This window comes from Tetrao urogallus (genome assembly GCF_951394365.1).
Source record: "Tetrao urogallus genome assembly, chromosome: 17".
NCBI classification, from domain to species: Eukaryota; Metazoa; Chordata; class Aves; order Galliformes; family Phasianidae; genus Tetrao; species Tetrao urogallus.
In genome coordinates, this window is record NC_136830.1 from 10041003 (window position 1) to 10182020 (window position 141018).

The following is a 141018-nucleotide window of genomic DNA, read 5'->3' on the forward strand; positions in this document are numbered from 1 at the left end:
GATCGTTTACCTGTTATTGCTCTGCTCCTTCTTTCCTCACTGCCCCGGCCCAGCAGCTCTGTGTGCCCCCCAGCAGAGCCTGGCTGACCTTTTCCAAAGCACCACCTTTCTGCTCACCCAGAGGCACCATCCTCTGAAGTGCTCCCACACACATGTGCAGTGTGTTTTGCTCTTCAGGAAGAGCATGTCCTGTCCACATATGGCCAAACAGACCAGCAGGACCTCATGGGCTTTTCTACTGGTTTATCAGCCTTCCTTAGCACACTGTCCTAACCTAGTGACAGACCAACACTCAGAGCATGCTCTGTTTATTCCATACCTTGTAACATTGCCTGGGATATCCACGTAGCATAGGCTTTTTCCCCAAAAGAGAGTCCTTGGTGGGACTTCCTAGCACTCCTCCTTCTTCCCAGCAGCCTGTGTGATGTACTCCACAGCTCAGCTTTGGCTTTAGCAAGTAGAAAAATCCTTTTTATTTGGTTTCTCATGTCCCTTACCAGGGTCTGGCCCTTAAGAACTGCTTTAAAATGGCCTCAAATAGCAGCAGCAGCCAGACCAGGCACTGGCAGCAGCTGCTTCCCGAGGCACCTGCTGGGATGGGGTGAAGGCTGAAGAGCACAAGGAGAGCCGTTGGGGGCCCACACCTGTGTGAGGACCCACATATCCACGATGGGGACCACCTGCTCCAGTGGGAGCAAAAAGCTCCATGGGCCTGGGGACTTGAGGACTCGTTTTTTGGCAACGTCACCTCGATGCCAGCGTGGAGATGGTGGAGCACTTCTGCTGCTGTGTCCCTTCTGCGACGGGAAGGGTTTCAGGGGATGGGGCACATCCAGCACATCCACATCCGTCAGGGAATTTTAAGCAATAATGATGCTGATACAATGCAGCGGGGAGAGGGTGCAATGGGGCAGAGTGCTGCGTGGAGGGGATGGTGGTGACAGATGGATGGCCACCACCTGCTGCTGCCCCACTGCTGGAAACGCTCTGTACCCTTGGGCTCAGTGTCTGGGAGCTCTCACTGTGGCAATAAAGGCCCTTCCCCAGCAGCTGTGTAACATGAGAGCCAATGGCTGCCTGGCCCCACGCATTACCCTGAGCAGTAGCTGCCTTAATTCCCCTCCTGCTAATCCCAGCTTTGCTGGCAGCCATGGCTGCACACACACCGCTGCCCCCCAACCTGCGCCGGGGGCTGACGGCCTTCAGCGGCGCCCTGTTCACCACCAACAAGACTTGGGACAGCAGCACTGCTCACCTCTGCCATCCAGGTACCCCGGGCAGTTTGACTCCTGCAGCCGTGGGTCCCCTGACCCTCAGCAATGGCTGACAGCAGACATCAATGCTGTTGCACTGGGCTGGGATGCAGGGGAGGGATGATGGGGGTGCCGGGGGTCCTCCCCAGCCCTGCTTTTCTCTGCCCAGTGCACGAGGTGCTGGCCAGCCTGCCCCTCCAGGTGATGCTCTACTTCAACGTCTGCTACTTCCCCTGCTGGTGCCTGGCTGAGGGCATGATGCTACAGCTGAAGGTACCCTTAGCTTTCCAGCAGGGAAGGAAGGCTACACTGGGAGGGCAGAGGGAGTAGGGCTGGGGACCAGCATGGGGCTGGCAGGGACCAGGCTGTGCCCTGTTGCAGTACAACCTGCTGCCCCGCTACTACCAGCTCCTCCTGCTGGCTGCCTTCCTCATCCTCACAATGGCTGAAGGAGCCCGGCTCTACCTGGGCTACATTGGGAACCTGCAGGAGAAGGTAAGGGCTGGCTCCCTGCTCCATGCTGGTTGTCCCCTTTGCCCAGGTCTGAGAGCCCATCACCTCCCTTCCTCCTTGAGTGCCAATTCACCGAATCCCACAGAATCACAGAATGACCAGGGTTGGAATGGACCTAAAGGATATGAATCTCCAACCCCCCTGCCACAGGCAGGGCTATGAAATTCCCCATTTCATACCAGACCGGGCTGCCCAGGGCCCCATCCAACCTGGCCTTGAACACCTCCAGGGATGGGACATCCATGACCTCTCTGGGCAGCTGTTCCAACACCTCTCCACTCTCTCTGTAAAGAACTTCCCCCTGACATCCAATTCAGGATGCTCCAGGAGGTTCAGCCCCTGCAGAGGTGCCCCCCACATACCAAGGATGTATTTCCCATACATCCTCACCAGCCTCTGCCCATCCAGGTGCCTGAGCTTGCTGGCTTCCTCCTTCTCTCCATCCTGATCCAGCTGCCCCTCCTGCTGTTCCTGCTCACGGACCACCTCACCATCCGCCTGCCGCTGGAGCTGGCCGTGCACAGCCTTCTCCTGGCCTTCCTCATCTGTGAGGTGGTGGCTGCCTTCCTGGCACTGCGGTCAATGAGCAGGCAGCTGGCAGCTCAGTTCTACCTGCGGCAGTTCAAGGTGGGCAGGCAGGGTGATGCTGTGAGACACGATCCACCCCACTGAGCCCAACAACATTAAACAGCACCAGCTCCCAACGCGCTTCTGAGCACTCTTTTCTGAGCCAGGCAGCTCTGGGGCTCGTGGGGTTTTCCCTGAGCTCTGCACCAATAAAGGGGTACACGTCCATCTTGATTCCCGGGAGGGCAGAGTTGGGCTGTGCAGCTCAGTGCTTGCAGGATGCAGGTGCACTTTGTGCGACGGTGCAAAGGATGCAGAGCTCCAAGGGAAAGAGCATGGCCAGAGCACCTCCCACTTTCTGAACAGCTTTATTTCAGTGCATCCCTGCTTTTCACAGAGCCAAGTGGGAAGGGAAGAAGCGCAAAGTGCTTTAAGCCTCTTGTGCTGAGCATGGACCGACCCCATCCCAGTGAGCCCCAGCCCCAGCAGCTGCTCTGCAGCACAGCCCTGGAGCTGCATGTTGTGTCAGGAGGACTCTCCATATACTCTCTATGTACCAAGGACTTCTGCTGATGCTGGCACTCCTTCAGAAGTACAGCACCCAGCCCCAGTGCCCGGCCAGAATTGGGCCACCTCCTGCAGGGTCAAAGCTGTGCCCCATCACATCTACCTGCAGGTCACTCCAGTGTGCATTGCTGAGCATCTCCCAGGTCCTGGCCAGCCCTCTCTGCCTCAGCTGCTGCTTCTTTCTTACCTTTGGGAGGTTTTGCCTGCAAAATGAACAGACATTTGCTACAGTCCAGGGGATGCCCAGATCCTGCCCTGCTCTGCCCGTTCCCATGCTGACAGTTCCATTCCTTAAGGTTGACTTGCAATTCAGGTTGGAATAAGGCCAAACGCATTTCCCCCAGTAGGATGGTGGAGCCCTGGGACACTTCCCCAGGAAACCAGAAAGCCTTGGAGGCTGCCAACATTCTGTCTGAGAAAGCTGAAGATGCCCTGAGTGAGGGCTGGCAGCAGACCTGCTCTGATGGGGAATGAGAGGGTTCTGGAAGGGCTCCCCGTCCACCTAGGCAGTGCCAAGCAGGCATCACGCACAGCAAGAAAATCTACAGCATCAACATTGACACAGCTTCCAGATCTGCTGAACTGAGTTACAATCAAAGGGCAAAAAGCAAGGAAATCAGCTCACAAAACCTCAGCTCTCCCAGGTGGTCCCACAGCCCATCCTCACCTCCTCAAATTTCTCTTTCCAATAGAGGTCAGCCTTCGCATCCAGGTAGAGCAGAACCAGGTCACAGACCATGGTAGCCTAGAGGGGGGACAAATGGAGCAGAGGTGGGGAATGCTGTGGGTCAGGGCTGGCAGAGGGGAGAGCCACAGTCATAGCCATGCAAGGGATAGGGACGTGTGGGGGAAATGGGGGCTGGTGGGGGACCCCATTACCAGGTCAATGGCAGCAAGTGCCAGGCATGCTACACTGGGCTGCACATCACGCTTCCTGAAGCTAGGAAGCTGCAGATGGGCAGCGGATCATAGCCCATGGATCAGAGGAAAAGAGCATCTTCAGTACTCACGGTTCCGAAGAACGCGATGCCGGTGCCGAAGCTGACAGCAGCAGGAATTATACCGAACTTCCCAGCCTGAGGAAAACAAGGGGTGGAGGAGAGAAGGCAGAGAGAGGGCTGTGAGGAGCCCACAGGGGAGCTGTGGGGCTGCAGGAGGAGCACTGCAGGCAGCGCCAAGGAAGGAGGGTTCGGGGACACGCTACCTGGCCGTGCACAGAGATGTCAAAGCGGATGCCATAGAGCTTCAGCAGGCTCCGGTAGTGCTGCCGCTGCAAGTCCCAGTAGTAGGAGGCCGTTCTGCAGGGGCACACAGGGCTCAGCCACACATCCCTGCACTCAGTCGGGCTCAGCACAGGCATGGCTGGCTTTGCGGGTCCCATCTGCCCTGCTGCTCCTTTCAGGGAAAGGGAGATTCCAAGTGCCAGCAGTGCGCCCACCCCAGCGCCCTCACCTGAAGTTGTACCTCCTGTCCAGCAGGATGAAGGAATAGCGTGGCTGGCAGTGGGCAGCAGGCTGGTCCAGGTCGCAGTCCCACTCAATGCGCACGCTGATGCTTCCTCCCTGCGACGCACCAACACACGTTACATTCCAGGGACCGGAGATGTCAGAGCATCACAGCACGGTTGGGTTGAAAGGGACCTTTACGCCCCCCCGGCCCCAACCTCTGCCCTGGGTCGGTTGCCTCCCAGCAGATCAGGCTGCTCAGGGCCCATCCAGCCTGGCCTCCTTTGGGGAATTAGAAGTCATCTTTCATGCTTGAAAAGAAAAAGAAGCAAATACCAGCAGTGCGAGGGACCCAAAGGTCTCCCCAGCCGCTTCCACCATGTCACGGACACGGAACACAGGGCAGGAAGGGCTGAAAAAGGGATCGTAGATGCAGGTCTTGAAGTAGGTGGGGTCGTTGGTCTGCAGCGCGTTGCCCCTGAAACAGGAGAAGGAGAGACAGAGGGGTGGTACACAGCCCTTGGGATGAGCTGAGCGTAGAGGCTGGGCCGGGCAGCACACGCTATGGGCTGGAGGGCGTCATACTCACTTGGAGAAGTTAAATTTGGTGAAGTTGACAGTATTTTTTATAAAAAGAGTGAAATTCTCTGCCTCAGCCAGAAGAGGTTTCCTGCAAAACAACACAGCCCCGCGATTTGGGCTACATTGGCAGTGACAAAGGACCAAGAATCACGGAACCATTAAGGTTGGGAAAGACCTCTAAGGTCATCTTACGCCTGCCTACCACCACCGCTGCCCACTAACCACGTCCCTCAGTGCCAGAACACCTGGAGGGAGCGTCCCCATCCCTGTGCTGTACCTGGGCAGGGTGTCATTCTCCACGGGGCACCAGCCAAAGATCTCACAGGTGGAATGGGTGCTGTTGAACATCACACATTTCCCAGTCTTAATCCCTAGAAAGGAGACAACGTGAATGGCGCCCTGCCATTTTAAGGCAGTCTCCAGGATTTATTGCCAAAGGGCACTGAAAGTGGGCAATGAGGCATCGCTACGGAGCCGGAATTGAAGGATTTTAGTCTATTTTTTAAGCAAAAAACGCAGTACCGTTGCCATGAACCACTGGGTTTCCGATAGGACAGTCTACATCTTCCATGCAGATCCCATCCAGCACAGAGGGGCTCTGAAAGAGACAGGAGAGGAGGGGTCACTGCTGCGGCGCCCTTAAGGCTCACAGCCATTCACCCACATCTCCATGCACGTCCCAAATGCTTCCAAACCAGCAGCACAGTCCCCCCAGAGCTGGGATAAGGGGTTCCCCAAGACAGCTTCATGGTTGGGTTGGAAGGGACCTTAAAGCTCACCCACTGAGCTGAATTGGGAACGCTGAATTGGGAACACTTGGGAATTCAGCTACTGAAGTCCACAACAATGCTTTAGAAAACCTAAATCTGGGTTCCTTCAATACACCCTTCCTATCACCTTCTAGTAAGTCAGCCTTGAAAAATCTATTGGTGACGGTGTTCTCCAGGGGCACAAACAGAACCACGTTGCACGTGCTACAGGTGCATGGTGAGAGATGAGATCTGCTTGCTGTGCAGAAACCCTTGAAACGTCAGGGCTGAAGGGTTTATTGGGGAGCACAGTAAATAATATAAACAGTAAATAAAATAAACGTACCTGGGCAGAGAATGACTTCACTCTTTATCAGAAACCACTGCTGATTCTTCAGCAGCTGCATAGCCATGCACTGCAGCCAGGAAGCAAAGCCAGCCTTCTTGGAGAGCAAAGCACCAGTGGCATAGATAGGAGCAAACATCTTCTTTAAGATCTAATACCCATCTCACCCCCCTCCTCATGAGCTCCCAATGCTCTCTGAGCTCAGGCAGCTCAAGGTTGCGCCCACAGCCCTGGGAAGCTGTGCCATGCCACACACTACTGCAGACTGGGGAACCGCTGTGCCCAGCTCCTCCCATACAGCCCCTCAACAAGGCTGCTCACCTCGGGACAAGTGCCCTGAACCTGCTTGTCTGTCACAATGAAGTTTGTCACCAGAAAAAGCACGTTTTCTCCCTGCGAGGCAAGAAGATACCTTCAGCACGGCGCTGCTGCAGAACACACTTCAGAGCTTCCAACCTCTTCTTCGGGCAGCAGAGCCGGGAAGCTTTACGGGGCGGTTGCAGCCGGGGCTCGCAGAGATGCCGCGGTTGTGGCACGGGTTCGAATCCCGGCGAGGGACGGACCCGAGTTCGAATCCCGGCGAGGGACGGACCCGAGTTCGAATCCCGGCGAGGGACGGACCCGAGTTCGAATCCCGGCGAGGGACGGACCCGAGTTCGAATCCCGGCGAGGGACGGACCCGAGTTCGAATCCCGCTTCCCTACCTGCGGGGGCCTCGAGAAATCCGCCGCATCCCAGAGCCGTCTCCTCGCGTCCTCCGCCCGGCTGACGGACACTCCCTTTAGCTTAGTGACGACCGAGACGTGGGGAGCGGCATCGGTGTCCTGGTAACCCCTCCGCACTACGAACACCCACCTGCAGACGGGCGGAGCGATGAGCCCGGCTCGGAGCCGCAGGATAAAGCAGCGCTGCGGCTCGGTCCTACCCCAGCACGTAGCCCAGCACGGCGAGCTGCAGCAGGCGGTGCAGCAGCCCCACGCGCCGGTTCCTCGTCAACGCGAACTTCTCGGTCTTGTAATCCAGCAGCTCCCCGCAAAGCGCTGCGCCTCCGCCGCCCGACGTCGCCATGGCAACGGCGCGGGGTCCGGAGATGGCGGAGGACCGGAGCTCCGCGTTCAGCTCTTCTCCCTCCCATCGGGAGCACAGCTCGTACCTGGCGGCGTGCCGGGCCTGCGGCGTCTGCCCGGCCTCCTGTCTGCTGCCCGATCCGCCCGGCCCTGCGCTCCTCCTGCGGCACCGCGGGGTGGGCTCTCGGGTGAGGGCAGCCCTCCTGTCCTCATCATTCCCCATCCCTGCTATTACCCCCTCCCATTATCCTCCCTCTCTTTACCCTCTCGCATCCCCAGTATTCCCCTCATCGTCTCCCCCCCCCATCCCATCCTTCACTTATCATCCCCATTATTCATCCTCCCACCATCTCCCCCCTCCCCATTATCCCTCCCCCTTGCTAACCCTCTATTAGTTATCTCCTCCCCCATCCCTGTTATTTCCCACCACCCTTTATATCCCCCCCATTCCCCTTATTCCTCCCCTCATTATTCCCTGTTCTTTAGCCCTTACCATACTCCATTACCTCCCCATCCCTGTTATGCTCCCACCATCCCTTCTATCCCCTCCACTTCCCTACCCCACCCCCATGGTTCTTTCCTCCCCCTCCATTACCCTCTCTTCCTTATTCCCTTTCCATTACCCTTCCTATTATCCTCTATCCTTCCCCATTACCCCCCCCAGCCCCCTTATTCCTCTCTGTTGCTCTCCCATCCCTGTTATACTCCCTGTTATCCTCCCCCACCCCTGACTGCACACCAGAACCCCAACATTATCAGCCCTCCCTTTCCGGGGCTGCTGGTTCTCCTCTCCAGGAGTCAGAAAGCCCATTTTCGTGACAGGGAGGTGTTGTAGACCCACCTCCTCCTGCTTGGCCTTCAGAGACATCCAGGTTGGGCACCAGCAACTGGTGCCTGCCTTTGGGGAGCAGAGTTACGCAGAATGGCTTAGGCTAGAAGGGACCTTAAAGTCCATCCAGCCCCTGCCACGTGCAGGGACACCTCCCACCACATCAGGCTGCCCAAACCCCACCCAGCCTTTCCCTGAGCACCCCTAGGGATAGGGCAGGTTACACCAGGGCCTTTTTTGTTGCAGGGTGCCAAGGCATTGGCTCTTTCCTTGATGACCAACACCTCTGTCGTCTCGTTAGACCTGGGTGACAATTGGCTGCTGGGAGAAGGAGCAGCTGCCATTGCAGAAATGCTGAAAGAAAACCACTCCATTTCAGGTTTGTGTCATCCTTCCTGCTGTTCTGTGGTGGCAGCTTTGCTGTAGAGGAAGAAATTGTGCTGTTTTCTTTGTGGTTTTAACCAATCCTCCTCTTACAGCAGCTCTGAGGCCTCTCCAGAGGCCAGAACTTTGTGTAAGCCAAACTGGTTGCAGCCCTGGAGGATGTATGTTATTCACCAAGAACGAGGTCAGCGTAGACAGCTGAGAATAGAACACAGCTTTCAGCTGAGGCTGCCCTAATCTGCTTTGTCAGGGCACCACAGATGGAAGAGTCAAGTTTGGTGCTGTGAAACACCAAAAAAAAATGGGATCTTATTTTCCTTCTCTAGTGGTTGAATTCTGTAGTAGGTGTTTAGGGTTCTATCAATTCTGTGCTGGAGAAATTCATTCTACACAGGTGGGCAGAGGAATTCAGGCTTCTGTTTTCTATGTTAAAATACAGTGTTAGAGCAGTTTAGACTTCTTACATTCTGAGTCTGGCAGTGCTTCTCTCATTACAGCGTGGAGGCACGTCCTTGGCATCTGTCATGATATCATCTGATGATCTGATAATGCTTTTTCCTTCCCCAGCTGTCGATTTATCTGACAACAAAATGGGCATTGAAGGAGCTAAGGCTATTTCTGCTATGCTTCTAGAAAACACTACAGTTGTGGTCCTCCAGCTCTCTGGAAATGAGTTTGATGACCACGCAGCCAAGTATTTAGCAGATGCCATCACAGCAAACAGCAAAGTGGGAGTTCTGGATCTGAGTTATAACAAGTTTGGTGAGAAAGCAGGTAAAGTGCTGTCTGCATGCCTTGCATAGAGAGCAGTGCTGCAGGAGTTCTCAGTGCAGCTTGATGAGCTGCTTGCTTGCCTCAGGCCATTGGGAAGCACTTCTGCAGAACATTCCTTGTGATGTCAGTGCCAATCCTTAACTCTTCATCTTTTACGCTCATTTACTTCAGTTTGCTTCACAAGAGATGGATAAGCAACCTCCTCTCCTTCTCCTCTCCTTCTCCTCTCCTTCTCCTCTCCTTCTCCTCTCCTTCTCCTCTCCTTCTCCTCTCCTTCTCCTCTCCTTCTCCTCTCCTTCTCCTCTCCTTCTCCTCTCCTTCTCCTCTCCTTCTCCTCTCCTTCTCCTCTCCTTCCCCATTATTACTTATGCAGGCTTCAATGCCTTTTCTCTCCACCCCTGTGCTTCTGACCTCCTGCTGCCTTCACAGTCAAGTATCTCTCCTGTCTTCTGGTCTTGGCCTTTTTGTTTTGTTTTGTTTTGTTTTTTCCCCCATGCTCATCATGGATCTCATTTCTTTCCTGCCCCATCAGACATTCACAGAGCATTTGCTGGGAAAGTCTCTGGATTTCAGAGCTGTAGGGGTGGCTCGAGAGCAGGGCCGGCTTCTCTGCTGCCAGCAAGCTGCAGTTGGCTGGAGGCCAGAGCTGTGGAAGAATGAGAGAGCCTGTGGGATGCTACCTGCTGCTTGGTGTCAGCTTTCCGAGTCGCATGGGACTGGAGAAGGAGGCTGTGCCATCAGCTCTTCAGGCTTGAGCCACAAACCGTGGCTCTGTTATGTGCTGATTGGATTTTCTCTTCCACAGGCTGAATTTGCAGCCTGCAGTCAGGGAACAAACGCACTTCTATTGTCTGGCAGCTTCTGCTTTGTGTCTGTGCTAAATAAGGTATAAAAGAATAATATTTTCTGGTTCTAATTGCTTGCCCAGATGGAACACAGACAATTGCAGAGAAATGCCTACACTAACCCGAGCTCCCTGCTCTGCAAAGCAACTGTTTTAACTCCTAAGCTGTTTGGCACCATGTCTTTTTCTTAAGGTGAAGTTCTTGGAGCGGCAATAGCAGAAAACATCGGATTAAAGGAACTGAAAATCAGCTGGAACCATTTCCACAGTGAGGGAGCAGTTGCTTTGGCCAAAGGCGTGGGGGTAGGAAATGTTTTTCACTCCTGTTTTAAATGCTGAAATCTCACATGAAGCTTTGTCTGTTTGTATGAGCATCAACGTCATCATGTGATGTTTGTCCACCAGCCGTCGATGATCTGGGATCACACAGACCTTGGAACCAAGACAGTCAAATCATTCACTGTGTACTGACATAGTACATATGTTTTCATTTCTCCACTTCTAGCTCTTTCCCTTTTTAGAGTCAAACTTGGCCTAATGAATGCTTTGAATTGTTTCGTTGCACTTCTGATTCACAGATCAATACAGAAGTTGCTTTGTATTCTATATACAGTTTTAACTCTGCTCAAAGAAAGAAGCTTCTTTCAGCTTTTCCATACCTAAAGGGAGCCTACAGAGGGGAGGGGAATCAACTCTTTGAAAGGGTTGATATGTGTAGAACGAGGGGAAATGGTTTTAAGTTGTGGGAGGGGAGATTGAGGTCGGACATCAGGGGGAAATTCTTTACTCAGAGAGTGGTGAGGTACTGGAACAGCTGCCCAGAGAGGTTATGGATGCCCCGTCCTTGCAGGTGTTCAAGGCCAGGTTGGATGGGGCCCTGGGCAGCCTGGTTTAACATTGGAGTGGAGATTGGTGGCCCTGCATGTGGCAGGGGGTTGGAGATTCATGATCCTTGAGGTCCCTTCCAACCCTGGCCATTCTGTGATTTAGCAACAAGGTTTTAAATTCAATGTCTGTGTCACGCCACAGGCAAATGTGTTCCTCAAGGTGCTGGATGTTTCCTACAATGGCTTTGGCAACAGTGGAGCAGCTGCCTTGGGAGATGCTCTGCGAGCCAACAACGTGCTGGAAGAGCTCAATGTAAGGTGAGTCAGGCTTCCAGCCTGCTGCATGTTTTCTCCTGTTCTCCAGAACCTACAGAAGTGAGGTATGAGAGGAAGATGTTACGTTTGGAGCAAGAATTGGACCGTGGGCTTTGTTCAGTTCATGGCCTATAGGGAGGCATGCTTAGGGTGGTGAAACAGCAAGGGAAGCAAGGCGGCCAAGAAGGTGAGAGCTCAAGTTTGTGGTCATTAATATATGATTAATATATGATGGAAGTGGTTCCAGAAAAACAACCAGAAAAAAAAAAGAAGAGCAGACAAAGATGGTAGCAGGGAGCTGCCATGAATTCCCTCTGGACTGGTTTTCAGCACTGGGCACAACAGGAGGTTGTGTATCCTTTGCCAGAGCAATGCAGTAATGTCTTGTATCAGCCTGGCTGTGTGGGCATGGGGAACCTGCAGCTCGGGCTGTGACTCATGCCATCCATCTGCTTGCAGCAATAATCGCATCTCGGTGGAAGGAGCTCTGCGACTTGCAGTTGGCCTGAGAGAAAACAAGACCCTGAAGATCCTTAAGGTGAGTAGCATTGCCACGAGGAGCCTGCAGTGTGTGGCTGATGGTTTGCTGTTACTGTAGACGGTTTTGTGCCAAGTGGTGTCCAGCTCGAAGAGGCAAACTGGAGCTCTCACAGAGCCAAAGAAAAATAAGTTGGGGATGGGAAGAGCTGTTGTGTATCCTCCTGGTGTTTTCTTCTTGCCTCCAGATGATCAGAAATCCCATGCAGAACGAAGGATGCTGTGCGATCCTCAAAGCTCTACAGGCAAATTCTGGCACTGGCATGGAGATCCTGGACCTGCCAGTAAGTGTGACAGCAGACAGAAGAGGGAAGGGAGGGAAGAAGCTGAGTGTGTGAGCAACAAAGTGCTGGCAGAGGGATTCAGGCACAAGACATCCCATGTAGACATCCCAAAGAGCATCGTTTCAGAAATAGAGGCTTTCTTTCAGACTGGTGCCCTTAGGCACCTTCAGAGTGGCTTAGTGCCCTTAGGACCAAATAATTACCAAGTGCTTTGATTTCTAAAAAGAGAAATCCCATATCTCCCATTGTGCTGCTTCATCACCTCAGCTCTTCTCCTTGCCCAGGGAGCAGCGTGCTGCTGCTCCGATGAACCTCACACTACCCATAATGTGGGCAGCCCCAAGGAGGGGACATCCTGCCATGCACTTGTTTACCTGCAGTGATTCCTCCTTCCAGGACATTCCTGTGAGCAAGGAGTTGGCGGAGCTGTGTGAAGCTGTGCAAATGCTTCTCCCAAATCTTCTTCTCCGACGTGGTGGAAGCACAAAACTGCAGGGGAAAAGTCTGTTGGCGGTCGAGGTTTGGCCTCAGCCCAAAGTGTTGGGTAATTCCCATAACTCTGTGCCTTAATGTCAGTCTCCTTGGGGCTGCTGCTTCTGCCTGATGTCCCAGTACTGCTGAGCAAGCCAGTGACACAGGGACACGCAGGGCAGCGCTGAAGTCAGGAGCTGTGGGAATGTTGGCTGTCACTCTGCTGCTGCCACTCAGTTTTCCTGTCTGCTCACTTTAAGCTTTCTGCTGTGTCTGCTTCTGAGTCTCTTCCAGCACATGCAAGAGCTTCCCCATGGATGATGGCTCCTTTTTAATCATCATCTTTGGGCGCAGGGCTGGTGGAACACCGTGTGCCATGGTCTGCTGCAGCGGAGTCTGCACAGCTCAGGAGCGCAGTGTGTTTACACGGCATCCAAAGTCTGTCCAGAGCTGTGCTGTGCACAGATGCTTGCTTTCTTCAGCTGTCCTGCCAACAGCCAGGCTTGCCTTTGCTGGACTGGCTGTCAGATGCAGCGGTGACTCATTTTCAGCTGCTTCCTTCCCCAGCTCCTTGGCCTTGTGAGGAGCTCATTCTCCCCAGGGTGAAGAACCCATTTTAGGTGTTATAACTGGTGTTATTTCCTGGATGCACAACTCTTTCTTTTCTGAGTTTCACATTGGATGGATGCTACAAGATGCCAGGAAACAGGACGAGAACTCAGCAGTGATTCAGCACTGACAGCAGCACGTGGCTTTAACCCTTTCCTCCTCCCTGCAATGTGTCTGCCATCGCCCAGCAGCATCCAGGGCCTCCTCTCTGTGCTGCTGGGGAGCAAATAGCTCTATGCAATTACATTTTGCAGAAAAGAAACTGTTGTATAGTTGTACGAATTATTTTACATGTTTTGTATCTAACAAATAACATCTGTGCCTACACTGTCCAAACCATTCATGTTTTAAGCTCTGGAAATACTGGTTGTTGGCATTAGTGATAATTTCTCCTTCATTATTGGGTAGCTTTTGTTTTGCTTTTGCTTGCAGCCTTACTCCTCTACCCCTCCTTGCAGACCAGCAGCCTGGCTGCTCTCCTGATCTGCTCTGGTTGTTTCTGGCAGGTGAGCCTTCATGCTCCAGGCAGATCCAGATCCACGTGAAACAGCTCTGGTGCAAGTCATGCTGGTGATCACAAAATGTTTAGCTACTGCTAAGCATCATTTGGGGCGGGGATGGAGCAGCCTGCAGCACGACTCCGAGCTGCTCCACCAGCACACAGGAGTGTTTTTGTGAGTGCTTTCACCTCTATTTGATATTCAGCCTGATTTTCCTTGTGCTGGGGATGAGGGAATGCATACACCTGGGGCTGTGCCAGTTTTCAACATCCTGCCTTTCTCAGGCCCAGGGAAGGAGGGTGTTCACTGCACAGCGCTTCCCTCATCCATCCTCAGGCTGTGTGTGCAGGAGGATGGGAGGCTCACGTGGGATGAGGAGCGGATTACTTGCAGCCAGCCCTGCAGCTCCTCTGTGCAGGGGGGTGGCAGATGGCTGAGAACCACAGAGTTGGAAAAGGCCCCAAAACTCAGTGCTCTACCGCTCCCCAGTGCAGTGGGGACGCTCACCCCTGCAGCAGCCCCAAGCAGAGCCTGGACCACGGCACGTGGGAGCTGCCCCATGACCTCCAAAGCCGTGTCAGTTTTCCAGAACTCTTATACCACTCTGACCTACATACCTCACCCTGGAGCACTGCAATTAGACTGATCTCCACGCAATCCAGCCGGGCTGATTAGACCAATACCACGAGCCCCAGAAAAACGCTGTTTCTTTTAAGGAACAAATCATTGTAGGATTGCTCCCTGGCTAGCGGTGGCTACTGAGGAAAAAAAATGGCTTTGAGCATTATTAGGTGGACAATTTAAAACCAATTAATACGTGTTCTGTGTAGGGCACATTACCTCAGCAGGACGTGGGATGGAACAGAAGAACCAACCAATCCTGTAGCCCTGGGTAAGGAGTGTAACCAACCCAGTGGTGCTGCAGAGGGCACGCTCCTCCCAGGCTGCCTCTAATCACATCTCCATCCTTAATTCCCTGCAGCCACGTCACTCCCCACCCACACACAGCCCACGTGGTCCCCACGGCCACCATCACTCTTACAGGTGAGCATTGTTTCTCTGCATTTTTACAACTCCATTTGGGCTGGTTAAGCTCATGGAACAGTGCAGAACAACAGCCGTGCTGGGGCCACGCATGTATTCCGTGGCTTGTCTTTAATTCACATCATTGACACTGGGTTTGCACGTTCTCTCAGCTCAGGTCACAGCTCTGGGACAACACCACAGACCCTACCCCAGTGCCAGGACACCACTCTGCTCAGCCCTGTCCTTGCAGCTGACACTGGGGCTGAAAGCTTCTATGCATCCATAGGGCTCCAGCTCCCTGCCCTACGCCCACAGCTCTGGCCAAAAGCCATTCACTGCTGGGAAGAAGTGGGCTATAAGGGGAACACAGCACATGCACCCAGAGCCATTGCAGAACCAGCGTTTATGGGGGTGAACAGGTCAGCCCGTTGCTCACAACCACTACACAGAGGTGCCAAACAGGGCCGCAGCGGGGCAGGGGCTGGGCAGCAGTGACAGTGCGGGGGGAAGCAGGACATGGGCACTGTCCAGGGGTGCAGAGCCCCCATTGGGACTGGGCAGGGGATAAGAGCAGCTCCCAGCAGGGCACGGCCCCATAGGAGGATGCTGGGATGCTGTGGGGCAGGAGGTCTGCATTGCAAAGCCTGAGGGGTTCGGCAGCCTCTTCCAGCACCCTCCAAAACCTGCACCTGGGGGGATGACACCAAAAAGCACCCACTGAGCCAATCCTGAGCCCCTGGGAAAGGCAGCACCCAAGCCCAGAGGTGTGGCAGCTGCTGGGGCACAGGGGAAGGGCACAAGCTGTGCCACCCTTTCCATAGTCCTGCCTACAAACCAGGTCCCTGCCTTCACGCTGCCATGTCCCTTCCCCAGCTTGCGTGGCCCTGGCTGCTCCTTGTGCCTCTCAGTACTGGCATCGAAGGGAAGAAGCACCAGAGAGGTTCGGGCAGAGGGAACAGCAGCACAGGGCTCAGCAGGGCTGCAGCAGAAGCCAGGATGAGGCTGGGATGGGCACACTGCCTGTCTCCATCCTCCATCCATGCAAGGCAGTGGAGATGAGCTGGAAAAAGGGGATTTGCTGCACGGCATCTGGGTGGGCGCAGGGGAACAGGGTGGGGATGAGGCTCCCTCTGGCACTGGGCTGGGGGCAGAGTGCTGCTCTCCAGTGCGGGGAGGGAGGGGGCCAGCCCCACCATGCTCTGCAAGGAAGAGTGAGCGGCACCCCTGGACAGAGCCCTGCACCCGGGCAGCCCTCGTCGCACAGGGGTCAGGCAGAGCAGAGGCGTCCAGAGGGTGGGTGGGCACTGCCAGAGCCACAGAGCCCCCTCCCACGGGCGTCATCTCTTGACCTCAGTGGTGTCGGTGTCCGGTAGCCCGGCGGCAGGCTGAGGGCTGGGCTGCACTGCCTGCACCGTTTCCTCCAGGCTGCCACTGGGGAACACCACGTAGCGGGCGCTGACACGTTGTGGTCGTGGCTCCCGGAGGTTCTCCTTGCTGTGCCAGATGCCGTAGCCAAAGTAGACGAGCAGGCCTGGAGTGAGGGAGAGGGAGGTCAGCACGTCCACCCAGCAGCACAGCCCTGGCACAGAGGTCCTGGCTCAGCCTTGCCATCAGGTCCCAGGACCTGCAGCAGGTGCTTTCCTCTTGCCAGAATAAATGGTTTCTGGGTACCGGGAGCACTCACCGAGGATGAGCCAAATGGCAAAGCGGAGCCACGTCATGTAGCTGAGCTTCAGCATGAGATAGATGTTGAGGACAATGCTCAGTGCTGGGGACAGGGGAACCAGGGGGATCTGCAAGAGATGGAGTTAGCGGTGAGGGGCTGCCAGTTGTGCCCCAGGATTGCCTCCTATCAACCACACCTGCACCCCAGGTGATGCTGCTGACACCAATACCCCATGCCAGTCATAGAATCATAGCATAATTGGGTTGGGAGAGACCCTGCAGCCCCCCCAGCCCCAAACCTTGCCCTGGGCTGGTTGCCCCCATCCGCTCAGGCTGCCCAGGGCCCCATCCATGCCCTGGAGCACTGCTGGGGATGGAGTACCCACAGCTCTCTGGGCTGGGCCAGAGCCTCGATACCCTCAGAATAAGGAATTCGCCCCTAACAACTTCCCCTTAATATCAGCATGGGACCCACCTGGAAGGTCTGGGTGCTGCGCTGCTGCTCATGTGCCCAGATGAGGAGGAGGCTGAGCACGAAGCCCAGGCTGAAGAGGACGAGCAGCAGGGAGTAGCTCCAGGTGGGCAGGTGAAGGTGGGTGTTGCCAAACACCAAGATTGAGCAAAGGCAGACAGCAGACACCATCAGGGTCACCACAGCCACCGTGACCACCTCGCCCGGGTAGAAGTCACTGAGAAACTCCAGGTAGGGCTCGAAGGCTGCCTTCAGCTGCCCTGGCTCACGGTGCTCCTTGCTCTTGTCACTCCCCACCAGCTGCAGCTTGTCGGAGAAAGACTCGTACTCCTTCAGCTCAGGGGCAGCGATGCCCTCACGCTGCTCAGGGTTGGGCTGGCTGCCCGCCGGCTGCGCGGGGCCGTCCGCCTTCTGCTGCTGGAAGCGCAGCACGATGATGCTGGCGGCCACGAAGGTGTAGGCCAGCAGCGTGCCGATGGACAGGAACTGCACCAGAGCCTCCAGGTCAAAGACGAGGGCCAACAGGGCCATGAGCAGCCCAAAGACCACGATGCCGATGACGGGCACCTGCGTGCGCGGGTGCACCCGGGAGAACACCTGGAAGAAGAGCCCGTCCTCGGCCATGGCGTAGACGATGCGTGGCAGGGAGAAGAGGTTGCTCAGCAGGACTGTGTTCATCGCTGAGGGGTGGGCAGAGAAAAGGGCCCCACGTGAGAGTGGGCCCCAACCAAACCGGCACCCGACCCCGCGCTCTCCCACCTCCTCCCACAAATCCACACTCACCGCAGATGGAGCCGGCAGCCACCAGGAATCCTGCCCAGGAATAGCCCCTCCTGTAGAAAGCGTCAGCCAGGGCAGAGTCGGGATCCAGCGTGTGCCAGGGCACCATCAGCGTCAGCACCACGGACACGAGGATGTAGGCACCGGTGGCCAACCCCAATGAGAATGCAATGGCCCTGGGGACGGCCTTCTGCGGGTTCCTGGCTTCTTCGCTGGAGGCTGCGATGACATCGAAGCCCACAAAGGCGTAGAAGCAGGTGGCTGTGCCAGCCATGATGCCTGACAGCCCATAGGGGGCAAAGCCCCCCTCCTGGGCACTCCAGTTCTTGGGCTGCGCAAGAACGAAACCCATGATGAGAATGAAGAGGATGACGCCCATGCTGATGGCCGAGAAGACGTGGTTGAGCCAGGAGGACACTTTGGCCCCAAAGGAGATGAAGGCGGTGGCCACCAGCAAGATGGCAGCCGCCAGGAAGTCAGGGTAGTGGGCCAGGAAGGGAACCTGCCAGGTGCCAACGTGGGTCTCGGTGAAGTTCTTAATTTTGTGGTTGAAGATGGAGTCCAGGTAACCGCTCCAGGCCCTGGCCACCGCTGCGCCCCCGATCATGTACTCCAACAGCACGTTCCAGCCGATGAGAAAAGCCCAAATCTCACCCACAGACACATAGGTGAACATGTAGGCAGAGCCCGTCTTGGGCACCCGGGCCCCAAACTCAGCATAGCAGAGAGCAGCCAGGAGAGAGGCGAAGCCAGCAATGATGAAGGAGACGATGACGGCGGGGCCGGCGATCTCCTTGGCCACAGTGCCCGTGAGGACATAAAGCCCAGAGCCCACCATGCCCCCGATGCCCAGCAGCGTCAAGTCGATGGTGGAAAGGCACCTGTTGAAGGACGTCTCCATCATGTCGGCCTCCAAGGTCTTCACTCTGTTGAGTTTCTGGCAGAAGCGGGTCAGGTCTGTGGAGCGAGGCAGCCATCTCGCCATCCTGTAGGTGCCCTGCTGGGAGACCTGGTGGGAAGCAGGAAGTCACGAGGAGCCCAGCAGCAGATTGGGAATGCTCTGGTTCCACTCTGCTGCGTGACCCACTGGGACCAGAGAAATGGTGGTGGAGTCACCGTCTCTGGATGTGTTCAAGAACTGTGGGGACGTGGCACAGAGGGACGTGGGCAGTAAGCGTGATGGGAATGGGTTGGGGATCTGAGAGGTCTTTTCCAACCTTAACAGTTCCACGACTGAGCAGCCCTGCGCTTCTCCTCCACTGCCTAAATCCCGTCTCTTTGCAGAGCCTAGGAAAGTGGGGCACAGGGAGGGGAAGTCACACGTTTCCTTGGGTTCAGACCTGCTGAGCACAAACATCCCTGCTCTGTAGCGTGCACTGGGGTCAGCGCTGCAGTGTGCTGCTTTAGGCACTGTGCAGGAAGCCGTGCCTGGAAACCAGGTGGAAGGGAACCGCAGCACCCCCAGTACAGCATTTCCTCACCCTTCCCTTTTGAAAGATCGCTGTTAGAACACAAACCAACCCACTCCGGGCACAGCAGACCGCGCTGCTGCCCGGCACCTTAACCATCACCTCCCTGCCCAGAAGAAGCCCCGGTGTACTGAGAGCCCACCAAGGGGCCACGCAGGGTCTGCGCCGGCCGCTTCCCTGGGGTCAAACCAACGCACGGAACCACCAGGACGCAACGCGCTCCATCTGCGGCTGGCTCGGGGGCTGCTCCCAATCCCCCAAACCCTGCTCAGACGGCTCACGAGCCGCTCCCCCAAACCTCCGATCCACAGCCGGGTTCCTCCCGGCCTCGTCCACGGGAACGGAGCCGCGCTGACACGCACGCAGCTCCGCATCCGTCACCGGGATCAGAAGAAGCGGAGCCACCGCCCTTTGTCCGTGCGGGTGTTGATCCAGGACGCGGGGGGGGGGGGGGGGGTTGGTGGGAGGGGGAGAACCTCCTGGCTCCGGAAGAAAGGCGAAATCTCACGCAGACATCGAACCCCAAAGCTCCCCCCGCCTCCGGCCTCGCTCACCTCTGCGCCCCGGCGGCTCCGAGGGCGCGGCCGGGGGGGGGTCCGCGTGGCTCCGGCCCCGCACCTGCACCGCACCGCCGCCGCCTCCTCGCCCCGCCCCGGCCCCGCCTCCAACACGGCGGTGGGCGGCTGCCACCTGGTGGGTCCGCTCGGGTAGATCTGTGCGAAGCCTGCAGACGGACTGCGAGATGCTCGTAGGTCCCTTCCAGTTCTGGGTGCCGCGATGCTCGCAGCTCAGACTGAGGAGCGAGGTCCCCATCGGGCCTCGCACGGAACCGCTCCCGGCATGAAGGAGCCGTGGATGGACGTGGGTGCACCGGTGGTTTCATAGCAGCAAAACGTTTCTTGTTTTCCTTCTCTGCTCCTATCTAAAGCCTTCCTAATGCATCATTTGATTCCACGATAGCTACTGAGCACTAATGCTGACATTTCTGTGGACATTTCTTGGGACCAGCCATCACCCCAAATACTTTCAGTGGTGATGAACAACTCGGCACCTGTCCTTCACCATTCGGTGCTTCCATGTACATAAACTCACCATCATCCACCCCAAATCCACATCCTCCTTTGGACGGGCCCACACTGCCCTGATCAGCCCAGCAAAGCACAGGAGAAGGCAGCAGGAAATTCACCTTGTTTCTTCCTACTATTGCTCTCTGCTCCTCCTCCAGCTTGCGTGCCTTTGCTCACCTTCTACCAGCCCGTGGTAACCGGATCCTATCGTGCTTTGCTTCTCCATGCTGCTGATGGCAGCACTGAGGCTTTGGCAGCGGCTGAAGCCACCTGAGATGCCATCAGGCGCACAGCAGGTCCCCAGCCAAGTGTTCCTATGGCACCCAAGAGCTGCAGGGCTGCACGGGAGCAGAGCTGCTGCATTTCCAGCTGGGGCAGCTTCTGGGTCACTCTCCTAAGATCCAACACCAGTGCAGGAGAAGGGCTGCAGCCAGTCCCTTGGGAATGGTCACTGATCACAAGCTACACCAGGAGCTTTATTCTCTTAAACTAACCTTTCCAACCACTGAACCGTATCTGAGAACTCCATGCCCCTCTCAGAAAGCCTCTCTCTCTCTCTCTCAAAAAGAAAAAAAAGAAAAAAAGAAAAAAAAGAAAAAAAGAAAAAAAAGAAGAGAAACCTCCTGACCTGTGGCAGGCTGCAGGCATGGAAAATTTCAGCGGGGATTGTTTGCCTGGCAGAGCCGTGTGCAACTGAAACCAGATGGTGGGAGCAGGAAGCTCTGTTGTCATGGTGCTGCCGGAGCAGCCTGCTGCGGATGCCACAGCCTTGGAGGAAGCTGGGGTGGGTGGCAGAGCCCTGCACGCGCCGTGTGCTGGGGGCTCTGGGCTGTGGTGGGCTCTGCTCTGCTCAACACTGGGCTGTGAAGCTGTGCAGCGATGCTGAGGGGCTGCATTTGCTGCCTGCAGGTGCTCCAAGCTCCTCCAGCTGCACTGCAGGCTCTGCTGCTGCCTGGGAGCAACAGCTCCGGCCTCTTTGCTTTTCACAGTGCTGCAGGAATTCAGCTCCAGTGTGTTCATCCGTAGCAGAGCCAGCTCTCCCTACCAAAAGGCCGCCCACAAACTCTGCCAGCACCTTTGCAGTTTCCCTGTTTGAGTTGGTGACGGCCCCAGTTTGCTGAAAACCTCTCTGGCTTCAGCCATCAGCTTTTGTAAGGACATAAAGGCTTACAGCACCTTGATTAAGGGGCAGTACCCCACATCCTAGCTTCAGTAATTAACTGTGTGCTGAATCTTCTAATATTGTCTTGTGCTGTGAACAGAGGCTGTTGTAGTAATAACAGAGGATGCAGGCAAGAGCAAACGGCAGCACTAAAGGAGAAACCTCCCAAACACAATCCTTGGCTGTAGAACTGCTGGAGAACCTTTAAGCAGTGATCTGTGTGTCATCAAAGCCCTTCAGCACAGGATGGCAGAACTCCTTGATCCACTTCCAGCAGCTGCTCTGACTTGAAGAGCCACTCATCCCTGAAGAGAGCTGCTTCCTGACGCTGCCTCGCACCACCCTATCTCCTGTGAGCAGCCAACACTGCACATCACCTGGCACATTTCTTGCACACACAAAGCTCTGATTGCACACAAGTGCTCCCATTCCTCCTGTGCACCAAGTCCTGAGGCCCGCAGGGTTCATCAGCTCATCTCTGAGAGCTCTCAGCACCACTCCAGCTCCCCAGCTTCAATGCAGAGCAGACCCAGAGCAGGGATAGAAAACCCATACGTGTGACCATTGACCTTCAGAAAACTGCAGCCCCAGAGGGCTGTGCAGAGTATTTCTATCCATTTGGAGCTGTTTTAGAGTAACAAAACCAAAAGCTCCCATGTCTTTTTGGCTGCTTGAGTCAGGTGAAAGCACGACTGACATCATGCCATGGTTCAGTACAGAATTTTAATAGAACTCAGAGGAGAATTCCATGTTATTCACCTCAGTGTCTCTCTGTGAAGTGCCTGCCTGTTCTTTCTGCCTCAGCACACACAAACACACCTTGCTGTAGATACAACTTCAACTTTTGTTTCCCCACCTGCCAACTACCTGCACACTGAGCCTGCAAAGGAAAGCAACCACACCTTGCTTCCTGTCTGACAGGACAGTTACTCACCTCTCCCATCCCTTATCAAACACTCCTCCTCGATTCGGAAGAGCAGATCATAATTTAGAGGTGACACTGCTCTCTGCAGGCTGGATATAGCAGATTAACACTCTGTCAGCCCTTGTCTTAGCAACTCAGTGCAACACAGCAGGAAGGGCTACCATGCTTCTTGCTTTGCTGAGTGGAAGGGCAGCCTGGAGCTCTTCAGGCTCTGTGCTCTGGAGGCCTATCTCTAAAGGTAACCTAAGGGTTTCAGCTATTCTGCAGTTGAAGGCCAGTAGCCTCTTCCTAATATAACATAAAGCAAATGCATTAAGTCTATTCTTTAGAGGGAAGTCAGAAGAAAACTCCTTCTTGTTCAGGGAAAAGCCTTCTCCGACTCAGATTCCTTCTGCTGCAACTTCCGAATCAATTCCAGTAAGTTCATCTGTAAAGTCAGCTCCTGGAAAACAGAAAGACATTAATGCAAGGGTAAGAAGAGCCCATCCCTTCTGCAGGAAGCAGGAAGGACTCATTGGTACCACGGTACCATTCAGTGCCTGATCCTTTCCAGGAGAAGACAAGGACTCTCCAAAGATACATGCAACACACTGCTGTGATGGTGCATACAGTTCCCTCCTGCATCCTCCAAAGCACCCAATTTTCCACGGCTGTCACTGAGCTGACATCACCACCTCCTATAACACCACCAGCAGCTTATGGCTCCCTTGTATCCCTCTTGCCACCTGCTTGTTCTTCACTCACGTTCAGCTCACAAGCCATGCAGCACAGCCTGCACGTCCCCTGCACACGGTGCAACATCCATTCTCTAAGCTCTGCCCTGTGACTCAGGCTTGTAGACATTACATCATGGGAATGAAAATCTACTTTTGTATTAAAAAAATAAATAAATAAGCATATCAACTGCATGAACAGGCAGTTTACATAACAGACTGAGGAAAACACATCTACTGACAGGAAATGTGTGAAGAACGACAGACACCAGCAGTGATTTCTTGCACTGGAAGTCAAGGGTTACCAGCTATCATAAAGGCAAACAAGTGAGAAATAGCAAATGAGAACCCTGTTAAGAATTATTACTGTCAGAAATAACATAACAGGCAGGAGCAAGGGAGGGGGAGGACAAAGAAATGATTTCAGTATATAGATGAGTAATAACAGGAAAAAAAAGGATTTTCTTAAAGATACACAAGCAGAAATTGTGTGGCTTTAGAAAACGGCTGTTTCACTGAGCTTAAGCCAGATTTTCTCCTTAATGCATCCTTGTCAAAATTAAATTTAATCAACTGGAAACGCAGTGAAAAAATCACCTGTTTCTGTATTCACTGCAAGCTTCCGTGGCATCCCAAGGAAGTTTTGGAAGCTGCAGTTTTCCATTCCTGTGGTGGACAGCAGAAAGGAAACCTCGGTGGCTGCTCTCAGGTTTTAAGAGCCCTGTCTGATGCACTTCTGCTGCTCTGCTACAACCCTGACCTGCTGAGAGCACAGTGCCCTCCAGCTGATGGGGCAAAGGAGCAATCACTCTTTCCGAGCCAGAATTCAGAGTTCATTAATAGACTGAAACCAAAACAAGTCGTTGGCACAGGAGCACGGCCAGCTCTCACCCTCACTGCTCACACACTGACCTGGGGGTTGGTGGTGATGTAGAAGCCAGACACCCCAGCCTTTTCCAGGGTGCTCTGCTGGTCGATCACTTTTTGGTCCAGTTCCAAGACGATTTTCTCATCCATCATTCGCTGCTCCTCTCGAATTCGCTGCTCCACAGCCTGAGAAGGTAATATTCAGCAGATGGGTGGGGGGATGTTTACCTTCATCCCGTGTTTTTTTCCTCCTCTCAACATCTTTTACTGAAACCAAAGAGCTCCTACACCCTTAAAGCACAGCAATTCGGATGACTTTGCCTCCTCCAAGGACAGCAGAGGGCAGCAAGCACAGCCTCAGATCTTACCTTGGGTGCTTGCCATGCCTTACAGTGAGCTACCTCTCACTACAGAGCACAGGGAAACAGCTGGGACTAGCCTGCTTAAGTGCATTTTGAAGCCAGGAAAGAGACTGTGAGCAGCAGACTGCGATCTGAATGCCTTTTCCTGAGCAGCAGCAGGCTGCAGCCAAGTACTTCAGCAGTACATGCACTGCGAAGTCAGTAGCCCAGAAGTCACACATCCCTCACAGCACTGCTGAAACTGCAGGAGGACTTGGAGGAGTGACACAGATGAGCAAAAAGCACCAGAGCCAGCTCAGATGCTTGCATGTTCTCCGAGCACAGCTCTGCAGCAGTACACCAGGCCCAGATCCTGTTGATTCACTAAAGAGCCAAACTCCTCCACTCCCAACTTTGCAACAGGAAGCACAGCTTATTTTTTTTGTTGACAACGGCAAGCAGAAGCGTTGCTTGGAACTGCAGCCTGCTGGGGCTCTGCTTCTGGCAAACTGAGAATGTTATCAAGTGAGGACTTGCCAAAACTGCCCTATCAGAAGCACACAGGCCCTCCTGCTCTGCCTTAACAGAACAAAGGGAACAACAAAAGCAAGGACCCACTGCCTAAGCACAGGATGGCAGAGCTGGAACTCACTTTGCCACAGACACAAGGTGTAGCAGCAGTGTGTAAATCACCCTCTCCACTTGGAACATGGAGATCAGTTGCTAATTCAAAGGCACACAAGAAATCAGGTGCTGTGGGCAGCTCTAGGAACACTACCATGTTCTGCTAGCTGCAGAAAGGGGCATGGGTAGGCAGCAGGATCTTGCTGGGTGATAGTGAACAGCAGTCTTCCTTCTCAAGCCACAGGGAAAGCCAGGAGACACCAAACCTGACCTAAACACAAAGCTCCTTCTCTGCTAACAGCTAACTGACACGAGTTTAAACACTTTACCCACGCTGTGCTGCCTCTCTGTAACATTATAAACCAAGGCAAGCATTCAGCCAGAAATATTCAAAGTAATAATAACCCTTACTGCACAGAAAGAGAGAAGTCACCGGGTCTGGTGATACTTCTTGTATTGATGGCTGTGGTTTAAAAGACAGGGACAAATCCATGTGAAAAGGGAATGGAAAGCATGTGCTCAGCTGGAAGCTCTGTGGACAAGCCAGACTGTGAACGATGGAGGATTTGGGCCTGAGCAGCCTGCACAAAAACTGAGCTCTGTCTGCAAAATGAATGCATCAACAACTGTCTGCAAAAGGCCTGACCTAAATGAGGAGCAATTCTTACTCCCAAGAAGAAGGAGCTGCCTCACGTAACCATTTTTGGATATACTGCAGACACTGTGCTGAAGGAGTGACTTTCCCATCCTTGGGTTTGAAAAGAGAGGCTTAGTTATCTGTGTGCCATTTAGAGCCAGGCACCCAATTCTGAGACACAGAAAGGCACCAAAGACTCTGAGAAAACTAAGGCTTAAACACAAGCCTTGCTTCAGCTCAGGTGTCTGGGGAGTTGCCATGCTAGGCCAATTGTTTCTTTATTTTTAAGGCTATAGATACCACTAGGAAGCTGGACATCCCCAAACCATATCTGGTATTATCTCTCCTGTGGGACTGATCCCATAGGAACCCATAGGAGCTGGTCCTTGAACCAGAGAGCAGCTCTGATTAGACAATCCCATCACTAAGATGATGGATCCATTCTCAAAGTGCTCTACAACAGAAACAGCAGAACACAGAAAAGGGAAGAAGTAACTTCAGTAACTTCCTCCTGAGGAATAAAGAACACAGGAAGGAATTGGGAAGGTAAAAGGAAGTGGGGAGAAATTGTACAGGATGCAACACAAGGAGAAAAACCACACGTGTGGGTATGTTTGTCATCTAGTGTGAACAAAGCCTAGTGGATGAATGCAATACTGGAAATGCTTTGGAACAGACAGCATGGATTATTACTTACTATTACGATGCATTTACACATCACACACAGCAGTGAAAGGGATGCAGGCCCAGCCTGACTTCAGCCATCTTAATAGAAAATGAGGGAAGAGGAAACAAAAGGGCTCTCAGGCTGTGGTTATTATGGGTAAAGGTCAGGAGAAAGCCAACATTTAAACAGTTACATGTTTGCCTGACGTGAAGTAAAGTAGCTTCACACATACATTTAAATTACACAGATTAAGATAACCAGCTACTTGTAATTTCCCCTACTTTAAAAACTGTCTTTATCTTATCACTAACAGGTAGATAAGAGGATCTTCAGACCTTTGGGACTCAATGTCCCACTCACGCTGAAGCTCTTTTCCAGAAATGCTTTGGGAAACACCAAGAATCAATCTGTGCCTTTAGGTACCTCAGGTTATTCCTCCTTTACCACTGTAACCGAGTAAATCACAACTTTCAGGCATTCCCTGCTTTCACCCTTTGGAGTTCACAGGGGTCGTGACATCCCTCAAACCGTGCCAGCTCCGGTGCTGGGACAACCAGCATTTCCTGGTAGCAAAATGCCTGCGAACCCCTGCGACAACTTCTGTGCTCACGTGAAGGGCAGTGAGGGGTGGCTGCGCCCTCCTGCTCCCCCCTTACCTCCATCTCCCGCTGCTGGGCGGTGCGGAGCAGCGGCAGGTTGTGCGGCCTGCAGCACTGCTGGGCTTCCTTGTGCCGGTGGAAGAGCTCCTGCTTCAGCCCTGCGCCCAGGGATGGGGACAGCATCAGGACAACACCCCCACCCCTGTCCCCACACCTCCCCATTGCCTCCTTGCGGCGACCCAGGCTCCTGGTTGCAACTCCCCACACCCGCGACCCCAACGCCCCGCCACCACCACCTCACCCCAACGCCCCCCGGGTCCCCCACCCCAAATCCCTTTCCCTGCTGACCGCGGTGCTCGCTATGCAGCTTGAGGCGCTGGCTGTAGAGGTTCTTCTCAGTGAGGTGCTGGATCTCCAGCAGCCCCTGCACGATCTCAAACACCGTCCCATCCAGCAGCGCCAGCGCCAGGTCGCTCAGCGTCGTGTAGGACAAGCGCTGCTGGCAGGAGCTGCAGGGACACAGCGGGGTCGGGGTTAGGGCTGGGATCAGGGTTACAGCTTGGAATTGGGGGTTGGAGTTGAGGTTAAGGCTGAGGTTTGGAACCGGGGTTCAGAATTGAAGTCAGAGTTGGGCTTTTTGAAGTCAGAGCTGGCGTTCAGAGTTGGGATTGGAGGCTGGGGTTGGAGGGATAAGAGTTGGGAGTTGGAGGGGTAAGGCTGAGGCTTGGAATTGGGCTCAGTGTTTGGAGTTGGGGTTGGATCAGTACTGGAGTTTGGAATTGGGGTCAGCATTCTCGGAGTTGGGGTTCAGAGTTGAGATCAGGGTGCGGAGTTAGGGTTGGAGCTCAGAATTGGGGTCTGGGCCAAGGTTCAGAGTTGGGGTTGGGATTAGGATTGGGAATTGGGGTTCAGAGTTGGGGTTGGTGTTCAGAATCGAGGTTTGGAACTGAGGTGAGGACTGAGGTTCAGGGTCAGGGTTTGGAGTTAGGGTTGGGGTTCAGAATTGGGATTTGAGTCAAGGTTTGGAGTTGGGTTCAGTGTTCAGAGTTGGGGCTGAGATTAAGATTGGGATTCAGAGTTGGGGTTTGGATCAAGGTTTCGAGTTGGGGTTCAGAGTTGTGGTTGGGATTAAGACTGGGGTTCAGAGTTGGGGTTTGGAGCTGAGGTCAGGAACTGGGGGTGCAGGGTCAGGGTTTGGAGTCAGGGTTGGAGTTCAGAATTGGGGTTTGGGTCAAAGTTTGGAGTTGAGGTTGGGATTAGGATTGGGAACTGGGGTTCAGAATCAGGGCCTGGAACTGAGGTCAGGAACTGAGGTTCAGGGTCAGGGTTTGGAGTTAGGGTTGCGAGTTCAGAATTGGGATTTGAGCCACGGTTTGGAGTTGGGGTTCACAGTTGGGGTTTGGAACTGAGGTCAGGATTGAGGTTCAGGGTCAGGGTATGGAGTTAGGGCTGGAGCTCAGAATTGGGGTTTGGGTCAAGGCTTGGAGTGGGGTCGGGGTTCAGAGTTGTGGTTGGGATTAAGACTGAGGTTTGGAGTTGGGGTTTGGAGCTGAGGTCAGGAACTGGGGTACAGGACCAGGGTTTGGAGTTAGGGTCGGAGTTCAGAATTGGGGTTTGGGTCAAAGTTTGGAGTTGGGATTTCGAGTTGGGGCTGAGATTAGGATTGGGAATTGGGGTTCAGAGTTGGGGTTTGGAACTGAGGTCAGGATTGAGGTTCAGGGTCAGGGTACAGAGTTAGGGATGGAGCTCAGAATTGGGGTTTGGATCAAGGTTTGGAGTTGGGGTCGGGGTTCAGAGTTGTGGCTGGGATTAAGATTGGGATTCGGAGTCGTGGTTTGAAACCGAGATCAGGCTTAGGGTTCAGAATCAGGGTTCGGAGTTGGGATTGGAGTTCAGAGCTGGAGTCAAGGTTAGCATTTGAGGCTGGGGTCAGGGTTTGGAGTCAGGGCTTGTAAACGGAGCCGGGTTCAGGGTTGGGGCCCAGGCTTTGAGCTGCAGTCCGGACTCCAAGCCAACGGACCCCGAGCCAACGGACACCTCCCCGCTCCCCTCCACCCCTCGTACCTGGGCAGCGCCTTCACCAGCTCCTGCAGCTCTGACAGCAGCCGGTAATGCCGCTCCTGCTGCCGGGACAGCTCCGCCGTCGCCGCTTCGTAGCCAGAACCACCGAACCGTTCCATCCCACCGGGCCCAACACAACGCCAGGGCCCGGCGCAGGCGCAGGCGGCGGTGCGGGCGGAGCCTCCCCGGGCCGCGGGGCCGGACGGGGGGGCGGTGCGGGCTGTAAGGGGCGGTGCGGGCCCAGGCAGTTCCTGAGCCTTGGCGCAGGGTGAGCCGAGTCTGTTGGGTCACCGCATCCCTGTGCGGGAGATCAGTCCGAAGTGTAGGGAAACGCTGCTGTCAGATCCCTCTGTTATAATTCTTTCAAACGCGTGGAGTTTATTAAGTTCATTTCGACGTCACGTGCTGGGATGGAATGAAAATATTCCCTCCCTCCCTCCCTCCCTCCCTCCCTCCCTCCTTCCTTCCTTCCTTCCTTCCTTCCTTCCTTCCTTCCTTCCTTCCTTCCTTCCTTCCTTCCTTCCTTCCTTCCTTCCTTCCTTCCTTCCTTCCTTCCTTCCTTCCTTCCTTCCTTCCTTCCTTCCTTCCTTCCTTCCTTCCTTCCTTCCTTCCTTCCTTCCTTCCTTCCTTCCTTCCTTCCTTCCTTCCTTCCTTTCCTTCCTTTCCTTCCTTTCCTTCCTTTCCTTCCTTTCCTTCCTTTCCTTCCTTTCCTTCCTTTCCTTCCTTTCCTTCCTTTCCTTCCTTTCCTTCCTTTCCTTCCTTTCCTTCCTTTCCTTCCTTTCCTTCCTTCCTTCCATTTCTGTGAGCAGGTAATGAGATCAATATTTAAGACGTTCCTCACAAGGCTGAGTTTCAAATGAATTCCAGCCATCCACGTGGAGAGGTTCCTGCCCCGAGTGAGCAAAATGAACGATGCACCAAAATGCATTTGAAAGCTTAAGGAGTGATTCTTAATGTGATTTCAGAGCTCGCAAGAACTGCACTGTGTGCCCAATGGGAGCTGAGGTGTCCACATTAGAGGACCACAGAACGGCCTGGGTTGCAAAGGACCACAATGATCATCTCATTTCCAACCCCCTGCTGTGTGCAGGTCGCCAACCAGCAGCCCAGGCTGCCCAGAGCCACATCCAGCCTGGCCTTGAATGCCTGCAGAGATGGGGCATCCACAGCCTCCTTGGGCAAAGAAGAACACAGAACACACCCAGGGAAAACGGGGCATCCCTGCAGTGTCCCTGAATATCAATCATCCCTTCGGGTTTTGCTTGGCTGCCTCCTTTTTCCACTCAAAGAGGGTGATCCCCAAATCCCAGGCTTTGGGTGGGATGATGATGAATCCCTCTCACTCTCACCATGTATTTTTAACAGGCAAATCCACCTACATTTTCCTAACCCTGTTCTCAGGAGCTGCCAAAGAGTTTTTGCTGAGCTGCAGCTGCCAAAGGCAGAGCCGTGGAGCAGAGCCTGGCTGCTTACAGCTGAGGTTGTAGGGGATGGAAAACACAGGCTTTTAATTTAAAGGGATTAGTTGTGGTGCTCAGCTCGGCTGGGGCAGTGCAGAGTACCAGAGTGCTGCTGATACACTGGCTTCACCATCCCAGGACCTCTGTCCCCATCCTCTGCCACAAAGATGTGCTGAGAGCTGTGGCTAGATGTGTGAGTTTGGGTGCTGTTTGCAGTCCTTACCTGTGGGCTGGCTCCTGTGCTCCCTGCTGGGTGACTGCTGCTACATGCTGGGGACGTCGCTGATGTGCCTTGCACAGCTCCAGCTCAGCTCTCTTGGAAAGGGCCACAGCCACAATGGCAAGCCCTGGTGTCCCCGTGCCATCAGGGGTGTCACAAACAGCCAGGCAGAGCAGGGCTCCCGCTGTGCAGTGGCTGACAGGACTTGCACCACCTTGCAGTTTTTAAATCATCGTGGGATGAGACACTCAGCTTTGGATGTTTTGTTTTTCGCCCTGCCTCACCTGCATCCCAACCAGGCAGCATTTTGCTGCCCCAGGGCCCTGTTTTTGTGTCGCTGTGGCCACATAACCTGCAAATCCTCCAGCAGCTTTGGATGAGCAGGGATGGGAGCCAGGACCCCACCCAGTACCAGCACAGGACCAAGTGCCCTGACGTGGTGCTGTGGTACCGTATGGCCTCCGTTCTGCTGAGCACAACCCTGCCTTGTCCCTGTCCCAGTCACGTTCCTGTTGTTGCGGCACAGAGCAGCCCTTGCCTTGATCTCTCCAGCCCGTAACCCTTCTCAGGCAGTTTGCTGGCTCTGTGTTTTCTGCTCCCAATCTGTTTCTAATGGGAGCATAACCCCATTGCTGGCACGAGGGTCCGCAGATCTGATGCTGCTCGTGCCTTTGTGCCCCTACCCCAAGTGAAGGAGCAGCCTGCAGGAAGGACCTGCGCCCCAGGGCCCCAACTCTGTTCTGCTCTGCTGTGAACATTCCTCTCCCTTCCTTTGTGCTGCAGGAAATATGTGCTTCCTTCGTTCCCAACGCTGCTCCCCCCTCAATCGCTACCAGATGTGGGTCCCATGCGCTTCTCATTAGTTTGGCAGGCTCAGGGTGCTGCCTCCTCCCGGCTCGAGGGCTGAGCTTTGGAAAGGCTGAGCTGCTTGTGGGAACCAGCAGGGATATTTGAGCCGGTGTGCACGCCATGAGGCAGCGGGCTTGGAGTGTGTAGGGCCAGCACTGCCTTTGTGCAAGAGCTGGGAGGTGACAGGGCATTGGGGCAGCACTGGAGAAAGGCAGCTGGGGGCATTGATTCAGAGCTGGGGCTTGGAGCTGCCTGAGTGCCATAAGGGATGGGGACAGGGGCACGCTGATGACCTGAGGCAGTGTGGGCTCTTGATGGGGAGGCAGCAGGGAGATGGCATCAGCAGTAGTGCCACAAGCAGCACGTGGATTGTCATTTCCAGGGCAGGATTTGGGGGCTCAGGTGTTCACATCTCATGCCGCATCATCATCTCTTCACAGAGCCTGGAGGGCATCGTGGTGGCTGGACTCAGAGGCTTCAGATCCCAGGGTGATGCGGTCACAGGTGCCCACTGCTCCCTGCACACCTGAGGAAGGGAGCCTGGTTTTTACCTTCCCTTGGAGGTCCTGTTTGGCCAGTCAGAAATGCTGAGCTCCTGATCCAAACAGAGTGTGCACATGCGTGCATTGCGATAGCTCCTTTTTGCAACCAGAGCACATTGCAATTAGGAACAAATCCTCCAGAGAAACCCGAGCACAAATCCATCCGCAGGAGATGGCTGCCAGAACCCGGTGTCCCTCATGGGGCAGTGGCTGTGTCACCACAGCTCTGAGTCACCATATTGGAGCCAGGAGCTGCTGTGGGTTTCCACTGGGCAGCCAGTTGTGCCAAAAGAGATCAATGCACCATGGCATAAACAAGCCCAAAACCTTCTTGGTAGAGGATGATGGGAAGTGATGGGGAGCCTGGGGGCATAGCAGTGCCAGAGCTCTCAGATCAAGAGCCAAATTGCATCCTGCCCACAGCCCAGATCTCAGCTTTGGGTTGGGCTGGGGATTTGGGAGATATGGGGGATTTGTCCATCTATTCCTCTATCCCCGTCCTGCACTCTGCCAGCCGGTGTGCTGGGTGTGTGGTCACCACCCTTGGTACCTCTGTAGCCTTGCATCCAACCTCAGTCCCCTGCACACTCATCCTCTGGGTGAGGGGGGACCACGGGAGCCTCACAGCCACCTCCTTGGGTACACTGGGTTTATCCAAACTTAACGAGCGCTGTGCAGTAAATGTGTTCCCCTGCTATGGCCTCAGGAGCTGAGCATCTGAACGGGAATTTCAGCCTGAGCTGTAGCTAAACTAAGGTCTGGATTTAGGGGCTCCCATGGAGAACACAGGGTCTCTATGGAGGAGCTGGTTGTGACTTGGTGGCTGGAGGGGGTGTTCTGGGCCCCTCATGTCTGCACTGCTCACAGAGCAGATTTGTCAGCAGGGCTGGGTGATGCTGGGGGATATGTTCATACCACCCTATGGTACAGCCTGCGTGTGAGCAAGGAGTGAGAGAGAGAAGCACATGCACAGGGGCACCAGCTGCAAGGCATGCAAAGGATACAAGGGCTACAGCAGGATTCAAGAGATGTGAAGGATTCAAGGGCTGCGATGGGCACAAAGGATGCAAATGATGCAGTGGGGTGCAAAGAATGCAAGAGAGTGGTGCAAGGGATGCAAAAGATGCAATGGGTTGGAAATGTTGCAAGGGCTCTAAGAGGCAGAAAGGATGCAAAGTGGGCTGCAGAGCTCCAAAAGGATGCAGTGAGCTGCAAGGGTTGTAAAAGCTGCAAGGAGCAAAAAGGATACAGAGGATACAAGGGGTGCAAAGGATGCAAGGGCTGCAATGAGCACAGGGGATGCAATGAATGAAAAGGCTCTGTTGGGGTCACCTGTGGGCAGGATGCTGAGCACTGCACCTCAGCCATCACCCCCATGTCTTGTGCAGCACAGAGGGAGCGCAGCCAGCCGCGGCAGCCCGCACTGATCATGTGGCTCCTAATGAAATCCAGACCCTGGCAGAGTCATGACACAGCGCCATGATTTGTGCTCCCATACAGACTAAACAAGCACGAGCACTCCCCCATATCCAGGCCAGCGCAGGCGCGGGGATAAATCAGGTAGTGGTGGTGGGATGCCTCTGTCCATCTTCTGTCAAAGCGGTCTTGTTGGAGTGCTTGGATGCAAACGCACTCATGCCTTCCTAAATTATACTGAACAGAGCTACAACAAAAGCTCAGGCTCTCAGATCTGCTCGCAGAAGGCTCCTGCTCCCCATCATTTATGCCCACGAACACTTGAGGCGCTGCGCATGGTCCATGCGTTGTTTGCAGTGCCTGAGCCCCCTGCAATCCCCCCCAGCATCAAACACTGCCAGCACTGCGGCTCCCCAAACGACGAGTGCTTCCTTATACAACCCTAGCAGCTCGCTGTCTCATGCATATTTCATTCTCATTTGAATTTCCCTTTTTTTGAGTTTATTTTTGGTAGGGCCTGAAATAGGAAATGAATAGCTGGCAATCGGGTTCGCTTTTATCGCCGCTCTCTGGGCCAAGCCAAAACAAATGTGCTGTTTTCCAACCCGACGGCTCCTCTTTTGCTATTTGGAAATGGGGACAAAATGGGAAAAACACCAATGGCACAGGGTTGGTGGGGGATTGGGGCCACCATGTGCTCAGTGCCCATTGCAGGGTTGGTGATCACTGTGTCACGATGCCACCTGGGCATCATCCCTGGGGAGGAGCGGGGGGGAAAGACCTGCTTGCTTTTGTATTCCCTCATTCTATGTTATTATTCCGTGTTACAACTTCCTCTCGTGATGGGATTCAGCTGGTTTTGCCTTGAGGTCAAAGGCCTCAAGAGGAGAAGGAAAGCGAGTTTATTTATGCTAAGTGTGAACTTTCCAGTGGGGCTCACAGCTGCAGGGGAAATTGTTTAGGGATCCGCAAATCAACAGAGGCTGGAAACCATAAAACAAAGTATTCACAGTGCTGTGCATCACATGATGCTCTCTGTTAGAGGTAACCAATGTGCAGTGGTGGGGGGAAAGCCTGCAGGCCACAGCGGGGTGCTTGGAAAAGGGATTCAGAGTCCTATCGTGCAGAAAAAATCAGCATAAAACAATATGTGGTGGTCTAACTTGAATCACTGAAGAAGAATCACTGAGGTTGGAAAAGATCTCTAAGATCTCCAAGTCCAACCTCACCCCACCATGCCCACTGACCACGTACCTCAGCGCCACATCTCCATGGCTCTGAGCACCTCCAGGGTCAGTGACTCCACCACTGCCTGGGCATCCTGTGCCACTGCATCACCGCTGAATAGCGTTATCTTTAGGGGTCACCCCCTGGCCTCACACTGGGACACATCCTCCATTCCTGTATCACTGCATCCCACTCAGGACCCCGCATCCCAAGCGCTCGAGTGAGGCCAGGCGATGCTCCATGGGCAGCCTGGGGCACGGAGAGACAGCACCCGGGTATGGAAGAAATACACTTTTATTAGAAAAGCGCTCTGCAGAGATGCCAGGCTCTGTCGTACCAAACCCATCTACCTGACTCCACTGGCCAGATCCCTCCTGAAGCCACAACAGCTTCCCCAAGTGCTGTGCAGCCCGGGCCTTAAATAGTGCTTTCCTGCTGCCGCTCCTAGCACAAGCAGCCCTGGGGCCAGGGGCATCGGTCGAAACCAGCTCGACCCCACGCTGGGAGCGGTGCGGCGGCACCGGGGGCTGCACCTCCGAGAGGGGAGAAGCTGACGTGGCAGTGCAGGGAGGTCTGGGTGAGGACACGGGGATGTCCCCGGCGATGGCCCCGTGTGTCATCCATCCCCTTTGCCCCCGCGCTGCGGTGGGGACCTGGCAGAGTGGAGTGGGGCGTGGGAAGCGAGCGGCTCCGTTACTGCAGAATATAACATGGGTACGTCTAGTACAACAAGCACTGCTTATGCGATCGATAATACTGCTACAAAAAAAGGGGGGGGCCCCCGGCTCCTGCATCCCTGCGTGGAGAGCACAGCGCCAGGGGGGTACCAGGTCCAGGGACAGTGGAGGAGATGGGCTGACAGGAGAAAAGGGGATGAGGGGAGAGATGTGGAATGAGGAGGTTGGGGGCTCTTCCAGTCCAGGCACCACAAGTCCTTCCCAGGTGCCCAGCTCCCCATTACGGCACCGTCTGCGTGGGCACCACGGCTGCTTTGGGCGGCTCCAGGGTGGCTTCTCGGCTCTTCTTCCTGGGGGGCTTTTTAATGGGTGTCTTCTTGGCCGTCTGCTCGCCCAGAGGAGCCGGGTCCTGGCCGCTGACCGCGGTTTGTTTCTCCACCCGCCTGGGTTCGCCCCCAGCCGCCGGCTCGGCCGTGGCGGGGATCAGTTTCTGCAGGTTGGGAGAGGTGGGCAGCAGGGGCTTGCTGGCCTTCTGGCTGCTGGCGGCTGCCGAGCGCTTGGCTTTTTGGGGTGGGGTGGGCTTCTCCCGCTGGGCCCCCACCCCGTTGGGCCGGGCGCTGCCCTCCGCCTTGTTGAGGCTCTGAGTCTTTTCCTTCAGCTGGGCTGCCAGCAGCGTGGCCGCCTCGGAGGCCAGGTGGGGATGGAGAGCCTCGGAGCGCGGCTTGCCGGCACTGGGGCTGCGTGGCGCCTCCCCGGCCCGCCGCTCTGCATGGAAGCCGCCCATCTTTTTGAAGGCGTTCTGCACCGCCCCGTTGATATTCTCCATCTGCTCTGAGCTGGCCTTGCTCCTCTGCTTGGGTTTTGAAGGCGACTGGGGCTCTGTGGCAAGGTTGGCTTTGCCCTCGGGGACACCGGGCTCCTTGGCGTGCTTCTGCGGTCTCTCCTTGCCACGTGTGCCACCACCACCCTTCTCCTCTGCTTTGCCATGCACACCAGCCGACGTCTCACTGGGGCTCCTCTTCCTTTTGGCCAAACCTTGGCTGTGCTCAGGGCTGCTGGGCCGGGCGGCCGCTGGCTCTGGGGAGCGGCTGGGCAGCGAGTTGGACTGGCTGGAGTTGTAACGGCTGTGGATCCAGGATACCTTGGGCTTGGTGGACGGGTCGGGAGGACGGGGCTTGGTTCTTTCTGGGGACAGCGCTGTCTCCTCCTCCTCCTTGGAATGCTTGGAGAGGCGGGCGACCTTGGCATAGAGCGCGGCGCTGGCCGAGCCTGACCCGCAGGATGAGCGCTCGCTGTCCGAGGACTTGAGCAGGGGTGTTTCGCTGCTGTCGGCATGGAAGGCCTTGACAGAGCCCGTCTCCTTCAGGAAGCTGTACTCGGCTGCCTCCTCCCCGCTGGCTGGGGCCACGAGCTTCTCACCGGGGCTGGAGGACGGTGCTCTGTCCCTGCCGTCACCCACGCTCTCTGTGGGAAGAAAGCATGGATGTGTCATGAAGGTACGGAATGGTTTGGGTTGGAAGGGAGTCTTAAAATGCCACCCAGCCCAACTTGATCCCGTTGTTAGACAACTGCCTCCAGCTGCCCAAAGCCCCATTCAGCCTGGCCTTGAGCACCTCCACTTATAGGGTTTCTCTGGACCCTACGCCACTGCCTTGTTGCCCTCATGGCAAAAAAAAACCCATGCACAGTGGTGGGATAGAGGCAAAACTGGGCTCCCCATTGCCCTGTCTCACCTGGTCCCTCCCTACCTCTTCTGCATGCCTCCAGGTCCCCCTATGCCACAGGACCCCCACCTTCCCCATCGCAGGGCCACCTCCAGCCCTCGTCCTTACATGCAGCACCCAGGGAAGCACCCGTGTGTCTCACCTTCATGGGGCACGCAGTACACTGGCCCCTCATCCGTGGTGTCAAAGGAGGAGAAGGAACCACGGGATGACCAGGACGGGGAAGGCTGCTCCACCACTGAAGGTGGCTCGATGAAGCTGCAGTTCAGTGTGTTCTCCAGGTCGTGGTGAGCTACTGCCAGGGCAGGAAAGTGGCCATCAGCCAGTGCCTGCCCTGCTGGGGCCCAGCCCTGCTTCACCCACCCTGGGATGAGCCATGGTTGCAAGCAGCCACGCTCCCCACACACAGCACTGTGCAGGGGATAAAAGATCATGGAGATGTCTATGTGAGAGGGAATAAACCTGAGACAGGAACGGACCAGCAAGACGAGGGGACCCTGTTGTATAAGGGATGGGGGAGGATGCAGAGGCTGAGAGAAACTCCAGAGCCAGAGCAAAAGCAGTGGAGATATTTAAAGAGCAAATGGCCCAGAGTGGGGGAGGCAGCCACTCCGGCATGACTTTCCTTGTTGTAAAACCCAAAAAGAGAAAATCAGAAGCAGACCGTTGGAAGCAGATGAAGCGCACTGCTTCCTGCGAGAAGGCGTGACGGGGTGCTGGGACTTGTGGCCACGCGGCATCTCCAGGACTTGAATGGGACCAAGGGGATGGCTGGAGGAAGAGGAGCACCAACAGCAGCTCCGAGATGTGCTGGGGCTCCTGCCTGCCCCTAGCAAAGCAGGGCTGCAGGTCCCTGTGCTGCCAGATGATGATGGATGGATGTTATTTCTCCAAGGCCAGCCCCAAGCGGTCGGAGCCGTTGCGTGCCTGGGTCCCTTGTTGCCTGCTGGCACGGATCCCTTTGTTCCGGGGTCCTGGGTGGCCTCGCTGCATAGCCCCAACCCCACAGCAGGTTGTAATGCACAGAGCCCTGGAGCTGGGGCCATCCCCTCCCTCTCCTCTGTGTTTACACAGCGCTGCTGGGTGGGAGCCAGCTGCTGCGGGGCGGCTGCAGGAAACGCGCACACAGCCCCATTGAGCCCCGCGCACACAGCCCCCTCTGTCCTCCTCCCCGAGCCCTGCTCAGCCCCTTCCACAAATACGGCCCCTGTTTGGGTTGCAGTGGGGATGCTTCCCTGGCCCTGGGGCGCTTTGCATGGGTTTGGGGCCAGGAGAAGCACAGCAGGTCGCACACGTTGGCCCTGCTCTGCCCCTCGGTGCCTCACCTACGACCTTGGGCATCTTCTGGCGGCGCAGGGGAATGCGTGGCAGCTTCATGCTGATGCGGCTGAAGCGCCCACACAAGCGTCTCGGAGGCTTCTTGGCTGCCACCGGGTCCTGATTTGCTCTGCAGGGAAACACAACGACCCCGTCAGGGCAATGGTCACACCGGGGCCATCGATCGTGGAACCATGCATCGAGCTGGAGGCTCAGGGATGCTGAACATGAAGAAGGGTTTGGGGAAGAGGCAGGACAGAGAGATGCCACAGCAGTGTATTCCCCATTGGTTTTGCCCCAGCGGAAGCCCAGGATGGCTCAGGGCAGGGGTCAGGGCTGTTGCCAGCCGTGTGCTTCAGCTCGCCTTGTGGCAGAGCCAGACCGTGCCCCAAACACCCACAGCTCCCATCCAGGCCCTTGAATCATATGATTAACTTCAGAAAACATAAAAAAAATAAATAAAAAAATCCCAACCCCAAACAAACACGTGGCTTCTCTTTATTTGCTCTCTGGTTTTAAAGTCTCTCGGGGATGAGCTTTCATGCAATTATCCGCAGCCACAGCAGCAAGAGGCTCTGTGCAGCAATGCCACTCAACCTGTGTGCACCCACGGCCACTGCAGTACCCCTGCCACAGCCCTTCCTGGCACTGGGAACGCTTTGGGACAGGACATTGAGATGGCAGTTGGGAATCTGGGCACCCTGCAGCGCCCGAGGAGAGGAAACTCTTTGGAGCTATTTCCCATGCAAGACTTCTCCGAGCAGCACTGAGTTTGGGAAGTGGCTCCTTTTATCTGCGGCATAATGACATGCAGCCCACAGGCTCTCCAAACCAGATGTGCTGGGCTGGAGTGGAGCTGGCACGGCTGCAAGCAGAGGCTTCCGGAAAATTCCTGCACAGCGGCCGGCGGCACGAGGGACGGCTTTTGTGCAGCTGGTGGAGCTCCCCCAGCCCCTTTCTTCCCAATAAGCAGCCATCCCCATCCCCATCCCCACCCCCACCCCCATCCCTGTCCCCATCCTCATCCCTATCCCTACTCCTGTCCCCATCCCTATCCCTTGTCCTCATCCCTGCAGCAGGGACTGGAGGGGCTCACTTTGTCCTGCAGACCCTGCAGCCCAGCCCCGCTGTGGGAGCTGCTGTGCACACTCCTGCCTTCATCCCCGCGCCATTTTGGGGATCGCAGCCATAACTCAGCATGCTCTAGGTTTCCCTTTGCAGGCTCCAGCCCTGGGGACCCACTGGGTCCCAGTGAGGTGATAGCCAACAACAGGGACACAAAGCCAGGAGGCATCCCCTGAAGTGCAGGGTCCTCCTGCTCCCACCCTGTGCTCTCTTTTCCCCATCTTCATGAGGATGGGAAACTGCCCCACATCTCCCTTCTGTCCTCCCCTTTCCCTGCCAGCATCCACTCACCCGTGCCCTTCATCCTTCTTGCGGCAGACGCAGCAGCAGCAGAGCAGCGACAGCAGGAGGATGAGCAGCAGCGCCAGCAGAGCTCCGGCCCCAATCACCCCCATCCGTTGGTTGGCCTCTGCAAGACACAGCGTGCTCAGACACCAGCCACAGGCATCCCAGCACCCCAACCCTACAACTCACCCATGTGGCAGGCGCCCGTCAGCGGGTCGCAGGCACCGTCGTGGCAGCTGCAGGCTTGAGCACAGTTGGCTCCATAGTGGCCGGGCGGGCAGGTGAGGTTACAGCTGGAGAAAGGGTGAGGGGTGAGGGTGGGGTGATGCATCCCGGGGATGTTCCCTGCTCTCCTTTCCCAAACTCCTTCTACTCTGGGAAAAACAGGTGACACAGCGCTGGATTGCACTGACAGCATCCCCATGGGGGACTGTGCCATCTTCCTGCTTGTCCCCACGTTTGCTGTCTCTGAGAGCCCTCCTCCACCCCCACGTGCTGCACAAGGCTTTGCAACGAGGCTTGTAGCACTGCGGTGACAACGGGTCACTAACCCATCAGCAGTGCCAACCCAGCAGAGCATCTGCACCGGGTCTCAGCTCAGCACTGCTAATGTGATGTGGCCATGTGCCCCATGCGTAGCCAGCACACACATGGAGCCCTTCCACTGCAGCCCATGAGCTTGGAAACCTCTCAGCTCACTGTATGTAAGAAGGGAGAACAACTATGGCCGAAGTGCCCTCCTTGCCAGGGCACAGCCTCTCAGCTCAGCACTATGGAGAGGAGCACAAACCAGGGCTGGAAGGTGGGCAATGCGTTGGGCACCACCCAAAACAGCCCAGGCTCTGGGTGCCCTCCCACTGAGCATCCTGTCCTCAGAGTTCTGGGGGCAGCAACAGTTTGGGATGATGCTATGCGGGACCCCACTGCCAACAGCATGGGCACTGGGATGGATGCAGCGGGGCTGATGGCCCCGAGCCCAACACCAGCTGCTCCCAGCTGGCAATGCCGTGGCCCCGATCCCAGCCTCTCTCTCCTGGGGCTGCAGCTGCTCCCTTGGCTCAGCCACATTTCACGCTCTCTGGTTTTCAAAGCACCGCCGTGGCTGAGCCACGTGCCCTGAACTCCCACAAGTAGCTGCAGGGGGATGCAGGGATGGGAGCAGGGATATCTCCCAGACAGTCCAAGCTACACCCATCAGCTGGACCCATATTTCTACCCCAGACGGACTGATTTCAGGAGATACCATGGGAATGATGTGGAGCAATAGAGGGCTTTATGCCCACTGCACACATTTCAGCAGCCTTCCCTCCAGTGCTTCCAGCCACTTTCCTTTCAGACAGCGCTTCTGTTTCACGTTGGGAGAAAGCAAAGGGGACGAGCATGCATTAGGACAGGGCCTGCTGCTGGTTGGAGATGGGCACAGCCAAAGGGCTGGGGGGCTTTGGGCTCCTCCTGGGTGAGCAGCCCCCAGTGAGAGCTGCTGCTGGGAGAGGGAGCACCACACAGATGCCATACCCGTGAGGCTATGTGCTATTCTGGGATGTGGTTTTCTCTCTGTTTTCAGCTAGAAATTCCACCCTGAACTTGGGGGAAAAAAAAAAAAACACACACAAAAAAACTGAGTTTTGTCAAAGGCATTTGTTTTTGCCAAATGGCCATTTCCTAAAGCAAAATCCTTTCGTCAAGAAACCCCATCCGGCAGCTCAGCGAGAGGCACACGGTGGCCCTGCAGAGCGCCCTGCTGAGCTCAGGGGGATCGGGTGCTGCCGCCTCAGGTTTGTTCGGAACCCCCACCCCAACCAGGGGCAGGAGCAGACAGGGGATGGAGGTGATGCCAAGCAGTGCTGAGTGCCCGGGGTCCCGCAGCAGTTTGCTTACTATGTGCCGTGGGAGCCGGCGCGGCACAGGCAGCGTCCCGTCTCGAAGTGGCATTCCCCGCTGACGCAGTCGCTGCAGACGAAGGCACAGTTCTCCCCATACGTCCCGTTGCGGCACTTGGTTTCACACCTGGGGAGAGGTGAAGGCAGCTGAAGCACCAGAGAGGGGATTTCTCATGGTGCCCCCCACTGTGCCCATCCTGGTCATCCTATTCTGTTTCCCATTTGTTCTGTGCGAGGGGATGGGGCTGGGTGTTGTCGGCCCCATAAAGGTGCTGCAGAGCCTCAGACCCAACCCCAGGTGGCTCCAAGAAAGTTTCAGAGTTGAGCCCCGCTGTTTGTTAAGGTCACTGAGCGGATAGAAGCACCGTGGCATTGTGCATCGCATGGCCCCATGTGCTTGGCTTTGGGGTCCCTGAGGCTCCCTATGACCCCATGCCAGCAGGCTCAGCCCATTCCCGCTGCCCCAGCTGTGCACCCACTCCCAGACCCCATGCAGGGACGCAGCACTGCACCAGCATGCACCAGCATGCACCAGCATGCACCAGCTGGGCCGTGCAGCACTCACCTGTCTCCAATCCAGCCGGGGTTGCAGTGTGAACACTTGCCATTGATATGGTTGCAGGTGTGGCCATCCTTGCAGGGGGGGCAGAGCTTCTCGCAGCCCTCCCCATAGAAACCAGGCGAGCAGGGCTGGTCACACTTGGTGCCATTCCAACCCGCCTCGCACGTCAGGCAGCGCCCATCCGCCACGGTGCAGGGCTGCAGGCTCTTGCACTGCCCGCACCTGCAACAACCAAGGGACACGTGGCACATGGCACCCCACAGCTCCCACCTCCCTCCTCGTGCCCCAGCACTCACCTCCTCCTGCAGCCTTGCCCATAGAAGCCAGCTGGGCACGGCTCACGGCAGTACTTGCCGCGGTAGCCCGGCTCACAGGTGCAGGTGCCATCCACCTGGTTGCACTTCCCCTTGTAGCACTGGCAGTAGCGGTCACAGCGGGGCCCAAAGGTGCGCTCACGGCACTGGCAGCGCCCGGTGAACTGTTCACAGGGTGAGTTGTTGCAAGAGCATTGGTTGTTACAGCCACGGCCCCACCAGCCCGGCTGGCACAGGCAGTTTCCTGTCTGCTGGTCGCACTGGGAATTGTGGCTGCAATAGCAGGAGCTGGAGCACTGGGGACCCCACCAGTTGGGCTCACAGGTGCACTTGCCCGTCTTCTGGTCGCATTTGCCGTGCTTGCAGAGGCAGATGTTCTCACATTTGGGGCCCCAGCGGTTGGGGTTGCAGGTGCACTGACCCGTCACATCTTCACACTGCCCATTGGGGTGGCAGCTGCACATCTCCTTGCAGTCGGGGCCCCAGAACTGACGGGGACACTCTGCAGGTGGAACAGCGCTGCAGTCAGCCATGGGTGACCCCACGCAAGCGGCACCTCTTGCTCCTCTCCATCCCCACTGCTCCTAGCACGCTTAGGTGACAGGCTCCCTGTATGAGGTGGCCCACCCTGGGGTGCCCCAGTGGTGCCACTGGTACTCACTGGTGTCGCAGTTGGCACCGAAGTAGCCGTGGCGGCAGCGGCACTCGCCGGGTCTCACGCACACCTCGTTCTCCTTGCAGGTGAAATTCCCTTCGCAGACGGCTGGGCGGATGGAGCGACAACAGAGCGTGAGGACACGGCTGAATGGTCCCCACTGTGTGCCACCAGGCTCATCCCATCCCTGTCCCCAACCCCCAGAGCAGGGGACGGGGTGCATGGTGGCACCACGGGGGTCACCGAACTGTGACACTGCATGGCGATCACAACGGTGATGCCACCATCCTCCTGCCACCATCCCCGGCTCCATCCCTGCCCCAGCCCCCTACCACCCTGCTCTCCCATCCCTGTGCTGCAGGCGAGATGTGGGACGTGGGACAGGGGAACACAAGCAGCCACCAGCACAGCTCCCTTCCTTCTAACCTCCCTATGGAGGTGCTGCCCCAGCACCCCCAGCCCACGAGTTCCCCTGTGCCAAAGGGGAGCGAGCTCTGGGGCATGGCACAGTGCTGGCCCCATGGCCCCACAAAGTGCCCTTGGCCAGCAGGAGAGGGGGAACAGAGCACCCGCACCGAGCGCCTTACCTGGCCGTTGTTAGACCTACGGTGATGGGGACTATAGAAAACCCTAAAATAGACAGATGGAACAGGTTAGAGGCAGTGAGTCTAACGGTTAGAGCAGCCTGGGGGAAAGTGGGGAGAGGAGATGGGGACAGTTTGCTGCGGGACCATCCTCCCCCGCTGAGCATCCTTCTCCCTTCCTGCACCAGCTGCATGCAGCGAGTGGTTATGAGGGCGCATGCAGGGTGAGTTAGTTGGTTATGGGGTCTGCAGCCCACCGGCTGCCTGGGCACCACTGCCACCCCAAACTGAGGGGACACACAGGGTCCCCAAATCCTGCATGGTGGCACAGCAGGGGCTTCCCTGGCTTCCTGTGGGCTCGGTGGCACCGGTGCCTTTCTGCAATGGCACGTGGCTGTGCCTTCATCCTCTGCCACAGCCCTCCAGCACTGTGGCAGCACGCAGGGGTCACCACACTGCATCTCGTGTCCAAGGGCTGCACCCCAAGGCGAGCTGGGGTGCACTACACAGCTCCAGGGCTGTCTCACAACCTCAGCATTGCTGCTTACCTATCAGACACTCGCTTCCTTGTTGCCTCCATCCTGGGCAGCACACGAGCACCGAGGAGCTGCAGGAAAAATAAGTCCACAAATGGTTGGGATATCTGGAAAGCTGCTGTCCTTCCTGGAAACCTGCCAGCGATGCTGTGATGATATCAAGAACCAATTCTGCCATGCAGATGCTTGGCGCGGGGTACCCAGCTCAGCGCAGGGCTCAGCAGAGAACAAGGAGGAAAACAGCAGCAGTGCTGGGCATGGGACGACCGTACCCAACATCTGTGTGCCCCACGTGCAGAAAATGGCTTGGATTATTTTACCACCAGATGTGATTTAAAGGATAGACTAAAATGAGCGTATTCTTAACCAAGGCATTGGAAAATAATAGATAGGAGGGAGGAAAGCCTGGGCAAAGCCAAGGAGTGCTTATGGGAACCTACAGATGGGTTTGGTGCCTGGCATCGTGGCAGCACGGGGATGGCATCCCAAGGTAGGATGGTGGCATCTCACCCCATCCCCTCTCAACCACTACAGCCCTCAGAAGAGGGGCACAGGGACACCCCATGAGGAGGGGACGTCCTCTTCTCAGCACAAACCCATCACATCCTTCAATTTGTGCAGCTTTGCCCGCACAACTGGAGCTATACCCCATGGATGGGAGCAATCCCGGAGGCTCTGGAGCAATCCAAAGGCATGCTGCAGTCGAGGAAAACTTGACATGGGCTGGACCAGTGGCAGAGCCTGGAATGCAAAGCTTTTCTTTTTTTTTTTTTTTTTTTTTTTCCTTTATATGTAACAAATGCAGAAGAGGAGGAGGAGACAGCGAGGAAGTATTCGTGAAACGCAGCGCAGTCACAGGACCACGTCTGGCTGCCAGAAGGAGCTGCTGTGGGCTGGGGGGTAGCAGGGAGCAGCCCCCGGTGGGACACGGGCTGGGCCGAATGGGGCAGCACCAACATGGGAGCACCGTGGCCGCCTCTCGTGGAAGATGTTGAAAAATTGGACGGGAGGCAGAAAGGAACCACAAAAATGATTCAGGGCCTGGAAAAAATGCCTTGCAGCTGGAGACCAAAATAGCTCCATCCATTCCGTCCGTCAGTGAGATTACACAGCGCTGTGATTGCGCCCAGGGCTGGAGCAGGGGCTGTGCCCTGGAAGGGAGATGAAACACACAAGGAAAGGCAATGGGGCACCAATCAAAGCTTCTCCGTGCGGGGACAGGAGGACCCAAAGTGAAATCCACCGGGCTCCATGGGTTGAAATGTGCCATGACGGAGCGTGGGTTGTGCCCGTGCGGTCTCATTCCCCAAAAGCCCCATGAGCTCTGCTGGGGATGGGTGGGAAGGGGGTCATCCTGCCCAAGGAAGGACCACGGCGCCCATAGCGCTGCACTGTGACTGAAGCACCATGAGTGGGTCCTTAGGGCAGCCCACACGCAGCACTGGGATTAAAGCTATCTCCTGGCAGATAGCTAATCGCCTCCGCCGGGCCGTGTCCGACACCTCCCCGCTCAGCCTCCCCTCCCTTATCAGCTGCTCTGACAGCAAACCAACGCGCTCAGATTTCAAAGCTTGACCCACCTCCCTGCACCCCACAGCACAGCTGGGACCGGGGCTCAGCCTCAGAGCATCCTTCAGGTTGCCCACGGACCCGTTGCTACCCTCGGCACATCCCTTCTCTTTCTGTTTTACTGCCTTTTCCCCTCGAGAAAGGGGAAAAAGAATCACTTTGCCAAACTGATGGGGATTTCACTGGTGCAGATGAAAAGGAGCGCATAATGGGGCAAAGCCCGAGCTGCCCCTGCTCCTGGGAATTGTCTGCATCCCACTGAGCATCCCACGTCCTGCATCCTGCTGAGAGTTTGGGAGCTGCACAAACGGATGGAGGTGAAAACCCCACAGCCCAGAGCACCGCTGCCACCTGCTCCAGCTGCACGCCCATCCCAGTGCTCACACACCACTGCCCAAACTGGGGAGCAGCATCACCCTGGCGCCGAGCCCCTTCTTTCTCCACACCACCCGTCACTCGGTGCCTTGTGTGGCAAAAAGGAAATTCTTCATACAGGAAAAGAATGGCCAAAGGAGAGTTAGGGAGACAGCAATTCCCACACACACAGCGCCTGCGCTCATCACCCTGCACCCCTGCTTCTCCAACAGAAGGGGGACATGGTAACTTAACAAGAGCTTTGAGCTCAAGAGGAGCAGTCACATTTAGCACACAGCAAAACCAAACAGTTCCAAAGCACATCCCTTTCTCCTACCCTATGCAATCCACAGAACTGCATGGACGCAGCTTCTTGGGCTGGCCCCAAGGGTCACCACTTGCAGCCCCACTGCCACCCCAAGCGACAGCTTTGCTGGGCACCGGTTTTACAGGGGGATGTGGAGACCCGGTGCAACCTCCCTCCCCCCCTGCCGAGTACTGAGGCTGTGCTGCTCTGGCAAAACCTCCTTCGGAAACTGTAATTTGAGGAGGGGGCACCAGCGCCCCGCGGCCGGGCTGAATGGAGCCATTATGCGGCCTCTCCAGCGCGCAGCACATGTTTTCCTTGTGGACTTTCCTGACCTCACGGGCGAGATGTAAAAAGGTGCATTTATGGCTTGCCCTTCCCCCCATCGCCCCCCCATATAGGGGTCTCTTCGGCGGGATGAGGCAGCTTTGGGACCACTGAGGCCGAGAGGGGAAAGGGAGGGGGGGAACAGACAGAGGGCGACCCTGGGGATGGCACCTTTGCTCTGAAGCCAACGCCAAGTATTGTCCCTGTGCTGCCAACGCGGCCGCCCCGAGCGCTCCGGGAGCCGCTCCAGCGGGGGACACCCGCAGCATCCCGCATCCCACTGCGGGACCACACCCGGGGCGCTCAGAACCGGCTTCTCCCTGCAGGACCGGCGCAGGGACACCGAGATCTGGACCCGGGATACCAAAATCCGGACCCGGGACACCGAGATTCAGAACCGGGACACACAGCTTCAAACTCGGGACATCAAAAATCCAGACCCGAGACAGCAAAATCCGGACCCGGGACACTAAAATCCGAACCCGGGACACCCGGTTCCATCTCCCCCCGCCACGATGGGACCCATCGCCCCCTCCCCACCGCCCCGCACCGCTCTTTCCCAGGCCCGCGCCCTCCCCCCCCTTCCCTTCCCGGCCGCCCGCCCGGCCCCACCTGCCCTCTCCTCCCCTCTCTCCTACCCTGCAGCCCTGCACACGTTCCTGCCCCGTGGGCTCAGCTCCTGCGCGGCTCCGCAGCTCAGCACCGCCAACAGCAGCAGCGGCACCGCGGCTCCTTTTGGGCGCGGCGGCCGCAGCCCCAGGGCCGCCATGGCCGTCGGCGCGGCGGGGCCCGGCCCGACCCGGCCCATCCCATACGGGGCTCGGCTCGGCTGCGCGGTGCCCGGTGCCGCCCTGCCCTGCCCTGCCTTGCCCTGCCCCGACGGCCGCTCTCGGCGGACGGAAACTGCAGTGCGAGCTCCGCGCCGCCGCCACCGCCGCCGCCGCCTCCCCCGCGCCCCTCTCGGCGGCGGCGGGAGGGGCCCCGCCGGCAGCCAGGAAATTCCGCATTGGTTCCCCTGACGGCGGGCCAGGCTCCGGGGGCCGCCGCCGCCGCCTCCTCCCCGCGCCCGACCCCGGCCCCGAGCCCCGACGGCAGCGGTGTGCGGGCTGCGGAGCGGCGGTGCGGGTGTAGAACGGCAGGATCCGGAGTCCCGATAGCCCCGATGGAGGCTGTGCCCGGCTCCGGCAGCCCCGAGCGGTGCCCGCAGCGGCAGCCACTCGTAACTCCCTCAGAGGGACACAGTTAGGAAGTGGGGGGGCTCATCGAGCGCTTCTAGCAATCCCAAATCCCTCGCGTGGACGGGGGACACGCCGAGCATCTGCCACGTGGTTGCATAAACAGTGTCCCTTGAATACTACAGAGCATCGCCGCTCCGTGCAGGACCGGCTATCCCGGGCGCTCGGATCGATGGTTTTAATAGGAATGGCTGTGTTCTCTCCTGCCGAGGGGCTGCGGGCATCTCTTGCATTGCTGCCTCTGAGCACCGCACGCCTCCAGGAGAGGATGCTCCGACCGCATCTGACGGGAGAGAGCCGGGGCGTGTCCCGAACACCGCGAGTGAAGAGAGCGGATGAGCAGCTGCTCACCGCCGACTCCTGGATTTATCACATTCTGGTCCATGGAGCAGCGATGCCACAGCACGGAGCAACCAGGACCTCCTAGGGCTACTTTCCCACGGAGCTGTGTTGTCACCAGGTCACTGATGGGGACCCGCGAAGCAGAGCCATGCCTGGAAGCTGCTTTCACCCTGTCCCTGTGCACGGGCAGATCGTGATGCGAGCAGCCACGGGTGCAGAGGGAGGGGCTGAGTGGTGGCAGCCATTGGGGACCGATGTCACTGCCCTGAAATAACATGGATGGGGACACCGTTCCCGAGCTGCACTCAGCTTCCTCCTACCCTGTCTGTGCAGAAACCATCTCCCAACTCCCTGGGTGTTACAACTGTCACCCACCTACTTGCCTTCCCTGACCTCAGATTTCAAATCATTGAGCACCTCTCTCCACTCCTGCCATGTCCCCTGTCCCTGTATCCACAGTGCTGGCAGCAGATCCCTGGCCCTGTCCTACAGGCAGGATGGATCCATCCATCCATCTGTTGTGAACCCTGCATTCCCCAAGAGGCACAAGGACCCTCAGGCTGCCTGCAAAGCAGGGCTGCTCTGGTGCCCACCCTCAGAGCTGGAGGTGATGCACACCCCACGGACATCAGCCACAACTGCTCCTATTCTCCCTCTGGTCCCAGTGAGGTTTTTGCCTTTAAGAGGAGCAGCACTGGTGCTCCACGAGCCCACCTCAGAGCTCTCTATTCCAACTCTGCAGTTCCTTCTTCAGGCTCTGGGCTGGAGCTGCACTGCCAGGTGCTTTCCTCCCACTGAACCATGCTTTGGAAAACACCAGCAAAAGAGAAAGAGAGGAACCCCAGCATTATAGCATTTCCAAAGACAAAGCAAAGGAAAAATACGCTGTTTTGTCAATGGTTCAAGAATTCCCTGCAGCTGTTTCCCGGGGAAGGACCGTGCCGTGGCCCCTGGGGCACTCAGCACCATCCGGTGGGGACACAGCCAGGCTCTGCCCCTTGGAAGGAGCCCTGCTCACGTGTGCTCGGACCTCTCCCAGCATTGGAGTACAGCTGCTGCGATGGCTGCTGCACAGTATGGGCTCTCTGCCTCGCAACTCCCCCTGCTGCTGCATCCAGCACCCTTGCGAGAAAGCACACTGCAGCTTTGGCTGGAGCACCCCCCAGCCTTTGCTATCAGGAAAACAATGCAGAACCCAACGCTACCCACAGACTCGAGGAACAAGAGCAGCAGTGCTTTAATTGTTGTAATTTGCTGCAAATGCAGTGATTGGCAGAGCTGAGCTGCAGCCCAACTCCTGGACTCCTGGCTCCCTGACCCCCAGAACTGCCCTGGCCTCATAGGGCAGCACAGGGACATGGCTGAGCAGATCCCATCCCCATGATAGGTGTCCCAGGGCTGGCATGGTCACAAGGCACTGAGAGCTTTGGCTCTGCCAAAGAACAGCAGAGGGACATCACTTGGGGCAGCTAGGCAGCCCTACAGTAGTGGCCTCCAGAAGGAGGATGTAGTTCTACAGCAATGAGAGAACGTCTCCCCCTCAGGCAAAGGCCTCAGGAGGAAAAACAGCAACACAACAAGGCAGAGGAGCTGGGTTAGTGGTTAACACGAAGGCACAAGAGCCCCACTGCTGGGCACAGGTCCTGCAGGGGTCAGGGGTTGGTGCTGAAGATGGTGCCTGCAAGAAGTCGCCGCTTGAACTCCCTCCAGAGCAGGTCCCGCTCCTTGTTGGCTCTCTGCATGAAGCCCCTGTTCTCCTGGGCACGGCGGGACAGGTAGGGCAGCACCTCATCCACTGGGCCATAGGGGACGTACTTGTAGACAGGGAAGCCAGCCTGACCTGGAAGGAGAGAGGGAGAGCATGGAAGTGCCCCAAAGACCCTCCAAGGCACCATTGGCACTGCTGTGACCAAGGGCAAGGATCCAGGCATAGCAACCCAGAGCACACCAGGTAGCAGTGATGGTTTCTAGACAACCAGGGCTGGGGACACAGGGATGTCCCATTTGCCAGCCCAGCTCCCTGCCTCTGTGTGTGGGGGAAAGTAAGGCGAGCCCAGCATGTGAGGGCTGGAGGATGGGATTGAGCAACCCACAGGAAGCCTGGGAGCATCTCTGGCCAGATGGAGGGAGCCTGTCTGGGACAGCTGGGGGGGGGAAAAACACAGCAGCCTGTCCCCTCCCTGCTTTGCACAGGGATTTGGGAAAGTGCCAGAGAGAGAGTGCCGAGGTCACCGGCAGCCCTGGGAATGCCAGCAGGGAGGGCCGGGCCAATTTAAGAAGCATTCAAATAGAAACATCAAGTTAACACATTTTTCCAGCATGACCAGAGGAGGCTGCAAACCCAGAGCCAAGCCCTGCTTACTGGGGGAACTCCAGGACAGAGCAGCATCCATGCTGGACAGCTGCCCAGTCTGCCTTGCACTACTCCCCTGGCCTTGGGTTCTGGAGACCAGAAGTCCTCAGCCAGTCTGCCAGCAACCCACAGCCTGGCTCCATCTTGCCTTCAAACCCCCCAGCAGCTGCTCAGGGAAACCTTGGTGTGACAGTGGGACAGGAGCCCTCTGCCACATCCTGCTTGCTCCCAGGTGCTGATGCTGAAGCACTCACCTAGGGGGAAAGTGATCTGGTCACACATGCCCAGCAGCTGCCCAAAGCAGACCTTCTTCTCTGAAGGATGGATCCCAAGCTCCATCATCCTGCAAGCCAAGCCTCGATGTTAAGAAAAGAGCAGAGACCCTTTATGTCCTGTGTGTAGAGCAGGGACTGGGCACCCCACCAGCACCCACCTGCGCAGGGTAAACTTGACAGTGTCCTCATTGTGAGTTGCCACCATGACGTTGGCTTTCCGGCTGTGCTTGATCTCCTCCAGCACATAGTCCAGGCACCTGCAGCAGGGGGCTGCGTGGTGAGGCTGCCCCATCACGCCGGGGAGGAAGGCAGGAGCATGGTGGGGGCAACCCCTACCTGTGATACATCTCATTGGTCTTCTCATAGGTGGGGTTGATGGGATCCTCGTAGCCAATCTTCGCTGCTCTCTCCCTCTCCTGATCCATGTAGGCTCCACGGACCAGCTTGGTGCCAAAGTGCCAGCCTTCCCGGCGCGACAGCTCCACGTCCACACTCACATTATCGTAAGCTTCCTAGGCAGAGATGGCCCAGGGTCACCAAACCGGTGCCACCAGCCATCCCAAAGCCACACTGAACTGCTTACAGCATCACCAATCCGTGCACTCCGTCCCCTGCCTCACCTTCAGGTAGCACTGGTGGGTGTTGAAGATGACGGCCCGCTCCCTGTTGAAGCGGCGCTGCATCTCCAGGGTGAGACGGCTGATGGCTGGCTGGAAGTAGCTCTGCTCTGCATCCACCATCAGCCTCACGCCCGTCTCCGTGGCTCTCTGTGGGGTGAAGGAGGCACAGAGGGCTGCTGAGGCTGCCTGCCATGTGTCCCCATCGGCAGCAGTGCCTGTCCCCACCTTCCCTGCACCTTGGCAAGGACGTCCATCCGCTGCAGCATCCGTTTCATCTGCAGTTCCTCCTCCTCGGTGAAGTGTGAGAGCAGAGGCTCCAGCTGCCTGGTCTGAAACGAGAAGAGCCCATTCAACACTGCCTGGCACAGCAGCACTATAGGGGGGCAAACATCCAGGGGAGCCCAACCCCAAGACCCCCCCAACCTGTGCTGCACATGGGGCGCTCATCCCACCAGCTGCATGCAGCAGGTCAGTGTGGGACTCCAGAAGCCATGCAGAGCCTGAGGATGGCAGCCTCACACCCCAGGACAAGGATGAGATGTCTCACACTGGCAGTGCCCACACTGCTGAGCTGCTTGGTGGGCAGAGCCTGGCTGAAGCACACACACACACCTTGATGTTGGGGATGAGCAGCAGCTTGGAGAGCTTGGTGCGGCTGTCAATCAGGCTGTTCCAGTCCAGAAGATCCACAGTGCTGTGGGTGGGAAGTCAGCTGTGTGCTGATGGCAGGGTCTCTACCAGCTCCCACCCCATCAGCAAACCAGCTGCAAGTGGCACCCTGACCCAGCTTGTCACTCCTCTCTGCTTTGAGAGCCCTTGGTTGCCACAACAAGTCAGCGGTGACTTTTGGAGACCTCCCCTTGCTGCTGCCTGTCTGCCCAAGGTTGTGGCGGGGCCCAGATCCCCCAGCACCAACCACCCCACAGCACCCTACAGGCTGTGGACAACTTACCCACTCTCACCCACGTTCTCGCCTGTGAACCAGTGCTGGCTCTCCGCCTTGGTTGCGATGCCGAGCTTGGCCAGGGCTTCCTGCCACCAAAAGGAGCATCAAGGCACAGCCAGACCCCACCAGAGGTGTCACAGTGCTCCAGAACCCTTCCTGCAGCACATCCCTGACAGTCAGACTCTCCCTTCTTCCCCTCCCAGCAGCACAACCTCACCCCTCGGATATCACCCTGCTCACCTGCAACTTCTCCACCTCCAGCCTCATCTCCAGCGCTGCCCGTCCGCCCTGGCCCTGCTCTGCAGCCATTTGGTGGAAGAACCGTCGCCACTTCACCAGCACCTCTGAGAACTGCAGCTGTGGGGACAGAGCTTGGGGTGAGCTGTCTGGGTTCAGAGCCCCAAGGGATCCCTCCAGAGCCCCACAGACAGACCCTGACCCCATAGTGTGAGAACATAGCCTGGTACAAAGCATCCATATTCTCACATTGGGACCCTTTTGTGTGCTCCCAAAGCTTGTGGCCATCTCCTAGGTGGCTTCAGGCACCCCAGAGCACCCATTGTCCTCCATCCAACTCAGCCCATCCCACTCACCCCCATGGACACTCACCAGGAACTGAGGTCTACCCAGTGCTGTCAGCTTGATGGCCGAGAAGCCGTCCTCTGAACTGCCACCTGGAAAGAGTCACAGGGGCAGGGCTGGCTGGGGCAGGGTCCCTGGTGTCTCCAGGCACACAGGGACACACTGAAGACTTACTTGATGCATCGATGCAGCGCAGGAAGGTCTCCATGTGCTGATCACACTTGGCCTCATCGGCATAGAAATAGGTGCGTGCACTGATGACTCCATCACGGCGATCCCCAAAGCCACGATGGGCACGGAACTGCTTCTCCCTCTGCTCTGCTCCTGGGTTGGAAGAGGGCAGAGATGTGCCCCACAGCCCCTGCTGAGCCCTACCAGCTCCTGCTTCCTTCCTCACACCTCACAAGAACCCCCTGAGACCCCATTTGAGGAGGAGTGGGGTCAGCTGAGAACCTCAACGTTCCTCCTCCAACTCATGAAGGAGGAAGGAGTCTTTCCCCCAGGTGCCTGGAGCAGCTGGGCCTTCAGCCAGGCGCTATCTGCTGAGAGCAGGAGAGGCCATCACTCACCTCCTGGCTCCTTCTCGGCTGCAGAGGTGCAGGAGCTAAGAAGAGAAACAGGGAAGGTGAGGACAAGGCCAGCAGCACCCTGCAGCCACGCATTGGTGGCCAGGGCAGCCCCAAGGCCTGGCACTACACCCTGTTCTTCCCTCACCATCCCATTGCTAACAGGGCCAACACCACCCTGTTGGCAGCTCAGGTGCCCCAAATCCTCTCACGGAAAGCAAAGAGACTTCGATACCCAAGACAACATTTCCTAAGGAGCAGACAGGGAGGATGCTCTGGACCTTGGCGCATCCCAGCCCACCATGGTTGGGGATGCACACCACATGGCAAGGACAGGGCCATCTATGGTGGAGCTGTGTGTTCCATCAGGTTAGATATCAGGAAACATTTCATCTCCAAAAGAGCAGTGATGCACTGGCACAGCTGCCCATGGAGTGGTGTGGTCACCATCCCTGGAGGTGCTCCAGAACCGTGTAGATGTGGCACTGAGGGACATGGGCAGTGGGCATGACAGGGGGGAGTTGGTGTTGGACTTGGGGATCTTAGTGATCTTTCCCAACCTTAACCATTCCATGATCTCTATGGCCCTCAAACTGTGGGAGCACCAAACCTCATCCCAACACCACACTATAAAGCAAAGAGCTTGAGTAGAGCGGGTTGCACCAAGCCATGGGTCCCACAGCCCCACTGCCACTCAGCTGCCCCGCTCCACTGCATGTCAGCACCAGCCAACTGCTTTCAAACAAAGCTCAGCCCCAGCCCCAGCCAACTTGGATGTAATTTCAAGCCTGAGCCTTTTGTCACAGGGAGCAGGGAACTGACAGCTTGGGCTGGTGCCCAAGTCATGAGTTCCTGCTGAAGCTCGAGGAGCTAAGCCTCCTCGCTGCCCCACAGCCAGCCCACATACAGGGGCCTGATTCAGGAGAGCCATCTCCTCCCAGGAGATCTCTGCTTGGCACTACCCCAGCATCACTGCCCCAAATTAGCCATGCCACCAGCGCAGGAGCCTCACCAGAGTAGGTAGCACCCACGTGAGAACCCCACGACAGGGATTAGGAGTTGCTGGAAGCACAAACAAAGCCCTTTCCTCCTGCTGGAGGCTCCCTGGGGCAGCTCAGAGCGCAGCAAAGCCTCATGTGAACCGCAGCTCAGCGGGAGCCATGCCACAACCTGCTGTGTCCTTGGCTTCTGCTCTGTGACTGCGGTGCTCCCAGGACAGGTCAGGAACCTTGCTGCTCCAGAACAGGAAAGAAAGATGCAATAGCAAAGCCCTGATGGCTGCAAGATGCTCTTGGTGCAGGCAGGACAGTTCTGCAGCCCTGAGCACACCTCGATCCAGCACCTGTATGCTGGGGACAAGCAGCACTGGCACAGCCCTTCTGGCTTACGCAGCTCAGTTATCAGCAAACACCCCTTGAATTTGAAGTGTTTTGTGTTCCTGAAGACAAACACACCCTTTCCAGCAGCATTCCTGCTGCATGACTGCACTGAACCCCTCCATCCCGGGGGGGGGGGGGGGGGGGTGTTTAAAGCAGTGCCATGGTGCTCACTTTATTGTTCTACATCAAAACAAAATAGAGGAAGCTCTTTCCAGCTGAAGAAATAGCCCCTTCCTGGATATCAGCCGCTCTCTTTGCAGTGCTAGTTTTGGCAAGCAGAGCCATTCCCACAGCACCCAAATGCCACTTAGCCCAGCTGAAGTAGCTTATTCCAGACCATAGGGGGCAGGAAGCATCTCTGAGCACTGCCCAAGTGCTCCTGAAGGCAAGGCAAGCATTTGCAAGGCATGCTCAGCCCTGTGTAAGCTCTGAACACACAGGTATCACCAGCCCTGCACAAACCAGGCCCTACAGAATGCTCCAGTTGGGTGCAATGAATCCAAAGATGCTTCACCTGCAGGATGCCCTGGGATCAAAGTGTGAAAATGAGCAGGCACCATTCTGCTTTGTCAAGGAAGAGCCAATGCAGCGATGCAGGGAGCACCAGCTTGCTGGATGGCTGTGCATGGTGATGTGGCCAACACTAGAATTGGGCTTTCAGGGAGTTTTGGATCAGGTTCAGATGCATTATCTCAGGAGAAGCATAAGGGTGCCCTTGTCAGAAATAAGCTGCAGGTGGCAATGCATTTTAGGCTAGAGGCTGCCATGAGCCTGCTTGCTTTGCCCCATCAGCAGGAGGTGGGTCTGGCAGAGAGGACAAGTGAAACACAAAGGAGAAGCTGTTTCTCAGTGACCACATTCAAGGCAAGCCTTGTGGTCACAGGAAGCCCACACTCAAGCTGTGGGCAATATCTGAAACTGCTTAGGAAGGAATGAAACGAAGCACTTGGCAGAGAATCCTGCAAGCCTGTACTCCAGCACACAGCTCCAGGACTGCAGCAGCACTTCCCTGCAAAGGCCAAACAGAAAGCACCCTAATGTGCAGCATGCCCTGGCACCTGGCTCCACTGGGAATGAGGAACCCTGCTGCAGGGGAAGGAGCCTCCCTGCCCACATCAGTGCAACCCCACCTGGTTCCTGACGCACTCTTCCACTTTCCCCTCCCAGGGAGCAAAGCCCCACCTGCCTGCATCCCACACCCACCAGCACTGCCTGCAGGGAACCTTTCCCTGGCTGTGCCAACATGACCCGGCTGCAGTGCTCAATAGTGGCACCTGGAGGACACCTGTGACAAGCTGGCAGGGTGCAGAACAGCAGCCCGGGCAGGGCAGGACTGAGCTGGCTGGAGGCATGCCAGGACATGGGTTCAACCTGTACCACGCTGCTGCAATCACGAGGAGCATTTTTGGGGGGAAGCACAAGGGCATTTCCACGCAAGCGTGCTGCTAGAGGCTTTGCACAGCACTCCAACAGCAGATGGCATCAGGAGGCTGCAGACACGCTGCCTGCAGCTGCTTTGTGCCTCTATGGCTGGCTCAGGCAGGGTGACAGTGGGGGGGGGGGGGGGGGCACAGAGCTTTCTGGGTGGGAGCCCCATGGCGGCAGCAGCCCTATAACCTGCACCGAAGGGGGGGCGGGGGGAGAGAAGTGGGCAGCAGTTCTGGGAAAGGAGGGAAAGAATGCGTGCAGGCAGCTTTCAGTGCTAAAGGCAGGAGCACTGAGTACGGGCACAGCCGGCACAAGGACAGCAGAAACGGCAGCGCGTCACCTCTCTCTCCCCCCCGTCACCCCCCCGCCCGCGTCACGAGCTGCTTACACTCCATTAGGATGCCGAGCACGGCTCGGATAGCAACTCGAGCCACGGCTGCGTGCCCGGGGAAGCACATAGGGATCAGCTGCTGCCGCATCACCGCCAGGGCCAGCAGCGTGGTTATAGCTGTCCGATAGGCAGCGCTGGGTGCGGGGCAGAGATAAGGCTGCTGGAGGGGGGAGGGAGGGAAGAGGGGGGGAAAGGAACACCTGCTCGGAAAGGAACACGGAGTTTCGGGAGGTGTTTTTAGCACAGCAGGACATCGCAGCTGCGTGCCATTGGGAGAGATAAGGGGGGGGGGGGGGGGAGGAGGGGGCACAGTGACAGCACCGCGTGTCGTTAGCAGGAAAAAGGTGAAATACGGGAGGAGGTGAAATACGGGAGGAGGCTGGGAATGGAAACAGAGGGAAGCGGGGTGGGAATTTGGGGAGCGGACGGGAAAAGTCGGGGGCGGCATCGGGGGGCGATGCCGGGGGTCGGGGCGATGCCGCGGGAGGCGGGGCGGTGACGCACGGCGTCCTTCAGCCAATAGGAGCGGGGGGATGGGCGCTCGGAGCCAATCGCGTCGCGGCCAACTCCGCGCCGCCACCCCCCGCAGCCCTCCCGCCGCCCCGCGCTCACGCCAGCTCCTGGCGCTCGGCCCGAGCGGGGCTCAGGTCCTCCTCCACGCTGTAGTCCAACACGGCGCCCACTCCGAAGGCCCGGTTCCGCCGGATGAGCGGTTTGATGGCCTCCTGGTCCTCCCCGGCCACGAACTGCCCGTAGAAAGTCATCTTCATCAGCCGTTCGAACAGCGCCTGGCCCAACATCCGCTTCCCGAACTGCAATCAGCTGCGGATGTCGAAACCTCAGCGCCGGCACCCGCAGCCCCGCATCGCTTCTTTCACAACCCCCCCCCCACCCCTCCCCCGGTTCCGGGCACTCACCTCTCGGTTGTGCTCCACCAACGGTCCCACAGCGCAAAGCCCGAGCACCAGCAACCCCCGCAACAGTTCGGCGCTGCTTTTGCTGCGGAACGCCTCTTGCGGTCCCCAAAATCCACGACCGGAGCCGCACCCCGTGGCGGTACCGGCGGCGGTACCGGTCTGGTTCCCCCCTTCCCGTTAGCCGGTAACGGCGGGGCGGCACCGCGGGGAACGGAACGCGGGGCGCCCATGCGGGAAGCGGTAGCGTGGAGCGCCCGCACCGCACTCGGTAGAGCCATGGGCACTGCGGAGCCGCCCGCCCGCAACGCCGCCGCCTTAAGTACGTCCCGCCCGGCACCGCCCCGCCGGGTTCCCGCAGACACGGGCCCGGGCTAGGGGGCCGGCTTTCCGCCTCGTGTCCTGCCCGCTGCTTCCCTTCGGAACTGGGAAAGGTTGGGGTGGGGGGGGGATTGGAAGGGAGCCCAGTGGTCCTAGGGGGGTCGGTGCGGTCCCAGCCCCTCGGATCGGGCTAAAGGGCTCTCTTTAAGGGATCTCCGAGCCCACGCGGCCGTCCACAGGAGGATTGTCGCCTCCGGTGCGGGATGTCCCGACATCGGGATGGGTGTCAGTGCGAGCCCCGCCGGTTGTTCCTTTGGGGGTATCGCCGAACCTGGGTCGGGCTGCTCTCTGGCTCCGTGCAGCCCCATTCTTGCGGGTTGAGCCTCCCCCTCCACTCCCCTCCGCCCCCCGCCGTCCCCCGCCGTTCCCTCCCCGCACTCCCCACGCCGGGTTCCTGGCAGCGCAGCAGGGCATGGGCACCGCTCCCCTCCCGTGTAGGATCGCGCAGGAAGCCAGCCAACCTCCTGCCGGCCCCAAAGTGCCATCTGGCGCCCGGCGATGCTCAGCGCAACCTGCGGGCTCGGCCGATGCTCCAGAAAAAGGGCCCGGAGGCAGAGGAGGCAAAATGTTGGCGATGAAAAAACACCCGTTTCCTTCCCTATAATCGTTGCGTTGTGTTACTGCCCCAAAGTGGAATAATCCGCTCAAAGCTGCGATGTGAAGCCTCAGCTCTGAGTTTTTTCTGTGTTGTTTTACTCTCAGATTTGGCCACAAAGACCAAGGTCTAAAAATGAAAGCCAAAGCATTCCGATGGAAATGCAGATCCGGGTGCGTGTGGCGGGATGCTGAGGTGTGATGCTCACAAGCACCCGTCCCATCGCTCAGCAGTCAGCTCGGGGCTGGGAAGTGTCTCTTATTGATGGTCTGGGAAGCCATAAGATGCGAAGGAACCAATCTGAAGACAAGACAAATAGGCGAGAAGGGGATTTAGTGCAGGAGGAGAAAGGCGGTTTGGAAACGGGAGGACACAGCATGCATATTTCATGGGCTGGTGCTCAGCAGAGAAGCTTTCTGACACAGTGAAAATAACAGATGGCAACAAGTTACAGCAGCCGCTGGTGGCACCAGGAGGGGAGACTGGGGAGCTGGAATTCACTGCTCCTTGGTTCCAGTGGTGGTTGGCATCCAAAAAGTTGAGGTTATCCAGCAAGCTGAGGTTATCTTGTCCTGATCTGCATTGGAGCCACAGCTGGGATGCTGGGCACGGTGCTGGGCTCCCCAGTGCAAGGAAGCCCTGGAAACGTGAGAGAGTTCAGCAAAAGGCTGTGATGATGATGAAGGACCTGGAGCACCTTTCTTACAGGAGACCGAGAGAGCTGGCCATGTTCAACCTGCAGATGAGGGGGCTCTGAGCATCCCCTCCGTGTCCCTCAGTACCAGCAGGGAGGTACAGATGGTGCCTGGCGCTGGACAAGAGGCCATGGGCACCAGCTGGGACTCAGGAGGTTCCCTTTCAACGTCAGCAGCACCTCAGTGTGGTGCGGGTGGCTGAGCAGGTTGCACAGAGAGCTGGTGGGGTCTCCTTGGAGATCTTCCTAAGGCACCTGGATGTGATCCTGGGCACTGTGCTCTGTGGCTGTGTGGACAAGACGATGTCTAGAGGTGGCCAAAGGTTTTGTCCCCGTGCTGGTGGCTGTAGTGTCGATGCTCCATGATATAGGGCCGTGTCCAGGCAGTGGGAGCTTCCAGGTGCTCATCCAGCAGCCCTGGGGGCTCCTGCACCTCCATGGGGTTGCAGATACTGATGGGATTGGGGAATGAGGTTATACAGGGCTGATTGCTAAAATAAAGCAACATGTAGAAAAGCTGGAGCACCCATTGTGTCACTGACTGTGGCCTTGTCGTCCTCCCCCATCTCCATCCTTCTTCACCTTCATCCCACTCTCTTTTCCCCCCAAACCTCCCATCATCCCTGCCCACGGCCCCGAGGCCCCACATGGTGCCACATAAGGGGCTGCTGGGCTGAGTCAGAGAGTCCCTCACATTTTCCACCCTCCTGGATTGAGGGATGAAGCTGAGATGGCCGTCTGGTGAAGGTGAGGGGTGGAGGGTGGGGTTAGAAAAGGGAGCGAATGCCTGAAGCCATTTCTCTGCACTTACAGCCTAGAAATGAATGCGCTGGAAGATTTCTGTAGAATCGGGGTCTGGGGAATAAACTTAAAAGGCCTTTTTCTGGGCTGCCTCCTGTGGCAAGGGGTTGTTTACTGAGCTGGGATGCCAGAAAGCCTGGAAGGGAGCCAGCTGTGTTTTAACCCGTCCATCCTAAATGATTCAAACACCTCATGCTGGGGAAGATTCCTGCGAAAACAGCGAGGGAAGGGAGAGCGCCGGGGGTTTGGGGCAGCTGGATGGGAGCTGGGCATCTTCCCGTAGGTTTGCATTGCACCGTGCAGCCCCTCGCAGGGTGCGGAGCCCCAGTGTGGGGTGTGTGCAGCATCCAGGAGCAGCCAGGTGTTGCTGGGCTGGGGGACAACAGCCATTTCCAGGCTGAGGCAGGTTAACTGGAGCCACCTTTGCCCTTGAGAATGGGGCTGTTCCATATCGATGAACACGGCGTCTCGTTTTACTAAAAATACACCCTTAATTACGGTGCCTCGGAAGCAGAGACGTGGCTCAGCAGAGCCTTATTGATCTGAGGGCTGCTGCAGACACAGCAAAACCTTTGGGCTCGCAGAGCCTCGGTGCCCACCACGCTCATCTGCTGCAGGGCATGAATCGATGCCTGGCATGCAGCTGGAACTGATGAACCCCCCTAACCGAGTGCTACTTGGTTTGGCTTCTTAACTTGCCATATATTTAATTGAGAGCAGGTAGTGCTGAGTGGCCCTTGGGCTGCTCTTCCAGTGGGAAAAAAGAAGAAAGAAAATGTTCCCTTTCCTCCTTTCACTATGGGGATGCCTGCAGTGACAGGGGACAAGCCATTCTGTTCTCTTTTTGCTGTTTTCCTGCTCTCCTTCTCACAGGCAAATGCTTTGCAGGAAACTTTGCACTTTTCTCATGTTCCCACTGTCACAGGGGAGTGACATTCCTACAGGAGCACGGGGCAAAGAGGAGCCTGGGATGGAGCCCGGGATGGAGCCCACGTGCAGCAGCACGGCTGGCAGTTGCCCCCGATCTCACATTGGAGTGGCTGAGAACTCAAATCACCTCTCCATGTCACCAGCCTGTATTCTTCAGGTTTTCCTGGGGACGGGGGAAGGCAGCACTCCAAGCCCCTGCTCCACAAGCTGGCAATGTGACGGCTTTCCGCCAGAGTGACTGATTTTGTATTTTCTAACACAGGCCAAACAAAGCCATTTTCTCTCATTAGAGGTGCTGATACAGCTGGAAAACAGCGAGCTCTTTCACTGTGAGCTCCCATCCATTTGCATCTCCCACAGCTCCCACAAAACACCATCCTCCGGCAGACCTCAGGGTGTTTGCTTGTCCTGGGCTTCAGCGCTTCTTGTGCCCTGGCTGCTTACACTGAGACTTGGAAAGAAAAAGACTCGAGGATGGAAAATATCAACCCTAAAGGGTGAAGCGGGACAAGATCCAGGCAGGACTTGGCAGGCAGAGCTGACAGCGGTGCCGCCGCTGGCCGACACTTTGGCTTCTGCTCTTTCGGGAACCGCTCTGCGGCTTTGCTCCATCCGGGCTACGTTCCACGCGAGGAGCGGGGACGGAAGCACGGAAGGGGTCGCGTTTCCCTTCCCGGCCCGGGGGACGAGAGGGGTTGGCGGGCGGTAGGAGCGCGGTGTGGCCGCTCGGTGGCGCTGCGGCTCCGCCCGCCGGGACCGGCTTTGAGAGTGGGCGCCGGGCGGAGCCGTGGCGGAACCGGCACACGGGAGCCCACGGTACCCTCCGTTGGGCACGGGGATGTTTTACCGACAGGACCCTAAAAACAGCAAAGCTGTGGGGTTCCCGTATTGCTGAAATGGCGAATGTTGCAACCTCAGAGCGGCTTCTCTGCTCGGAGCCGCCCGTCTCCCACCGCAGCCCCCCAAGCGGAGCGCTGTGGTTCCTTCAGTTTTCTTTAAAAACCCAAACTGTCCGCTCACAGGTGCAGAGCCAAGGTTCTGCCAGCAAGCCATCCTCTGAATCGCGCCGTCTGCTTGCTCCAATGGCGTCTTTGTGTGCATGGGATGGGAGCGCGAGGCAGTGGATGTGAGTGCATACAGGGGCGTGTGTGCATCCGTGTGTGCTGGGACTGAGAGGTGAGGGTGTTCACCTATCAGAGGATGTGCAGCTGTGCCCAGCAGACCTCACTCAGCTCTGGCCCAGGGATGTGCTGTGCTGGTTGATGCGGGGCCGCCCCCTTGCCTGGCCCTGCTCTGTGTGTCCCGTCCCCAACCAAATAGTGGTGGTGCTTCATTGCTGCTCCCTGGGACAGCTGCAGAAGCTGCAGCAGTGAGCATCCCAGCCCAGTCCATCCATCACACACCAGCTTGGCATTTATGAGAGACCCAAAGCAGTAAATTCTCTCTGGATGTGCTTGGGAGCTGGTGTCAAGGACGGGCTCAGCAAATCCTCTGCTGCCTGCGCTTACTGCCTGCTCCTCCCAGTGCCCTGGAGTGAATGAGAGTGTCTTTTTGGAGAACCACAATTTTAAAGATGAACAAAATGGCATTTGGGGTGTTGCACCCAGTAGTGGGCTCCCCAGTACGAGAGTGATGTGGACACACTGGAGTGAATCTGTTAAGGCACTGGAGTGAGAGGAGCAAAGTAGTGCGGCCTCCATCCCTGGAGGCACTCACAGCCCGCACTGGGTGCCCTGGGCAGGGATTGGCGATGGGTCACCTCCACCCTCAGCAGTCTGTAATGTGAGATATGGGAAGAAGAACCAAATGTCCAAGACCAAAAAAATCCCTCCAAACCCAAAAGGAAGGAAAGCAATCTAGGCTGTTTCTTGACAGCTGTGAAGGGCAAAGTTGGACGGCAGTGGGTGGTGGAAAAGATCCACTCTCCCAGACCTCCTTCTGTCTGCCCAGCCTCACCAGAGGGCACCAGGGGGGAACTTGGAGCGTTCCCAAAGGCAGCAACAGTTTGGGCCCAGAGCCACGTTTCCCTGCATCTTACTGGAACACAGGAACAACAGAGATGCTAAACAATACATACCTTGTCCCAAACTTGGCATTTTTTTCCATGAAGGGTGCTGAGATTGTGATTAAACCTGGTTACATCGTGACATTTTGCTCTATGAGAAAGCTCTTCTTGGCTGTGCCCAACACTACTGCGGTGCTGCTCAGCAGAGCACAGACGGCCTGACAAGATTTGGCTGCTAAAATCCCTAAAAATAAAAGCCGCCTTTCTTTCTTTCTTTCTTTCTTTCTTTCTTTCTTTCTTTCTTTCTTTCTTTCTTTCTTTCTTTCTTTCTTTCTTTCTTTCTTTCTTTCTTTCTTTCTTTCTTTCTTTCTTTCTTTCTTTCTTTCTTTCTTTCTTTCTTTCTTTCTTTCTTTCTTTCTTTCTTTCTTTCTTTCTTTCTTTCTTTCTTCCTTTCTTCCTTCCTTCCTTCCTTCCTTCCTTCCTTCCTTCCTTCCTTCCTTCCTTCCTTCCTTCCTTCCTTCCTTCCTTCCTTCCTTCCTTCCTTCCTTCCTTCCTTCCTTCCTTCCTTCCTTCCTTCCTTCCTTCCTTCCTTCCTTCCTTCCTTCCTTCCTTCCTTCCTTCCTTCCTTCCTTCCTTCCTTCCTTCCTTCCTTCCTTCCTTCCTTCCTTCCTTCCTTCCTTCCTTCCTTCCTTCCTTCCTTCCTTCCTTCCTTCCTTCCTTCCTTCCTTCCTTCCTTCCTTTCCTTCCTTTCCTTCCTTTCCTTCCTTTCCTTCCTTTCCTTCCTTTCCTTCCTTTCCTTCCTTTCCTTCCTTTCCTTCCTTTCCTTCCTTTCCTTCCTTCCTTCCTTCCTTCCTTCCTTCCTTCCTTCCTTCCTTCCTTCCTTCCTTCCTTCCTTCCTTCCTTCCTTCCTTCCTTCCTTCCTTCCTTCCTTCCTTCCTTCCTTCCTTCCTTCCTTCCTTCCTTCCTTCCTTCCTTCCTTCCTTCCTTCCTTCCTTCCTTCCTTCCTTCCTTCCTTCCTTCCTTCCTTCCTTCCTTTCCTTCCTTCCTTTCCTTCCTTCCTTTCCTTCCTTCCTTTCCTTCCTTCCTTTCCTTCCTTCCTTTCCTTCCTTCCTTTCCTTCCTTCCTTTCCTTCCTTTCCTGCCTCCCTGCCTCCCTGCCTCCCTTCCTTCTTTTTCTTTTGTCCTCCTCCCTCCAAAGATCCCCTGCAGCATCACATCTTCCTCCTGATCCAAAGCATTGGGCAGAGGGGCTGCAGCCATGCTGCTGGGCTCCAAGATGGTGGCATTTTGGTTTTCTGTAGCAATTACTTTGGAAAATGGGGGTTTTTTCCTTTTTAATTTTTTTAATCTTTTATTTTCATTTTTTTTTCAGGTGTTAGCAGTGGCTGGAGAAAGGAGGAAGCAAATGGGGTGCATCCAAACACTTGCCATTGGCTGGGCTGCCTGCAGAGGAGCTGTTTGAAGTGCCCTATGGAGAAGGTCTTCCTGGATAAGGAGGCTGGGGCTCTGCCCAGAGCATTCCAAAATGTTTCAAAGAACTGAAGGCAGTCGTTCTGATCCGTAACTCCCCTTCCTTTCCCTCCCCTTGTTTTCTCTTCGCTACACAGAGATGCTGTGCTTTACTCTCACACTTCTGAAGGATCCCTCAACATTTGTCACAAACCAGTGCCAGCAGCTCAGAGGTTGCTTGTATTTTCCAGGGTAATTTTGCTCGATCCCTCAGACAGATTGAGCTTACCTCAGCATCCTGTAAGCGCTTCCTTCCTGGCCCAGGTTCCCATCCCTCACTGATGCCCTAGAAACTGCTCACATGGTGAGGAAGGCGCTGCAGCCCTCTCTGTGAATTCTCTTTGCATTCCCTCTCCACTGCAAGACACGAGTGTCAAATCTCTTTTCTCTCCATTATCCTTCCTGGAGCTTCTGCTGTTGCCTCCTTGCTGCCTGCCGCTCACTCAGCCTTTCTCATGCTACCCCCTCTCAGTCCCTTTACGCTCACCCTTCTGCTCTCATTCCCATTTTTATAGGATTCCTTTTTGATTTTCAGGACACTAAAGTGCTCCTGATGCAGCAATGCTGCTCTTTTATTGTTGCCCCGTGGTTCCCCTGCGTCAGGATGTCTAGCTGCCATGCACCTCTAATAGACTCTTTTAGTAACTTCACACACTCCTATATCCTTTCCTGAGGACGGCTCCCCAAGGGTCTCTTGCCGGTGGTGAAGCATCCCCATGAGTTTGTTCAGTTTACGTTTCTGCATCCATCTGTCCTTTTCCTGGGGAATGCTTTCTTAGTTTAAACACCCAAACCAACGAACCACGCAGCCTGTGATTGCTGTCCTCCACGTGACACCACCTCCAAAGGCGCCCAACTGCTCCTTCCACGTTGGTCAGGATTAAGGCTGCAATAGCTGCCTCCACCCTACATTCCCAATCTCACCGTTTTCTGGCAGAAAAGAAAAAGGGCCTGGGTTGTTGTCTGGGTAGGTTACGTCCTCCTCTATTTATTTCTTTTTCCCAACAGGATGTCAAAATGGGGTGGTTTAGGTATAAAAAGTTGCTGTTTATTCAGCCAACTGCTCGCCGGATGAGGCTTTAACTTGAGAATAATTGCAGATAAAACAAAGCCGTATTTTTGATGAATAAATTGTTCTTCTTTCAAATGTGCTCAATCCGAGGTTTAGTGCTGTGATAAATCTTTGCTAACTTCTGCTCCTGAGAGAAGCAGCGGGCAGGGAGGGAATGTGCCATGTCCTGCAGGAACGGCTCCCAGGTGATGGGAATGGGTAGAGACCAGCCAGCACCTGCAGGCAGAGCAGCCCAGATGCCACTTTGCTCTCTAATACTGGTGAAGAGCTGATGGAATTGGGTTGTCCACCCATCCTTCCATCATTCCATCCACCAATCCATCGACTCTTTGCTTCCTTCTCCCATCCAACACTCACCTGCTGCCTGTAATGCTGCGGGATGGGATGAGATGGGTGTATCTCCTGCAAAAGCTCTGTGGAGGGGAGGCAGAGGGGCACTGACTTAGCCAGGAGCGAGGGTGCCTGTCCCAGGTGCAGCTCTGTGTGAGCAAGCCAGGACAAGGTTGGTGCTGGCGAATGGAAGCTGGGATGAGGGCTCACCCAAAGGCTGGGAGATGGAAGGGAGCCAAAGATGGTGAGAGGCACCAGAAGGTGATTTCCTCCACCAAACGTGATGCTTCCTCCCCTAAATGTGAAATCTCCCCCAGATGAAGACAAAGCTGTGCTCAACACTCAAAGAAGAAACATGATGAGGGTAGCCTGCTCAACGAACAGACACATCCAGAACCACAGCCCTGGGGACAAAAAGGATACAAGGACTGCCCTTCCAGAAGCTTCCTCCCAGCTTTGCCCCATTCATTGCAGAGGACTTGGACCATATAGCCTTTAAGAGTCCCTTCCAACTCAATTCTATGATTCTATTGACTCCACATTCTTGCTGCTGCTGCCCAACCTTTGGGAGCACCAAGCTTGGGAGCAAGGAGCAGCACCTGGTCTGCATGGTGGTCACGCTGTCCCGGACTGATGCCATCGAGGGTCTTTATGCTGGGAGAGGCAGCAGTGCCCGCCATCACTCACCATCCTCACCCACGTCTCTCCTGCATCCAAGGGGACAGAAAGGGGCAGGGTTGGTCCCTAACCCCAAACCCACCCAAACTGCCATTGCAACGGCTGCAGCTCCGAGGGCCACACGTCACAGATGCGACCTCAAAACCAAGACGCTAAGCCGTTCCGCTTTCGGAGAAGCTTAGCACTCAAAGCTGATTTCAACAGCTTTTGCCTAAAGTTTTAAGACCCGTCACTAATCAGCAGCTGCTTTATGGCCGTTGTAAAAGATCAGGAAAAATAAAGAAATCTCCCGAAGTTGAGGGGAGCGCGTCCCGGCGCCCGCATCCATCACCGCTGAGCCGACATTTACGAGCACAAGGAGCCATAAATCCGTATGGGGCTGACACTGGCCCAGGACTCGATGCTGGAGGGGAAGTGTTGTGTCTGAATCCGTGTCCTGCCCCAGGAGGAACTTTATTAATGCTCCACCAGACGCATCCCAGCTCCAACTACATCCATCCCCGGGTTTTATAGGCTCCGCTGTGCCGCAGCCTGGGCTCCCGACGGGCGGTTTTGAGCCCCCAGTGTGCAGAAGAGATGGGTGTTCTGGGTTGGAGCATCGTCTGCTGGGATTTTGTTCACCCTCTACAAGCACTTGTGCAGCATCCAGGCGCTGCTGCCATAGAAACCCACCAGAGAAGGCTCCTGGCTCAGTGTGTGCTGAAATCCAAGGGTGGGATGCTGGGGGCAGCGGGGCGAGCTGGGCGATAACCACAGAATCACCAAATATTCTCATTTTGAAGAGCCCCACATTGCATCCAGTTCCCAAACCCAAACCCTTGGCTCTCAGCAGCCCTGAGTCGAGTGCAAGACCTTGCTCTGCTGCCTTGTAAAATGTTGTCTTTGCAAACCCAAGTGTGTGCATGGGGTTCCTGAGATGTCCCCAACCGAAGCGCTCGCTCTGCTCGCACATAAATTGACATCTTGTAAGCAAGTAGCCCAGAATACTGAGTAATTATAGCTGCCACTGAGTCACAGGGGAGTGTGGGCACCACATCTCTCTTACAAATCACAGCAAAAGACCCTGCGGATTAAATCTTTCCTTCCCCCCCTTCTCGCTCCCATAAAAGGCTGCATTTGTGCTGCAAACAGTAAAAATAGCAAGGGCTGTTATTAACAGAGATGTACAACTGCTGACTCCGATGCAAAACGTGTCTCCATATGGTCATTACAGTTGAAGGACAAAAACAATATTTTATGTTTCTCTCAGTTATTGTTCATCAAATGTTTATGAAAATGCATAATGAGTGTGTATGATGAGCTCGTTGTTCAATAAAAGGAACGAGACGAGAACCGGTGCGTGTTTTCCAGCCCAAATAATGAAGACCATTAAATTAATAGCTTAATTATGTCATAAATTTCAAAACATTATCTAGAATTCATTTTATTTTTATTTAACCCAATAACACGTTTATCTGCAATTCTTCCTGGGATCTGTACATAAACCTGCAGCCATGGTTATGTTTCCCTGGCCTCGGTTTCTCTTTCACAGCCCTTCTGGAAATGTGTTGTCACTGACAGCCTCGCACAGAGGTGCTGGAAGTCATTGGGTTGTAATGCTCAGGGTTGAGTGTGGGGTGTGTGGGGCTGTGGCTGCCCCTTTGTGTCCCCTGCGCTGTGTCCTTGTGCCCTCGGTGCCACGCACCCATGTCCACCTCTGCCTGCTGTGCATTGTGCTGGTCCCCAAAATGCCATCACATGGGACATGGGGTGGGACAGTTTATGGGTTGGGACATGTGGAGGCTCTGGGGGGGCAGTATCTGGACTGGGACGTGCAGTGGGGTGGGACAGGCTCTGCATTGGACATGAAGTGTCTCTGAGATGGGACAGGCTTTGGTAGGACATGTGGTGGCTCTGGGGTTGGACAATAGTGGCTCCAGGATGGGACAAGCAGTAGCTCTGGGATGCAACAGACTGAGGTGGGATATGTGGTGGCTCTGAGGTGGGACATACTCCAGTATGGGACACAAGGTGGCTCTGGGGTGGGACGCATGGAGGCTCTAGGTTTCCCCTGCTGTGCTGCCCCGCTCCAGGCTCAGCCTCCATGCATCATGTTGGACACTCACAGCAGCTGAGCTGCAAATCCACAACACAATGCAACACCTGGGGCCTTTTGCACACCAAACCCACAACACAAAGCAACATCTGGGGCCTTTTGCACGCCAAACCCACAACACAATGCAACATCTGGGGCCTTTTGCACGCCAAACCCACAACACAATGCAACACTTGGGGCCTTTTGCATGCCAAACCCACAACACAATGCAACACTTGGGGCCTTTTGCACACCAAACCCACAACACAATGCAACACTTGGGGCCTTTTGCACACCAAACCCACAACACAATGCAACTTTTGGGGCCTTTTGCACGCCAAACCCACAACACAATGCAACACTTGCGGCCTTCTGCATGCCACTTCCTGGCTCATCCCTACATTGCCCCTGCATGCAGCTAACATGGTGGGCAAGGAAATGGGATCTGCTCAATGTTCTCTGAAGCAGAGCTATGGGTACTTCAGTAATAACCAACGGCCCATTAACAGCAGCAAGGCCTTGCAGCAGGCACTGTGTAATTAGCTGAAACTTCTGTAAACGATAAATTTATAATTAGAGTCTCTCTAACAGCTTATAGCAGTGGAAAGGGGTTGTGTGTCTGCTTCCTGGGTGCCAGCGCCTCTGTGTGTGAGCACGGCTTGTCCCTGCTGCTTGTTCTGCTTGTGGAGAGGTGTTTCATTAAAGGCCAATTGGAAATTTAATTATATTCATTCTCTTTGATTGCACATTTTGCTCTAGGTGGACTCACCTGCATCTCCCTTCCCCACCTGTGTGCTGAGTCAATCTCAGCAGTCGGGTTGCTTGCGAATATGGATGTTTAAGACTCACACGTCTTGCTGCTCACACTCACACCCTTGTTCCCACTCCCGGAGGAGTCATAGACTCATGGAATCATGAAGGTTGGAAAAGACCTCTCAGATCCCCGAGTCCAACCCCAACCCGGCCCACTCTGCCCCACTGACCACATCCCTCAGTGCCAGACCTCCACACTGAGCACTCCAGGAGCAGTCACCCCGCACTCCCTGTGCCAATGCATCGCTGCTCTTTCAGAGAAGAAACGTTTCCTAATACCCAGCCCGACAGCTTGAAGCCTGGAGCACCTTTGTTTCCAGCAGTGGGGTTGGGTTGGTGGGATTCTCTTCAATGGGGCACGATGGTCGGCCTGTTGCTGCAGCAGTGCTGGGTCTGTGTGCTGTCCTTGCCCCCAGCACCACCATCCCTGTCCCCACTGCTGAACAGAGACCTCACTTTTATGGGCACTACAGCAGCCACCGCTTTATTCGAATGGAGGCTTCTTATGGTTTAATATCATTAAATACAGATGCAACTTGTGTTCTCTAAAGCTGTAATGCCCCTTCCTGTTACTGCCTTACAATTAACTAGGCTATAAAGCTTTCAAACATATTGCAGACACTAATTCAACTGGATGGGGAAGAAACATGGTTTTATTGGGCAATTACAGGGCTTGGAACACGCTCTGATCCACGTGATGGCTTCCCAACAGACCAAGGGTCTCCCAGGCCATGCTGCTAAGCAAGGTTCAAAGGTGGCATCCAAATAATCCTGTCTCCAGGCTGTGGGGGTGATTTAATTCACAGCTTAATAAAAAGCTGTCCAGGAGCGTTGTCAGACCTGGGGAAAGCAGGGAGCTGCTGTTGCCAGGCTGTCCACACTGCAGCACCCACTTCTGCTCTATTGGATGCCTGGAGAGCTGTGGGTGCCCCATTCCCAGCACTGCTCCAGGCCATGGATGGGCTCTGGGCAGCCTGGTCTGGTGGGGGCAACCAGCCCAGGGCAGGGGTTGGGGCTGGGGGAATGCAAGGGCTCTTCCAACCCAACCATGCTGTGATTCCCTGCGATGGATGTGGGGCAGATTAAACCCCCCACAACACCCAGTGACCTTGTTCAAGGCACTGCGGCCTTGGCATCTTTTCCAGAGGTGGATGCTGGGGGTGTCCAGCTCCTATGGCTGAGTTACAACACCCAGATGGGGAGTGAGAGCAGATGATCTCCATATTTCTTTTCATATTTTTCTCTTTTTTTTTTTTTTTTTTTTTTGGAAATGGAGAGAATTTGTTAAGTGCGGAAGGGAAATGGTTTTATTTCAGCTATAACAGCAGAGATCTGTATCCCTGTTTATCCCCAGTATGACTGCTGCTTTCATGGTATTACCTTCAAGGAGCAGTTTCTCATTTGTATGTTTCTCTCCGGAGAGGAAGGTCGTATCCTCCACAAACGAGAAAACTAATTAGAGAAGTAATTCAGCAGTTGTCTGATAGGTCAGATATCAGGAATAAATACACAGCTTAGCACATGACTACGATGATGCTTGCAGGCAGGAGCAGCATCCTATGGGTGAGAAGCGATCACGTCTCTCATCTGCAGCCTCAGAGCTGGAGAGATGTGGTCGGCCAGTGGAGCAGCAGTCATCCTCGTAGGTATTTGCTGCTTGCAAACGAGATACAGCCTAAGAATTGTTCACAGGAACGGCTCCAAGTAGCAAATTCATTTGAGAAAGCTGCAATCTGCTCGTGGCTAATTCGAGAACAGAAAGAGAGGAGGACTGGTGCATGTGATGAATTATTCACGTGGTGCACCCTGAGGCTGGTGGTGCAGAGGTGTGGGGTAGGCATGGCTTGGACCTCATCGTCTCAGACAGAGAGAAAACTGAACTGGCCCCAGGTCTGGGAGTAAATTCCTTTCCTTGATGTTGAAATTGGGACAAGCAAGCAAAATGCAAAAGCTAGATCCTGGGCAATGAGGTTTGTATGTATGTGCCACCAGCACGGAAATTAGTTTGCAGCAGACAATGAGGTTACACCTGGGAGGAAAACTAGGCAAGAATTAGATGCTGCTGAACTGGGGGACGATACCAACCAGAAGTCCAAGAGCATCTGAACAGCCTCATCAGGCAGCAGGCTGCAAAGCCTATGGGTGTGCCTTGGTCCCAATGGCTTTTGGTGTTGCCATGTTGAGCTGGTGGTGCACCTGTCAGGACAGGGTGATTAGCACTGAAGTGCAGCTCCAGAACTACGTGAGAGACAAGGAGCAGAAGGGAATGAGAAAGGAGGAAAGTGTGAGAGGATGAGAGTGGGGCTGACATTGAAGGGAAGGTGAAGATCCTGGTAGAAGTGAGCCAGAGGTGAGGGAGGCATGGAAGGAATGCAGATGGGAAGTGGAGGGGCCAGAAATCCCACAGTGCTTGATAGATCTGACCCTGGGAGACCTGCTGCCAATGGCAGCAGCCTGGAGAAAGGGGCATTTTGTTCGATAGGATGATCTGGACTCAGTGATGGTCCTGCTAAAGGGTCACACCAGGGCTCCATCGTCACGCTCTGTCCTGGCTAGGAATCCTGCCTCGGGGCCAGGGCTGTGAAGACACAGCTCAGCTTCTTCCCAGGAGCCCTGCTGGGCTCAGGAACTCCTCCAACTGGATGGCAGCAGGCATAGATATAAACCTTGGGCACAGATCAACTCAGACATCACCAGCAGCCATCTGGCCACTGCTGCTGGGGGGCTTAATACGAGCAGGGAAAATGAGATCAGTCACAACAAAGAACAAACATTCCTGGCCACGAGTGACCAGAAAAACAAATCCTTAAGCCAAAGACAGTCCAGGTGGAGCAATAAAATGACGTTTTCTCATAAAGGAAGTTTTTCACCCACCAGTCTCTGTGGGTGAGGTGGGAGTGGAGCAGGCTGCCATAAGAGGGAGGTGGCAACAGAGTTATTTTGCCGAATGCTTCGTTGTTTGCTGTGGGAGATAAGATAGAAAGTGCTCTGATGGCAATACTTTCTGCAAATATTTGGTGACTGCATTTGATTCTATCCAAGCAGAGACCACCAGCATACCCTGTCTGTGAGGAAGAGATTGTTTCCAGGTTGTCAGAGAAATTCTGTTTGTCGTCTCCATCTGGAGCTGTTTTCAACAGCAAGCTTGCATTCTCAGCCCGTGTGCATTTTAGTCCTGCTCCAGCCTGGGTGTCACTGTTTGGGACTGGGACTGACCCAGCAGATAGGAATGATGCTCACATAGAGGTGCAGAGCTTGTGGGATCCTTTGGGCTGCACTGGCAGGAGTGGCTGAGGGAGCTGGGATGGTTCAGTCTGGAGAAGAGGAGGTCAGAGGAGATCTCCTCACTCTCTCCAATACCCTGAAATGAGGTTGTGGCCAAGCTGGGGTCGGTCTGCTCCCAGGTAACAGTGATAGGATGAGAGCTGATGGCCTCACGTTGTGCCAGAAGAGGTTCGGGTTGGATATTAGGAAACATTTATTCTCAGGAAGAGTGGTGATGCAATGGCACAGGATGCCCAGGGAGTGGTGGGGTCACTGTCCCTGGAGGTGTTCAGGGAACTTGTAGATTTAGTCCTTAGGGATGTGGTTAGTGGGCAACATTGATGGTAGGTGGTTGGTTGGACTTGATGATCTTAGACCTCAACAGTTCTACGACTCTTTGATCCAGGGAAGAAAAAACATGAGACTGAGAATTTCAAGCAAAGCTCCTTGGGGCAGTCTGATTTCCAGGCTCCTGCATGTGTTACCCACCCACTCCTTGTGTAGGGACGTGTTGCTCCCCTTCAGTTAAAGCAATCTCCGGCAGAGTATCCTGTCCCAGGAGGTGGGCACCCCCCTCACTGGGGTACTTCTCTGCTAGAAAAAGCTCCTTCCAACACTAAAGCAATTCCTCCACAGCAAAGTGCTCATGTGGGACGATTAAGCCAGCCTGCAGACTCCTTGTTAGTCAAGATAAACAGGTTGAGCTCCTTCGAGTTGCTCGTTTCTCCATCCATCTAGTGGCTGGCAGGCTCTGCACAGGCAGCTGTTGGCAGCACACGCATTACTCTCAGCTGTGCTGTGCTGCTGTGCTCTGCTCTCCCCTCTTTATCCCTTGACTCGCTCCTCACGTGCTCTCAGTGACCCCTGGCAGACCTGCAGAGCCCTGTTGGACCCCTCGATGAAGCCCTTGGCTGTATCTCAGTGTGAGGGAGGAAGGACCCCCGGGTGATCCCATCTCTCCAGTCCTGCTGTGGATCTATCCATCCTTCCGTTCTTCGCCTCGGCCACAAAGTTCTTATGAATGAGTTTTTAACATGCATGTTCGAATCATTGATGAAAATACTGACTGCCTTAAACCTCCTGCTGGAAAACGTCACGAAAACCACAGGTTTAATGACAGCTCCCCATCGACGATGGCTGTCTGAGCTTCTGACCAAGTCTCAGTCTCTCACGTGCTTCTCCCTGACACTGCTGAGTGCCCATTTTTAATCAGCCATGCAGCACAGTCCCTGTGCTGAGGTGTATCACATCTATTCAGCTACTTTTATTAACCAAACCTGTGATCTCTTCTCTGAATGGAATGAGGGCTGACAAGATCCATTTCCCATAAAGCCATGCTGATTGGCACTAATTCTCCTTCCTTCCATTCCTGTATCACTTTCCCTTGGCTTTGTCCACGTCTGATGCTCAGGGCATCCCCCAGCCTGCTTTCTCTGGTGGGGGTGTGTTGTACCTTCCAGTAGTACTGCACTTACTGGGGATGCTCCTGTGTGATGTAACGCCTTCCCACTATATAAAATAACCCCATTCAGTGCCATTTAATCTTTGATCTTAACATTGCTGGTGAGTTCTTCAAATTCGTCTTGTGAGACAGACATGAAGACAGCCCACAGACATTTATTGCATTTCTGCCTTATTAAGAGCTTGGTCATCTCTAGAAGAAAAACCCCTGCACCATTTTATTTTGCTCACTGAACATTTCAATTGCCTTCTCGCTGTCATACGTTCACTAACTTATGCATTTTTAACTGATGAGTGCAGTTCCTTGTATCAATTTTCCATACTTCATAACATCTAGTTGAAAATCAATGGTTGTCTATTTCCCCACTCCATGTTGTTACGTATTGCTTTTTCTGTTTCTAATAGCAGCCTCCACTGCTGAAAGGATGGGCACCTGGCCAAAGGCGTCCTCTTAGTTGATTACGAAGTTATGGCTCTCAGAGAATAACTCCCATTTTTCACTCCCATTACCGTGCAGTTTGTTGTCCCTCCTCTGACTGCAGTTTACTTCCCTCACGGGACATTTCCCTTCTGCAACACCACAGAAGCCCTGACCCGATGCTGGGAACGACTGCTGCCCTTCCCTGGTGGGATGGCGTGCTTCTGGGCTGTGCCTCCATGGAGACCCCCTGCTCCTCCAGAGTTTGCAACCCTGAGAAGAAAACGGGGCAAATCCAAATCAATAATTTATGAGTGACGGAGACAATTTTCACCGTTCGGGGAAGAGAAGAAAATTGTTCCATAAACATTTTTCTTTTCCATTTCCTACCGGTTACTTGAAATTTGATTTCCATCTAGTTGGTTTTGTTGAACCTCCCCAACGTGATTTGAAAAGTGTCACCAATGATTACCCAGCTGTGGAAAGAAGGAAATGGCAACAGAGAAACTGCCTCACCAGCCCCAAAGGGCCCAGCAGAAGGATGGGGTCAATGGCAGATCAACAGTTGTGTGGGACCAGAAATGGCAAGTCAGAAGCTGATCTAGCACTGCTCCAGCTGCATGGCATTGCCTTTGGGGTGGCTGGGACAGGGAAAAAGGGTATGACCTCATGCCATGCCAGTGGAGCTTCAGGTTGGATGCTAGGAAAAGATTCTTTTCCAAAACAGTGATAATTCATTGGAACAGGCTGTCCAGGGAGATGGAGGAGCCACTGTCCCTGGAGACGTTCTAGAAATGTAAGAGGTGGCACTGATGTGGTCAGTGGGCAGTGATGGTGGTAGATGGATGGCTGGACCAGATGACCTTAGTGGTCTTTTCTAACCCTAATAATTCCATGATTCTCTGATCCACATCATGGGGCAAGTGAAAAAGGGGCTGTGGGTAGCAACAGCTGGGCATCTGATCGCATGCATGCACATCATCTTTTGGTGGGGAATCTGGAGGGTCTGATGCAGGGAGCCTGGGGAACCCCAAACACCACGCTGAAAATCTGTGATCTTCCTGATACTTGCAGAAGACAAATGCTGAATAGGCAGCAGCCCTTGGTGGATGTCATCCAAACCTGGAGGTGTTTACAGTGTCAGCTCTTTGAGCATAATAGGGAATTACATGAATAGGCTGGCTGAGCTTGAAAAGTAATAGCTGCGTTAAAAGCAGTTAGGATCAAGTGATGCTTGCCAGTGCCATGGCTGCCTCATGGTCATGGCAGACATGGCTGTGCTGTCCTGTGAGCCTCTAGGCAAGGAGAGCACTTATGTCCCTTCTAAGAGAAACTGCAATAAGTAAATACAGAAATTCAAAACAACTCACAGCACCTGTTCCGTAGGAATGATTGCCCAATGCCTTTACTTAGAGCAGAGGAGCATTAAGCTTTCCATGCTGGAAATGAGCTGTTCTCTTGACCTTCTGCTTTTAAATAAACACCCAGGATGGCAATAACAGCTCCAAGTTGAACGCATCAGCTAGAGGACTGCTGGGTCTGGGAGGGGGGAGGAAACCTGGGACAGCACTGTGTGCTCTCCTCCAGCCCCGAGGGAAAGCTCAGCACGCGTCAGAGGTGGGTGCCACCATGCATGAAGGCTGGATATTAAGAAATTTGGAAAAAAAAAATCTCAGAAAGAGTGGTTACACATCGACACAGGCTGCCCAGGAATGTCACAGAGCTCCTGTCCCTGGAGGTATCGAAGAACCGCGGGGATGTGGCACTGAGGAACATGGACTGAGTGCATGGTGGGGGGGGGTCAATGACTGGATGTGATGACCTGAGATGCATTTTCCAACCTTAATGACCCTAGGATTCTATTCCACGATTCTAAGGGCAGATGTTCCCTTCTGCAGGCACGGTGGGACACGGAGGGTACACACAAGTGGGACCTGGCTGTGCATGGATAGGAGACCTCTGGTTGAGCAAAGCCAGACCCAGTTCTGGGCTCAGGTAACATCCTGCTCCCCACATCCCATGTTTAGGTTAATATCTGACATCACCTTTGCTGTGATTTCCACCATTCTGCCCCACAGATCCTATGCAGCAGAACACACTGCTACACTGGTGCCACATCCCATCCCCAGGAGCGCTGGAAGAGGTTTCTGCATAGGACCTGTTTTTGGCTTTTCGCTCAGCTGCACTGCTCTGAAGACTGATGAGTGCACTCTGGAAGCTAATTAGAAGCTTCTTGCATAGTTTGACTAAAATTGGTCAAACTGTTATGGAGATCCAGGTCAGAGACATTACTCAGATTTGGATTTGCTCCTTAAATTGTAGTTTTTGGAGTATGCTCATCCATCTGAACTAGAAAAATCTTTCCACCGGGCAGTCTGGGCCAAGGCAGGTGAGTGGCAGTAATTAAGCACTGCTGCTAACGAGGCTTTTAGTTTAGAGTTAGACACCCTCCTCCTGGTGGCAATTTTCAGCCTAGAGATTGGTGTGAAAAGCTCCTGATTTGCTTTTAGTATGTTTTTATTAAGTAAAGTGAAGGTGAAGATACAGAACTCGGTTTTTCTCCTTCACTGGGCAGGGCCATATAGCAGCCCCAAGATGCTTCACAGCACAGTGCTGACCACTTACCCCTATCCCTCTTCTCGACTCCCTTCTCTTGCTGTGGGGCCACTGGGCTGGATGGGGTAGGAGAGGAAGTTGTCCAGAAGGTTTCAATGGGATCCCACCTGTTCTGAGAAGGCAAAGCTTTGCTGCAAAGGAATCACGAGGGATGAGCCAAAGTACGGACGTCTCTTGGCTATTTGGGTAAGTGAAGATTGTGCTCTTCAAAATAAGAGGGTGAAGGACGTGGTTGTCCCCCTCTACTCAGCCCTCGTGATACAGGACCCATCTGGAGTACCGCATCCATGTCTGGAGCCCATAATGCAGGAGAGAAGTGGAACTGTTGGAGAGGGTCCAGAGGAGGGACACACAGATGATGAGGGGGCTGAAGCACCTCCCTGTGAAGGTAAACTGAGGGAGCTGGGCTTGTTTGGTCTGGAGAAGAGAAGGCTGTGGGGGGACCTCATTGCAGCCTTCCAGTATTTAAAGAGAGATTATAAACAGGAGGGGAATCAACCATGAGGCCCCCTCCAATCCAAGCCATTCAATGATTCTATGATTCCAGGACTGCAGCGACACCTGGGGCTGCAGAGGCATTGGCTCAAACCGTGAAGAGGTGCTGACAATTTGCTTTGCGTTTCCAGCGTTTGATGTTAGATAACAGCTGTTCCAAGCAGATGATTAATACAGATTCACTACCCACGAATGGGATTTTCCTTTGTTCACCAGAGCAACGTGGAGTTCCAAGCTTTCACTGCTGTGCCACGGCTGTGCCATTTCAGAGAAGACAGAGCCCTGAAAAATTCATGTGTAGTTCTTGCAGGAAAAAAAAAAACACCCTACAAACTTAATATGGGTTCTCCTGACACGCGAGCCCTCTATTAGGCCCTGTAAACTTTTCCTGACATTACCAGTTCATGAAAACTTTGATTTTGGCTGTTGACTAAATCTTTAATCTTCCTCTACCTGCTAGCCCTGTCTCCTTTTCTTACTTAAAAAAACATTTTGGATTTGTCTTTGATGGCATCTTTCAAATGTCAGCAGTTACCAGACTAACATGGAATGCAAAGGCCTTGGCAAACAGTCTTTTAAAGAGCTGGGGCATATAAATTTAAAAGCATGATATAATCTAGGAGGAATCCATCAGGCAGGGGAGCCTCTTGCATGAAGTGTATTGAGAACTGAACACAATATGAGCAGAAGGAAAATTGCTTTTTCCCTTTTGAATTTTTATTCACTTACCAGCAATATTTACTAGTAGCAGGCAGAATCTATTTTTCATTTTCTGGGGAGATGGGAGAATTCTGGTGCCACTCATCTTGTCACCAAATTAAATCTGTCGACTCGCTGCCAGGTTGCCGCGATATTAATGATACACTTGTAATCCCTTTCATTTGGGAGGGCTGCGGATGGAGAAGTGAGACACTTGACCATTGTTCACACGTTGTAATAGAAGGAAAAAATAGCACTTCTGAACGGCTGGGAAACCGTGGCTCCCTCTGCCATTTATTCCCCTTGCGTTAACAGAGCCTGGCTGCAATCAGCTCTCACGGCTCGGTGCGTGGACACCCGGCCATTGCTGGCTTTTATGTAGTAATCAGTTGGAGGAAGGTGAGTCAGGTGCACGCAGCAGGCACTCGTGTACCTTGGAAAAGACCTCTGAGATCACCAGGTCCAACTCCAACCCATCCCACCATGCCCACCCACCGTGTCCCTCGGTGCCGTACCTCCACATTGCTGGAACACCTCCGGGGATGGTGATTCTACCACCGCCTCCCTGGGCAGCCTTTTTGGCATGCCAGGATTTGGACTTGCAGGCTGTGGCACTGCAGGGGCTGGTGCTCATGGCAGGATGGAGAGCTTTGCCCTTGGGAGTCACACTGTGGCTGTACCACTCTGTGCCCTTCCGGCTCACCAGACTCCTAATTAGCATTCCTTTTGCGTGCTTAATTAGCACATTCCTGCCTTTAAGTTATGGGCTGCTTTCCTCTATTTACACCCTCCTAAAACATCAAGGGAGAGGTCCATAAATTACATCTCATGAAAAACATTAATTGTTTGAACTCCTTCTAGGATTCATAATGTTCTTCTTGCTACCCACTTCGCAGGAGCAGGAAGGAACACAACAGTCCTGAGAGGAGGCATCAGATCTATTTGAGCCCCTCCAGCCCCAGGCGTTATGCTATGATGCTAGGAGAAGGTCTGAAAACTGAAGAAGTATCTGCTTTCAGGCACATGGTCGGATTTTTGGGTGCAGAGCCAGAAGTTGGATTTGATGATCCCTGTGGGTCCCTTTCAACTCAGGACGTTCCGTGGCCCCCACTTTTCCTGCATTCCTGGAAGAGACCAATGCACAGCAGAAATCCAGGCTGGTACTGGTGGAGGAGTGAAGCTGAAGGATAAGGAATGGACTCTGCTGTGTTTGTTGTCCTCGTGTGGCTTCTTCTGCAGCTCTAGGACATGGCCTAAGTGGGACTGGTCTGACTGGCTGATGGAACTTGATGCACTGTGCTGAACCTGGCTGCTGCAATTCATATCCTACGGTTCCAATCTTCACAAAGGTGGGAATCTGATGTCTAGGACTGAAGAAGTCTTTTGGCATAGAGCTCACAGGTCTGAAGGTTGCTCTGCACTTTCCCCCACAGCAGTTATCATCACTGACCATTTCGTACCAGCCTACCCAGGCTCAGATCACCCCAGATCTGGACCACACCAGCTGGAGCAGATTTATGCCACTTTTCCTCTCTTCCCAGAGAGATGCTGAGGCCACTTTTCTGGTGTTCCCAGTGCTACTGTTCCCCAGAACAAGGAATCTCGTGCAGCCTCCTGGGGACAGGCACTGTGCTTATAGGCTCAACTCTGCATGGCATAACTTTTCCTCCAAGCACCAGCTCCTAGTCTTTTACTGCCTTGCAGTGAAGGAGTCTGAAGAGTTACTGTGCCCTATGCTTCCTATAGGGTTGGTTAGACATGAGCTGGAGGCTGTGAGGCGTTTGGCAGGCATCCCCTCCATTTACATGTAACAAGCTTTAGCTATTGAACTCTCATTAACAATTAAAGTGCAGCCAAGACCTTGGCTAATGAGAAAAAAATGTCACCCTGAAATGCGAGCTGGCCTGGTGCCTCCTGCTAAGTGCTGAGCAGCTGAGATCAAGAGTTCTTCCTGCCAGTGCTGCTGCTTGGGCCTGTGTGCTGACAGAGATCACAGAATCATAGGATATCCCAAGTCAGAAGGGACCCATAAGGATCATCAAGTCCAACACCTGTCTCCACATGGATCCTTGGATGGATTCATCCACCATGCAAGGACACTGAACCTGGAGGAGACACACAGGGAGCTCTGCCATTCTGAGATACCTCTGGGGTATAATTTCATGCCTGTTATCACACGTAGGAACCTCGTGATCTTCAGGTGCAATTGGGTGCTGTCACAGTCCAGGTACGTTTCAGTGGATGAACACGGGGCAGACCATCCATGATTGCGTAGGGGACTCGTGTAACGGTGTGAATGTTGGGCTGATGTATCAGTCCAGGCTGCGTGAGGAAATGTTGAGGGAATTAAGAGCCCTCTCTCCATACTGAGTGACGTTCTGCACACACTGTGCACTTGCCCAGTGCCCCAGGCAGCCTGCAGCACTCAGCAGAAGGGAGCGCTGCGTGGGACGTGCGTGTCATCTTCAGATGCTTTCTATACCATCCTAGGAAAGAATGCAACAAGGCAGGCAGTAATTCTACATGCATGCTTTGCATCTATCTGGAATTTACACATTACTGCTCTTGACACTCATGAGTGTGTGTTTTTAGTCATACAAAAATATTACTTGTGTTCAAGGATGCTCCATGGATACCAGCAAACCTTCCCAGTGAGAAAAGCTTTGCAGGAAGTTTGCTGCTGAATTCAGCCTCCCTGATCTCCAGTACTGGCATTTCTGCAGTGTGCATTCACTCTGTATGTACCTTCTATAAATTGAATGGTTATTTTCTCCTTTTCTTTTAAGATACATTTGAAAATGTAAGTCCAAATCACATCCACAGGGGTTCTTTTGGTCTGTTACAGATCATGGAAGAAAATTGGAATCCTGTCAGCCATCTTTAAGAAGTAAACCTTGTGTTTCCATAGGATTTCAGCTTTCTGAATGGCCAAGAGTGTGGCACCACCACCTTGAGTGCTTGGAGGTGGTATCTCATGGTCCTCAGCCTGCACAGTAAAAGCCTATCACCAACCAGCTTCTGAGCATAAAGACATATTGGGTTCATCACCATTAGACACTGGCTGGCCTTCGGTTACTGTCAGCTCCATTTCATTTGGCGTGGGCTGGGAAGAGATGGCTGAGGCAGAAGGACTCAAAACACAGGGCTTTGAACCAGAAAAATGCCATGGAGAAGATGAAACAAAACTGAGGAGAAGGGAAAAAGCAGATGTAGAAATGAGAATGGGAATTGTGACTTCCGTAAGAGCAGTTTCGGTGGCTAGGGGGTTATCCCCAGAGAAAGGAAATGTAGGAAAAACGATTGTATTTTAGGAAGAAGAGCATTTAGAAGTTAGAAAATCAATACATAGAAAAAGGAAAAGTGTTTGGGGACTGATATAAAATCAGAAGTCAAGAAACCTCGAAAATATGTGTAGAAAGTGACGTATATGAGTATAACCCATGTTTGGCAGGGCTAAATTAATCAGAAGAATTTAGAAGATATTAGACAACAACGAAAAAAAGAAACAAAAAGACTCAAATCCCAGCGGCGTGTCAGAGCCAGAGCAAGACAAAGTCCTTAGGGAGACATGAAGTTTGGTGGTCAAACAGAGGCAGCAGGTGGAATTTTCAGCCCAGTGACACCCAGCAGTCTGATGATGTTGCTAATGCAAAAGCTGAACAAGCTGAGACTTTGCCTGTGAGGAGGGCTGGGAATGGTGCAATCCACAGAGCTTCATCAGTGATTAGTGCAGTTAAACATTTTTATCAATTGTCTGTGAGTAAATGGAAAAAATGACTGCTAATTACAGTTGTAGCTTGCAGTGCCAGCTTTACGTTCAGGAATAAGGAACAGAAATCATTCTTATGCTGCGGAGCAATATCTTCTGCCAGAAAAGAAGAAGAAAAGAAAAAATGAAGATTTCCTCTGGGCAAAGCAGCTCCTGGGGCATGCAATGGCAGAGCAGGCACAGGAATGTGAAAGTGGGGCGCAGTGGGTCAGGGTTATGTGCATGTACTTGTGGGCATCTGCCTGTGCAGGGCGTGAAAACTGGCTGCAGAACTGAAGGGAGGAGGCTCCTTGTTTGGCGGTGATGTTCTGGAGCTGAATGCTTGCTGCCAAAGACAAGAGTGAACCTGTCTCCCCAGCAGGAGTAGCAGTCGATCCCATCCAAAGGAAAAGGTGTGAATTTGGAGCTAACTTCTGACAAGCCCAGTGCTGGGCATTTATCCAAACACCATCAGATTTCCCCTTTTTCTATCCAACACCAAGCTGACTCAGGAGTAGGGCATGGTTTGAGGCTGGGTACAGCTGGATCTGCTGAGGAGGCACAGGAGAGCTGTGTGTGTAGAACCACAAACTGCCAACAAGATGTGCAGCTGGACCCCTGCATTCCACAAGATGGGCTCTGATTCCTAGAGCAGTGACTTGCTCTCACCAATGGTCTCACCAATGCTCTTACCAATGGTCTTCCCTGTGTCTTACCAAAGAAATCTCACTGTTGGGCTGTTGTGTTTTGTCTTCAGCTGTGCCACTCCTGTACCCCACACGGACAGAAATATTTGAGCATCCGTTTCTTTCTCTCCTCTGCAAAGCCTCATCCAGCAGAAGATTCCAGCATACCTGAAGGGAACAGTTGCTCAAAGTGGATGAGACAGAAGGTATTTGGATCATGGGGTGTGCAGCTTCAGGTGTACCCCTGTGCAACACAGGTTGTGTTTGATCTTCGTAGGTGGGTTTCATCTCTATTTGAATTTCTCCAGCTTGCCTCTTGTTTCTCGACAGATCCTGTCTCTTTTCTGTAATGGAATAGTGACAGATCACTGCAAAGTGCACGTGTCATGTAGCTACTTACAGAAATGCATGCACAAGTGATCTCAACAGGCTTTTCCCACTGAGATCCTTGTAGTAGAAATTGCGCCATTGATTTTCCAGCATCCTATGAGCAATATTTATTTCCACATTTGCCAAATGCACATACTCCTTGCACAACAGAAATGTGCATTATTTTACCATTCATCAGGTGGCTAAGCATTTCCAGGCAAGACACAGAGCCATTTTCTGCACCTGCTCATCTGGAAGAGAAAATGAAGCACACTACATCCCAATGAAAAGGTGGAGGTAATTGAGACAGACAACATTTAATAATAGGCTCAGAATATGCCCAATAACCAGAAACAGCAGTTTTGCTCTTGCAAAAAACCTCATCCTGATGATTTTAATGGCTATGAGTCTCTATCTTAATAAGTAGGTGTTTGAGAGTAAGTAAAACAGCTTGTGCTGAAGGCAAATGAATACACCCAGTAGCTGCAGAGGTCTGAGACATCTGCATCCTGCCCCTCTGTCCTTCCCCCATCCAGGGCTCCCCTTTCCCTCTGCTTGAGGCCACTGCTGAGGGGGTGACACCTCAGGTCACGTTCATGGTCACAGCACTCCGTGGTTCTTGGGATATCTCTTCCCATAGCAAAAGCAGGCTCTGCACCAGAATGTGCATCACCCAGAGATCTGGGCAAAGAAAAGGAGCTTTCTGGTGGCACTGAGTTACATGGTTAGTGTGCATGGTGAGGATGGGCTGATGGTTGGACTAGATGATCTTAGTGGTCTTTTCCAACCTTCATGGTTCTATTCTATGTTTCATTCCTTGATTTTTGGAAGGCGGAAGCTGCCCTTGTTGTCCTATACAGCCTGGAGCTGGCAAAGACCTCTCCTGGATGAGAGTCTGAGCTCGGGCATGGAACAGGGCTGCTGCAGTCCTGCTTGGTCTATGGGATACCCCATCTTTCTCCTTCCCAGAGCAGTGCTTTGGCCTGTGCTCGCTCGCAGCCAGCAAGGTGGTTCCAGGGGCTGAAAGCAATCTTGCCAAGAGCAGCACTTTTCTGTCCCCTGGATAACATTTCTTTATTTGGCAACCTTGCAAAACCCAGTTAATATAACCACAAATAAAAATGCCTGTAACCGGCCATATATTAAGAGAGAACTGGCTAAATCCTTGGTGGGTGTAAGTCAGTGTGGCATCACTGGCTTCCAGGGGGCTACCCTGATTTACACCCGCTGACTTCAGGCCAAACATTTACATTTACAGCGTAGAGACATGATAAAATGAAATGAAAACAAAATACTAAACACGATTCCGTCTTCAAGCTTTATGTGAGCCATAAATGGGTTTGAAATCAATCACGTGCCTCTCGCGGGCCGTGTAACTCAGACCAGAGGAGCGCGGTGCGGAGCCAATTGCTCGCCCCACCTGCTGAATCGTGCAGAGATTTGTTGGTCTGCGGAGGTGCACTCCATACAAAGCACCATTTTTTTTTGAGGCTGGGAATTATGCTGAGAAGTCAAACTCTCGGAAGGCTGGGGATGCTGGAATTAGGACTGTGTGGGGAGTGAGAACTTCTCCTGGTGCTTATGAATTGAGAAGTACCTTCTGTTCTCAGCCACATCTGATTTTCCCCACCTCACTCATTTTTTTTCTGTGTGATTTCATCTTTTTTTTTTGTTTGTTTCAAATCACGCTCTTTATCACTGGTGGGAAATTTCTTTAGAGATGAGACACTAAATGGCATTTCCTTCACTGTTGATCTACCTCCGTTACCTGTTCCATTTCAGGTTTGTACCTGGGGCATTTGACATCACCACTGTTCAAAAAGTTGGAAAGACAGCAACAAAATTATTCCTAATCTTGTCTCTAGGCTGCTTCAGAATGTCTGTGTTGCTTTAAAAGGCAGATTTGCTACTGGACAGAGAGTGAGAGCTACAACGTGAGGCTGAAGGGATGGGTGCAGTTAAAATCAACTAAAAGTGGTTGTACAGAAGCTGTGACTTTTGCTCTCAATGAAAACTGGGAGTTTTGGGGCTTGCAGAGCAGAAAATCTGCTTTCTGTGTTGCTTTAAAGCCTTCTCCTCAAGTCCATCCGTGGTTGTGATGTAAATGGTGCAGGTCATCCTTGGAGCCTTCGCTCCTTTTCTGCAGCAGCAGTGTGCAGAATGGCAGCTCATTGGCTCAGGGCTGCTGCATACTGCGAGAGTTTGTGTTGCCTTCTCCTTAGAGATGTTTGAGTGACCTTGAAACACGAAACCCATCTTGATAAAACTGCATCACAGCTTTTGGTGATCCAAGGTCACACTCTGGACAGGACACGATGGACATCCTGCAACCCACAGCCTGGCAATGCTGTTTGTCCCAAGCTGTCGGTATCTCTGCTAAAAAAAAAAACAAAACAAAAAAAGGAGAAATGTTGCAGACTTACATGACAAGCCAAATCCTGGGATTTATCACTGCCTCCTGAGGGATTAGAGCAGCGGGAAGGAGCTGAGCCTGTGTTTTCTTTCTGATGGGTGATTGCTGTGGATGTTGCCTCTTCTTAGCCTTCCTGACAAGAGCTTCGGATTTGCTTCTTGCATCTAAGCTGTGTGATGAATGGTTGGGGTGATTCCATGGACCTTTGCAGCAGCTTAAGATGCTGTGTGGTTTTGTTGCTTCCTGAAGTTGCTGTGGCAGCAGGCAGCCCCGTGGCTGCGCCAGGAGCCTCCGGCCCCATCTCTGTGCTACGTGGGCACTTCTCAAGCAGGTGGGCTCTGTGCCTGGCCCTTTTGGCTTCCCCACTGCATCCAGGGTAACTAATGATGCTGGGAGAGACATTGAGGCCCTTTTCCAGAAGATTTCCCGTTGGTCTTGCCATTCACAAGCAATGCATTTCATAAGCAGTCCTTGGAGAGAGGAACTAGAGAGGTTGGACCACAGCGGTTCCAAATGTCTTCCTGGACCAGTACAAATACTGGTGGGCCCTGGAACAGCCCCAGCATGGCACGTTCCCAGAGCTGTGAGTTCCACAAGCTGCAGTGCCAGGCAGGGATGCTCACTTCATCCATGCGGGCTTTGGGTGCTGTACACTTGGGTTGCCTGAATGCACTTCCTGCTGTTTCCTTGACAAGGCACTTCTTCTTAAAGCTTTTTTTTTCTGTTTGGGAACTAGGGTAGGAATTTAGGAAAGGCCAAACATCTCTAGGAGCTCAAAGATGTGGTTTTTGGCTCAATCTGGGCTGGCAGGATTGAAAGAAGTGAGCGAAGACTGGTGAGAAGTCTTCAGAGGTGTGGTATGAAAAGAATTCCAGTGACTGATCTTAACAGGGCCAGGGATTTGTGAGAGCACATTGACATTGGGCATCAAGCACGCAGTAATGAGCCTTAGTCATTAGAAAGAAAAGAGCAGGCCATTACATTTCAAGGTGAAGCAGAAGGGTTGGTCGTGGCCCCCCCCAAAAAATTCAGTAAACAAACGCAGTCTGGAGAGGAAAGGAGCCAAGCTCAGATGCTGCAACGTGATCCAGAGGGAACCAGATTGATTTTGTAAAACTTCTGTCAATGCGTTTTAGCAAATCAGTGCGTCCCATTTGGCCTGGCTTCCTTCAGGGAGGTCACTGGTTAATCTAATGCAGGCAATGAACCACTTCCTTTCTGTTTATTCTTTGATTTTGCTTTTCTAGCAGGTATGGGTTTGCAACCAGCATGAGAAAACTGTGTTTACTGCCAGCACCTGAAAGCATTCCGCTCCAACAGATGCCTGTATTTCATTTCAAACACATCAGGATGTCTCTAATTCTCTGGCAATGGGAAGTTGTGTGTAGTGAATTCTGGAATACTTTTTTAATAAGTTCTCTAGTAAGGATGTAGTTAAGCTGAATTTTAAAAGCAAAGATAAAATGTCTGGTTGCCTTGTTATAATAATCTCTCTTAGCAGTGAACAATGAAAGCACCTGTATGATGCGTACAAATGAAGTGACTGCAATTAAAAGTTATGCAAGCAGGAAAATTGTCAGAAGTCTCTGTAAGAGCAGGGAAAATATCACTAATAGACTCTGGGAATAAGGGCTGTGGAAGGCAGAGACATGGGAAATATTTATTGCAATATGTTATTGCAATGCATATAAAAGAAGCAGGAAGGCAACACACCAAAAGGAGACTTGGCCTTTTTTTTTGTGCTTGGGAGGATACATTGGAGAATTTTCTTTTGGCAACACGAGATGACAAGGAAGTGTCTGACGTTTCTGTGATCCGCATTTGCAGCTTCAGGTTCTGAGATAAGAACACTCTGAATGTTTTTGAAGGATAAATCAGCAAGAAGATGATTAAAGTTGTTTGCTTTCAAAATGTATGCCCTGTCTGATTAATAGACAGTTCATAGCTTTTTTGGAGCTATTATTCCAGGCTGTCTTCAGCTGCGTGTCATGGAATCATAAAATCATGGAACCATGAAGGTCGGGAAAGACCTCTAAGATTCCCAAACCCAACCCCAGAAGATTCTACCGTGCCCATAAACACGTCCTTCAGTGCCACATCTCCATGGCTCTGGAATACCTCTAGGGACGGTGACCCCACCACTCCCTGGGCAGCCTGTACCAATATTTCACCTCCCACAGACATCAGTATGATAAACTGATGGATAGCGTGAGGATGAAACGAGCCTATCTGTCCACCCAACCCCAAAGCAGATCAGCTCAATGCATGCTCACCCAATAGATTATTAACAAATCCCTGATGACGATCACGTATTCCAGCGCTCTACGCTTCAGAAGGCTTCTCAGACATCAGGAGGAATTTCACCTTCGCTGGGCTTCAGGCTCAGTCCTTGCACTCATCACCTCCAAAATCCAGTTGTGCCAGGAGAAAATCCAAACATTATAGACGGCCAAGAGCTTCACACGAGCCGAAGCAAATGGTATCCTGGGGTCCATCAAAAGAGGGGTGGCCACCAGGGACAGGGAGGTGATCGTCCCCCTCTACTCTGCTCTTGTGAGGCCCCATCTGGAATACTGCATCCAAGTGTGGAGCCCGCAGTACAAAAAAGACAGGGAGCTGTTGGAGAGGGTCCAGAGGAGGGCCGCTAGGATGATCAGGGGACTGGAGCAGCTCCGCTATGAGGACAGGCTGAGGGAGCTGGGCTTGTTCAGCCTGGAGAAAAGAAGGCTGCGGGGCGATCTCATTGCAGCCTTTCAATACCTAAAGGGAGCCTACAGAGGGGAGGGGAATCAACTCTTTGAAAGGGTTGATATGTGTAGGATGAGGGGAAATGGTTTTAAGTTGAGGGAGGGGAGATTGAGGTCGGACATCAGGGGGAAATTCTTTACCCCGAGAGTGGTGAGGTACTGGAACAGCTGTCCAGAGAGGTTATGGATGCCCCGTCCTTGGAGGTGTTCAAGGCCAGGTTGGATGGGGCCCTGGGCAGCCTGGTTTAGCATTGGACATGGAGGTTGATGGCCCTGCATGTGGCAGGGGGTTGGAGATTCATGATCCTTGAGGTCCCTTCCAACCCTGGCCATTCTGTGATTCTGTGAAGCTGTATGACCAGCTTCAAATCAAATAGGGAATGCTTGGGCAGTGTTTCACTGCTCATTTTACTTCAAGAAACAGCTACCAGAAACAAAAAATAAAGTTGGGAGGTAGCATTTCATGACAATTGCTTGCTCTGAAGCTCCTGAAGAGTTTCGCATTTTTCAGGCAAGTCAAGCAGAAGAGGCTAAGTGCACCCAGCTGTAGTACAGAAAATTGGGGAGTGCTGCAGTCCATGTAGGAAATAAAACCCATGAGCAATATGCTTTTCAATGGATGGTACACAAGACAAAATCATAGGATTACCTGTGATTGATCTAGACAGTGGTGCCAATTATGTAATGTAATGTAATTTTGGGGGCTTGCTGGGCCTCTGATAAAAGGCAAGGCTGTGAGTGAGGTCTGAGAAGGAGGAAACGGAGAAAAAGGAGCAAGAGATGATGTGCGAGAAGCCCCAGCCACAGCTCTCAGCAAAACAGTCACAATTTGCCAAGTGAAAAAATCTCCATCATCTGAAAATTTGTCTGCTGGGAGGAGAAAAAAGAGAAGTCTGGGTACTGCCAGGTTGCATTCATGCCATGGAAAGGAATCTTGCAGACTGTGAGTACTTTGCATCATTTTTGTGGCCCTCCTCTGGATGTGCTCCACGTCCCACAGAGAGAGTGGTGAGGTTCTGGAACAGGCTGCCCACAGAGGCTGTGGATGCCCCATCCCTGAAAGTGTTCAATACCAGGTTGGATGGACTCCTGGGCAGCCTGGTTCAGTAGCAGATCTGGAGGTTAGTGGCCCTACCTTTGGCAGGGGTTTGGAACGTGGTGATTCTTGGGGTCCCTTCCAAAACAAGCCATTCTATTTCGTGACTCTCTCCTGTACTGAGGACTGCACAGTGCTCCAGGTGGGCAATGGGAGATGGCAGCAGAGGTGATCTGATGCTGAGGGCGAGCTGGGACAGCCCTCGTGTTGTTCTGCATGGGGTGGGATGCATGCGGCTCAGCTAGACGTCCTTGCAGAGTGTGGTTGTGACTGTGGCATCAGAGCAGTCGGTGCCCTGAACTTTTAGTCAAGCATAGGCTGTGTCTTTGATGACAGGTTTCCACTTATGAACTCACAGGTAATGGATGATGAAGATAAATTGCCGTGTTATGTAACTTAAAGTGAATTTTGTCTGCGTGGTATAGCTAAAATAAATGTGTTCATTCCCACAAAATGGCTGATCTGTCACATTACCCTGTGTCCTCATTGTCTCCAATTGAGCCAAATGGTGGCTATTGGAGATCTGATTGCTTTAAAAAGCAAATTTATCACATCCTTCATTTCCATTTGTACGGAGAGCCAGCACTTAATGCTTGTTTACCTGTATCCCAGCCTTTCCTCCACGCACTGTGATGGCTGAGGCCACTCACCACACCAGCCCGAAAGCAGTGCTGGTTCTGATGCTGCGCATGGATTGTATCTTTAAACAAAGGTGCAGCTCTGATCCTTTTCCATGCAGCCTGTCACGAACGAGCTACCTGCATGCAATTACAGTGATTGATGTTAATCCCACCTTTAATTCTTTATCAGCTGAACCCTGTGTTGGTTTTCCCACTAGCTTAGGTAACTGATTTCAGGTTAGGGACCTTCATGGGGCACAGAGAAGCAAAACCTCAGCATTCTCACCATTTCCTGAAGCTCCCCTTGTCCCTGATGTAGTAAAACTTAATAAAAGCTGGATTTCTCCTTGTTGGCTGGTGGGACATTGAGGGTCTGCTGTGATTAGTGTGGATGGGCTTTTCACTCTCCATGGAAGGCAATGCTCCACAGCTCCCCTGCTATACCAGCACATCCTCAATCTCCTTCCCACACAGCACATCAGTATTTCCACTCCAGTCTTCCCTACCTCATTATTAGTAATTTCACCATCTCCACTAATAGCAGATCTGCTGACTGGTGCTCTTTGGTGAACCCTCTGCTTCCTTTCCCAGTGGGAAAGGCCTTGCTTGGCCCCCTGTTCCTTCCTCCCTGCCCTCTATGCGTGCCCTGCACTGGGGAATGGGGAGCAGGAAACACTCTTCATTCTCTATGTGTCTTCCCATAACAGGAGCACTATTTCATTGCAACTTATTCCTTTCATTGAAACCTTTGAATAATTTCCCTCCATAATCAAACTTTTCTATCCCTAAATCAGTTTTATAACCACCTTGTTATACCTCGAAGCTCAAAATGAAAAATTTTTGTTATAAATAACCGGGCTGTGCTTTGAATACTGAGTAGGGCAGCAGAATTCAGAGCAGGTGTTAAAGGGGATGTCCACCCATTGACAGAAAGGAAGAATCAATGAGGTGGGATCAAGAGCGTGCAGTTATCTTCCTGACTTTCCAAGGAGGGGTGTGTTTGACTCCATCCTCCTCCTCATTTTTAGCTGCGTGTCAGGAAGAAGGAATTTGTTGCTGGCTTGCAGTTTATGTGATGGTTTTATTTAACAGATTCATAAGGCTGGTGAGATGCATTAGATCATTGCACCTGGTTTCCTGCACACTGCGAGCCATTACATTTCACCAGGCTCATCATGCAGTGCACTCAGTGACTTGGATTTGACTGAAACATACCTTTCAGAAAGATTTCTTCAGGCTACTTTCACTGGTGGTTAAACGCAATCCTTCCAAAAAAGTATCTAATTTATAATTTGAATGTTGCTGGCTTTGGCTTCCAGCTCTTGTTCTGCTTTTCGCAGAGAAGTCACAGAGTCTTTATTGTGTGATATTTTCTCCCTCTGAAGGTATTTAGATGCAATGATGAAGTCACCTCTCAGTCTTCTGTTCTAGAAAAGCTAACCAGCTTGAACCCTATAAATCTCTGCATGGAAGGTGTTCCTCCTGCCCCTTAAATCAACTTTGTGGTGCTTTCCTGTACCACACTGGTTCCAACCTTTTTATTATTATTATTATTTAAGGAAAGACCTACACAAATACCATAATTTAGCAGAACATGGTGTTAAACTGAAGAGAGAATAATAGACCAATCCCAGGCTCTAGTGAATGGCCCATATGCCTGCCACCCAAACAAATAATTACAGAGCTGTAAATGAGGCACGGGCAGCTCGTTTATCTCCGAGCTGCCTCAGCAGCTCCTGCTTGCCAAGAGGCTCAGTAAGATGGGAGCTCTTGCATACCCATACTCTGCACATCCAGTTCTGCTCAAAGTACCAGATGATCCGACGACGTGTTACCCAGACATGGATGGCCCAGCTCTCGTGCCCTTCATAAGGAATGTCCCACCCAGGGGAAAAACACCCAACACTTCATGCAAACTCTATGGTAACTCTCCCTCCATCCCAACTAGTGAAGCTTTTAAGGCCATTGCCCCTTAGATCAGCTCTCACAGGGATCACACTGTTAACTAATTTCCTCTGAGGAGACTGACGTTTAGCCAAGGAAAACACAAATGGCCAAAGCCTAGATGTTCCTGTGAATCCCTGCTAATAGCAAGACAGGGAGCTAGACACTGTTAACCATCAAGGCTGAAGGCAGCTATAATAATCACGGTCATTGAGCATGACTATTTGGCTATTAAAGAAGGAAGAGAAGATGAGAGGCAGAACACGAATGGCAAACAGCGGTTGGACCCAGGCAGAGGCTCTGCAGAGAGCTGATAATTGAGATGTGTGGGCAGGGAGCACGTGTCCCCAGAGGGCTCCTTTCCTCTTGTGAGCCAAAGACAAAGCACCTCCTTCCCCAGAGCTGCTGCTGAGTCCTACCTGACACTTTTTAGACAACTGAAGAAGCTTAGAGATGGGTACAATAGCTGTATTTGAGGGCGGGAGAATCCTCTTTGCAGATCTAAAGTAATTTAAATGGTATCTGCATATGCAAATTTGAAGAATCTCAGCTAAAGCCAATGAAACCAAAGAAAGCGTTTGAATCAGTTACTTGAAAGAAGTCACTCGAAGGAGTAGTCTTGAAAATCACAAAATACCTGGATACGAAGAGCCCTAAATCCAAATTAAATCCCACCATTTCCCTCTGTTTACCAAGATTAGCTCATGTCTTTTCTCAAGGAACAAATAGTATAAGCAAGTTGGTATTTAACAGGAGAAGCTGTTAATACCTTCAATTACAACAGCATTTCATTATCCCATTAAATTCATTACGGGAATACATTAACACTGACTCCTTGCCAGAACACTGACAACTTCCTATTGGTCCCAGTGCTGAAGAAATAATGTGCTGTGTCGCATTAGAAACCTGGTGTGTCACGGCTCCTCACTGTTCACTATTCTTTGCTTTACTTACCCAGCCATTGCTTACCTGAAAAAATTAACTGCCTCTGCTAGAAGGACAATGCAGGGTCTGACATCCTGTGCTTTGCCCTGTGTTGTTGTCTGCTCGTGAATAAGGAGCACGTTTGTGTATAGGCAGTGTAACCCCCATTGCTTCTGGTGCTGTGGTGGAGGGTCTCAGAGCACCCTCAGAGTTAATTTTCCTCTGATTTAGCCCACGGTCCCATTTGCATGGGGATAAATCGCTGCTCTGTCAATGATTTTTCAGCCTACCTAACCAGTCTTCTTGGGAAAATCACTTCTTAGAGTGTTTTGAAACAGGACAATCATCAGCCATTACAGACTGTCTTTTCTATTCAAGCCTTTGGAGGTGATTTATATTCCGAGGCAGCAGCATGCTCCCCTTTGAGGGGTCTGGGAAAAGAAGGTCCCCAAAAAGGCCCTTTTCTTTCCTGAATGCAGAAAGCCGTGTACCCCAAATCCACGTGCCAGGCAAGGCAGCTGCAGCACCGCTCAGATCAGGGATGGGCTCATGTCTCTTCTGTGCTCAAGCAGATGCTGCCTCGAGATCCAGTTATAACACCAAATGGCCTTGTTACACTCGTACACATCCATCTCCTGCACTGAGAACAATAGCAATGGAAGTTATTATATGAGGCGCATATCTGGAAACGGATCATTTGTAAATAAATGCTTCTGAAGGAGCTTATCAAGGCAAAAACACCCAGAAAGGTTTTGACCTTTAAGCAGAAACATGAATTCAGATGTAAGAAAGGTCTCCTACAATGCATTCTCCAGTTCTAAATGTTCTTCTTAACATCCGAGGAACAGAGATGTTAGCATGCTTATGAAATTGATTCATCTTAGTAAGAGGAGTTTCTAAATCACACAGTACATTCTCAAAAGGAAGACTTTTTCTTGCCCAGCCTAGGTAGAAGTTGCCCCGTTTTCACGATGTGCTTTACAACTTCTGGTAAGGGTTGCTGGGGTCATCTGTTTTGATCCTTAGTAAAGCACTTCTCTCTTCCTGAAGACAGCTCTTCTTAGCTGTAAATGTTTGGGAAGTCTTTTCTCTAGGAGTGTTATTTCTGCGTCTGAGTTGTCTTGTTTTTAAGAGGGCAGTCATGCAATTGTTTCCTTCTGACCCAAAGTTTCTTGTGCTATCATTAGTCCCATGCAGTGCATTTACAGTGTGCAATTAAAGGCCTCAGGAAAGAATTCTGCATAGGGTGCAACTGCTGATGACAATGCTACGCAGTTTGCTTTCACACTAGAACACAAAAGGCAGTAGGGTATTTAGCTCCAACAAGGTGAGGGTACATAAAACAGAGCTGCGGATGCTGTGTGAAAGCAATAGGGACATGGCTTATTGTAGAAACCAGTGGTGTGCTCCCTCTTCTGTGACAGACTCTTGCACAGATCCCATCCCTTGAAGAGATTCGTCCATGCCCAAGCGATGGTAATTTGGCACTGGATCGCTCAGTGCTCATGTCATGTTGCTCTTCAGTTGTCTCCCTTAGGGATGGTTTTGGTTTTCTGAGAGCTTTGCTGGGAGCTGGACAAGCCTTGGCCCTGGGTTCACTGGAGAGAGATGGATGGGACATGGTTCAGTTCCTGAGGAAGAAAAGGGTGTTTCTCCTCTGAGGCTTTCTCTAAGGTTTCCTGGGGTTCATCTGCAACACTTGCATGGCAAACTGGAGGATGGTGCAGAACACAACAGTTACTGACAGCAGTGGATGGAGAGGGCCTCACTTCTGCTCCTGAGGACTCTCCAAAGCTGTGTTTCTCATGCCCCAGATACCTTCAGTACCATCCCTTCCCATCTGCATGAGGACAGGCTGTTCACACCACCTGCCCCAGCAGTGAGATGCAGAGCTGGGGTTCCCAGACCATTTCTACACCACTTCCGGCTCTGAGAATCTCCTTATTCCTTTCCATGCCCCTGACAGACTGTTTCTACTGCCAGACATCAACTCTCTTTATTTACAGCAGCACGAAGCCACCAGCTGAGCTGAAACCAGCATATTGCCTTGGCCATTTCTTCCCTTCCTCGATTTATTCCCTGTATCATCTGCCTCACCCCTTCCCCTGTGTCAGCTCCTTTCTGCCCAGATATGCTCAGAGCGGGCAGAGCAAGGCACGCTCTGCCAGCTGCTAGCAGGGACATGCTGCTCCCAGAGGCTGATGCTTGTGTTGGTTTTGAATGGCATTAAGAAAAGCCATGATGGCAAGAAACATCACAATGAACCCAGCTGTGTGAAAGATGTTTTCCAGAGACACGGTCACGTTTTCCTTATTCAGCTGGTGTTTCCCCCCTGCGTTCTCACCTTCTGGGTATTTGTTAGAGGGGTGCTGCTGGGGCATTGGTCATAACTTCACAGCTCATTGCTGCAGTGCGTGTCACTGGTAATTGCTCCTTCAAGGCGTGACAACACGTGGATCTATTTCTCTACCGAGTATCTCTCCTCCCTGCACTGTGCTATGGCTGTGTGGCTGGGGTGGATTTGGGATGGCTGCTCTAGGTCTGGGCTCTGGTGCAGAATGCAGGTAATTGGGTAAGCAGCCTGGGGTGAGCTACCAGCTAAAATGGAGGTTCCTAACATGCTAGAAGAAAGGAGACCTGTCCAGAGCAGCAGAGCAGCTGTGAGCATTTCCAGTGGAACCGTGGAGTCCCAAGAAGTGGGTGAGTGAGTACTGGGGGACACGTGCAGCTGGGAAGGGGCTGGTGCTTGATCATGTGTGATGGTTGCTGGGGGGAAGGTTCTAAGTGGGGAAGGCTCTGAGTGTGTGCACCCCATGCGTTGGAGGGGATGTGGGTGCGATGACAGCCACATTCCATGGTGCATAAGGTATCTGGAAATAGGCAAAAGGTAAGATTTATGCTGCACGGTCTGCGGTATAAATGTAAGCCATTGCCTTGTTCTAATTGGGGTGCTGGGAACATCTCGGCAGTTCTGAGACAGTTCTGCAGCTCTGTGTAAATGCCTCATCAAAGTGGTAATGCATTCTAATTATTAGCAGAGCACTGGCTGCCTCATGAACCTGTAATATTTTGTGGCATTGACGTTACAATGAAAATGTATGAATAATAATTTTTCATTTAAATTACTAGCTGTATGATCATTTTTTTGTAGTATTATGAGGTTTGGGGTAACTACTCCATAAATATGTAAATAACTTGTGATATTGATGTATTAGGTAATTGCAGGAGGATGCAACTTGTGATCCAGATTAGCTGAGAGCAAAAGTATCCCCAGGACTCTGTTTTGTTTGGCAGGTGGTGGTGAACGCTGATTCTTGCATTTGCTGCTCAGTGTCTCAAGTGTGCCCACTGGATGACACCCAGGATGCCTTCTGCCTTGCTGCAGTTTCTGTGTCTAGTATCCCACCTGAGCTGGCCCAGGTATCAGCCAGTGGGCAGCTGCCTGTGCAGGACTCCATAGAGGGCAAGGGATGGGGATGCTCCCAGGCACTCTGTGTTTGCAGTGAGACATGGTCCACGGCACAGCCCAGGCAGAACATTTATTTATTTATTTCTCTTAAGTTATTTTTGAATCTGTATCTACTTCAGAAGAAGGTGTTCAGTATGAAAAGTTTATATTTCCATCAGATTTTTTCCAACTGGGTTTGAGCTTGTAATCCTCACTAAGTAAGCTAGGTCCTGACTCTGCTGGGGCCAGACTGGTCCTGTATGCACACCTGGGTGTGAAGGACTGGGTGCTGGTCCAGTGAGACTAGGCACAGGCCATGCTCTCTGTGCCTCCTGCTGTCACCTCCGTGGGGATAACGCAACAACCAGAGCAGCCAAGGTACTGGGGAATCTACAAGGACACGATCAGATGTCAACCCTCATCTTGGTCCTTCTCCATTGATTGCAGTAGGCTCCTGACTCCTTCCTCACCTCTGTGGTCCACCACTGCCACCACTTAGACCAAGCAGAGTGTCTCCAGGATATGCTTGCAGGGTCCCCTAGGGCAGAATGTTGCAGCATTGTCTGTGTTGCCATAAGATGTATATTACTGCATTTTGAGTTGCTCTGCACCCCTCAGAGTTGGTTTGCATTAGCATGACTTTGGGCTTCTTGATGGCATGGGAAAGCTGGAATGCCCCAAAGCTAGGGAAGGACACTGGGAGCATGAAGTGTCCTTTTTCACCACTTGGAGTGGGAAATGTCCCTGTCTGGTCTTGTGGGAAGAGAGAAAATGTGATGTTGTGAGTCAATTTTTCCATTGGAAATACTAGAGCAACTTGAGAACTAACTAAAACATGAAGGAGAGCAGTTTGTCCACACCAAGAAGAGGTGAGAACAGAAGCACTTCTATTAGAAGAACGATATTTCTGGAAGAAAGCAGCATGAGTGCAATCTCCTGGAGAGACTGGGGTCACTGTGGGAGTGGGGAGAGAAATGTTTGCGGGGTGCTGATGGCCCAATGCCAGGAGGGAATGATTATGAGATGCCCTTCGTTACCAGCACTGTGCTGTGGTCGCCTTTGGGAGCCTGGAGTTTACTGTGATGCCTACGTAAGAGCATCCTGGTGGGGCTCGAGTTGCACAGGGCCCACTTAAACCTCACCTTCAGCTGACTGTACTCAGTGCTGCACCTCTGTGCACACACGAGGACGCATTCATACAGATCATGTCATTTGCACAGGTGCCAGAGCAGCCCTAGGTGACTGCTGGGTGATCTTCTGCAATGCTTTCAGGAAGCCTTATTTTGCTCAGCTGGGATTGATAGCCCTGCTCCTTAGCTGCCTGCAAGAAGGGCAGAGATCAGTAGGTTTTGCTTATCTCAGTGTCTGCTGCAACATGCATGTGCACTACATCATCTACTCAGTGATCCTCATGGGTCTGTCTGAAATCAGGATATTCTATGATTCTATGATTCTACGACTGCTTCCAAGCCCTGCCTTGTGCCCTGTGAACACATCTGCATATGGATCCAATGGGATACAGTGGGGATCAGGACAGCCATCTCACACAGATACGCGCAAGACGAGACTGCCATTCTGCACCTCAGAATGGAGAGTGGGGGCTCGGGCTTGAATACAGCACTGTCTGGTTGTAATAACACGGTGGAAACCCTAATGGCAGGGAGAAGACTGAGTTTCTGCTTGCTTTTTCCACAGAGGATTGTGGCCTGTCCCTTAGATGGTCGCTGTGGGGCAGACCATCCCCTCCTGCCACAGCCATCGCCAGGCTCCTGGCTGGGCTCTGCATGGCGCTGGGCCGGCAGCGGGCCTGGCAGGGCTGCAGGCGAGGAGTAGCACCAGCAGATGAATCCCTAGGGATTAATTATTTATCCCTGACCGATCCAAAGGGGTTTCAAACGTCCCTGTCAAGTGCCAAGTGTTACCTGCTGTCACCTCCCTGCTCTGGGAGGTCTATGGCTGTGGGCTGTCCACGCACGGCCTGCCCTCACTGCCCCAGCCCCTCCTTCCCACCCTTCCAGAAAGGGACTCATTTTCCTTCCCCTCCTCCCGAGCTCTGTAAGCATTTCTGAGTGTGACTGGAAACGCAATGGGGCTGGGAGAGGGAATCCCAGCACCACAGCCTCCAGAGAGGGAATATTTGATGAGGCCGAGTTCAGAGAAGAAAGAGCGGAGCCTGTTGCCATCACAGATACTGCAGCACAGATGCCACAGAAGAAAGAAGTCGGGCTTTGTAAAGAGCCTTTGTATTATTTCCTGCCTCTCCAGTTTCACTGAAGTGAAAATGAAGCTTTTTTTTTTTTCTTTTTTCTCTTTTTTTTTTTTTTTAAGAGTGGGGGGAAGAAAAGAAGTAAGAAATGAAGATGAGCAACTTTTCTTTCTGCTGAAAGTATGGTGCTAGGCTTCAGCTCTTCCCTGAGCTCATCTGCCAAAAGCAGGCTCCGCTCCTCGTGGGCTGCCTAGGCTTCCATGCAGAATATATTTCCTTTAGCAGACCCCAGCGAGCCACTTTTTCCACCAGATATATCTTCTGGGTTGGCGGAGGGACGGGGCTGCTCAGCCTGGGGGATCCAGCACGAGTGGCTGCGGATGAAGGACGAGCTGAGTGCCATCCATCACAGGCTCTGCAGGGCCAGGGAAGACTCGCTGGCTGTTTGTCAGCCTGCCCCACCACATTTTAGCAGGTGGCACCCTCCTTCCCTTAATTATTGTCATTATTATTACTAGCTTTCTCCAGACGTAACTGGGTCCAAAATCTCCGTGGTGCCAAGAGCTCAGCTACTCTCTGCAATGACAGCGTTCCAAGTCTGAGCTTTTCTTCCCTTTGCAAACATTACAGATGAATGAAGTGCTCTGTTCTTCCATTTGTTTTACTTCTTCCAGCGCAGGATGGCTCCAGCTTCCTGTAGAGGAGGGAAGAGCAGCAGGAGGGGGGGAGGGAGCACAACACATCAGGAGGGCTGGACATGCCTCCAGACTTCTGCTCCCAGGGGACTGCCTGAATGAATGGCTCGTGATCTGCTCCATTATCCTCGGGTAATCTGCCAATTGTCTCTTTAAACCCTTGCACCTGCACGTTGATGTCCGTAAAACATTCTCATTGCTTTTTTTTTTACTGGTTTTTGCCAGCGGGAGCTACAGGAGGGACCTCACTTGGTTGATGTGCTCTGTAATGAAGAAAAGCCTGCGGCCTCATGCTGGGTGGATCTGTGTCTCTCACTGGGTAAGTCCTCGTCCTCCGGGCCCAACATGCTCCCACTCTCACCTCAAATGTTTAGGTTGAAGTGCTTCCCGTGGCAGGAGATTTCTTCGAGCGTAGCCAACCACTCCAGTGTTGCACAGAGGTGGGGTGCAACTGCTTGAGTGGTGGTGCTCTGACTTGCAAGCAACACAGGACTTGAAAATAACTCCAAAGTCTGAGTCAGACTCACTGCAACTCATAGGGTCGTGAGATCAAAGGTTGTTTGTGAAGGGTGTTGGAGAGAGAGCTGTAAAATCCTGTAGACATCGTGCACTTCTACAAGCTGTCCTCGTGCCCCAGGTGAAGTTGAGGTGTGCAGGGAGCAGAAATGAAGTAGCCCACCCCCTATATGGACAGTATGTGGTAGTCTGCAGTTGAATTCAGACTTCAGGATTTCTCTGAGAAAGCTGTGCTGGGTGAGCAAGTCCTGCCCATTTCCTTCCTAGCCCTGCATCTTTCTTTGCTGTTTGCCATGCCTGTGGCTTTTGAAAGGTCTTCAGAGAAATGAGGCTGTGAGTATCGGAGCTCTCGTCCCTACTCAGACAGTCTGACTCTGAGACACTTCCCTACGAATCTTCTATGTCGTAAAAATAATGGGCATGTAAATTAAATGGTCCTGAAGGTATTTGGCAGAATACTAATAGGGAACTGGCTGGCAGGGAACCGTCCTCCTTGTCAGCTAATCAGAGGCAGAGGTGAGCTGAAATTAACTGCTCTCCAACACCTTGTGGGCAGGCAGTGGGGCAAGGTCACCAGCACCTTTAGGGAGCTGGAGGTGCGTGGTGCTTTTTCCCCATTGCCACAGCAGAATCTGCTCCCTTTCAGTACTCCCAGTTGCCCTTAGCCTTCAAGCAGGACAAGAGCTGCTGCCAGATTTGAAGTCACGTTATAAATAACATTGGGTCATAGGCACGGGGCACTTAGCATGCTCTGTGGACCGCTTTTCCCTGGCATGCTTCTTTTCCATTCTTATTGCAGCTCTTTCCATTTGGTTAGCAGCTTAACAATAAGGCCGGAAGAATAGAGGGTTTACCAGACAGCTCTTTAACCAGAAACAATCACAGTCCTTCCAGAGGAAGTTTTTTTTCAGCAGAATGGTTGTAAGGTTTGCCTGGTGATTCCCTAACACCGAGTTCCGTTCCCATCATGTTGATGGATGAAGAATAACTCAAGGTTCTGGTCAGGGCTGTGAATGCTGCTCCTTTTATAGGTGAACTCAGGTCCCAAGCGTTGGCTCAGAAGCAACAAAATTGACTTTATTCTGTGCAGTATGGCTGTGCAGCAAATGCATGCTTGTGCTGCCTGGGCACAGCACGCACAGAGTATCCTGGGAACTGCAAAGTGAGGCACTTAGTTTTGGGAAAAGCCAGAACTGGAGAGAAAAAGCATGTATATAAAATAACTCCTAATATGCTGCTGTCCAGATCAGAGCATCTCCTACCCAGTTGTGCATGGATGAGAAAGGAATTTTAGCAGTGTTGGGTGAAGGCGTGGTGCCAGGGCTCATCTGAGTATGTGGGATCTGCACTCTGGTCCATGTGGGATCTGCACTCTGGTCCATTGCTCTATAGAGATACACACAAGCTCTGAGTTTGCTGCCCAAGATTATTTATTTTATGGCAATTTCACAACATACAGGCAAACTCACCTGTAGAATGAGCATCTCCAGCACCACATTACTGTTCGTCTGTGGAAAGCTATGTAGGTTAATACAGAAGCTGACATTGAGTGATAAGCTGGGAGGAGAATATTGAATTGGGAAAAAAAAAATCCACTTTCCTTGTGGTTGTGCAGAAATAGAGGAGCAGCTGCAATTGTGTGCAGCCATAGCAGTAGGTCTGCCTCTCCTTGAGCCAAACAAGCCATTCCCTGACTGCTGCTAGCCTTGGAATTCAGCATCAATGAGATCTCAGCACTTCTCTAAGGTTAAGCACAGGGGCATACAAGAGGGAATCAGAAATCCTGCAGCATTATATCACAGGCACATTGCAATTTATTGGACATGCAGAGGCTCTTGTTTCTTGCCTCTCTGTTGCAAGCCAAGGGTGAGAAAAGCATCCCCACAACAAGGATGCTCTCTGCCAGCCTCCAGGAACCCTGAGGAAGTGTGGGAAGCCTTATCTGAAGAAACAGATAAAGGTTTAAAATTGAACTGAACATAAAATTCTGGGGAGAGCCGTCATGTCAGCGGTATTTTATTGTGGCATCTTTCTTTCCATTGAATGCATTGCTACTGTTTAATATCAATCACATTGATGAGTACACATTTTATATATATTTATGCAAAATTTCAGTTTCTGCTTTTGTTTGCTTGCATATTAGAAACAGCATCATGCTCATTTCCAGTAGCAGCCTTGCTTTATCTTGTGGGAGAGATGTCACTTGTTTGACATATTTTTATGGGAATCACTTTCTCAGTAAAAATATTGGTAAAACTTTATTCTCATATCCTATCCATGTCAGTATGGTGGAGTCATAAAGCAATGTAGAGAGGAGAGCCTCACCATGATACTGCATTGGCAAGCACATCCCATAGCACAAACTTCCTGAGATCAGGAAGAGGAGAGAACTACCAGAGCAGAAGAAAAAGGGAAGAGGGGTGAGGGAAGCAAGAAGAGCATGCTAAAAGGGAATAAGGATAAATAGTAAGTCTTGCTCTGCCAAAGGAAGGACCTCATCCTGCATCTCCTGCCACTGTGCTGAACGTGAGCGCATGCTACATCGGCACTCGGCTGTCTAACCAAGTGTGTTCTATCCATTCTGTCAGCACACCAGTTTGAGACACTTCTGTGGCTGTTGATCTGTCGCAGAGGGTGTTGCCAGTACTATTTCTCATTGTCTTCCTGTGCGAGGCCAGGCTGAAGGAAGAAGCAGGGAGAAAGAAAGAAGGGGTGGAGGGAGCACATCATCATGGGTACCGTCCCTGTGGTGGTAGTAGGGGGTCTGGAGGTGCTCAGGAAAGGTGTAGATGTGTCATGTAGGGGCATGGTTGAGTGGACAAGGGCTGACTGTTGGACTGGATGATCTCAGAGGTCTTCTCCATCGTTGTGTAGGGTACCTGCTTTGGCAGGGGGGTTGGACTCGATGGTCTCTGGAGGTCCCTTCCAACCCCTACAGTTCTGTGATTCTGTGATTCTGTTAATGATTCTATGAAAATGCTTCACCTTGGTGCTTCTCCAGGAGTTGTAGTTTCCCCTGGGAGCAGATGATCTGTCACAAGGGTGAGTTCTGCTGCTTGTCCCATAGGCTGCTGCATGCCAGATATGAGTCCTTGTCCTGAAGCAGCTTAGCTGTGGTGTCAGCTCCAGGAGGGGCAGGCAAGAAAGACACTTTTGGTCCCTGGGAGCTGCAGTTCATGCCTATTCATTAGCAAGGCTCCTAACAGAATAGTGATCATGATTTTAGTGTGATTAGTGAGACATGGAGATACATTTGTTAACCGCTTTTACAGTAATGCCAGGCAGAGCACAGACTGTATTAAATGTTCCAGTACTGATGTAAGGAGATGATAATTAAGCAATAATATGCAGCCAGGGCTGTCATAGGGTGAGAGCAGAGCACAGCAAGGCAGATGCTGCCAGGAGGCGAGTCTGGGCGAGGGAATGGATTTTTTCAGCAGCCCTTTATTTCATTGATTTGAGTGGGATGCCTAATGATGAAGCAAAACCAGGCCGTGTGTTTGTGTAATTATCAGCTCCACCTCACCTGCTGGTCCACGAAAGAGGAACATGAAGACCATAAGGTAGCAAGCTATGGGGAAATCCAAACAGACTTGAGGAAGGTGAAGCTGCTACCTGGCAAGGGCTGCCAACTGGTGCAGTTGGACATCTTGTCTTACTGCTCTTTACTGATCACTTGGCAGAGTTTGTCTTCCAAGCCACTTTTTATCACTGTCTCTGTCATCTCACTTCACTCTGGTTCCAGCGGTTAGAGCCTTTGCAAAATCCCTTTGTAACACCGTTGTTTGAAGAGATATCCCTCCTCATTTTGAGATCTGCTGTTTTTGTCCAGCGCCCAATTTACACGTTGGCTTCACCAGCATCATCTAGAACTGGTTTTAATCCAAAGCTGTAAAGCCTGATTGTGCCTGACCGCTTTATCCTATCAGCACTTGTGTGTTCTCCTCTGCAAATGAGAACAGATTTATAGGGCAAGGGCTGCATTGCACAAAACCACGCTGACTGGACTTGATAATATTCCTAGCCTTTAATTCTTTATTAACTCAATCCTGTACCAGCTTTTCCTTTATTCTGCCAAGGACCAGTTTCCCTAGAGGATGCTACCTTGCAAATTAAACCTTGGCATATTAATTAATACTAAGCAATCCTCTGTTACTCTCCAGTCACCCAGTGACACGCTGAATTTGACACTCTTCTTCCCTATTTGTCAGCATTCAAGAGTAACCGCTGTAAGAGCAAACTGTTTTTATGTCAAATCTGGAGTGTGCAACCAATGTTTCCTAAGAGCCTCTCTCTTAAATGATGGCTGACACGTTTTCTTCACGCATGTGGATGCGCTACTTAATCTGCTTCTCCTGTGGGTAATACTGTGAGTTAGCAACACCCTCTGTTCAATTGCCAATGGTGTCTTAGCAAGTGTCTGAGAAGGAGCCACTCTCCTCATCCTGCTTTTGAGCACAAGTGTGTTCCAGTGTGGCTCTGCTCTGGGGCTATGGAGACCATGGCTTTCTCCATGGTCACTTCTCTTGTCCCATTTCCTTCTTCACTTGTGTTGCTCCCAGAATCACTGCCCTTGAGAGACTGTACACATCTTCCTTCCACATTCTTTATCTTTTATCACCGTACGTTTGTGTTTTATATTTTTGTATTTATTTTGTTCATTAATATTTTTATTTATTTTGGTTTATTGCACTGAGCTCAATGGGATTTTTTCACCCTTTTTTTTCATCTTCCTGGCCAGCTGTGCTCTTTCTGCAGTCCCTTTTTTTCTCTTTTACCTTTGGCAAGCCTGTCCTTGCAGGCACAGGCAGCTGAGATGCCACTCATAGCAGGGCCACCCATGCTCTCCTGCTGGCTGAGCTGGTCCTAGCAGTGAGCTGGGGCTGAGCAATTGAAGACGATCCTCCTGGCACTGTAATTACATTGTGAAGAGTCTTGAAAGTTTCTGTTGCTGAATATTTAATGCTAGAAGAGGAATAAGACCCTGAATGTGAATTTTATGATGGATATCTTGCTCGCCTGTGGATGTGCTGAGAGCCTCCACTCACCTTGCAGACACGGTGACGATGAATATTCATCCTGCTTCCTCCAGGGCTCGTCTCTTTGTGAGGCTGCCAGGAACTACACGCTGGGAGCTCTGATAAGCAAGGAGGCTAGTGGGGCATTTAGACAGAGAGAGGGGATGTACGGAGAGTGCCTGTCAGGTGGGGATGGTGTAGTAATTGAGAGCATCTCGTTTCAGGTGTGTCAGCTTGCTTGGTGTGTGTCTGCAGCCCAGGACAGAGCAGAGCCAGCTTCTGTCTTGCTTCCAGAAGCAGGGGGGCTGTGCAGGCTGTAGCATGTGCTAACTGAGTGCAGTAGGGCACTCAGCTCCGTGCTCAGCCCACACTGATACAGATGGTCTGTGGTCTGTTTAGAGTGTAGCTTGGTCCCAGGGGATAATCACCATTAGCCAATGTGGCATTCACACATCCTTTGGTTTTGCAACCAGAGGTGTATATATATACTCAAGGCAGGGTTGATTAACACCGTTGTCACCTCTTTTAGTGGATTCCTCACCAGAACCACCATGGCTTTGTTCCACAGCAGCTCCTAAGGTTGCAAAATTGCTTTGCATCTACTTCCTCATGGAAACCAAACCCTTGGGCTGTATTTGCATGCTTGGGACTGGAATGTGGGGCTGGTGTGAACACTTATAAGTGCTGGTGCCAACTCCTCCTGGGCCTGGTTCCATACAATCTGGACAGCCTGGGGAACTGACAGAGCTTTGTGAATTATATATGTGTTCCTGGTTTTAGCCCTCTTGTCTATTATTCCTATTTCCAGCCAGGGGACAAACCAAGATACATTCTTACTCTGAAGGAGATGAGAGAGCTTTGCAGGTGACTTTGAAGACAACTGTGGCTTTGTTTCTGTGGGTACCAGCCTCTTCCCAAGTCAGACTCGACAGAGCTTGGGCTCATCCTTCTCAAAAAACAGAGAAGAAATGAGGATGACTCCTACTGGGATGGATCTCAAACACAGCTTCTAAGCACTCCCTGGCTGCCACGTAGATGTGAAGAGGGGTCATTCCCAACTTGAAAATTGGGGAGAGATGCTCACCCTCTAAAAGAGGCAGTGCAGCTGATGGCTGTACCCCTGGGAGAGCACTATTGGGGCAGGCATCTGCTGCTTCCTCTGAAATGAATGAAGAGAAGGAGACAAAGTTTTGAAATCAATTTTGTACGCAGTATGAATTCTCTTGTTCTCTGATGAGGGAGAAGTTCTCCCTCAAGTTCTGGTACTTTTGAGTTTTCTCCTTCTCAGTGACAGCATTTCAAGAAAAGTGTTTGTTTCCTGCCTTATGTGATTTTTCTTCCAGGATCTTAGTTTTTCACTGAGAAAAGGTTTTGATAACGAATTCTGAATCACCCTTAATTTATCACAGCCACCAGACTGTCCTAGCTGAGATGCCAGCCTTGACAGGCAGCCTTGACTGATATAGCCACCAGTGCTTTACAAGTATGCAAGCAGGTGAATATATATCTGGGGGCAGAAGATACAAACTATGTAACACAGCAGGGCTGTACTGATTTCTAAGCAGTCCTGCCCTTCACAGTTCTTGTGCTGAATCCCCAGCATTCACACAAACACTGTACTGCTCTCATAGGCAGCTCTTCTCCAGCTCTTTTAGCAAAGCCTTGCTTGGCAGCGTGTGACATCTGGCTGCTTGCACAAAGCCCTCAGGAAGAGAATGGGTACATCCTTATGTTGATAGAGACTTCCAGAGTTGTTGCATGGATGTAGAGACCCATTGACCTGAATAAGACAGAATGGGGGGTTCTGAGCATGAAAAAACCTCAGTGCTGGCAAGAAAAGGGTATCAAGTTGGAAAAATTAGGAAACATTTCTTCTCAGAAAGAAGTGGTGATGCATTGGCAAAGGCTGCCCAGGGAAGTGGTGGGCTCACTGTGCCTGGAGGTGTTCCAGAACGGTGGGGATGTGGCACTGAGGGACGTGGGCATTGGGCATGGCGGGCTGTGTTGGGGTTTGACTTGAGGATCTTGGAGGTCTTTTCCAACTTTGATGGCTCTGTGATTGTATGACAGGTCTAATGACCTCGCAGGATGCAGTGTGAATGGTGGAGGTAACCGTGTCTTCAGCATTGCTCCCTCAGCAGTCGCAGCTCTGGCTGGGGGATGAGCGCGCTGCTTTCACCGTGGATCTTTGCAAACATTACAAAGGATGTTCTTAGATTATGGAGCTGGCAGATTGTCTTCACGTGGCCTGAAGGCCATAAGGGCAGCTTCTGAGGCTGTTGGAGCTCCTCTCCAGGAAGTCCATCCATCCTTTGCTTCTGCTAGGTGTGAATGGCACGCACAGGGAATAAGCTGGGGGGACCTGCGGGTTGTAGGCAGCCTTGGGCAGATGAAGTTGTCTTGTGGGTCACGAGAGCTCTGGATGGTGTCAGGTGGAGGATAGGTGAATGCAGCAGGGATTACACTCTGGTAACAAGGTTAGTTTTGATTTATTATTCCCAGGAACCTTTAGCACAGCAAAGCCTTTTGAGTTCTCTGCAACAAGCGCTCATTGTTTTACTGCCTTTATAAATCACCTTAGTGTGCAGAAATGTGGGAATAGAAAATGTTAGTCTAAAATAAACAATCGCTAGCCAGTGAGACAAAATAATCAATATTCATAAGATAAAGCACCAGTGTAAGGAGAGTGATGATAATAATGAGGAGGAGAAACAAATCATGAGGTGAGGCTCCCAAAACTTTACTGCCAAAACAAGCATGTTGCTCTGGACTGAGCTTTTGCCTGTGATTTTAACCAAAAAGCAATAATTGGTGACTCTGGATGGAGCTAATGGTGCAGGGTGGCACTTTGGTTCAACCTAATCCATGTTGGATGTGCAGAAGAACAAGCCTGTAGTGCACTTAACCTGTGGTGCTGGAGAGATCAAGAACATGAGGTGGGAATGGGGTAGAAATGAGCTAGAGGATTTCTGCCTAGGAAGACATGTCTGGTGATTGGCATGTGGATAGGGTGAGCCTGGTGGCTTGTCCAGTGTCATCTGAGGTGGGAGAGGTCAAAGGAAAGTGGTTTTGCAGCTTTGCAGGAGTACAGTTTTCTTCAGTAGTGAGCTGGATGCAGGAGGAGGCATTGATATCTCTTCTGTGCAGTGAGTGGGCAGGAGAACTTCTCTGTGCAGAAAGGCTGCTGGAATGAAACCGTGGCAGATCAACAAGTGGATTGACTGGGAATCATGCTTGGCCAAGCTTGGGAAAGCAGCCTGCAAAGAACAACATGGCACAGGTTGAGGTCTGGGTATGTAGAATCATAGAATCATAGAATCACTAAGGTTGGAAAAGACCTAAAAGATCACCCAGTCCAACCGTTCACCTATTCCCAATAGCTCCTACTAAACCATGTCCCTCAACGCAACATCCAGTCTTTCCTTGAACACCCCCAGGGTCGGTGATTCCACCACCTCCCTGGGCAGTCCATTCCAGTGCCTGACCACCCTTTCTGAAAAGTAATACTTCCTCATGTCCAGCCTGAATTTCCCCTGGCGTAGCTTGAAACCATTCCCCCTGGTCCTATCACTAATGACACGAGAGAAGAGGCCGACCCCCAGCTCACTACAACCTCCCTTCAGGAAGTTATAGAGAGCAATAAGGTCTCCCCTGAGCCTCCTCTTCTCCAGGCTGAACATTCCCAGCTCCTTCAGCCTCTCCTCATATGGCCTGTGCTCCAGACCCCTCACCAGCTTCGTTGCCCTTCTTTGAACACGCTCCAGGGCCTCAATATCTTTCTTGCAGTGAGGGGCCCAAAACTGGACACAGTACTCGAGGTGCGGCCTGACGAGTGCTGAATATAGGGGAACAATCACCTCTCTGCTCCTGCTTGCAACACTGTTTCTGATGCAAGCCAGGATGCCATTGGCCTTCTTGGCCACCTGGGCACACTGTCGGCTCATGTTCAGCCGAGCATCAATCAATACCCCCAGGTCCATTTCCTCTACGCTATGTACTTACTACGTACGCTATGTACTTCTGCATTCTTCATACTTACGTACGCTATGTACTTCTGCATTGTGGTGGTTTATGTCTGAAGCTAGCAAGTGTAGACTAACTGGAGGGGGAACAGGGCAGCAGCCGCCTTGACTTGAACACCTCCAGGTGGAAGCCTTGGAGAAACAGCCCTGTGGGAATTGCCTCAGGGCAAGGTACATCACACGATGTAGTGATGTATGTAGCCTGTACGTCAATTAAGCTGGCCCTGCTGAGAAGATGAATCTGATAAAATCACAAAGACTGCTACACATCTGAAGAGTAAGGATGGGGAAAACACTTGGGCTGGGGATCTCCCCACATTTTCCTCTTTTCACCCTCACAGAGGCATTGCCAAATGACACTGTCAACAAGAGGTACAGCACACGAGCCACCATGCTTGGTATGAGGGGCATTTCCATCTAAGTGTAATGTGTAAGTCAGGAAGAGGAAGGGCTGCTGCTGGAGGAATGCCATCTTTCAGGAAAGACAGTTTTCATACCACTCCTGGATGCATGGCTTTTCAGGACACCAAAAGGTAGCAGTGGCTGGCAGCACCTGAAGTGATTTTTGGATAGCCTTGGGTATCAAACTCTCTCATGCTGCAGACCTCCCCATGGGGACCTGAGTCCAAGGATGGGGTCCATCTCTCCTCAGAAGTACACCTGCAGTCCAGAACTCCTCTCAGTCAGACATCAGAGACACCCAAGGTGGTCCTGCAAGAAACCTCGTCCTCTGAAGGCATTGACTGAATATCAGATCGGTCAAGCCTCAGAAAAGCCTCTCCTCAATGGAAGGAATCATGCCTCTCAGGCCCTGTGTCCCAAACACCCCTCAGCTCTCAGATCATGCATCTGGAGGCACATCCCTGTACCCACCGTGTGTGGCACCTATGGAATCTGCAGTTAGACAGCTGGAAGGGAAGCAGTGACCTACAGCCAGGAGCTGGGTGAGATGAAGAGAGCAGAATGGCTGAGTGAGGGAGCTGTGCAAAGAAGGACAGAGGCCAGGAGATATGGGCAGAGATACAGAAGAGAGCAGCTGAGGTCCACAAACAAACACACATAACGGACCAACCGGTGCCAGATAAATCACTAGAAAACACCAGATGAGTATACATGAAGATCTCTATAACCTTCCTCCCCAGCAAACTCTTTTGAGGAAAAACTCAAAAACTTTGATCATTGTTACCATGGTGATGTGACTTGGAATAAGTGGCAGAGTATTTTTTATTATCGGCCTTTGTCATAAACAAATAACCTGCTGTAGACTTAGGAAAAAAAAAGGATGGAGCTGGGCTCACACCATCTAATCATCAGACCCAGAGGCTGCGACTAATAAATCAAGGCGATGGGAAGATTGTAAATTCCACCAGAGGTCACTTGGTTAAACAAAGTGCAGGCATGGGAGACAGGCGGAGTGGGTGGGAACTGAATTAACACAAGGTCTGGCCACTGTCAGTGAGCATTCGGATGCTGGTTTATGGTGACAGGCATCTCATCTCCAAAAGCCTTCTAGGAAATACAGCTTGCATACTAAGCATGGGCTACCTGGTGTGACTGCAGCTGGGCTGGGGAAGCACTGCCCTGTGCCTGCCCAAAGGATGTGGGCAGCATCCTACCTTGCATACTCTCACCTGATGACTGTAGAGGCAGGAACTTGTCCTCACAGGTGTCTAAATCACTCTTCTTGGTGCAGTTCGCTACCCCCCAAACACAATGGTTGGAACAGAATGATCCTGTTGTGCATGTGGTAGGGTTCCTTTGGGGCATGTGTGCTCCATGCACGTTATCCAGACATAACGTGTGTTGAGAAGAGCCTGGCCTCTACTGTGGGTTGGGGGTCAAGCAGCCCTGGATTGCTCAATGCTCTCAAGATCTAAAGGAAGCGTGTATAATGCATGGGAGGAAGGAAAGTCCTAGCAAACCTGTGAGCTGTGGGAATGCTCTGCCTCCAGGGAGTACTTGTACTGTGTAGCTCCTTGAATTTGTCTTGGAGACATGATTTCTATGGTGGCCTCCATTTCTCAAATGTGCAAATCTGATCACTGGGTTGACAAACTAAGGTGTGAGCTCCCAGTCACCTGTTAGTGGAGGGCATCTTGAGCAGTTCCCATGTCTCTAACTTTTGGTATAGATATGGAAAGTGCACGTTGAATGCTGTCTATAAGCTTGAAATACTTCCTAGACCTGTGTTGCAACCCTACATGTCTCACCTACACTTCTAGCAAAACCTGGCCCCCTTCCAGTACAAGATCTGATCCTACAGGTCGTCAGTATCACACAGATGTTGATGGCTTTGCAAAGCAGGCTGACACCAAATTTCCGGTACAAAGTGCCCATCATGAGCTATTTTATTCTTTAATTCAAAACACCCCTAATTTTGAACATCTTCAGAGCTCTGGCACTTCCACGTTCTGAAACCCAGAGCATCAAATTGGTTTAGATTTCTCTAGGGGAAGCTTGAACTGTTCTCAGCCTAATTGATGGCTGGGAGAGCAGCGTTGCTCTGACTCTCCCTGGGATGTGATGGATCAGGCTGTTTGCACTGGATTATGCTCAGAGAGCCTTTCCTCCTGTTTTGCTCCATGCTCCCAGCAGAGTGCTCTGCTTCCACGAGCCAAGCCATATCCATCCTTGTTCATCCTGAGCCCAGCGTTTATTCCTGCCAGACAAACCCGTGTGTCTCACAGCCTGGTTCGGCTTCACTGGCACTCCCAGTCTAAGCAGCAATCTCATCATTGTCCTGCATCTTTGGAGAAGAGGGAAAGCAGCATTGCCACTTCTGAGAGCCAAAGTCCACCTCTGTGCATCCCTTCAAACCCCATATCTCCAACAGAAGGACTGGTGGCCCTGCACAGTACTATGAGAGCTGCTCTTTCATTTGGTGAATAATTCCTCTAACCTGACTTCCCTGGAGTTGTACAGAACATCATACATATATATATGATATATATATAATATATTCAGGTTGCAGCATCAGAAAATAGGGAATGAGAAATGTGACCTCTCCTAGGGACTTATTCTAATAGGGAAAGATGGAGAGACTGTAGTTTTGGTTTGGATTTACAGAGAGGTGGCAGCAGAGAAGACATTGTATAAGCAGCAGGAGAGCTCACTTTTTTAGCTTGAGCTTGGAGTTCATTTTAAAAGTAATTAACTCCCGGGAGTTAATTTTCTAGAAGCTTGGTCTGTGCGGTGGGTGGAAACTCCTTTGTTTGAGCCCATTAGCTCTAGTCCTGGGGCAAGCATGGAGACAAAACCATGATGTAAGAATCATGCCCTGCTTGGGGAAATGTTTCTCCTGTGCAATCTGCTTTGCCACCCCCAGCAATGTGCAACCTCCCAAGCAAAGGTGACTTCTAAAGGGCTGGCACTTCAATCACAGCTCTTTTGTGTAAAGAATATATCCCTAATCAAGTGCCTTTCTGAAGAGGCTGTTCTCTACTACATGACACTGTCACACGGCCACTGCTTCTATCACAGGTGACAGAGGTGGCCAAGGGTGATGGCCCATAGCTGTTCTTAATGGTAGTGAAGAACAGGGCCACAAAATTGTCCATTTTTCTGGCTCTGTGACTGAAGGGAAAACCTCAGGTGATCGGGAGACCCTTGGATTTGGCAGGAATGTGGTGATGATCAATGCTCCACGAGTGGGTTCATGCCACCCCGCATGCATGTGGGGAGGAACAGCTGAAGATGTCACCAAAGCAAACCACCATGGTCACAATGCAGGCCTTGGACCCTTTTCTTGACCTGTCTCCATGCCAGTGATACGTGGGCATGCACACAGAGGCATCCCTGGTATCTCCTCCGATGGAGGTAGCTGCTCTGCTTTGACAGTGCCTGCAATGCAACCTCAGCTGTCATAAATCCTCCCTTCTTCAGCCAAAGAAGATTTCTGCAGATGAAGTTGCACCCCTCCATTGTACGGTGGCTCCACCAAGGAGCCTCTATGAAGGGTAAATTTTCCTGATTACCCAGGCAGTGAAGCACCCAATTCCCTGTGGGGCATTCCAAACTGACTTCCTCTCATTACAGCTGCTACAAGGCTGAGAGGAAGGCCATCCATCCTTTTCATATTCCCCATTACAGGAACAATCTCTGCTGCTAGCAGTGGACTTAGATGAGAAATGTAATTCTTGTTTTCCAGGTTGTATAAACTAACTTCCAGGGCATTATATAACTTTCCCTCCTTGGAGCGCGCACCTGTTTTAATAAAAATAAGTTACTAGTACAATATAAAGTTAATGTAATGATACCATCTGACTCTTCCCCTGTAGGGCTCGGGCTGTTTATTAGAAGGGGGGGTGAGAGGCGAGTGGAGGGGAAAGCATTTCCTAGGTAAAAATGGAAAGAGAGTTTGGCACTTGCAGAGTGGAGGACACAGGTTCTGAGTATGCTGGTGTCTGCTCACCCACATCCCTACCTCTCTGCAGAGCATGAGGAATGTGGGGTGATGATCCATCAACCCAGGCTGGGCACTTTGGCCAGCCCTCACAAAACACGCTGCTGTCCAAAGGTTTCTGCAGCAGATCATTTCTCCCTTGAGCCTGTTGCTGCTTGCAAACAACTGCACAAGTTACCTAGACCAAAGCCTGTGTGCATCCCCTCTTCTTCTTCCAGCTGTCATTCACCCATCGATATGGGATGCAGCAAAACTGCACGAGTTAAATGACAAAACACACACCCGAATCACACTGTGGAAAGCAGCTGGTAACCAGCTGAACTCTTCAAGGCACCCTGGATCTCTGAATGACACATGAAAATGAGTCCAAAGTGCTTTTAGGGAATGACCCAGTTGAGGAGATCAGAATCCGCTCACAAACCGTTTGCTAACCCAACAGTGAGCACACAGAGCCCGTTTCTCATGGCCTGACTCATCTTCAGCAGAACCTTTTTATTTCTTTTTTTCTTCTCTATGAGAAGTTCCAAAAATTGCATGGAATTGCCAGAGCATTTTAAAGATATTACTCACCAGCTCAGCATGATTAAGTGCAACCTATAATAAATATAAAGAGGGCGAAATTAAAAAAAAAAATAAAAATATGTCAGACTGGCTCAAGAGCTAAATTTCCCAGGAGCCTTAAGTGTTGCAAATGCCTAGGACTGCAGCACATCATTTTCAGGCTCTGTGCCACCTGGGAGCACTTCTCCTCAGGCTTTGGGGCTGACTAAGCAGTGCAGGGAGATTGGCTTATGCTGCCCAGCTGTAACAGCCCCTCTTTAAGTGCAGGTAACTCTTTCCAGATGTGAGGAAGAGCCCTTTTTAACCTAGAATGCTTTTTAAAAATTATTTTATTTTTTAAGGTGAAACCTTTGAATCCAGATGATTTCAGTAGGTAGATACGTCCTTTAGATAATTCCTTCTCACACTGGAAGAGGAAGGGAGTTTAGGTGCTTGATGTAGGAGGACTGTACTGTCCCAGACTAAGTTCCTCCAAGGTGTGTTGTAGCACTGCCAATTTAAAGGCTAAAATTATAACCTCCATCTGAATTCAGGGAGGGGTCAGAAATCCCATCCCCAGGAAGAGAAGGTGATAAGGGAGGGCTGCACCACTGTCACGCTCCTGGGAGAGTCTCCTGGAGCTCAATGTCTTGCTGTATTGCAATGTCTAGATGAAAGCCAATGAATCAGAACTCAGCTTATGACCAAAACACAGCTCTTCTGAACTGCTTATCCTCGAGCAAAGCCAGTTTGAGTCTTCCTGATGGACTGCCAGCTTTGAAGGTTTGCCCCTCCGAGTGCCAGGAGAGATTATAAAGAGCACGAGTGTGGTGGAGGCAAGGAGAGCCATGGAAAACCTGGTTGTTCCTCTGGCTTCTATGAGACTGGGGCTTCTCTGGGGTGCACCTACCCTACCCCAGGCCTCGCTGGGGGCAGAGATTTCCTCCAACCTCTGTTGTTCCAAGCAAAAAGGTGCAGCCAACGTTTTTGGCCAGAGCAGTTCTCTACCTGATTTATGTCTGTTGCTGATTCTGCCTCCAAGAAATTTCTCAGCAACACATGTTACCAACTGCAAAGCACATCAAGGAAATACCCAGGGTGGGAAATCATTCTTAATCCCCTTTTAGGCTCAGAAAATGTGAACAACAAGCAGAGAAGGCTTGAGAAGGGCTTCACCCTGCTTCTGCAAGCTGTGGGTGTTTGCAAAGAAGAGGTGAGTCAGCAGCCCCCTTTCTGTACAGCAATAGTAATCTTGGCTTTTAATAGCTCTGTTAGCTCAGAAAGAGGGAGCAGCTGACCGTGAAGCAGCAGCAAGGACATCTGAGGGGGCCTAAAAATGTAACATGTGAGTGATATGTTTTTAAGTGGATCACAAAAAGGGAAAGCGAGAAGTTGGGATCAGGCCAAACCTTAAAAAAAAAAAAAAAAGTTTTGGGGAGGAAACTAACGCAAGGTAAAGATGGAAATATCAGTTAGGTCTTGAGAGAGGAGGGAAGGTTGATCTGTAAGACCTAGACCTGGAGAAAGCAAATCAAAACTAAGCAGAGGATGCTTTGAGCAGGAAATGCGATGCTCTGTTCCCACTCAAGCTTCAGCTGTTGGGATGTTATGGGCTCTCAGTTACCCAGCAAGGTAGATTTCAGCAGAGGGATGCAAACTGTTTGGGAACAGCTGTAGAACTCAGCATTGGACACCTTCATTCTGAAATGTCTCTGTGATCCTACTTAGAGTTGTTAAGGTTTGGAGAAGACCGCTGAGATCATCCAGTGCAACCATCAACCCACCCCCACTGTGCCCACTTCCCAGTTTGTTTCATCATGCAAAGCTTCTTTGACAACAGCTACAAAATAAATTAAGAACACCCCTAGAGAACTGGGCTTTAGGTCTGATGCTTCTTACCATTCAGGAGGCCAGCTGTTATGGCGAAGAAAGGAATGAGCCTAGCCTGATATGATTTGTTCTGCAGAGATCCATCCCTGGCGTTTTTATTACTTCTCTTTTGGGTGACTATAATCTCCTTGTCTAATATTGTTTTACTGAAAATCTCCGGGCTCTGGAAGCAAACTATAATTTGAAGCTGGTCTATAATTTCCACCCCCACCTCCTTCCTTCCTCTTCTGAAAACAGATATTATACTTCTGCCTCAATCCCTGCTCTGTCGGACTGCCTGAAGGTATAGCAAGCAGTTCAGAGACTGCTTCAGCTGAATCCTTCAGTGCTCTGGGGGGGATGCCACCAGGTGCTGTTGATCTGAGTACCTCTGTTCTGGTGCAGTCATCTTTAACTCATCCTTTCTCACACCTGGCCTGTCTAATCTCTTTGCAAAATGCGTTGCCTTACACAGCTTGTTGCAATTATTTCTTTATTCCGAGTGCTGAAGAATGCACCAAATGCTTCAGCTTCGTCTGTGTCATCTGTTATTTGCTGTCGTGATCCCATAGGGCTAGGCTTCTGTTTGTCATCTTCTGTCTTTGAAGGTATTTCTGGAGCCTTTTCTTGTGCCCTCTCTGCTCTTTGCAGCCCGGTGCATGTAGGGACTGCTGCTTCTATTCGCGTGCCATTGTGCTCTCCACTCTGCATTCACTGTGCTCATGTGTTCCCCACTCCCATTTACTGTGTGATTCTCCCTTATTACGCTGTAAAGTAGCCATAATGGCTCTTATTATTCTTCCTTTTCCTCTGCATCGGTATTGTTTGCTTTTAAAAAGGAAGCATTTTCCACTGCAAGCAAGGGAGAGATATTTGGAGAGATGCCAACCATGCAGTGATGCTCCGTGGGGTCCCTAGATGCTGGGGGGCTGGGAGGGAGATGGGATGTGATTATAGGGGGAGAGGGGAATAAAGCCGAGCTGCAGAGTGGGCTTCTGTTTGATCCATGCTTCCTTCCAGCCCTTTTGTTTTGATTATCCCATCTCGTATCTGTGGCCACCTGATAACTGATTTCCAGTCAGGCTCATTAACTCTTGTGGCATTATTTTCTTTTTGCTTTTTTTCTCATCACTTTTGCTGTATTTCAGCTTAGCACCAGCACTGGGGAGAGGGACTTTTAGGCATACTGTGTGAATAGGGCACGATGTCTCTGATAGTAGCAACAAGAACTGATGGCCTGGTGGCTCTGCCTCTACGTCATCCTCATCAAAGATCCCAAAGAGACTGGACAGTGCTGTCAGTCGTATGGTCTCGTTTTTGGGTGGTGCTGTGAGGAGCAACATGTTGGACACAATGATCCTTATGGGTCCCTTCCAACTGGGGATTTTCTGTGACTTACAGTCTCAAAGAAAACACAAGGGGAATTTAGCTTGGAGTGGAGCAGCACCTCCTTGTACTGTCCTTAGTGCAGGGTGGGCAGGGCAGCACAGCTTTCTTTTACATTATCTCTTTGACAGGGGCACTTCAGCAAAAGGCAAAACTACTTCGGAATATACCAGGACTGAGTTCTTGGAAATGATGCAGAAAACCATGATAAAGGCAGATATGAAGGTCATTTAAGACTGGAAATCCAAGAAAAGAGTTGAAGACATTGTGTGCCCACTCCAAAGAACCACTGACACCAAGGAAGCGCTTGGAATTGTGTATCAAAATGCATAATAATAGAGTAGGCAATAGTAACAGGAGATGTGCGTTGCAGTTACCCATCTCTCCTGCCGTGAGCAATGCACCCACACCTGGTAGAAGCTGGTGTGTCCTTTGGGTGGCTTACAGCTGATGTGGACAGGTCAGAGCTGGAGTCAGGGCTCCCAGTCCTTTGAGACAGGAATGGGAATGCTTCCAATCCTTTCCAGCCTTTAAAAAGAACTTCTGGAGCCTTCAGCTGAGTTTTCTTGACTTGGACTCAGGTCAAGCTTGGCATGGGAGCACTGAAATAACTCAGCTACTTTGTGTCCTTGGACAAAAGTAGACATTTTTCTTGGGCCAATTTTAAATCTAAAACCTTCTTGGCCAGGAACCTTTAATGACTGGTAATCTTTCAGCTTGTCTGTTATAATTGAGACACAGGGAATAGGCACTGTTTTTCAATAGCATAAAATACAGTGCAAGGTGGCTTGTCACTCACCTTGGTAAATCCAGTGAGAAGCTCTCTAGGTAAATTTCTGACTTTCAGTAATGTAAATGTCGATAATCCTGCTCTCAGTGGGCTAATTCAGATTTTATTCTAGTCTCCAGATGTCATCCAGAGTACTGGAGTGTACTCAGAGAGCCCAGTGATGCCTTTAGCAGTCTCCTGGCTGGCTATTTTATGAAAGCAGAAGAGACATTTGTGGAACAGCATCCTTAATTCCTTCACAGGAAGTTTCTGTGTCTTGAAGTGGTCCAGTAGACTGACCGTGAAGAATCTGCAGCATAATTTCAGGTTATTGAACCATGTCACAGGATGTAGATTGAGTTCTTGAAGTCCTGTTCTTGATGTATTGATTGAAATTAGTGCTATACTGATGGAATCCAAGAGGTGTTGATTGGGAGGCATGTTTGGATGCCTTTGATCCAATGGTGTGCTCACAGCAAAGCTAGCAGCAACACAAGATCAAGCCAGCTGTGGTTTTCTGCAGTGAAACATGGAAAACCTCCAGAGATGCAGCCCTCTGTGAACTCTTCCAACTCTGCACCATCCTCCTGGTGCCATTTTTTTCCCCTTAATGTTAAATTTGAACTTCCCAAGCTACAATGTGTAACCAGTGTCCCTTGTAGTGTCCGTCAGTGCTGAGAAGCCTTTGGGTCTGTGACCTTTATGACTCCCTTTCCCATTGTTGTAGGTTTCTCCTATTTTTCCGCTGAGTCACGTTTTCACTGGGATAGACAGTGCTACGTTTCTGCAATGAGAGAGCTCACTGTTACCTTAGTATTCAACCGAGTGTCCACTGCAACCCCTAGGTCTTTTCCAGCACTGGTAGACTTGATCTTGATGGAAAATGAATGGATACGTTCGACCTGATATGAAATATTAAATCTCTATTCAAGGTGACATTTCATAAATTACATGGCTGCGAAATCATGGAGAACTCGAATCATTTTCAGTAAGGATGTTTGCTCCTACCACAAAACCCAATTGGGGTGCCATTCCTGGGGCAAAAGCCAGGAAGAGCTAGGGCCATCAGACCTCATGTGGATATGATTTTGGTTCCATAAATCTGCAGATGCATGGACTAGAAGCTGCATTTATTGAGTGCACAGGGCAGATGCACATAGAAATGCTGCTCTTGTCTGGTCCCCGTATATGTAAAGCCTGAATGTGGCTCATTGTGTTCTCTATCAGGACACACGTCAGAAGCTTGGCTGTGGATTCGAGATTAGCTAACTAATGAAAACAAGGGACACATCCCCACACTGTCGGGTGTTTCTGTACAGCTCCCAGCCATTTCCTGAGCTCTTGGCTATTCCAGATTTGTGTTTGCCTGGACATTTGCAGGTGGGCTGTCAGTCTGGATCCCATGCTGCCAGCTCACTATGAGTCACTCTGACCCAAGCATCCATTTGTCCGATTATTGTTCTTCATTACTACCATCAGATTGGCAGTTTCATTTCTGAAAAAGAACTTCCCCAACCATTTTGGAAACCCACTTTGGAAAACAGAAAACAGAAGATGTGAACAGTGCCCAGACTTGTTCTTCCCATTGGTGCTGTGCTGCAGACCACTTGCAATCCAGTGCCAAAGAGGAGAGGTAAACATCCCACACACTGCAGCACATGGCCTCAGCTCACATGGTTGGGACACAGACCGTACAAGCAGTCCATGCATGTCCAACATTTTGTCTTGCCTGGGCCACACTGAATGGAGAGGAATTGTCTTGGGCCACATATATGTAGGTCGCTCTGAAAGTAATGCCTCGTATTTATTTCCACGGAAACTACAACAGATTCAATGAGCACAGTTTGGCAGAGCAAATTCTCAGCTGTGAAACACTGCTTTTCCACAAAGTCGTCAGCATTAGCTGTGTATTTTCTTCAGTGATGAACAGGAGCCTGCGTGCAACACTTGTAAAAATCTGCACCAGTGGAGGTAACCCACTGCTGCTGGCACCACAGCTGAAATGCGCCTCCCACCACCTCACTGTGCTGACATCTGCTGCTCGGTCTCCATCAGCAGTCAGTGAGCGTTGATGAATGTCAATGGGTACCACTTTTTTCTGCATGGAGGAAATTCAGTGTCATACCTTTGCTCCAGATGTACTTCCATGTCAGATGCTATTCTACCAGATTGCCCCTCTGCTGCCATCTGTCACACGATGACAAAATGTAAGGGGATATTGGTGGGAAGGTTCAGCTTCTACTGCCCTACCAGCAATATCCACCTCTGATGTTTTGGGCAGCAAAATGACCCATTCTATCTGTTTGACACAATGAGAAGTCAGAGCACTACCAGCAATTGCTTTAAGCAACATTATTAATGAGTACTAGGACAACAGACAATTACTCATGTGAGCAATGGGTCAATCTTGTACTAAGGGACATGGTTTAGTGGAGAAATATTGGTGGTAGATGGATGGTTGGACTGGATGATCTTGGAGGTCTTTTCCAACCTTGGTGATTCTATGACTTTATGATTATCTTGACTAAAAGCAATTTGATATCTGGCATTTCTGGATGGCTGGGTTGAGGCATTCATGAAATACAGCTGCTTCTTTCCTTTTGTGCAAAGACTGCAGAAGTGCCCTCTGTCCATGCACAAGGCCCAGGCAGAGCTGCAGGATCTGAGTGTGGATGAGAGCCATGTAGACAGCACAACTGCAACCAACGGAGGCAGATTAGACTGCTGACAAGAGCAGGTGCTCGAGGAGTGCGATAGCAGCTCATAGAATGAGGGTAAGAATTACTGTTGTTCTTACACCAGTGCCAGAAGGGTGAAAAATAAGGTAGTGAAAAATCAGATGTATGACATCAAAAAGCACCATGATGTCAGAAAGCACCATGGGATCAAAAAGCACCATGGGATCAAAAAGCACCATGGGATCAAAAAGCACCATGGTATAGCTGACTTCCATGACCTGATAGAAAGAGGAGATTTGGTGGGTGCAGCACTGTCAGTAAAGGAGATTGAAAGGGAAAGCAGAGCAGGGATACAGATGGAGGTGGCACTGTGTGCAAGATATTGTTTAATGTGTTAGAGTAGGGTATGATGGAGAAAGGGACATTTTGGGAGTCATTTTGGCTGGAAATCCCAGATTTTATTACTAAAAATGTAGCAGTAAATGGTACTTGAAGTGTGGCTGCCCCTGATCAGCATTGTGGTAATGATCAGGAGATGTCCAGTGAGACGAGAGGAGCTGCAGGTTTAGCACAGGTAGTAACACAGGGTGATTTCCACTCCCCATAGAAACTGAGCCAGAGATGGGATGCACAGACAGCTACTGTGCACAACAAATGATGCTTATAGCCCTCAGAGGATGCCATTTTGGCCCTTAACTATGCATGGAACCTTTTCTACAAGTCATTAGTGGGAGAGATGCTCTGCAGTACAACCACAGTGCAATTAGTTTTAGTGCTATGGCGGGCTGTATAAATCCAGCACATGGCCATTCAATTTTACAAAAGAGAGTTATGTAAAAATAGGGGAAACTGTCAGAATAAACCTGGAAATGTTAACAGAAAGGTCTGCACATGATTGCCGTGCAATAAAGCTACAAAGCAAGTCAACAGGAGGCCAGATGAAGGTGGGCCTTGTCCCTGTCTGTCTGATTTTGCAGCTCTGGGATGTTGGTTTGTGTGCTATTGGGACTCCTGGCTTTTTCCTTTCCTGGTGACAAGAGGTCTGTACCTTTCGATTAGGGAGATGTTTCATCAAAGCAGGACTCAGAGCTCTCTGCAGCCTCTGCTCCAACAATGTGAATATTTATAGTGAGGACAGAAGAGCAGAGCAAGCAGTTGGCTCTGCCACCAGCACTTTCTTGTATTGTTGCCTGGGGTTGTGCTTGTCAACAGCACACCTGGTCTCTGGGATGCCACACACTGTGTGCAGAGCCTGAGACCGTAACAGCAGGTGTGGGACAATGTGAAAGGCTCCCCTTTCACACTGCTAAAGTGGCTTCTCTAGTCTAGGTGAGTGATGGCATTGGGACTGACAGCATATAGAATATCTGCATGTACTCCCTAAATTTGCACGGAATAAAAGAAGGTGGGTTAAGGTTTCAGGGTTCTGCTTTAAGCAAGTAATCAAGGTGAGAGAAATGGGACGTTTAAACCTGGTTGCTTGCCATGTAGCATCATACAGAGCAGGCAAATAACGCCAATCAAATAAGGGGGATATAATCAGTGGTTAAGTCTGGGAGGTGAAGGGAGACAGTCTGTAGGCACAGCCCAACTCTGGAAATGGCTGAATCTCCATGACAGGTTGAATTCCAAATCTAGTCAGTGAAAGGCTCTCCTCTATGGAAAGTAGAGAGTAGAATAAGGAAATAATCTCCAAACATGAAAATCTACAGCAGACAGTGAGGCTGGGCAGAGGTGTGATGGAAACATCCTTGCTCTGGCATCTCCCATGGGCCGTGGACATAGCTGAGATGTTGGGCTGGATTTGTCTCAGCCCCTTCAGACTTGTATAGTGTATACACTTACAAAGGAGCTAGTCACTAAGCTTCACTTAGGCTGATTTAGAATGAGAGAAACACATTTGTTTTCCTCTGTCAACTACAAAGGAAGACGGTGGTTCAGTTCAGATGGTTGCATTTGGTAGATGAATTCATAAAATGTGAGAAGAGAAAGAGTGGAGAAACTATTTGCATAACTGACGAACCATAAAAGCTTCCTTATGGAAGATGGACTGCTTTGATTTACTGCAGGACATCACTGAGGTGCAGGACAATGTGAAGGAAATTCTCCAAGAGGATTTTGAGTCTCATCCATTTTGTATCCATCTGTCACTACCCTGTGTCTAATGCCAAGGTTTAATGCAGCAGGATGGTACTGTTTTCCATATTTTCAGAGAACAAGTCACGTTATAACAAAAACTAGCCAGAGCCACATCTTCAGAGAGTTCCCTCTAGTACACAGAAGAAAATATCACCATCTGGAGAACTCACCTCAAGGTGAGGCAAACCCCTTAGAAGCTACTGATGTTTCCTGTGGACAGGAGGTGGGGTTGGGACAGCAGGAAATCTCATTTCCAGCCCTTTATGAGTGCAGCTGATTGACAAATCTGATGGATTCATCAGACAAAGTTCTGTAAGGGGCTTAGGGAAATCCAGAAGGCGAGTAAAGAAGGATTTGAGCATAGTGTGATGGGAGACACGTGCTGTAACCAGAAAAGAGAGGGATGCTTATAATATGTCGGGCTCAATTACATTTGGTACGAGTCCAAGGATGCAGTTGGGGCTGTGCCAAGCTTAGCAGACCATAACATGGGTTGAGAGTGTGGTGAAAGGAGAAATAGATTGTCTGAGAGACCAGCAGGAAGTAATTAAAGCTCCTGCTTTCCAGGTGAGGAGTGAACTATGTATCTGTGAATCTTTTTGATTCATTACAAACCAAAACAATCTCTATTATTATAGACCAGAACTCAGCAGCGTGGCCTGGAATAACTTACGGGATTGTATGGCAGAAGGGATGAGTAGAGGCAAGGCAGGAACCTCGTGGAGGTTCCCACCTATGCCAGTAAATAAAACAGACCAGGTACTATTCTTTGGCCTGGAGATCAAATAATTCATACACAAATGACTGAACAGGCTTTCGTCCTGATGGCTGTGCAGAATCTCTTTGGGAGCACCAATGGCCTCATTCTGGTATCCTCTCTGGCTGCTCAGGATGAGAGATTATTAGTGGAAGATTTACACGTGTGTAAGTCAGTGTGGATCCCTTCGATAGCTGAGCTTAGGCACTCAGACTGCCCAGTATCTACCCCTGGATCACAGTTCTCCCCAATTGCTGGCACTTGGACGTATGAATTCCTGAGACCACAGCCTTGCTCCAGCTCACGGTGATCAGACCCCCTCATGCAGGCACAGTGAGGGCTTACATGGACTCTCTCCCTTTCCCTGCCTTTAGTTACTCCCCTAAACATCTTAGAATAAGTCTTGCATAGTCCCCACATGCATGATGTTAATGTGTCCCATAGCCCTGGGCAGTGATTGCTGTCAGCCCCTGAGGAGATATCTATACAGCTGTCCACCACTGGCTGTCCAACCTGGGCTGTGGGGTGATGGGTTTGCTGGAACATCCAAGGGAGGAACCATGGTATCATTCCCTGCTGGTTCTGATTGAGTTATTGGGGTTTCCTTCCTTGTTATTGTTACCATGTTCCTTTCTGTTTGTGGAGATGAGCTAAGAATCACAAAACTGGAGTTCCTGGGAAAAAGTGCCTTGAAACAAAATGTCTCTAAGAGAACAGTAAAGATGAGGAAGATCTTTAAAAGTGAATGTCTGGAAAGGTAAACCAAGGATAATAAGAAAAAGTTAAAAGCTGTAAATAATCAGTGCAGGTGTTATAAAGAAACACATGTCAACATAACTGTACTTTCCATTGTATGAGAGACAAAGCGTCTGGGATGCTGGAGCACTTGGCAACAGCTTCTCTGAGGATGGGCTGAAAGCATCTTATGGATGAGGACCGAAATACAAAATGGATTTCTTCTCAGCAGCACATTTACTAGAATTTAATAGAAATTCAGAGAAAAGTCCTGACAGCAGAGCTCTTGCTGAGGGCCATCTTCCAAAACCCAAGGTAATCCAGCTCTTGGGAACAATGGCAAAGGACCTCTCTGCTATTTGAGGGGTTTTTGGGACTGCACAAGTGCACTGCACATTTTCTAGCAGGTTGATGAAGATGTTGAAAAGGAGTGACATGAGTGTTTACTGCCAATGAGGACAGCACTTTTCCTTTCTGACTGCAAATGCTTTGCAGGCAACATCCTTCTCTCTTAAATAATAAGTAGCCTTCTCCTGTGATTACTTTGTCAATAGAAGGAATAGATTTAGGAGTTTACCTGGAATAATATTTGTATGTGTATCTTTTTTCCCATCATATTTTCTCCCCCCATTCCTTTCTTTGAGGAGGGGCTGTGTTTAGCTGGCCGCTGATATAAAACCACTGCAGTAATCCACACAGAACACCTAAGGATTTGAACATCTTCCCTGGACCTCATCCAGAAGGGGAATTTCTAAACTTCTGGAGTCTCTTCCCCATACCAGAGCCCATTGCCAGTGCCCCAGCAGATGCCTAATCTGCAGTGCTGGGAGGACCTGCCATGGAGCAGAGTGACTGCCCAGTGGGTGTTTGAATCCATCTGGCTGCTGTGATATCGGGTGGATGTGAACTCCGATTATTTCTGATCTCAGTTTTGTTGCCTTTTCTTTAGGTTTTCTTTTTTTGATTTCCAAATGGAGTCTGCAGAGAAATGGAGCTCCAGGCTGTTATTTTTATAAACTATCAGTACTTTCCATTTGTTAGCCATTCCAACACCTCCCAGCTCCCTTTCATGTCTCCCTTTGTGTTTCCTTACCTTCCTTGTTGTCATTCCTTTCCTCACCAAAGTGCTACCTTCAGCCCTAGGTTGAGGATACCCCATACTTAGAATCTTTCTGATGCATTAGAAAATCTTCCCTCCCTCCTGGCCTCCCATTCCTCTTTTCTTCCTCCTGCTGAAGCTGATGATGCCATGGGGGTCAAAAAACCCAGCATCTTTAGTGCAGACAAATTAAAGGAAAAGTACAGTACAGAAAGGACCTCTTTCCATAGCCAGAACGATGCTTTTGGCTTTCAGCTATCGCTGGGTTTTGGAGTTACATCTTCTAAAGCGAGATGTTTCCAAGTACTTGGAACTTGCAAGGCAGTTTAGATGAGACTCCTCGAGCTGTTAACCCCTCCAGCTCAGAGTGATCACAGCAAAAGCCTTTGTTTTGTCTTTGTTGGGCTCTTACTGCAGGCAGGTGCTTTAGAGGAGGACTTGACGCTGTAGACAATATGTTGTTTTGGCAAGAACGTTTCGATGCCGTGACACCTTGGCAGGTCTTCCCGTTCCAGCAGCGTAATCCTTCCACTTCAGCAGCTCTGGGGACACCTCTGGGAGGGATTGCTGCATCTGCATATCCTTTGGTAAGTGCTGATTCTGAATGAGACCTCTGTGTGCAGAACGCATCTTTCAGAGTAACAAACTGATCACGTAAGGGAATGCTCTTCTCATAATCCATTACCTTACCTATCCCCATCCAAGCTCTTTACTGGTCCTTTTCAAAGCCGGAGAAATATAGATATATACTTACAGATGGAAAGACCTCGTGCGTTGCTCCTTCTCTTTCCACCCACCCCTCAAAGCAATGCTTTGTAGAAACACACACATATATAAACCATGATTTCCTCCTTTTTTTTTCAAGTCCAGGACTAAGATCAGCAGTTAGAAACCCAACATCTAGGCTGGTGATAACAGAACAGTGTGACCATATGTACACTTGGTACTTTTAAATACACGTACCTGTCTGTGCTGCTATAAAACGAGTGCTGCTTTTTCGCTGTGGTTTATGTTTCACTGTAAAGTCAGCATTGCTGCCTTCAATTAAGATTTTTATTATTTTCACTATTTGATGTTCATTAAGGATTTTATTGACAAAGGTTCCATAAAAGTTTATAAGTTACACAAATACGTTGCACCAAATAAAATGAGCTTTCATAAAAGTGCTGCCCAAAGCAGAACAAATGTTTCTTCAGCTCTTACTGAAGCACCCACACCTCTGCTTGCAATCTGCAGCAGTTTGATCTTGTAGCACTGAAGGTCTCACAGGAGACAGGGACTGCTTCTATGAGCAACATCTTCACCTTGCCCTTCCAAGTGCATCACCTGTAGCTACTCAGGACATTCTTAAGGCTGCTTTTCTCTCCTGCCTATGTGTCTGGGCAATATTTTCAGACAGAGTAATTCCTACTAAAGGCCATTAATTTCCTGCCTTGAGGACCAACAGTGATCATGGACTTTGACTGGGGATGCTGTCTTACCCAAAACTGCATCACAAGAACACTGGGGACTCTACAACTTTGGAGGAGCACTTGTAACTGTTCCTTTCTGTGGCTGAGTTTTGAGACTTGTGATTGGGAAAGACTTGGAGACCTACTACACACACATCTATTAAAACTAAACTGTAAGCTGTGTAGAAATAGACAGTGGGGCTCTGACTCGTGCCACAGGGTCTGTGATGTGAAAATCCAAGCCATGGCTGCATCATTTTACATCTCCCATCCTCACTGGATGGAGATATCAGCTACAGCACTGAGCACACCGAGATACAAAGCTGATAGAAGATGTGCAGCAGGTATTTAAATTAAAGCAGCCCTGTGTCCAGTGCTGCCTTACCCCTGTGTGATGGGGAATGAATCTGGTACCAACATCCTGAAGAGCATCAGTTGGATCTGCACTGCCCCGACCGTATCAGTTATGAACTTCAACCTGTGGTGTTGCTCCTGGATCTCCTTCCCCATCATAAAAAAAAAAGATTTCTGAGAATCTTTCCATTGCTTTGAAGGCGTGGATTGGGCTTACTGCTCGTTAAGGGTTTATTATCAGTGTCTGTTGCCACAGTGTATGTTTCATACCAGGAAATAACTCGCTACATTTGAGAACATAGGGTGAGATCTGAAGGCTTCCAAAATATTCTAAGGGATGGGAGACAGACTGTCTCAGCCTGGTGGAAAGGTAGAGTAGCCATAGGTCAGATCTCCAGGAGATCCTGCTAAATCATGATACACAGAGAATCATGGAGTCATGGAATCGGTAACATTGGAAATACCTCCAAGATCCCCAAGTCCAACCCCGCCATGCCCACTGACTGCATCCCTCAGTGCCACATCTCCACAGTTCTTGGACACCTGCAAGGACAGTGACTCCAAGGACAGTGACTCCAAGGACAGTGACTCCACCACTTCCCTGGGCAGCCTGTGCCAGTGCATCACCACTCTCTCAGATAAGTTTTTCCTAATATCCAATCCAAACCTCCCCTGTTGCATCTTAAGGCCATCATCTCTCTTCCTATTGCTGTTACCTGGGAGCAGAGGCTGACCCCCACCTCACCACAACCAATAAAGCATCCTCTGCACCTCCTCTTCTCCATCCCTTCCTATCAGTATATGAACAACCAGACAAACGTAGTCATTGACAGACCTTCTTGACACTGGCCATTTCCTGCAGTGTTTCCAGGAAGGGTCATCAGACCCATTTCAGCCCCCCACCAATAAGCAAGCGAGGACACATCTGTGCAGCTCCCAGACTTTGTGTTAAATCAGCAGATAAAGAGATATACTGCTCTTTCCTGAAGATTTGAATGTTGTGCATTTGCAGAAAGACTCCTCCAACACTTCATCTAAGTTGTTATTCATGTTTAGTATACTGTTTGCCTTTTTTTTTTTCCCCAAGAAAACTGAAATTTATCATAAATGTTTCATGAGTAAACAATGGTGGTAATCTATTTGTTAGGCACGGCTGCTGCTTGCAGTGCTGCAGAGAACACAACTCAAAGAAAGTCACCAGTGTGAGGCACATTTAAAATACACCCTCCAGTCTGCATGTGGGGACTTGGAAAAATCAGAGGCATAGACTGATACTGAAAGTTTATGAAAGAAGGTGTTGAATAAGTATGGATAAGTACAGGGAGGACAGTGTTATCCATCAGAGCTCCAGGATGCCTTTCTTCTGGGAGAGACTGGCTGCTTTTTAGTGGGCTGCAGAGTTCTGTGGTCCTTTTGAGATAGCAGGGACCTGCTTCTCAGTCTCCCAGATACTCAGAGGTTGGTCAGCACCGTTGTGACCAGCTGTGTTGCCATCACCATTCTTCAGCTTGCCTCTCTCCATCAGGGTACCTGTGTCAGGGTGGGCTGTCTACCCCAGCAGACATTGTGTTCACTCAGGGCTGAGGCCATCCCTTAGGGAAGGTTAGGCTGGAGGAGAGCCTTCCTATGCAGATTATGTCAGCAAGAGCACCTTGTGCTGGTGGTGGAACCCCATAGAGATTATCTAGGACTCCTCCTCCCGTGCAAATCCCATCCAGCCTCCAACAGTTAGAAATTGGCTCAGCCCAGCTGTAGGAGGCTTAGTAATATCCTTTCCAAAACATGTTAGTGTTAACTCTGTTAATTGGATCGACTCATTATCCATATAAATTTCAGCCCCACTGGGGTTCTGCACCACGGATGTGTGAATTCAACTTTACAATCCGTTGCTCTGGCATTTCTGGGTTGTGCTCAGCATGATTTAAGTGGAGAACGGTGGTGGCTGATGACTGCAAAGGCATCTGGGTGTGCTGGGGATTTAACCAAACTGCTCTGACACATCGCTTCGAAAAGTGGCTTCTCTGGGAAGGAGCTTTACAGATAGAAATTCTTAGAGTGAATATTAAGTAAATTTGACTGTAAGCTCCTTGGGAGAGAGAATATCTGTTCCTGAAGTTTGTGCAGTTCACAACACCATTGTCTGAATCCAGCCAGCACAGTCATTTAATGGGTTCATGACTGCCACTGATTGAACATTGCCCTCCCAGCTCATTTCCTAGAAATTACTTAAATAGCCCAATCATTTGCACTCCTTGGCCAGCGGAGGACTGAAGGTACTTTTTCATATTTGCTCTTGGATGTGAATCAGTCCCTGGTGTGTCTTATTCTTGAATGGGAGTGCGTTTGGAAATTCCATGTGCTGTAAGACCAAGATCAGAGATGCGAAGCTGAAGGAGAAGACAGAAACAGGAGGAGCAGGAAGAGCTGATATGGCTTGGTCGTTACCACTGTGTTGGCAGATGGGAAGGAGGGGACGGGGGTACTTCTGAATGGCATCAGAACAATTCAGGTCTGCTTTTTAGTAAAACAGATCTCCCTCAACAGAAAAGTCTGGGAAATACCGAAATATACATCAGTGTGGTTGGATTTCTTTCAGAAGTACATATCTGGTTTTAATAAAAGATTATCGTCTGCTTTTGAAAAATTATGATAAAAGAAGAAAAGGAGCTCACGGGTTGCTGTTTTTGTTTTTCTTTTTCCTGTCTAATTTTTGAATCAGCTCCAGCAAGTTTGCCTTCGCTAAAACAAATTGATGCAGGATATGTTTGTGTGGTTATTTTGAAATACCTGTAATTTCCCTCCTCCTGTTTATAAAAGACTCAGAACATGATCAGGGAACAAAACCAATAAAGAGCAATTCTAGCCTGTTCCCTCATTTATGGGATGAATCTCATACTGTGAATAATGAAGAGTGGATAGCTGAAGTAAATAGTTTGCAATCAATCTGCCTTGCCTGGTGTGGCGAATGCAATCAAGCAAGATGCAGTGTAATACAGCTGGATGCAAGGTCGCTGTCTAGAAACAAAGAATGCAGGTTGCAATAGTGTGGCAGGGGATTGCATTTTGGAAAGCGTGGAAGGAGCTTGGGCCATGCTGGAAACCAACAGGAGTGCTAGAATTTGGGAAGGATGATGAGGTTGCAGTCAGTCCTACTGATCCCACATTGGCTTGTTGGTGTTCCTGTGGGGCCCTGTGCTGCTGAACCCTCAGGAGAGGCACCGTGGAGATTCAGGAGGTTAGGACCAAGCCATGGAAGTATCCTGCACTAAGGAAGATCAGCGTCTGTAACCTTTCAGCTGGCTTTGTCTGATAGGGTGGGCAAAACTGGACACGTTGCATCCTGGTTTCTGATAACCAGGGTGAGCACTAGGATTAATCTCAACTTCCAACATGCAGCAGGGCTTTTGCAGGGAAAGTGCACTCTTCCACATTGCCTCTGAACTGCCACGAGCCCCCCAAAAGCTACCGACAATCGTAGGGTACCACTGCTCTACTGTGGAAAAGTACTTCTAATTCATGCTTGGTATCCTCCATCAAACCCATGTGTTTACCAAGCACTCCTACCCAGCACTTTGCTGCCCCATCTCTGTGCTTGGAAAGTAGCCATCTGGCTGGGAAGGCAGAGTTGCAGAGGTCAGGTTGGAAGAGCACGGAGCTAGTGAATGTGTGGCATGAAACTGTTGGCCTTGAAAGAGTCTGATGAAAGCAACTCAAAGCTCTGGGGAGAAAGATGGAAGTACAGAGAGAGTGGGCAAAGACAGTAGAGGAGCAGAGAATCTGCTGTGCTTGAGAATAAGAAAGGGAAGCAGGTTAGGGGCACAGGGAATGAACAGGGCAGGACAGAGCTCCTGGTAGACTTCATGGTCCAGTGGGTTCTCTTGGAAAGGGAGAGCTCTGCAGAATGTATGAGCTGGGCTCTGTATCGTTAGGCACCATCAGTGGTCATGCCAGTGCTTTCATTCTCTCCTCTCTGGAGATGCAGCCCATCTGCACACCTACATAATGCAAATCAGAACTGAGCATTGCTCTCCAGGGAGGTGACACAGGTGTAACCTGCTGCTGGTGCTGCCCCAGAGCCAGGCCAGGCTGTGAGCGCCGCTCACACACACTGCAGAACACAAAGAGTTAAGTCCTACACGTCTCAGCTCAAAAAGAATCTGGCTGGCATTGCCTTTCCTAGGAAAATTATGGATTCTTGGCAGCAAGCTAATAAACCAATCAGCAGTAATTAGCATCTTTCGAGGAATGAACTGTCTGGTGGCATTCAAGGAGTAGAACATCTTGCCTGAGCGAAATGAAGTGTGAAAGCGCTCTGTTGAGAGGTGGGTCTATTGCTATGGTGCTATCCTTGGAGGCCCAAACTTGCTGCAGCAGAGGTTGGACTGATGGTTCGGGCTGCCCACACCGCTTCCCAAACAGATTTTCTCTTCTGTCTATCTTTCTGAGCTGTGATTTTTCACCCCTGGCTGCAGCCTTGCCCTGAATGATGAAGGCACTCCCGTGAGGCAGCTTTGGGCATACAGCTGGCCTATGTTTTGACCTTCTATTGCAGCGGTTCCACTTTCTTTTGCTTTGTGAGATGCTTGGTCTTTTAACAGAAAAACATAAAATAAAATGCAACAAACCAAAATCACCAGTCCCAGAGCTTCCTGCTGACCTCTTCATTTTCTGCCGAGACTGAATTTTCACTTTCTGCCTTCCCGTGTTTGCTCCTCTCCACTGCACAACAGCTTACAGTAGGGAAATAGATGCTTTTGAGCCGTGGGACTGCTCGTCTGTCCCTCAGCTGAGATGCTTCTCCATCAGGATGGACCCATCACAGAAAAGGAGTGAGAACAAGAAATTGAATCTTTTGCTGTGGCTGCATCAAGCAGAGCACCGATGCTGCAGCACAGTCTTGTGGGCTGTGCCTGGCTCTGTGCATGTGGTGGGCAGAATTCAGAGCAGTTAAGACTGCTGGGATCAACAGGGGCAAGGAGCAGCCGATGGCACTCTGCTTGCAGTAAAGCTAATAGCCACCACAGGAGTCAAAAGGCAAAGGACAGCTGGAGTAGAGGGAGGGAAAGAGGGAGTCCAGAAGCTGGAAACATCACTTGGAAATGTGCAAATTCTGAAGCAAAGGGTGGCTGCTGTCTGGCTCTGATGGTTGCAAAGATATAGCTTTGTAGCTGTTCTGCAGCTGTGGTGGGTGGCTCTGTAGGGCCTTTGCATGTCTCACCAGCAGCCTGGGCAGCGTGCACTGTGGGAAGAAGGAAGATGAAATTTAGCAGCCCTCATACAGGCAGTAAATATTTCCATTGGAAAAAAAAAAAAAGATAGACCAAGTGCCTGCAGAAGGCTGGACTTTTTCTTGTGAAGCAGAAAATACCCTGAGAATTTGCAGTCCACACATTTAACAAAGCATTTTTGCTCCTACCCTCCTCACAAGCGATCTCCTCTGCCCTGCATGTGCTGGGAAAGGGAGGACAGGACACAGTTTTGCTTTGCTTTGCTACTCACGCACCACTGCTGCTCTCTTCTTTCTCTGAATCTGGGTTGGAAATACAACTGCCCACCCCATGGCTTGTCTGTCTGTAGACACACTGCTCCCACTGCAGCCTCAGTGTAAGGCTTTCAGCAAAGTGTGTCCAGTTAGGGCTGTGAGAAGCAGGCGAGAGGAGGCCCCTCAGGATGGCAGTGTGCAGCATATGGCAGGCATGCTGTGGCATATTGCTAACAGACCTGCACTTACAGGCCCATTAGTCTCAATTAAACTGCATTGGAATATTTAGCACAGGTTCAAGTAGAAGTGACTGGAAGTGGTGCACTGGGGTTTATCAGTGTGGTTGGTGGGATGCACCAAGAGCCAGCAAGAAGTTGGGGGGCTGGGGGAATTGAGGACAGTGATGCAGGAGTGGTGATTTTGGGGGGTTCTTGGTGTTTTGCATGGCGGTGTTGTTGCTCACATCAATCTCTGGAGGTTCATCCTGAAGCAAAGGCTATGTTTGAGGTATATGAAAGAGCATATTTGTTAGGTTGGCCTCCAAGGAATGGGCCTGAAGAGCAAGCAGGTATGCCCACCACTGAGCCCTGAGCAGAAACACTGATGGAGACAACCAGACAAGGAGAGGCATCTTCCTGACTTCTGCATAGTGGAGATATGTGCCAAATGTTTCTGCCCTCTTTGTCCTTGTAAGCTTGTCTTACTTGAAGCCACAGCCCCATCCCTGGCCGTAACAACTCAATTTCCATTCAACCTCTCTCCATAACTCTGGTTTGTACACGGCCCCAGCTCTGTGGTTGGCAAAGCAGCTCTGAGAGAACACAGCAGAGCGACAGTAGTTAGTGCTGATGCCACTGACTGTGAGGACAGATCTGGGGGCTTCATCTTGTCAAGGACATATGGAGGAGCCTACACAAAAGGAAGTGATGAGCCCAAACCCAGCAAAAACTTCAGCTAGGAAACCATCATTAAGAATGCCCTTGTGGAAATGCAGACATGCTGGGAGCTTAATTCCCTGCCCCGTTTAATTGCCTCTGTGGGACGCTGTAAGAAAAAGAAAAGCAAACATTAAAATACGCAGTGGGATGAGGATGACAGTTGCTGCCTCCGTTGTGATTGTGCAGCAAGGGAGAGATCAGAGTCTGGCCATAGGCTCTGTGTGTCCCTGCACCAATGGGAAGGTGTGAGTACAAACTACAGAGTTCATTTCCTGAGCTGCATTTTCCTTCCATATATTATTTATGTGTACAAACACCAACATCCGAGGACCTGCAGAGAAGTGCAGGAGTATGTTGGCGTTATGCATAAAAGTAGACACGAATCAAAATTCTCCTCTGGAAGATGGAAAGAGGAAGAGAGTTACTGCGCTGCTCCTGGCTGGCGTGAGCACGAGTAGGGATGCAACAGCTCACACGGAGCACAACATGGCCTATCCTGAAGGTTAAGTGTCCTTTGAACAGATGTTTGCTAAAACCATTAATGGTGATGCTGGGCTTCCGGGTGGTGGCTTATTTGATCTACGTGTGTTGCCACTTTATTTAATAGCAACATAAGTAGGGGAATGATCGTATTTGATGCAGTTAGAGCAGGAGGGTCTTGTTTTCAGTCATCAAGTGGCTGTTTATGATGTGTAGAGCCTGCAGATAAACGACCGTATTTAGGTTAATGTGATGTTAATGATACATGAAGCTAACTGGCCAAAACATTATTTCTAGAGCAGGTACTCAGAGACCAGCAAACAATATGTGGACATCTGATTTATCCCCTGAGACGTATGTAATGAAGCAAGAGCGTCTGGAGCCACTTTAAATCCATGTAGACACTTGTCTCTCCAGAATCCAAAGTGATTTTAATGCTTTCCAGCCTGTTGTCTGGCAGATGAAGGAACAGTTTGTATTGATGCATGTTACATCAGTTACTGCGTGTTCCCCTAAATGGGCTCACTCTGGTGTGACCTCTCTTTGTGCAGCTGTGCACACAGGGACACAGCACGCTCATACCACCTTCTGCAGGCTCAGAAACACAGTATGGACTGGCCAGCACAGTCAGGTATGTGACTGAGGCATCTTCTTTCTCTCAGATGACCAAACCAAAGTCGCTGGCGTTGTACCCACTTCTTGTTTATCTGACCACTGAACAGTGTTTGTGATCCTTGCTGCTAGATATAGGGTAACTGAATGTGTCACGTAGATATTCACAGAATAACAGAATCACTGAGGTTAAAAAAGCCCTCTAAGATCACCAAGTCCACCCTCAACCCATCTCCACCAGGCTCGCTGACCGTGTGCCCCAGTGCCACATCTCTGCAGTTCTAGAACACCTCTGGGGATGGTGACCCCTATTTTATCTACTTTGTGACTCTTTTATCTTCATAAAAATTGAAATAAGATGACAAATGAAAATGTGATTAGTGATAACCGTTGGAGAGCGTTTTCTCTTTGCTCTGTGCATGAAAACACATGGATGCTGGAAAATCACCAGCCTGCAGACTGAGCCCAGGCCATCCAGTCCTCTTAGATGGCTTGTTGAACCCAGCCCTATTTGACAGCTTGTTGAGGACTTGTCAGTGCCATTCCTTTTGATGGAGTGTGGAAAGCTGGGTACATAATTGGTAAGGGCTTGCCTGGATATTTACTCACTTTGCAAGGGAGCTTCTAATGAGCCCATCTTCATAAGTTCTTCACAGCTGCTCTCTAAAAGCAGTTAAGCATGCTGGATTTACATTTATTCCTGAATAAATGCATGAGACCAGGCCCTGGCTGTGGTTCACTCCTGTTCATAGATCTTTGATAGTCTGCACAATAATTTGGATTTTCAAACTTTTTCTTGGGTGAAAACATCCTGATATATACAAAGCAGCTTAATTTGAGGTTATCCAACCGCAAAGCCTTGGTTGCTCTCTGTGACAGCCCTGATTAAGAAGTGCAAGATATGCTAGCAAAAAATAAAAAGTGACTTCAACGAACCACCCAAGGCACAGTACAAGTATTTAAATACTTTGAAGGTTAACAAGAAAAGCGTGCCTGAAGGGCTCCAACAAATTTACCAATCGTTCAACAACGCTCAGAAAAAGGGAATTCTTAGAGATTATTGTTGCAATGCAACAAAAGCAATGCTTTTTGTTGTGAAAGTACATTCCTAGTTCAGTTGCTGCAGTTTTCATCACACCGACTTTGGACCTAACGCAGATCTCTAAGGCCTGCACTTGACATTGCAATCACAAAACTGTTTTGTGTGATTGCAAAACAAAACAATCACATCACTGTTTTGTTTTGTCAAAGATCTGCGCAGGGAAGCTGGCTTACAGGGTGCCAGGCTGTGAATTTACAGTGCATCAGTCATGGCACTTTGACTCTCTGTGCTCTGAGATTCACCCCACGAACTTCAGCTCTCTGAAGAGCAGCTGTCTCAGTCAAACCTGTCCATAGAAAGAAGCATGTCTTGGGGCAGTTCATTCTATCCAGGCAGATGTCATGATGAAGAAGAGTTTAAGATCAGCATGAAGGTGATAATCAGCTTGAGTGATGCCTGGTTATCTGCTTGAAGACATCAAGACACAAGAAAACACTTCTGCTGAAGATAGAAGGAAGCTGTTCAGAGTTGGGTACATGAGACCATTGTATGTGTGGTTGCAGACAAGATGCAGAGGACAAGGACTAGAACCGTAAGGAAATACAGAAGAAGCTGGGAAAGGAATGTAAAAGATTTCCCAAACTAAAAATCAATAGTTAGCAGAGGGTGATCCTGGAAGGAGGTTCTGCAGAAGGAAGAAGGAAAGTGATAGGAGAAGGAAGATTGTGCTGCAATTTTTTAGTGTTTCCTTGGGATGGAAGAGGGCCCTGTAAAGCTGATTCATCACATATTTGCTGCAAAGCACATGCCTGGGCAGCTCAGCCAAAATACAGCAGCTTATTGAAGGCTTGTAAATTGAATGTGTTGCTGAACCTGGAGTCGCACTAAGTGACAGGGGAGGGGATAGGCCTGAGCAATGCTGGTGGTGCTCAAAGGACACCCTGAATCCAGGATGTCAGACTGCAAAGCTGAATGGCAACCTGGTCAACGTGTGTCCAGGTCCTCCAGAAATGCCTGCAGGACATAGGATTGACCAACTCACCAGAAGTCCCACTGGTTTCCTGACACTAAGGGTGGCAGGATCCCCTTTGATTTCCAAGATGCAATCAGAGTAACACAAAGTCAGCTTCACAGGGATAACTTCCTTGCACTCACTACGTTCTGCCTGCTTAGGGCTTGCTCACATCAGGGAATTTACAGCAGAGAAGACGTGATTCTCTGAGGACTCTCATCTCCAGAGGACTCTCTGACAGGTCTTGCCTGCCAGAACTTAGAAAGCTGGGCTGCTTGTGGATCTTCAAAGCATCCTCTCAGACAGGCAGATAAAGCTGTAGCTGGGATAATCCCCCGTTTCAGAAACCACAGCTCTAATGACTGCACACGGGACATGTGAAAACTGACCACGCTTGGGGTATGGTTCTTGGAATGCCTCATGGAGAGTCTTTGGTGCACTGTTAGTCACAATTCCTTCCCCGTGCAAGCCTCATATCTCTTCCTTTATATATTACTTCAGCTTCCACGCATGGTAGAGGTACTCGAGGACCCTTCAGTAGTGTGAGTGCAGGCCCACACACCTCTCCATTCAATGACACTGTGACGTTTCATCCATCCAGCACGGTTATTCAATGAAACTCTTTGTTTCACCGTGATAAATGGGGCAGGCAGGGAATCGATTTCCTTCCTCTGCCTGCAAGGCGTCAGGGAGCTGCTTTCATCAGGAGGCCTTCTCTCTGCCTCAGTGCTCAGATTAACTTATTAGGAGTTAATTAATCAGGCCCATTGATTGGCTGTCACACTGCTGGATGGTTAGTCAGCTCTCAGGTCAGGAGGTCAAATCAGAATAGTTTCTTCTGTCCTCTTTGCTGTGTGATGCCCATCAGTGCCAGGAGAGGACAAGCGATGAGGAAGGAGGAATTAGAGATGATTCACAGTCAGATGGAGCCTTGGTTTTCAGCCCTCAGACTCCTACTCACTTCTGTCTATGGGTGTTCATATTGTTCTTGGATAAAGATTGCTGCTGTGGGCACTTCCCACAATGGTGCCCATAATGGGTGTCCTGCAGGTAGCTGGGAGGTCGTTAGCAAGTGTCCATGAGGCAATGAGCAGTGGTGTTTTGGAGCATAAAGATTTCAGTGATTCAACACACAGCATCCACCTACAAAATTCCAGAAAAAAAGCTCTTTAAAATTGAAAGCATGACCTTCAATGGAATTTGGATGAGATATTGAGACCAACAGTCCTGGATCTTGTAAGAAAACCGATGGGAGGTGGTAAAGTCACCATTCCTGGAGGTTTTCAAGAAAAAAGTAGATAGACGTGGTTTAGTGGGCATGGATGGCGGGTTCATGGTTGGACTAGATGATCTCAGTGGTCTTCTCCAACCTTAGTGATTCTATGAACATCTCAGATTTCATTTGAGGAGACAACACCAGCAGGAGAGCATACCTGCTATTAGGTATTAGGTACCAACCTACCGTGCTGATTGAAAACCTGCATTAATGCAAAGCACTGAAGAGGTTCGGTCTGTTTTGTCTATCTAGGGAGGGCACAAGTGCCTGGTAGATGTCTGTAAGCATCTGCACTGGTGGGAGATTTCTGACAGTAGAGGGCTCTTCAGTTGCACAGAAAAAGGTCTCCTCACATCCAGGCTTGAGAAGAAGGCTTGGGAGTTATAAACAGCAAGGCTAGAAATAAAGGGTAATTTTTTAAAAGTGAAGAATTAACTTCAGAATCTGCCTTGAGATGTGGCCAATTCTCCCTTCATTTGATCATGCTTCAGAAAGGAAGAGTGAATGGAGGACAGGAGCTACATAAAAATCTTGCGCTATGCTGTCTGAGCTTCCTTGATGAAACTACAGACACCAGCTGGGCTGGGACCTCAACTCAGAAGACCTACCAAATATTTAATGCCATTACCCTCATCATGATGATGAGAAAATCAAATGTTTGTCATTTGTTTCACCTGCTAAGTAATCTAGAATCACCTGCCTCTTGCATGGCCTTCCACAACCCCCAGCCAGCAAGATGGAGAAGTGAGTGGTCACAGCCAGGGCCAATCAATCCCATCCCCTGTGATAGACCCACAATGGAAGTTGCACATTCTTGAACGTTTCAGCTCAGATCTACGAGGCATTGGCTCCAGTCTCAGTGGATCACATTTCTCTGCAGCTTTTGCTTAAGTTGCTGAGTGGAAATGAAGAGACAAGCATGGCAAGTGATGGTGAAACCTGGTTGTTCAAAGGTTGGGAAAAGGTTTTCTGCTGCAGAACGTGTGAAGTAGAGGAGATTTAATCCCCAAATAAAGGTGTTTGTTCACTTCTTTATCAGGACAGACATCCACTGCCATTTCCTCTAGTACTCTAAAGCCATGCATGCGTCTACAGGATCTATTGGGAAATCAACCGAAGAACTGAGGTGATTATTTCTTCCTTGCTCCTAACCCCTGTTCAAGCTTCAGCCTTTTTGGGAATCAGCAGTAGCCAGGGCTGCAATTATTCCTGATGTGCAGTGTTAGCTCAGCCTCTCCTTTTTTCGCCACAGCATCTGTCCCATCACTCCTGACAACGCAGACATTGTCAGGGGATCCACGAGGTTGTGCTCCTATCACTGAGCTGTGCTCTACTCTGTGGGGATCTCTTGTGTCACCTAGAAATAGAAGTGGAGAAACATTCCCTGGGACTCTGATCACGCAGTAAGTTTCGATCCTCACTCAGTTACACCGTTACAATCTTAGAGTATTTTAGATGAATGAGTGCCTGCTGGGTTGTTTTGTGCTCTTGGTCTCCTTTTACAGCCGGATTCCCTGGCTGGATGCATCCATTGAGATGTAACTTATCTCCTCTCAGAGGGAGGGGAGACTGAGATCGCTGGAGAGCTTTCTGGATGAGAGAGGAAGAAACCAACCACAGCTCTGAAGATGCAACACAGAAAACTATCCTCCTCAGCTCTGCGGGGCCTTGGTGAGAGGACATGGCAGAACTGGCACTAATGTTGATTCAGTGTTAAAGTTCACACTTGGCAAATCCTACTTGATAACTTGTTGGCAAGTGAAGAGACCAAGAGTCTCCTCAACACACAATAAACAAACCAAGGTCCCAGACGCATTTTCTGCAAAGGAAGCCAAAATGCCTTGATCATTAATCAGAGAGACCTGGCATATGACAGGAGCTTGGGAGCAGAAAACAGAGCGAGCTTGGAAAGCTTTGGATTCCAGCCAGCAAAGTCTGAGTTTCTCAGCCACGCTACTGGAGTGCATGCAGTCACACAATGCGTGCCGTATGGGAGCTCCCTGCTGGGCAGTGTAACGCCTGGGCTGGGCACATCTGCCCAGTGGGATGTCCTCTCTGTCCAGCTCATATCAGTGCTTGGTTCCTGGTTCCTGTGCTCCTCCATCACATATATCCAGGATGCTGAAGCTATCCAGGAACAGTTGGGATTTGGGTCTCATACCAGTGCATCTTACTGGTCATTGCCACAAGAGAGATGCAGTTCAGTTAGGAGTTCCATATTAAACTGCATTCTTCCTTTGAGGTCCTGTCTATCCACATGCAAAAGGCTGCCTGTCAAGGCTACATGAAAGAAGGAAACTGATGTTCCTTTGGAGGCCATTCTCCTTCCCTTTGGAAGTCTCCAGAACTTGGCACTCCCCTTGACTTGTGCATTCTGCTCAGCTAACTGAAGCTGTTTCCATCAGCTCTGTGCATGCTGACAGCTCAAGCCTCTGTAGCCAAATCCTAGAATGTTGCTTGCATACAGTGTAAATCCTGGAAAATAGCCCTGAGTGTCTAGCATACAGAGGATATCTCAGAAACCATACCTATTGCCTCTCAATTTGTGATTTGCTTAAATGGTAATGACTCAGTCTTTACCGTGCCTAGAGCTGGGCTGATTCCACACAGTGCCTTTAGCAGTGTTATGTTCTTGTCCTTTTAGGTCCCCCAGGACCTTGCAGACTATTTTCTTTGGACATAGGTTGGTCTGCAGAACAGCAGCTGGGCTGGGTTAGTGCCTTTGGCAGAGCCAGAACTTATTTTCATGCATGACTCACATATGTTAACGTGATGATCTACAACAGCCATCATAGCTTCGTACAGCAGAAAGCTTGTGGTTGCTGTCTGTTTTCAGTCTTGTCTGTTTTCAGTCTGTGGAGATAGAAGTGCTTGGTATGTGTCTTGATGCTGCATGCCTGTGCTGATCACACCATCAGCTGAGCAGGCTGAGATGTTCTTCCTGACACTTTCAGTCACTCCAGAAAATAAAGTGCTTGGTAATTATATTATGGAGTCACAGAATAATTCAGTCTGGAAGGAACCTTGGGAGGTCGACCTTCCCATACTTCTCCATGCCAGGATCCATGTTGCTCAGGATTTTCCCTGGTCTTGAAAATCTCTAAGACTGTACAGCATGTCATGGCAGCCTGTCTCTCTGCTTGAATGGACAAGCTGTGAGAATATTTCTCCTTACAAGCAGTTTGAACTCCTCTTGTTTCAAGTTATGTTCA

The 141018-nt window shown here is 51.5% G+C and overlaps 7 protein-coding genes across 7 annotated transcripts; 2 read left to right on the forward strand and 5 right to left on the reverse strand.

The window, feature by feature from the left end:
* Nucleotides 1-1150: 1150 nt before the first annotated feature.
* LOC306952926 (transmembrane protein 17B-like) lies at nucleotides 1151-2438 on the forward strand (the record flags this gene model as incomplete). The annotated part of the gene is made up of 4 exons (XM_079543701.1): nucleotides 1151-1268; nucleotides 1423-1526; nucleotides 1635-1748; nucleotides 2175-2438. The coding sequence occupies 4 exons, from the start codon at nucleotides 1151-1153 to the stop codon at nucleotides 2436-2438; spliced, it is 600 nt and encodes a 199-aa protein (XP_079399827.1).
* Nucleotides 2439-2701: 263 nt separating this feature from the next.
* On the reverse strand, nucleotides 2702-7090 carry P2RX6 (purinergic receptor P2X 6; the record flags this gene model as incomplete). The annotated part of the gene is made up of 11 exons (XM_079543714.1): nucleotides 2702-2917; nucleotides 3004-3103; nucleotides 3568-3645; nucleotides 4353-4462; nucleotides 4682-4823; nucleotides 4935-5015; nucleotides 5205-5298; nucleotides 5450-5525; nucleotides 6344-6415; nucleotides 6727-6877; nucleotides 6948-7090. The coding sequence occupies 11 exons, from the start codon at nucleotides 7088-7090 to the stop codon at nucleotides 2702-2704; spliced, it is 1263 nt and encodes a 420-aa protein (XP_079399840.1).
* Nucleotides 7091-7112: 22 nt separating this feature from the next.
* LOC306953194 (uncharacterized protein) lies at nucleotides 7113-12453 on the forward strand (the record flags this gene model as incomplete). Its single annotated transcript, XM_079544060.1, has 8 exons — nucleotides 7113-7277; nucleotides 8165-8297; nucleotides 8870-9076; nucleotides 10114-10223; nucleotides 10950-11065; nucleotides 11522-11600; nucleotides 11788-11883; nucleotides 12280-12453. The coding sequence occupies 8 exons, from the start codon at nucleotides 7113-7115 to the stop codon at nucleotides 12451-12453; spliced, it is 1080 nt and encodes a 359-aa protein (XP_079400186.1).
* A 3373-nt stretch (nucleotides 12454-15826) lies between these two features.
* On the reverse strand, nucleotides 15827-18391 carry SLC7A4 (solute carrier family 7 member 4; the record flags this gene model as incomplete). Its single annotated transcript, XM_079543875.1, has 4 exons — nucleotides 15827-16020; nucleotides 16174-16282; nucleotides 16630-17306; nucleotides 17410-18391. 4 exons carry the CDS (start codon nucleotides 18389-18391, stop codon nucleotides 15827-15829), a joined length of 1962 nt encoding a protein of 653 aa, XP_079400001.1.
* A 3996-nt stretch (nucleotides 18392-22387) lies between these two features.
* LOC306953209 (protein DGCR6) lies at nucleotides 22388-28657 on the reverse strand (the record flags this gene model as incomplete). Its single annotated transcript, XM_079544078.1, has 5 exons — nucleotides 22388-22471; nucleotides 23655-23795; nucleotides 26535-26635; nucleotides 26826-26986; nucleotides 28542-28657. The coding sequence occupies 5 exons, from the start codon at nucleotides 28655-28657 to the stop codon at nucleotides 22388-22390; spliced, it is 603 nt and encodes a 200-aa protein (XP_079400204.1).
* Nucleotides 28658-35209: 6552 nt separating this feature from the next.
* Nucleotides 35210-47652, reverse strand: SCARF2 (scavenger receptor class F member 2; the record flags this gene model as incomplete). Its single annotated transcript, XM_079543702.1, is given in 12 exon segments — nucleotides 35210-36393; nucleotides 36796-36948; nucleotides 37979-38100; nucleotides 39387-39504; nucleotides 39570-39673; nucleotides 41259-41387; nucleotides 41826-42044; nucleotides 42119-42638; nucleotides 42798-42899; nucleotides 43924-43982; nucleotides 47107-47345; nucleotides 47347-47652. Coding segments are annotated over 12 exon segments (3078 nt in total). The 5' UTR covers nucleotides 47476-47652.
* A 2045-nt stretch (nucleotides 47653-49697) lies between these two features.
* PRODH (proline dehydrogenase 1) lies at nucleotides 49698-57370 on the reverse strand (the record flags this gene model as incomplete). The annotated part of the gene is made up of 13 exons (XM_079543867.1): nucleotides 57198-57370; nucleotides 53391-53425; nucleotides 52996-53145; nucleotides 52849-52913; nucleotides 52480-52596; nucleotides 52246-52325; nucleotides 51906-51987; nucleotides 51530-51622; nucleotides 51294-51440; nucleotides 51010-51185; nucleotides 50832-50930; nucleotides 50653-50741; nucleotides 49698-49885 (listed from the first exon to the last, which is right to left on the reverse strand). Exons 1-13 carry the CDS (start codon nucleotides 57353-57355, stop codon nucleotides 49698-49700), a joined length of 1479 nt encoding a protein of 492 aa, XP_079399993.1. The 5' UTR covers nucleotides 57356-57370.
* Between the last annotated feature and the right edge of the window lie 83648 nt (nucleotides 57371-141018).